Source organism: Mytilus californianus, unplaced genomic scaffold (genome assembly GCF_021869535.1).
Source record: "Mytilus californianus isolate M0D057914Y unplaced genomic scaffold, xbMytCali1.0.p SCAF_3, whole genome shotgun sequence".
Classification (NCBI taxonomy): domain Eukaryota; kingdom Metazoa; phylum Mollusca; class Bivalvia; order Mytilida; family Mytilidae; genus Mytilus; species Mytilus californianus.
Genome location: NW_026262679.1, coordinates 130,620,062 through 130,741,957, shown reverse-complemented (window position 1 = coordinate 130,741,957; position 121,896 = coordinate 130,620,062). Strand labels below are relative to the sequence as shown.

General features: G+C 33.4%; 2 protein-coding genes across 4 annotated transcripts; one reads left to right on the top strand and one right to left on the bottom strand.

Annotated features, from left to right (window-relative positions):
* Positions 1 to 6,232: 6,232 nt before the first annotated feature.
* LOC127736242 (retinal dehydrogenase 2-like) lies at positions 6,233 to 62,991 on the bottom strand. 3 transcript variants are annotated; one of them, XM_052246834.1, is made up of 14 exons: positions 62,935 to 62,991; positions 55,841 to 55,945; positions 42,832 to 42,972; positions 36,958 to 37,084; positions 28,757 to 28,818; positions 28,112 to 28,240; positions 25,941 to 26,054; positions 23,572 to 23,674; positions 22,610 to 22,794; positions 21,431 to 21,595; positions 18,464 to 18,621; positions 13,520 to 13,594; positions 9,824 to 9,863; positions 6,233 to 7,333 (listed from the first exon to the last, which is right to left on the bottom strand). In XM_052246834.1, exons 1-14 carry the CDS (start codon positions 62,974 to 62,976, stop codon positions 7,301 to 7,303), a joined length of 1,479 nt encoding a protein of 492 aa, XP_052102794.1. In that variant the 5' UTR covers positions 62,977 to 62,991; the 3' UTR covers positions 6,233 to 7,300. The 3 variants fall into 3 exon arrangements, with proteins under 3 accessions (XP_052102794.1, XP_052102793.1, XP_052102792.1); XM_052246833.1 differs by lacking the exon at positions 62,935 to 62,991 and adding an exon at positions 62,165 to 62,292; XM_052246832.1 differs by lacking the exon at positions 62,935 to 62,991 and adding an exon at positions 59,349 to 59,437.
* On the top strand, positions 62,366 to 116,469 carry LOC127736240 (sacsin-like). The gene is made up of 9 exons (XM_052246826.1): positions 62,366 to 62,442; positions 62,619 to 62,716; positions 80,768 to 80,991; positions 87,933 to 88,042; positions 89,158 to 89,265; positions 92,397 to 92,544; positions 93,433 to 94,968; positions 99,121 to 110,066; positions 111,582 to 116,469. Exons 3-9 carry the CDS (start codon positions 80,787 to 80,789, stop codon positions 111,861 to 111,863), a joined length of 13,335 nt encoding a protein of 4,444 aa, XP_052102786.1. The 5' UTR covers positions 62,366 to 62,442; positions 62,619 to 62,716; positions 80,768 to 80,786; the 3' UTR covers positions 111,864 to 116,469.
* The last annotated feature ends 5,427 nt before the right edge of the window (positions 116,470 to 121,896 follow it).

The following is a 121,896-nucleotide window of genomic DNA, read 5'->3' as shown; positions in this document are numbered from 1 at the left end:
AATTCTCAATACACACTTCGAACATGAAGAAACCATAAATTTACCGACAATCATTTAAAAAAACAACTCAATGCAAGCCTATATGATAAAACTGTCAAACAACACTTAGAAATCAAACATTTACCGACAATCCTACAGAAAAAAAACTCAATGAAAGCCCAATAAATGAGGAATATAAAAATAAATAAAATTTTAATAATTTATAAATATCAAGAATAAAAAACAAAGCCTATCATGATTAACAATTAATTAACAAATAAATTAAGTTTTTTTCCATATTAATTAATTATACATTTTGTGACTTGTATTTTTGGAAAGAGTGTGGACACCTGTGGTGTGACAACTTCTTGTTTACAAGGTGTCAATTAAAACTCATTATTTATAACATGTTCGTGATTTACCTGGTCATCGAATAATGCAAACCTAATATACATGTCACACTGTGAAATTATGTCTCCGAGACAGGTGTATATTCAATAGAAACCCATTATGTAACTATCAAATAAAATGAACTCTGACACAATTTATCAAGTGTTAATTATTTAATATCAGTTTTTTTTATACAATATCAAATTATGTCTCTTTTTCAATAATACAAATCTAAAATCAAAATTACATTAAAATAAATAATTATATATGTACTCAAATTATATTTAATTAATTATGATAAATTTAACACTGAAACAGTTTATGTTATGCTTAAACATTCGTCCTTACTTCGAGTACTTTTAATACTTTTATTAATGACTTTATTACCTAAGGAGATCTCGCGAGGTTTAACTAGTGGCCGCGTGTTATTACGGGATTTCGCCGAGTTGCGAATCTCTTGTATTATATGTCTCTGCTTCAACTTAATCAATTTTTAGACTTCCAAATGTTTTAGATGTGGACACCACCGACAAGTCACCAACATATTTCAGTTTTGTTTTAGATATTCACGAAACTGAAAGAGAGGTGAAAAATACCAAAGGGACATTCAAACTCACAAGTCGAAAAAAAACTGACATCGACATGGCAAGAAAAGAAAAAAACAAAAGACAGAAGACAGTATACAAGAGGGTCTGGAATGGTTTTACAGAATACAGAATAATGGGCAAAAAGTGCAGAATAAAGGGCTAAAAATTTTAAAAATAAAGAAAAACAGGGCAAAAAAATAAAGAATAGAGAATAATGGGGTGCTGAAATATAAAGAATAATAGGCAACATTTATAAGGAATAGAGAAAATGGCTTAAAAATTTAAGGTATACAGAATTGAAGGACCCCCCCCCCCCCCCCCCCCCCCCCCCCAATTCAGACCCTTATACAAAACACAACATAGAATACTAAAGACTGAGCAACACGAACCGGCCACCCGGCAAAAACAGGGGTGATCTCAGGTGCTCCGGAAGGATAAGCAGATCCTGTTCCACTTGTGGCACCCGTAAGTACAAACTCGGTGATAAGTCTTATTCGGTAGGTCACATTCGGGGAAAAGCAGGACGGGGATTGCGGTTACGATGATTGGAATATATCCGTCGTCTTCTGTGAGACAGATATTCCATATCGGTCAACAAACTCGTGCTGGCGTCCGTAAGATTTCGAAGGGGTGATTTCAACTTCACCACTTGAAACTCTTGGTTTAATAGCTTCCTTGTGAGCAGCAAACCTATATCAAGGACATCATGATAGGAAACGCAAGCCTTGGGATATCGTATCAACTGGGAGATATATTCCATATGCAGGCGCTGTTGGAATGTTGGTTCATAGAAATGGAAAGTTCACAATCGGGAGGCTGAAATCATCTCCTTTGTCGTACACTTTTGTTCTCAACCGACCCTTATTGTCAATTTCTAGATGTAAGTCGAGAAATGAGGCAGACTTTTCCTATAATTGTTTACTTTTTACACATTGTGACTTGGATGGAGAGTTGTCTCATTAGCACTCATACCACATCTTCTTATTTATATTAACTGTATCTGTTGTATCCTTTATTTCAAGTTCGATGGCATAGATGCTTTCAACATAGTCACCAAATTTTTTGGTTTGAATCAGAGTGATTTTTTACAAAGTACGAGCTATCTCTTCTTAAGACAAGATACTTTTATCTACGTTGGCCATCCTTTTTTATGAAACAAAGCAGGACCAACTCTTTTAATTTGTCTTTTAGTTTAGAATGGGGAATACTTGTGTGTAAAGTGTAGAAAAGTAAAATGTTTTAATACTATTGCAAGACGAAAATCTTAGATATTGCATATACTCTAACAGATCTTTGGAATTTTTTAGTATCCACATCTGATTCACGAAATAACGATTTTGAGGGGGACTTTATGTTTGTTCTAAACCATTTTGATTGTCTGTGTTTCATTTATTCACAACTTTATAAACTTGGTGCGATTAAGAGATTGACATATTGTATAGACAGCTGTATTTTGTTGAAGTCTGTATGGTGCTCTCTCGATATCGTTTGGTTAGTTTTGTTGTTGGGATACTGTAGCATTGTTAGAGTAGATCTGATCCTGATCCGGGGCGGGAACCTTTACTATATATATATATATGTTAACAAAATACATCTTAAGCGACAGGAAAGAAAAAAAATCGATGCAAACAAAGGGACAGAAAAAAAAATGATGCGTGAAACTTGATGTCAATTTATATTCAAAAATCAATATATTTGTTTTGAATATGACAGTTTTTTTTTGTGTTTTTTTTTATATAGGTTAAAGTTACACAATTTACATTCATCTTATAATTTTGTTCTTTCCTATCGCTAGCAAAGATATATTATGTTGATTAAAAATGTAAATACTTTGCACATCGACATTGTTAGTACATTACACAGCGGCTGAATTGGAGAATCTGGGCTCTCGATTGCTATGCGGGATTTACAAATTTCTGCTTTTATTCAAAGTGCCCTTATTTCTAGTGAATGTTCAAATTTCAAACCCTTCATCTCAGACCAAACTATCTTTTTAATTGTTTGATTGGTCTCGTCCTAAATATGCATGATATAATTGCCACTGAATGTTGAGTGAGCAGTATTCATTCAATCTTAAGCGTGTGTTTTTTTTTTATACAGCAATAGTAGCCATATTTATACAGCAATATACAGCATCAGTTACTGATGTTCAAATCTTGTTTATACTACAGACAAAGTGAAGACGGCTGAGTCGACAAAGGGAGCGTCTCCTGCTTTTCGTCCATAATAGAAACCGGAGATGTATATATGTCTCTGTCGAAATACATCTAAAATGTCACAATGAGAATATGACATAATGTGTGTTCCTTGTGGTTTTTTTAAGGGAAATCTGAATCCAAATTAACATAACAGTCACAGTCCCCATGTCACACCCAAATCAACGTCCCCATATATATATATATATATAAAACACTGTATTAAATGCCGTCATCAATAAAAAAAATACCGTTGGTTTTCCCGTTTGAATGGTTTTACACTAGTAATTTTTTGGGGCCCTTTATAGCTTACTGTTCGGTGTGAGCCAAGGCTCCGTGTTGAAGACCTTACTGTGACCTATAATGGTTTACTTTTATAAATTTTGACTTGGATGGAGAGTTGTCTCATTGGCACTCATACCACATCTTCTTATATCTAATCTTGATTTTCTTTTCATTGTAATGATACTGAACTGTCAATTCTTTATTCTTATTCTCTATGTAAGGCTGTATGAGTTACACCACAAACCTCTTTGCCCATTTAAGTCTGAATAAATTGTTACAGATCTTAAAATAATAAGGAAGACTATAATTCTTACATACATGAGGTTCAAACTCAGTCATATGGGATCTTAGAATGATTTTGACTATGTACCTTTTGATAAAATAGCTCACAATATATTAAAAATCTTTATCTACCCTAACATTTTTCCATAGGGTGTTATGGTGATAGTTAATGAAAAAAGTCACCATTGGACGTTGTCTGTGACCAAATATAGATTGATACCAATTCCGAATACACACACACACACCACACATGAGCAGACAATACCTAATCTGTGACCAAATATAAATTGATACCAATTCTAAAAACACACATGAGCAGATAGCATGCGATACCAATTCTAAATACACACACACGAGCAGACAACACGTAATCTGTGACCAAATATAAATTGATACCAACACCAAAGTCTAAATACACACACACGAGCAGACAGCATGTAATCTGTGACCAAATATCATCTGATACCAACACCAAAGTCTAAATACACACACACGAGCAGACAACACGTAATCGGTGACCAAATATCATCTGATACCAACACCAAAGTCTAAATACACATTCACGAGCAGACAACACGTAATCTGTGACCAAATATCATCTGATACCAACACCAAAGTCTAAATACACACACGAGCAGACAACACGTAATCGGTGACCAAATATCATCTGATACCAACACCAAAGTCTAAATACACATACACGAGCAGACAACACGTAATCGGTGACCAAATATCATCTGATACCAACACCAAATTCTGAGGGCTGAGGATTTTACACAATTAAGTTACTGTTTTGGCCTCCCATATGTTTTGGAACATGCATCTGACATACTAATACAATGTGATATAACAACTCAACCTTGTATTAGGACAAATACACAAAAAGAACCTGAACTTTCCTATTAAATTTATTGATTAATTTTCAAGTGATTAGAACTAGAGGCTCCCAGGCACCTATATTGCCCACATGTTATTTTTGCATATAATCGATACAATACCAATTATTCTTTTATCTATAAACACAAACACCAACATTCAACTATGGACAAAGGAAGACAATTCCAATTTTTACTCACTAGCCTAGTAGTTAGTACTTTTGTGTTGACATGAATTATCACGGATATGTTTATAATTATAAATCAACTGTTTACAAAACTTTGAAAATTTAGAAATACTAAAGATTTTCTACCCAAGGAATAGATTAACGTAGCTGTATCTGGCAAAACATTTCAGAATTTTGGGTCCTCAATGCTCTTCAACTTCATAATTTATTTGGCCTTTTCAACCTTTTGATTCAAGTGTCACTTGCAAGTCTTTTGTGGACGAAACGCATGTCAGGCTTACAAAATTTGAATCCTGGTATCTATAATGAGTTTATTTTTACTTTTACAGGGTCTGCACATCTGTTGGTAGACACTCAAGACTAAGTAGCCTGTGCTTTGGTATTTGTATGACCTACTGTGAATTCAGAAATTTTTGCATACATTTATTATTGTGATTGTTGAATAATGGACAAAAATGTCAGATACTAACTATTGCAAAATTACAAAATAATGCTATCAAAACAAATAAGATTTTGCAAAACCTATCCTTATCCTGTCTGTTTTCACAATAAAAAAAAAAAACAAAATGTCTGAATTATGTTATTATGATTAAACTCAGGTTGCAACTCCCTGAGGTAAAGTTGACAGTATTTTTCATTCTGTTAAAGGCCCTTTTGGGTTTTCATTTTCTCAATCGTTTTAAATTTGTGTTTTTTCGAACATTTGGTCTCAAGTGAACCTGAAGAATGCTTTTTCAACATCTGTTCTCTTAACAGAAATCATAATCAGAGGAATGTTTTCCATTGATCAGTTGTTTTTTTTACTGCAACAAAATTGATTTCCACCATAAAACTTACATATAGTAATACATTTTTAAAAGTGCCAGTCTTTGTAAGAATCAGGAAATTTAGAAGAATTTCGAAATATGACAGAAAAAACCCTCCAATCTAACCATCCTATTTTGAAGTTTATAACACTCATCCGGAGTTAAAAATGATAAGTCTTTCATTTTTGCATGTATGATAATTCGAAAAAAATCTCTAGGTAATATTTTGGTTAGAATGATAGCAAATTACAGAGTTAGCTCCCCTTAACTGTTAATTTCCAGTGCATTTCAACCAAATTATATCTTAAAATACCAGAACAGGAAAAGCAATCGAATGTTAAATTGGTGCATCATTATACATTCTGAACTTAAAATAATGTAAACTTGAGCAGGTTTTTGTTTGTCATGTTTTCACCACTTAGGCACTGCCTGATTCTTCAAAGACAGATTGGGACTTAAAAACAAAGATTTCTATAAAACATATGTATGGAATTAAATTATGAAGGTATTTGTTTCTACTCCAAGATAATTTCAGAAACTTCTCTTGTATACAAGTTAAAATGTATAAATACTTTAAATAGAAGAGAAGTAGCAACTTTAAAATGAATGTTCCATAAAGACAGTGCACATATAAAAGACAAAACAAAATATTTATTCATTTAATGCTCTTTTCTAAAACTTAAAAATTCTGAATACAGACTTTATGATCTAACAAACAAAATATGAAATAAACAACTGGTTGAGGATCAAAATTTATCATATACAGACTAGAATTGAATGTATCTTGCAAATCAGGCAAAATCTAACAATTTCCTAAGGCAAATGTATTGTGTTTTAAATCCAAATAATGGTTAAATGAAAAGCACCAACTCTTATGATGTTGCAAAATTATTTTCTGTAGTTTATATGTATTAACTTACATTAACATCTATTATCCTTTAAAAACCAATCACATTATTATTCTTAAATTTAACATCTATAAAATCAGGGTGTAAAATCAAAAAACTTAATAACAGGCATTAACACAATCATAAACTAACATTAGTTAATAACAGGCATTAAACAATCATAAACTAACATTAGTTAATAACAGGTATTAACACAATCATAAACTAACATTAGTTAATAACAGGTATTAACACAATCATAAACTAACATTAGTTAATAACAAGCATTAACACAATCATAAACTAACATTAGTTAATAACAAGCATTAACACAACATTAGTTAAAAATGTAGGTAAAAATGCAGCAGAAAACATGTTAATTCTTATACAATAAAAAAAATCAATATCAACAGCTTTACAACAGTTAAAGAATTCTCTTTTAACCAAAGAATGTGTAGATCAGTTATAACTAACAGGTATTATAAAGTTATGTTATAACTAACAGGTATTATAAAGTTATACAAGTATAAACTTTGCAATTGGTTTCTCAAAAATATCAAAATATAAAAACAATAGTTTATACAGTATCTGCTGTGGTTATATTGTATATGGCACTTCTTATTTTACAACCTTTATATAAACAGTATCAGTTTCATTATTTGATAATCTTTATATAAACAGTATTTGTGTCATTATTTTACAACTTTTATATAAACAGTCTCATTATCACAACATTGATTCTCAATAATTCAAATAATTCCTTCATATTTTCATTTAGTTTAAGCAGAGTTCAATGACATTAAATACATGTTTGGTGGCAGGTCTTTTAAGAATTCTTTTGTGGAATTTTCACAACAACCTGAAAGAGAAAAATAATGCTATTAACGACAGAATATAAAAACAGTGCTACAGAGAAAATTCTCAAGGAAGATGTTCTTTGTTGATGATCCAAACCACAAATAATATTGCAAAATACATTTCTACAGTGGTGATATAAATGATACACTTTAAATCTATAAAAACATGAATCCTCAAACAGGCCAATTTTCTCCAAGCAATAAAGATTGAGTACATATTGTACCCACAAATCTAAGCACATAAACACACGTCATACATTGGAATTTCTACATAAAATATATAGTGACTTTTGCATTGCTTATACAACCAAGATTCAGAAACTGAAGATAGTATGAATATTTATATATTGACATGTGATTTTGCTTCCCTCCTCTACTGTAAACAGATTTAGACTTATTTGTAAATTGCTTGTTTAAGGCTTCATATTTTTCATATACTTTAAGAGGTATATTCTGTTATTGAAAAATGTTTGTTTGTTCTTTTTGTAAATGGAAGTATAATAATGTATAATTACCTAATGTACAATACCATATATCATGTTTACATGCCAGTATACACTTCATGTAACTTTAAACTGTTGACACAGAGATATGTTTCCCCTTTTTGTAATTTTGATAATATAATGCAAATGTTGAATCTAAATGGCAATATTTAATAAAATTGAGAATGGAAATGGGGAATATGTCAAAGAGACAACAACCCGACCAAAGAGCAGACAACAGCTGAAGGCCACCAATGGGTCTTCAACGCAGCGAGAAAATCCTGCACATGTAAACTATGCAAAACATTCAAAGTCAATGAACCATGAATGAAGGTGCAGGGTCAAATAACCTCCATGGAAATGAGAAATGCCAATGCTTATGAAACTGCATACCAAATACAATTGACTTATCACAAGTCATTCCTTATAAACTAACCTAAACACAAACTTCAACTTGTATACTATGTTAAAGTTTCAAAGTCAATGAACCATGATGTGAGGGCAAGGCCATATAATCTTCATGGAAATGAGACTTGCAATTGCTAATACAACTGCATACCAAAAATCAGTGACTTAACTTTAGTAGTTAATCTTTAACTGATAAAATCGCGAACTTTAACATGTAAACTATGCAAAACATTCAGTAAATAGACCATGACTGAGGGGGCGGAGCCAAATAATCTCCATGGAAATGAGATGAACCAATGCTAATACATCTGCATACCAAATATCATTGACAAACCAATAGTGATTCCCTTTATTCTGACCTAATCACAAACTAATACATGACAAGAGTGCACACGCTGAAATGTGTCGCCTTCTTTACTACCATTGATTTTATGGTGATAACCCTAAATAAAAAGTTTTACTACAAGTAACACATAAACTTAACATGATCCAAGAAAATGAGGTCAAGGTCAGATAAACCAAGCCAGAAATACATGTACACCTTACAATCATTCCATACATTGAATATAGTTGACCTATTGCTTATAGTAAGCGAGCAACAGACCAAACTATGATAACTTTATATTGACCAATGAACCATGAATATGAGGCCAAGGTCAATGGAACCCTGCCAGACAGACATGTACACCTTACAATCATTCAATGTATCAAATATAGTTGACATATTAAATATAGTATCTAAGAAACAAACTTAATCAGAAAAACTTAATATTGACCAAGTAACTATGAAAATGCTGTCAAGGTCAGATGATACCTGCCAGACAGACGTACAAACCTTACAATCACTCAATACACCAAATATAGTTGCCCTATTACTTATAGTTTAAGAAAAAACAGACCAAAACACAAGTGGTTCACCCTATACTGACCTAATCACAAACGAATACATGTAAAGTAAGCAGGAGTTTTAAAGTCAATAGGCCATGACTGAGGGGACGGAGCTAAATAATCTCTCATCATGGAAATGAGATGTGCCAATGCTAATACAATTGTTTACCAAATATCATTGACCTACCACTAGTGGTTCCCCATAAACCGACCCAATCACAAACTAATACATTGTTGACTCCACCCCTGGTTTCAGCACACCCAAGTCTCACTTTTTGACTTCATCGAGGCGAGACAATAAAACTGTTTCAAATTGTGATTTGTTTTACAACTCTTCAGGATAAAATAATTGACTATTGTTGATGCACCATTCCATTTAACCATTAAATAGCAGTTACTTTATAAGACTCATATTTTAAAGAGTAAAAAAGTCATATAACCACCTGCATCTGAACTTATAATGAAATTGCTAAAATTTTTGATACATATTACACAGTTGTGGATCAAGGTCTTTTTTAAAAGGACTTGTAAAAGATCCGTCTATGCATTAATCATATATGTAGCTCCATAAGGGGTCCATCCAATAAATTTGAGTCTGTTACATCATGCCTGAAAGTGTAACATACCTACACATAGTACTGCATTCATATGAGATGTGTTACTCATCTTCCTTTTAAATTTAATATTTTGGCAGAAAAAGAGTTTTAAACTTACATTCTTTACTTCATAGTACTGTGTAATTCCATATTCTCCCCTGTAAAACAAATTTTTCAGTTGAATCAACAAGTTTAATACAGTTCTGATATAAAACATCTATAAAAGTGGTTGACATGAACCTGTACATATTTGGGCACAGATCTAGGATTTGATGTTAGGGAGCCCTCCTGAGAATTAGGAATTAGAGGACCTTATTTTGACACAAAATTGGCTGTATTTTACCTTTATTACATTTTATTTAAAGTCTGAATCCGTACCGGCTATTGGTTTCTTTCACAACTCATTAATAGTATGACCCCTTATTATACAGTATGGACACTTACCTATTGAATGATAGAAATTCTTTTTCAGAAATGGGAACACAATGTAATAAAAAACTTAAGGGATAAAAACAACACTGATGGGATGACACCAGAAAAGTAACACACCCAGTGTAAATGTGAGGTATTTTTGGGGGCTTACTTCAATTAAATTTTCATAGTTTAAACAAGACTTTGATCTTTTTTTACCTTTTTTTAGTGTAAAAAGTAAAATATAAAATTATGTTCTTTACTTTTGGCACTGCACATGATCATGTCTGTCAGGCTTTTCTATCAAAACTTAATTTTGTAACCTCAAAATAAAGAAGACATATTTAAAGAGTGTGTTTGTTTTTTATGTCAATAAAATTCTCCTTAATGTGACCTTCAATTTAACTAAAATTGAATACTGTAAATTCAGAAATTATCAATGATTATTGCGTTCATTTAAAATAGCGATTTTAGACTAAATTGCGATTTTAATTTTTGCGATATTGAGAAAAATCCTGTTTAATTCATATAAAAAATTTCAAAATGTGAGTTTAAATTATTGCGATTATAACCCTGTTGCATTTTTCGCAATAATAAAAACATTGCAATAATTTCTGAATTTACAGTGCCAATTTTCCAAATCAGTAACCTAAACATATCACGTGGATGTAAAAACAGGATTCACTTCTAGGTTTAATTAAATCTGGCATATACCACAAATCTCAGGTTATACAACCAGTGTTCTCCCCAGGCCCTTAAAGGACTGCGGGCCCGCGATGTATAATTTTTTACCGTGGTGGTATCGTTCTTACCGCGATGTATAATTTTTCTCCGTGGTGCTAAAATTTTCAGTTAAAAAATCGTTAATCGGTAAAGTTTTAAACGACTTGTTAAATCTTTTCCGTGCGGTATAAAATTCCAGGTGAAATTTGACCAGTTCAAACTAGTTCAACACGGATTGTTTACACCACGTGATCGATTTACCTTATGAGGTTAACCTTGTTGATTGGATTTAATCGATGTAATTAACACTTGTAACATGATTCTTTTGTGTTTTAATTAAGAGTTCATAACTTTATGATCACAGATAACTATTTTATGGCTTCACTCTCCACCCAAGCACTGACCTGTGACAAGTCGGCAAATACTTTGTACACAAACAGTGTTTTGACCCGATAGGAACATTTTTTGTACATCATAATGGTGGCTCATTACGTATAATGGACAACTATACATTTCCCAATTCTTATATTATAGTATTATATGTCTCTGATTAAACCATGGCCAATATTATCTTTAATTATAACATAGTTATTGCATGATAGTCGGGATTCAAACTGTAGATATCACATGACCCAGTTAGTTCACATAGAATATTCAAGTTTATTTACAATTAATTGCAATCTATTATATTTTATAAATAAAATGTATGACTGTACCTTCAAACTGGATATCTATATCCATAATTAATGGATAACAGAAGTAATCTTGCAAATTTTATCCATAAGCACATGTTAAATCTATTTATATCTACTTCCTGTCATTTAGGCGGGAAAATAGGGAGACTTAGTTGTTGACATTGAATATGGTTACTAATAGATCTATAGACCAAAGATAAATTTATAGATTTAGGAATTCTTTTTAAATGGTTCATGACAAATAAAGATTTAGATTTTAGGGCAGTATTAAGTCTGTATCTTTGTTTGATTATCACCAAAGACAAGAAAGGTTAATATTTACATGAAATCTATGGCAAAATGTTCTAAAATTTACGAAAAATATTTTTTTTATTAAAATCTAAGATAGAAACTGGTTCAAATAATAAAACAAAATTTGCAATTGTTCTTGTTAATTTTATATCTTCTTATGACAGGAATCCTTTCACATACAACAACTTTTTTTCTAGAAACTTGAAAGTTTTTTAAATTGAACATTTTTGTTCTCTTTTGAATGATATTTTATTGTTATTGATTTTGGATTTTATAAAAGATTTAGTTACATTAAATTCAGATGAATATTTTATTATGAATCATAATTTATTTATTTCAAAAAAATATTAAAGTATACAAACTGTTTTTTATTTACTTCTTTTTTACCAATAATTTTCTGAATCAATGTCTACATAACACAGTACCACAGTGTTAAAACAAAACAAGAGACATAAAAACTACAGTAACTAGAGCTAAGCGACGCGACGCGACACAACTGATTGCATAAAATATTTCACCAAGAAGTCCACACGCGTTACCCTGGTGCTATCCAAAAATCCTGGGGAGAAAACGGATACAACTATATAGACAGGGATACCTTCTCTTGAGAAAGTTATTTTATAAATAACTGTCAAGAGTGGAGAAAATTTCTATGCTACCAGATACAGTGGGAGAATCCATTTCTAAAATTATTCATCATAAGGTACGATCATAAGGCATGGTCATTTTTTTTTTTTTTTAGAGAATACCAAAATCAAAGGAAGGCAGGCAAGAAATGATAGATTTATAATACTTCTTGATTTTAGAACTCAAGGGGCCAAAAAGATGGCCTTATCATACCTTTTCCTTTGATGTCATAATCAACATTTTACCAATGAAGATTTGAAATGTTGATTGTCAAAGTATAAATCAAATACTGTAAATTCACAAATTATTGAGTGCATTTATTATTGCGATTTTGTCATTTTAGACTAAAATGCGATTTTAATTTTGGCGATATTGAGAAAAATCCTGTTTAATTCATATAAAAAATTTCAAAATGCGAGTTTAAATTATTGCGATTATAACCCTGTCGCATTTTTCGCAATAATAAAAACATCGCAATAATTTCTGAATTTACAATAAGAATAAGATTGTGTCAGGCCATGTAATGATTATTCTTCATTGTTTAACCTGTATAAAACAAACACTTGTCTAATAAAAAAAAATCTTCAGTCTCAACAAAGTTCAATTTTGACAGACTTCACTGTATTTGGGTCACTCCCCAAATAAGGGGTCTGACCTTATGGGAATGAGAATATTTTATTATTTTAACAAGCTATCAGGAAAAAAATTAGGACATGTTTAGAAATATGACTGATTGGTGTTAAATGCCACTTTCAGAACTATTTGCTAAAATCAGTTATTACTGGTGGAGGAAGCTGGAGTGCCCAGAGAGAACCGTGACCTTTGACAAACTGAAAAGCCTACCAGTAATCAATTAAGATTGGAGTCGAATATACCCGGTACCTGCTACATGCAGGGTTCAAACTCACAACCTCAGTGTTGACATGCTAGTAGTGCAGTAGTTGAATTATTAGACCACTCAGCCAGCGAGGCCCTTTCTAGAAATATGAATATGGAAAAAGTCATCTTCCATCTATATGTTTTGAGTGCTTTGATAAATATTATAGAGTACAATACAATATACATACAATTCTCTACCCAGTCCAGACATTTTAAATCCTCCAAATGGTGCCTGGGCACTGACAACATTGTAGCAATTTATCCTGAAATATAAAAATATTCCTTAATCGTTGTAACACACAATACAAAAATAAAATGCTCCGCTGGGGCGCAGCTTGATACGACCGCAGAGGTCGAACCCTGAACAGTTAGGGCAAGTATGGACACAACATTCAAGCTTGATACAGCACTGAATTTGGATTGTAATTAAATATTTGACACAGCATAGGTTTCTGACACAGAATGAAAGTGGTCTAAGAACTTAAAAATTTTTAATTTACCTATTCAAACCATATCATTATTATTTGCTTTTATATATAAATCAGAAATAACCAATTTAAAATGGAAAATTTTAAAGAAAAAAAAATCCCCCCCAAATTTTTTGAACCCCCTTATGATTCATCACCCCCAAACTCAATCCCAGCCTTCCCTTTGTGGTATGGTACTTTGCAGTACAATTTCAGAGATCCATACACTTAAACACAAGTTATTGTCTGGAAACTAGAAAAATGCTTGTTTTTTGGCCCCTTTTTGGCCCCAAATTCCTAAACGTTTAGGGCAATTACCCCCAAACTCAAACCCAGCTTTCCCTTTGTGATATGGAACCATGCAGTACAATTTCATAAAGATCCATACATTACACACAAGTCATTGTCCTGAAACTAGAAAAATGCTTGTTTTTTTGCCCCTTTATGGCCCCTAATTCCTAAAATTTTGAGGGAATAACCCCCAAAATCAATCCCAGCCTTCCCTTTGAGGTATGGTACCTTGCAGTACAATTTCAGAGAGATCCATACACCTGAACACAAGTTATTGTCTGGAAACTAGAAAAATGCTTATTTTTGGCCCCTTATTCCTAAACTTTTTGGGCAATTACCCCCAAACTCAATTCCAGCTTTCCCTTTGTGATATGGAACCTTGTAGTACAATTTCATAAAGATCCATACACTTACACACAAGTTATTGTCCTGAAACTAGAAAAATGCTTGTTTTTTGCCCCTTTTTGGCCCTTATTTCCTAAAATTTTGAGGCAATAACCCCCAAAATCAATACCAGCATTCCCTTTGTGATATGGAACCTTGTGATACAATGTCAGAGAGATCCATACACTTACACACAAGTTATTGTCATGAAACTAGAAAAATGCTTGTTTTTTGCCCCTTTTTGCCCCTAATTCCTAAAATTTGGAGGCAATTACCCCCAAAATCAATCCCAGCATTTCCTTTGTCATATGGAACCTTGTGGTACAATGTCAGAGAGATCCATACACTTACACACAAGTTGTGTCTGGAAGTTACAAAAATGCTTATTTTTGGCCCCTTTTTGGCCTCTAATTCCTTAACTGTTTGTACCATAACCCCCAAATCAATCCCCACCTTCCTTTCATAGAGATCCATTCACTTAAACTAAAGTTAGAGTGCGAAAACTAATGTGTCTTCGGACGACGATGACGACAACGACGCCAACGTCATACCAATATACGACCACAAAAATTTTTTTGCGGTCGTATAAAAATCACAAAAACCTACATCAGAACTTTCATCATTTACAATACACCACATTAGAACTTTCATTTACAATACACCACATTAGAACTTTCATCATTTACAATACACCACATTAGAACTTTCATCATTTACAATACACCACATTAGAACTTTCATTTACAATACACCACATTAGAACTTTCATCATTTACAATACATCTAATCAGAACTTTTATTAAAATTCTATGAGTCATTTGGATCAGTTGTTTAATGTGCAAGAAAATACATTGTGCTGGGAAAAGACAAAATGACTCTCCTTTCAACAACCTGTTTCTGAATTGATAAACACAAATACTGTACAACAGTTATAACTGCAAGTACTCTTATATCCATACATTTTGCTTTTGTTTTATGTTGGTTGTTTTTGTGCTCCTCCCAATCTGTCATGTTAAGCCATTTCCAACTGATTTTTAAAGTTTGTTCTCATGTTGTGCCTGCTACACCACTGTCAAGGTTAGGGGAGGGTAGAGCTCTCACAAACATGTTAATGTGCCTGTTACACCACTGTCAAGGTTAGGGGGAGGGTAGAGCTCTCACAAACATGTTAATGTGCCTGTTACACCACTGTCAAGGTTAGGGGGAGGGTAGAGCTCTCACAAACATGTTAATGTGCCTCTTACACCACTGTTAAGGTTAGGGGGAGGGTAGAGCTCTCACAAACATGTTAATGTTCTGTTACACCACTGTCAAGGTTAGGGGGAGGGTAGAGCTCTCACAAACATGTTAATGTGCCTGTTACACCACTGTTAAGGTTAGGGGGAGGGTAGAACTCTCACAAACATGTTAATGTGCCTGTTACACCACTGTCAAGGTTAGGGGAGGATAGAGCTCTCACAAACATGTTAATGTGCTGTTACACCACTGTTAAGGTTAGAGGGAGGATAGAGCTCTCACAAACATGTTAATGTGCTGTTACACCACTGTTAAGGTTAGAGGGAGGATAGAACTCTCACAAACATGTTAATGTTCTGTTACACCACTGTTAAGGTTAGAGGGAGGATAGAACTCTCATAAACATGTTAATGTGCCTGTTACACCACTGTCAAGGTTAGAGGGAGGATAGAGCTCTCACAAACATGTTAATGTTCTGTTACACCACTGTTAAGGTTAGGGGGAGGGTAGAGCTCTCACAAACATGTTAATGTGCCTGTTACACCACTGTTAAGGTAAGGGAGAGGGTAGAGCTCTCACAAACATGTTAATGTGCTGTTACACCACTGTTAAGGTTAGAGGGAGGATAGAGCTCTCACAAACATGTTAATGTGCCTGTTACACCACTGTTAAGGTTAGGGGAGGATAGAGCTCTCACAAACATGTCAATGTGCCTGTTACACCACTGTTAAGGCTAGGGGGAGGGAAGAGCTCTCACAAACATGTTAATGTGCCTGTTCAAAGTAAGGGGCCTATAATTCAGTGTTGCTGTCTGTCATATTTAATCAACATTAATTCATATGTAATAAATCAGGGGGTTGGATTTCTTTTTTCACATTTTGTTATGTCAGCACTTTTATATCTGATCTATATGGTACCTGTATATAGTTGAAGGCCATATGATGATCTATTGTTACGAACACCCACGTCATTTGGTCTCTGTTGGATATTTGTCTCATTTGCAATCATATCATATCTCTTTATCTTTATAATGACAGTGTTGTACTACAAACACAATTCTAATATATATATACTAAGTGGCTTTCTTAGATAGTTCTAAAAACCTACTGAAATATTAGTAACCATTGCTACAGAGAAACACCTTACCATACAGTTCCTGCCTGTACACCATGGGAAAACATCATGAATTGCTTTGTTGATATCATTTGTACAGAGATATAACTTACCATACAGTTCCTGCCTGTACACACTGGGAAAACATCATGAATGGCTTTGTTGATATCATTTGTACAGAGATATAACTTACCATACAGTTCCTGCCTGTACACCCTGGGAAAACATCATGGCTTTGTTGATATCATTTGTACACAGATATAACTTACCATACAGTTCCTGCCTGTACACCCTGGGAAAACATCATGGCTTTGTTGATATCATTTGTACAGAGATATAACTTACCATACAGTTCCTGCCAGTACACCCTGGGAAAACATCATGGCTTTGTTGATATCATTTGTACAGTGATATAACTTACCATACAGTTCCTGCACGTACACCCTGGGAAAACATCATGGCTTTGTTGATATCATTTGTACAGAGATATAACTTACCATACAGTTCCTGCCTGTACACCCTTGGAAAACATCATGGCTTTGTTGATATCATTTGTACAGAGATATAACTTACCAGTTCCTGCCTGTACACCCTGGGAAAACATCATGGCTTTATTGATATCATTTGTACAGATATATAACTTACCATACAGTTCCTGCCTGTACACCCTGGGAAAACATAATGGCTTTGTTGATATCATTTGTACAGAGATATAACTTACCATACAGTTCCTGCCTGTACACCCTGGGAAAACATCATGAATGGCTTTATTGATATCATTTGTACTGAGATATAACTTACCATACAGTTCCTGCCTGTACACCCTGGGAAAACATCATGGCTTTGTTGATATCATTTGTACAGAGATATAACTTACCATACAGTTCCTGCCTGTACACCCTGGGAAAACATCATGGCTTTATTGATATCATTTGTACAGAGATATAACTTACCATACAGTTCCTGCCTGTACACCCTGGGAAAACATCATGGCTTTGTTGATATCATTTGTACAGAGATATAACTTACCATACAGTTCCTGCCTGTACACCCTGGGAAAACATCATGGCTTTGTTGATATCATTTGTACAGAGATATAACTTACCATACAGTTCCTGCCTGTACACCCTGGGAAAACATCATGGCTTTGTTGATATCATTTGTACAGAGATATAACTTACCATACAGTTCCTGCCTGTACACCCTGGGAAAACATCATGGCTTTGTTGATATCATTTGTACAGAGATATAACTTACCATACAGTTCCTGCCTGTACACCCTGGGAAAACATCATGGCTTTGTTGATATCATTTGTACAAAGATATAACTTACCATACAGTTCCAGCCTGTACACCCTGGGAAAACATCATGAATGCCTTTATTGATATCATTTGTACAGAGATATAACTTACCATACAGTCCCTGCCTGTACACCCTGGGAAAACATCATGGCTTTGTTGATATCATTTGTACAAAGATATAACTTACCATACAGTTCCTGCCTGTACACCCTGGGAAAACATCATGGCTTTGTTGATATCATTTGTACAGAGATATAACTTACCATATAGTTCCTGCCTGTACACCCTGGGAAAACATCATGGCTTTGTTGATATCATTTGTACAGAGATATAACTTACCATACAGTTCCTGCCTGTACACCCTGGGAAAACATCATGGCTTTGTTGATATCATTTGTAAATACTGCTGCACCCAAACCATAAGTTGTGCTGTTGGCTCTTTCCAATACTTCATCCATATCTTTAAACTTGAAGATCTGTTGAACTGGACCAAATATCTGACAAAGGTTTATACATAATTAATAACAACCAAGTGACATCAATCCCCTATAAATATATATGGGCTTTTCATATCCATCATATATATTAATAAATCATGTTGACCAAAGTATAAATGTTATACATCTTGTTTAAATCTACTGGGGTAAAAATACATTGGTGCCCATAGTGAGGAAAATAATTTAACACTATTTTTTCGCAAAATTCCATTTTACTGTTAAATCAAATTATTCAAATAAATAAACAAAGCTACAGAAGAATAGAGGCTTCAGATCAGATTTTGCCAAAAATATTCATTGCTTGTATATTACTTTAATTGTAATATGGGGACCAAGTCCCCAATAACAGTAACAAAATCAATAAAAATAAAAATTCAGTATAAAAATCATTATACTAATAAACTCAAATTGTTAACTTTTTTCCTTAACATTTGTGAGTTAAGCTTGCCCATATAAACCCTGTTCCTGTTCTGTTGACGGATGCTGCCATGTTGTAAGTCAAAGATTTCCTGCAAATTTGTATAACTGTTTACCAAAAAGAATACTGAGGATGAACATTTTGAATTTATTCTGTTTGAGTACGTAATAAAATGAGTCTGAAGCTTATCCAACATTCGATTTAATTCCATATACCTAATATAGTGGCCCTATTGCTTATAGCATCTGAGAAATAGACCAAACCACAAAAACTAAACATTGTGCAATAGACCATGAAATTGAGGTCAAGGTCAGGTGAAACCTGCCAGTCGGATATGTACACCTTACAATCATTCCATACACCAAATACAGTTGACCTACTGCCTGTAGAATCTGAGATATGTATTTTACCACGTAACTTTAACCTTGATCACTGATCCATGAAATGAGGTTGAGGTCAGGTCAACCCTACCTGATCAACATGCAGAGTTTGCAAGGAAGCTATATACCAAATACAGTTATTCTATTACTCATAATAAGAGAGTATTTCACTTTTCAAAACAACAGTAATTTTTTTCAAGCAGTCATTGAACCATGAAAATGAGGTCAAGAACTATTGACAGACAGAAGCTTCGTAACATAAGGTATCTGCACACAAGGTATGAAGCATCCAGGTCTTCTAGCTTCTGAAATATAAAGCTTTATACAAATAGTTTACGCAGTCGCCGCAACCACCGGATTGTAGTACCTATGTCTCTCATTTTGCAACTTTCTTCGCAGGCTAGACAAAAATGCATGTAATATTTCCTTCTGTACTTTAAGCAGCCTTTAATGATCTCTTCAAAATAACAATGGGTAGTTGCCTCTTGAATGTTCATTTTTACATATAGCTATAGTATAATACTGTATGCATATAAGTTTCCTCTTCCTACGACTTTAAACATATGTCCAAAGGAGATAAGGTTTTTTTTCTACATTAATTACAATAAAATACTCTGCTGGGCACAGCTTGATACGACCGCAAAGGTCGAACCCTGAACAGTTGGGGCAAGTATGGACACAACATTCAAGCTTAATACAGCACTGAATTTGGATTGTGATTAAATATTTGACACAGCATAGGTTTCTGACACAGAATGAATGTGGTCTAAGAACTTGAAAATTTTTAATTTACCTATTCAAACCATATCATTATTATTTGCTTTTATATATAAAAATCAGAAATAACCAATTTAAAATGGAAAATTGTAAAGAAAAAGAAGGAAAAAAAAATCCCTCCCCCAAATTTTTTGAACCCCCTTATGATTCATTATCCCCAAACTCAATCCCAGCCTTCCCTTTGTGGTATGGTACCTTGCAGTACAATTTCAGAGAGATCCATTCACTTGAACACGAGTTATTGTCTGGAAACTAGAAAAATGCTTGTTTTAAGGCCCCTTTTTGGCCCCAAATTCCTAAACTTTTCAGGCAATTACCCCCAAACTCAAACCCAGCTTTCCCTTTGTGATATGGAACCTTGTAGTATAATTTCATAAAGATCCATACACTTAAACACAAGTTATTGTCCTGAAACTAGAAAAATGCTTGTTTTTGCCCCTTTTTGGCCCCTAATTCCTAAAATTTAGAGGCAATTACCCCCAAAATCAATCCCAGCCTTCCCTTTGTGGTATGGTACCTTGCAGTACAATTTCAGAGAGTCATACACTTGAACAGAAGTTATTGTCTGGAAACTAGAAAAATGCTTATTTTTGGCCCCTTTTTGTCCCCTTATTCCTAAACATTTTGGGCAATTACCCCAAAACTCAATTCCAGCTTTCCCTTTGTGATATGGAACCTTGTAGTACAATTTCAGAAAGATCCATACACTTACACACAAGTTATTGTCCTGAAACTAGAAAAATGCTTGTTTTTTGCCCCTTTTTTGGCCCCTAATTCAATTTTGAGGCAATTACCCCCAAAATCAATCCCAGCATTCCCTTTGTGATATGGAACCTTGTGGTACAATGTCAGAGAGATCCATACACTAACACACAAGTTATGTCTGGAAGTTACAAAAATGCTTATTTTTGGCCCCCAATTCCTTAACTGTTGGTACCATAACCCCCAAAATCAATCCCAACCTTCCTTTTGTGGTATTGAACCTTATGGTAAAATTTCATAGAGATCCATTCACTTAAACTAAAGTTAGAGTGCGAAAACCAATGTGTCTTCGGACAACGACAACGCCGGACGACGACCACTATGACGCCAACGTCATACCAATATACGACTGCAAATTTTTTATAAAAATGAATATAACACTTATGAATTCGTTGCATCAGATTTACCTTTTTCTCCTTCCAGGTCAAATCAGAAACATTTTTTAAGAAGATAAAGAGTAAGATATGAATACCTCTTCCTTTGCAATTTTCATGTTATCTGTAACATCAGAGAAGACAGTAGGCTGGATAAAATATCCTTTGTCTGCAGCTTTAGAACCTCCACAGTTTAATTTTGCTCCTTCCTTCTTTCCACTTTCTATCATTCCTAATATCTTATTGAACTGTTCTTCATCAACCTGAATGATATAAAGATAATGTCAAACATTTTCTGAGGAGTATGCATACTTCGTTTAGGAAAACAATCATACAGAAATTACTTGATTAGATTTCTCTATTCTGGTAGCATGTCATCCAAATAGGACATGTATTTGCTTTTGATTTCTGAATATGTAAATAAACATATCTAATTAGACAGAGTACATGTATTAATAAACAAGAATGTGTCACTAGTATGGAGGTCCCACTCGCACTATCATTTTTTATGTTCAGTGGACTGTGAAATTGGGGTCAAAACTCTAATTTGGCATTAAAATTAGAAAGATCATATCATAGGGAACATGTTTACTAAGTTTCAAGTTGATTGGACTTCAACTTCATCAAAAACTACCTTGACCAAAAACTTTAACCCGAAGCGGGACAAACGGACGAACGGACGGACAAACGAACGGACGTAGAGACAGAAAAACATAATGCCCCTCTACTATTGTAGGTGGGACATAAAAAACCATTTCCCCAATATATATATAAGTGGTCAGTTAATGGTCAATTGCAAGAGAATATGTCTGAATGTTTCGATACGTTCTTTTTTCATGCCTTAAATCATTTATATCTTTTGTATAAAAATGCATTAACACGAAGTTTTAATTTAATTTGTCATAAAAACAGCCGAGTTACTACCTGTCTGAAGTTACACCTGAAATATTTTACTATGCAACTTAAGGCAAATTTTGTTCTTTTCCTCAATGTTTGAGGCCTTAATGGGCACGCAACAAAATAAATCACAAACATTTAAATTTTTGTTTGACCTTAAATCACAATGTATATGGGACGTAAAAGCATGTGGGATGTAAATGTTAATGGAATGTAAATGTATGTGGGATGTAAATGTATGTGGGATGTACATCTATATGGGATGTATGTGGGATGTAAATGTATGTTGGGTGTAAATGTGTGTGGGGTGTAAATGTATATGGGATGTAAATGTAAATGGGATGTAAATGTATTGACCTGACAAGTAGATTTGAACGAACCTGAGGGCCCTGCTCAGTTGCAGTATCATAAGGATCGCCAACTTTCCTTGTTGCTGCCTTTTCAATTGTTCTTTTGACAAATTCATCATAGATACTCTCCTGTACAAAGGTCCTACTGCCTGCTACACAACATTGTCCAGCATTGGTCATCACAGCTTCTTGGGCAGCTGCTACAGCTGTGTCCACTAAAAAGTGTTCATCAAATGGTCAGATATGATATATACTGGAAATTTGAAATTATATTCCCTTTATCATAAGGAAAAATCATTATTTGCTCCATTTTAGGATGGTATTTTCTTCTTGTCTACATATATTTTATAAGCAGTACTCTAATAGTACATCCTTATTTTATTTTGTTGCACTGTAAATTAACTAATTTTTGGAAGAGATTTATTTCAGTGACTTTTGAGAGAAGAAAAACAAAATGCTTATAAAACAGCTTCAATATATCAAACTTAGATCTTCTTGTAAAATTAAACACCACCATATTAGAAAAAAGCAAAAATATATTGTTGTAAATTTATGTGGTATTAGGGGTGCTATAAACAGTTTCGTATAAAATACTAGGGGTTATTCCCCGAATAAAAATAGCCATGGAGGAAAATCCCTCCAATTGGTGAAAAATTATCATGTTTTTTGTATTTGATAGGAAAAACTAGTTAGTCAGCTTTCAATTAAAACTAGTTAGTTAGCTTTCAATTAAAACTAGTTAGTTAGCTTTCAATTAAAACAGGTTAAGTTATCAATTGAAAATGATTTTAAAAATTAGAATAAATATACTCTTTTTAAGGGAAGACAACACTGTAAACTTTGTGGTTTTTATTTTAGTGAAAATAAAAAGAAATAATTGTAGCTACTCATGCTACTACATCTCTTTCCAGAGCCGGCAAATGTACCCTGAAACAAGATTTTTAAAAGACCGTGAAACAGTTCTTCGAAGTATGATTGTCACCAAAACTTACGATCAGCATCTTCAAATATAACATTAGGGCTCTTCCCGCCCAACTCTAATGTTGTTCTTTTCACATTAGAAGCTCCTGCTGCTTGCATAATAATCTGTCCAACCTGTGAAAAAAATCTTAAAATTACCATATACATATATTATATTTGTGCCTCCATATCTTACAGAATATCTTACTGTTATAAAAATAACAGATGATGAAGGTTTAAACAAAAAATAGTAATCTAAACTTTAACAGAATAAAGGTTTAAATAAAGTGTAAAATTCAAATTATAATATTTATCTTTGATGAATTAAGGTGTAATTTTTCATAGATGCACCCAAGTACCAAAAGTTAAATGTCAGACGGTTGGTAAAAAAAAAAGAGTTAAAGAAACAAAGTTGCACAGAAATGTCATAAAATTGCATTGCATAACTTTGTAATTTGCAGACTAATCACTTTTAATTTTATATACTTTATCAATAAAGTGTGAATTTTAAAGTCATTGTGTAACAGCTAGGCTCACTTTAGTTGAAACAAATTCAATAAAATAAATCATTCAATATAAGATCATACAGTATACAAAAATAGGAACCAGAACTATACAATATAAGATCATACAGTATACAAAAAAAGGATGCATAACTATACAATATGGCTTATTCAAGAGCTTCAAAAAATAGTGACGTTCAAAGTTATCAATACTATAATGAATATAAAAATAAGGAGATGTGGTATGATTGCCAATGAGACAAATTTCTAACAAAGTTAAAATGAAGTGGTTGTATTAAAGCAATTATAGGCAACCGTACTGCATTCAACAATGAGAAAAACCCATACCGTATAGTTGGCTATATGAAGCATGCAGAGCCAATTGAATTTAGTGAAAACTAAATGCAAAATAAAATTGATGTTAATGTAATTTTAAAGAAAAAAGCAAAAAAGGCATAAAAATGAAATAAGATGAAATGCATGCAAAGAAAACTTATAACTAAAGCTATCACAGTATGTTGTGAACCTTTTCAATGTGTAATTCTGTTTCAATAGGAAAAGAGTAGGATTTTCTTCATTAGCGAAAAGATCTGACCAAAAAAGCAAAATATTGGCATTATTAGGTTGTAGAAAATCTACAAGAGAATTCAACAGCAATTGGCATACTGGTATATGTTGGCATGTTAACATTAAATTGGAGCAGGTTTCCAAAGCATTGCAACAACTTTTACAGGAATCTACCGATGTAACGTAAAAATAAATTGGAGTTTAAAAAGCAAGAGTTTATTTGTTAGCATGTATGGAAAAATTGTCCAATGCAGTTTCAATCAACTTTTGACAAAGAGATATGTCTGGCCTGCATGTAACTTTGATAGCAAAATGCAAATTTTGAAATTAAAATGTCAATACTTTAACATGTAAAATATGCAAAACATACAAAGATAATTGTCAAAAATGCAATAAAGGGTACAAATCATCATTTAAGGAAAATATCTTCAATAAGGATGTATAATTTATGTATGCTTAATTTCTTCTAAATATTTTTTTTTACAAAATGCTTTTAACTAAACAGGTATATGCAAATCATAGTTTCTAAATACACAATTATAAATACTCATATATAAGTAAATTTGAAGCTAGTGATGTCTTTCCTGAAAGTGAGTCATTTCCCAAATATGAGAGAAGTTTAATAAATTAAACCATAAGAATTAGAATATCTTAACTAATTTCTTAAATTGTATCATCCTTTTTTTATTTTGTTGAACATAAGATTTCAGTTTAACAATAAATTTTACATTTAAATCCGATGGACATTAGAATTATAACAAAAAACTATATTTGTTACATGATGGTTGGAAATTGACCACAGGATGGTTGGAAATTGACCACAAATATTCATTTTGATCATACAATCAATGTTGAAGATTGCCCAATCTGACCTTAATTCGCTTAAGGTTATCTTCTGGGAAAACTGCTATTTGTTGAAAAAATAATCTTAAAAATTTAGGATGAAGTTTATGAAAAATGTAACAATTGGGTGTGTTTAGGTCATAAAAGAAGGAATTGATCATTGATCTTTGATCATAGTTATTGAGTAATCAGATTGCAAAATAGCACTGCTCGTGAGGGAGATTGGATATATATTGCTGATATGTGAATGTGATTTTCAGTGACATACCAAAATGAATGCAACATACTTATACACTCACATTGTCAACAAAAATATTTTTATTATTTGTTTCCATGTCTATTTATAACTGCATATGAGGTTTGATTAAATTGAAACAACCAAAATAAATTATGTTGTCAATAAGCTGACCTACAAAATATTCATAGTTCATCCTGGATATGGACTCAAAAGTGTTTTGAAGGATGTCATAAAAGAATAAAACATTAACCTCTGTAGATCCAGTGAAGGCCACTTTGTTGATGTCAAGGTGGTTAGAGATGGCAGCACCAGCTGTGGGTCCATATCCAGGTACAATATTGACCACACCTGGAGGGAAACCAGCCTAAAAAGTAATAGTAACATATTTTTTCTGTATTTTTCATTAAGGCATAATTATACAAATCATATACTTAAAAAAATTGTCACACCATGGGGATATATTCTATATTACAATGTTAACAGTTTCAAGAGTAAAACAGTAGATAAACACTTAACATTATCATTACAGCTCGTAGCTTTTACAATTATCCTACTGAAATGCCTGTACCAAGTCAGGAATATGACAGTTGTTTTCCATTGGTTTGATATGTTTCAGCTTTTGATTTTGCCATTTGATAATAGACTTTCAGTTTTGAATTTTCCTTGAAGTTTGGTATTTTTGTTATTTTACTTTTTGCTATATCGATGGAAAAACGTTCATTTTGAGAATTTAAGAACTGTTGTGAAAATTTAGACATTGATCACACTATAGATTTTTAGTTACAAAAACAGAAATCTCATAATCTGCAAAAATTGTCAAATAAAAATGGTCAGGTCAACAACAAATGATGAACGATTTCACTAACAATGACAGTTTGTTGTGGTACCAGGTCCATATCCCCAGGGCTCACGCTAGCAGGTGACTGGGGCGAAGAAGTCGCTTTCAAGTCCGTCACTTCGCTTTGCCCGACCGTCAAAAGCGATATCTAGTCGCCCGGTGTTCACAATAGTCTCTTTCAATCGCTTCCGTCATCGGCAATTTTCCATTTTCACCAAGTTGTAGAAACGACAATTTTTCATTTATAAGTAAAAAATTTGAAGACATAAACAATTTATTTCTTTAGAAAAAGTGGGGAAAGCATTGATTTGTAGATTGGTCGTATGTTATTTCAAAGAAACAACTTTTAACGAAGTATTTTCTTTCACTTCCCACACTTGTTTCTCGAGAGCGTACATCAAAAGATCCTGATTTTTAGCAAAATAATGTGTTAATGTGTTACTACATTAGAATGTAATGAAAATTGCCTTCAGTTGATGTTACATCCATTAATTGCATTAAAAACGTCATATTCCTTTCCAAATTGCTTGTCAAACATCATTTATTTTTGTAAATTTTCCTTCGTCCGCCATTGAAATATATACGAATTATGGATCAGATACGGACCAACTATGAACGAAATCCGTATTCTTGCGATAATAACTACAGACGCACGAACGGCACTGCTGACAGAAGAATATCTATCACAAAAGTGAAAAATACGCATCCCACATGCATTAACAGAATTTTGTTTGGATCCCCTTAGTTAAATGTATATATTTCAATGCAAATGCATTGTTTCAATCTGGGAACAGTATATCAATATATGTTCCTTTTTCAATTTATTGATTTAAGTTGCTTAAACTTATTAAGTTTATATATCTTTTTAATGAGAAACAATGAATATCATCAACATAATAGTTTTCCTCATTGGATTTTAATTGATAACTGTGGTTTCTTTTTCTTTTTGATTATAAAAAATCTTTAAATAGGGCTAGACATTTAGTTAGTAGTTTCTGACAAGTGGAAAAAAATGTAATTGTGTAACTATAAATGAAATTTAGGACATAAACTGATACAACTGTTACTGTAATGGTATTATCAGGTATGATTTGAACAATACAGAAAAGAATTGAATAAATAGGCTACATATGGCCATATATATTATTGTAAAAACCAAACATTATAGCGCCCTGAACGCGCGAGCACTTCTCTTTTAAGTCTCACCACTTCTCCCTATAAGTTTCAAAAAGAGAAGTCACTTCTCCCTATGATTCTGAAGTAGTGTGAGCCCTGTATCCCTTTGTAGATTTCAATGTCCATGTTATGCTTTGGGAAACACCAAATTCCTCTTACTAATACATATTATTACAGGTAGATAAAGGTATATTAGAAATATTTGGGGAAATTTAAATGTAATCCACAAATTGATGTAGCATCTTCATAAGGTTTATAGCACTATTTTCACAAACAAATATGATATATCTACTGGATGTTTCAAAGCATTTAAACTGATTTTTTTAATCGAATCATTTAAATACTTTTATATGATAATAAAAATAAGTTGATTGAAATATAGTTTCCACTTTTAGAGAATTTCATACCTCTTTCAACAGAGCACAGCAATATAAAGCTGTCAGCGGTGTCTGTTCTGCAGGCTTGACCACAATGACATTACCAGCAGCTAATGCTGGAGCTATCTTCCATACAAACATTGGTACAGGGTAGTTCCACTGTAAATACAATCTATCCATGATGAAATGTCATAGCATTTAACTGTAGATCTATACAAACATTGGTTACTACAGATAGTTCCACTGTAACTATAATCTATACATGATGAAATGTCATAACCTGTAGATTCATGTACTTTTGTCTTAGTTTTTTTTTGAATAAATTAATCTTATTACAATTATTGATAAATTATTATGTCAATGCATAATATCAACTTATATCATTTAGTCTATCTTATTCTTTATGTAACGTCACCATTTGGAAAAGCTTCTCCAAAGTTTTATTCAGTTCTTGGTTTCCTCAACTCATCAATTACACACAAACTTCCATTTTTTGTTAGAAATTTAAAATAATCACCAACCGTTAATAGCTTATAAGAAATTATAAGTTGCTTAATTATTTATTGTACTGTATTGTTATAACTTCTGAATATTTGTGAATAAAAATATACAAAATCTCTTGTATTTTTTACCTTTTTAACCTTTAAACCTTTTTAAATTTGTATGTTTACTTACTGGAATGATTTGTCCACAAATGCCTACTGGTTCATGTTTGGTATAACACAAATAATCACCATCTACAAGGGAAATAACTCTGATTAATCAAACTTCAGACTACTGGTTCGTGTTTGGTATAACATAAATAGTCACCATCTACAAGGGAAATAACTCTGATTAATCAAACTTCAGACTACTGGTTCATGTTTGGTATAACACAAATAGTCACCATCTACAAGGGAAATAACTCTGATTAATCAAATTTCAGACTACTGGTTCATGTCTGGTATAACATAAATAGTCACCATCTACAAGGGAAATAACTCTGATTAATCAAACTTCAGACTACTGGTTCATGTCTGGTATAACATAAATAGTCACCATCTACAAGGGAAATAACTCTGATTAATCAAACTCATGTTTGGTATAACACAAATAGTTACCATCTACAAGGGAAATAACTCTGATTAATCAAACTCATGTTTGGTATAACACAAATAGTCACCATCTACAGGGGAAATAACTCTGATTAATCAAACTTCAGACCACTGGTTCATGTCTGGTATAACACAAATAGTCACCATCTACAAGGGAAATAACTCTGATTAATCAAACTTCAGACTACTGGTTCATGTCTGGTATAACATAAATAGTCACCATCTACAAGGGAAATAACTCTGATTAATCAAACTTCAGACTACTGGTTCATGTCTGGTATAACATAAATAGTCACCATCTACAAGGGAAATAACTCTGATTAATCAAACTTCAGACTACTGGTTCATGTCTGGTATAACATAAATAGTCACCATCTACAAGGGAAATAACTCTGATTAATCAAACTCATGTTTGGTATAACACAAATAGTTACCATCTACAAGGGAAATAACTCTGATTAATCAAACTCATGTTTGGTATAACACAAATAGTCACCATCTACAAGGGAAATAACTCTGATTAATCAAACTTCAGACCACTGGTTCATGTCCGGTATAACACAAATAGTCACCATCTACAAGGGAAATAACTCTGATTAATCAAACTTCAGACCACTGGTTCATGTCTGGTATAACACAAATAGTCACCATCTACAAGGGAAATAACTCTGATTAATCAAACTTCAGACTACTGATTGATGGCTTGTAAAAGACATTTTTGTTGAATAAACTGAATGTGATTAATTCTCATTGAAATTATGGTTATTTCAAATACTGTCAAGTTTTGTCATAATCAGTTCAACAGTTTGAGAGAAATTTAATATAACGTAAGACGACATCTTCAGAGATTTGAGCAAAATTTGTTCGAAAAATCCAAATAATGCCGCATCTTGATAGAATATAGTGTGGATCAATAATATCACCAATAAATGATCAAATATTCATCTCATCTGCTTATAAAATGCTTCGCTGGGGCGCAGCTTGATACGACCGCAGAGGTCGAACCCTGAACAGTTGGGGCAAGTATGGACACAACATTCAAGCTTGATACAGCTCTGAATTTGGATTGTTATTAAATATTTGACACAGCATAGGTTTCTGACACAGAAAGAATGTGGTCTAAGAACTTGAATTTTTTTAATTTACCTATTATGGTCCAATGTCCAAAATCAAAATACATGGTTAGATTCAGCATATCAAAGAACCCCATATATTCAATTTTTGTTAAAATCAAACAAAGTTTAATTTTGGACCCCAACTTGGACAAACTTGAAAACTGGGCCCATAATCAAAAATCTAAACACATGTTTAGATTCAGCATATCAAAGAACCCCAAGAATTCAATTTTTGCTAAAATCAAACTAAGTTTAATTTTGGACCCTTTGGACCTTAATGTAGACCAATTTAAAAAACGGGACATAAAATTAAAAATCTAAATACACGGTTAGATTTGGAATATCAAAAAACCCCAATAATTCAATTTTTGATGAAATCAAACAAAGTTTAATTTTGGACCCTTTTGACCTCAATATGAACCAATTTGATAGCGGGGCCCACAAATAAAAAATCTAAGTTCATGGTTAGATTCAGCATATCAAAGAACCCCATATATTCAATTTTTGTTGAAATCAAAAAAAGTATAATTTTGGACCCCAACTTGGACCAACTTGAAAACTGGGCCCATAATCAAAAATCTAAACACATGTTTAGATTCAGCATATCAAAGAACCCCAAGAATTCAATTTTTGTTAAAATCAAACTAAGTTTAATTTTGGACCCTTTGGACCTCAATGAAGACCAATTTAAAAAACGGGACCCAAATTAAAAATCTAAAAACACGTTTAGATTTGGCATATCAAAGAACCCCAATAATTCAATTTTCGATGAAATCAAACAAAGTTTAATTTTGGACCCTTTTGACCTCAATATGAACCAATTTGATAGCGGGGCCTACAAATAAAAAATCTAAATACATGGTTAGATTCAGCATATCAAAGAACCCCATATATTCAATTTTTGTTGAAATCAAACAAAGTTTAATTTTGGACCCCAATTTGGACCAACTTGAAAACTGGGCCCATAATCAAAAATCTAAATACATGTTTAGATTCAGCATATCAAAGAACCCCATATATTCAATTTTTGTTGAAATCAAACAAAGTTTAAATACTGGACCCTATCTTGGACCAACTTGAAAACTGGGCCCATAATCAAAAATCTAAACACATGTTTAGATTCAGCAAATCAAAGAACCCCAAGAATTCAATTTTTGTTAAAATCAAACTAAGTTTAATTTGGACCCTTTGGACCTCAATGTAGACCAATTTAAAAAACAGGACCCAAAATTAAAAACCTAAATACACGGTTAGATTTGGAATATCAAAGAACCCCAATAATTCAATTTTAGATGAAATCAAACAAAGTTTAATTTTGGACCCTTTTGACCTCAATATGAACCAATTAGATAACGGGGTCCACAAATAAAAAATCTAAATACATGGTTAGATTCAGCATATCAAAGAAACCCATATATTCAATTTTTGTTGAAATCAAACAAAGTTTAATTTTGGACCCCAATTTGGACCAACTTGAAAACTGGGCCAAAAATCAAAAATCTAAATACATGTTTAGATTCAGCATATCAAAGAACCTCATATATTCAATTTTTGCTAAAATCAAACAAAGTTTAATTTTGGACCCTTTGGACATTAATGTAGACCAATTTGAAAATTGGACCCAAAATTAAAAATCTAAATACACTGTTAGATTCGGCATAACAAATAAATAAATGTGATCAAAGATTTTACAATTCTAATGCGCCATACTGTGCAATTAAAGATTACTTCTTGAAATTTTTCAATATTTGAAATTTGAAAAAAAAATAATATTTGAAGAATAATTCTTTTTAATTTCTGAAATCTGAAATGAGAAAAAATTGGCCCCCCACAATTTCTTTTTATCCTCCCCCCCTTTTTTCCCCCCAAAAAATTCTTTCCCTCAAGATATGGTCATAATCTCAATTCAAATTTCCAATGGAGTTGGCAACCATAATTACCCATTTAAATTTACCATAGTGCTAACTTAATCTATTTTATAATAGAATTAATAAAAATATAGTGTCAAATCTTTCATATGGATTTTTTTGTAAAAAAAAAAGATGAAAACATTTGCAGATATTTTTACTGGTCTTCCTTTATAAATATGCATTTCTTTAAACATAATTTAAAAGCAGTGTAAGGGAAGTAACCAAAACGTTGTATTTGGATTACCTCCCTTACACTGTTTTAGATTATCTTTATTGTTCATTAACCATTACTTTATACATAATTTAAAAGCAGTGTAAGGGAGATAATTTCAATGATGTATTTGATTTATCTCCCTTACACTGCTTTAAATTATGTTTTGTACTAAAGTATTTGTCCATTAACCAGGACAACCTTGTTTTTCCCCCTTTTTTGCCCCTAATTCCTAAACGGTTTGAGCCATAACCCCCCAAAGCAAATCCTAACCATCCCTTTGTGGTATGGAAACTTGTAGTATAATTTCAGAGAGATCCATACACCGTTCCACAGTTATTGTCTGGAAACTAGAAAATGCTCATTTTTGGCCCCTTTTTGGCCCCTAATTCCTTAACTGTTGGTACCATAACCCCCAAAATCAATCCCAACCTTCCTTTTGTGGTATTTAACCTTATGGTCAAATTTCAAAAAGATCCATTCACTTAAACTAAAGTTAGAGTGCGAAAACCAATATGTATTCGGACGACGACGCCGGACGACGACGACGACGACGACGACGACGCCAACGTCATACCAATATACGACCACAAAATTTTTTTGCGGTCGTATAAAAATCTGTCAAAATCAAGGGAATATTTTTGTCGACCCTTTTTCGTATGAAACCGGATGTGATATACTATGATTTGGTTGTATTACACCTATAACACACAAAAAACCACCATCTACATGGGAAATAACTCTGATTAATCAAACTTCATACAACTGGTTCATGTCTGATGTAACACCCCAAAAAAAAATCACCATCTACAAGGGAAATAACTCTGATTAATCAAACTTCAAACCACTGGTTCATGTCTGGTATAACATAAGTAGTCACCATCTACAAGGGAAATAACTCTGATTAATCAAACTTCAGACTACTGGTTCATGTCTGGTATAACATAAATAGTCACCATCTACAAGGGAAATAACTCTGATTAATCAAACTCATGTTTGGTATAACACAAATAGTTACCATCTACAAGGGAAATAACTCTGATTAATCAAACTCATGTTTGGTATAACACAAATAGTCACCATCTACAAGGGAAATAACTCTGATTAATCAAACTTCAAACCACTGGTTCATGTCTGGTATAACATAAATAGTCACCATCTACAAGGGAAATAACTCTGATTAATCAAACTTCAGACTACTGGTTCATGTCTGGTATAACAAAAATAGTCACCATCTACAAGGGGAATAACTCTGATTCATCAAACTTCAGCCTACAGGTTCATGTCATGAATATTGGTACCCATGAAAATAAATAAATCCACAGTACACAGTAGTCTGTCTGCATGTTTATCACACAGTGGTCTGTCTGCATGTTTATCACACAGTAGTCTGTCTGCATGTTTATCACACAGTAGTCTGTCTGCATGTTTATCACACAGTAGTCTGTCTGCATGTTTATCACACAGTAGTCTGTCTGCATGTTTATCACACAGTGGTCTGTCTGCATGTTTATCACACAGTAGTCTGTCTGCATGTTTATCACACAGTGGTCTGTCTGTATGTTTATCACACAGTAATTTGTCTGTATGTTTATCACACAGTGGTCTGTCTGCATGTTTATCAAACAATAGTCTGTCTGCATGTTTATCACACAGTGGTCTGTCTGTATGTTTATCACACAGTGGTCTGTCTGCATGTTTATCACACAGTAGTCTGTCTTCATGTTTATCACACAGTGGTCTGTCTGTATGTTTATCACACAGTAATTTGTCTGCATGTTTATCACACAGTGGTCTGTCTGTATGTTTATCACACAGTAGTCTGTCGGTATGTTTTTCACACAGTTATTTGTCTGCATGTTTATCACACAGTAATTTGTCTGTATGTTTATCACACATTAATTTGTCAGAATGTTTATCACACAGTAGTCTGTCTGCATGTTTATCACACAGTAATTTGTCTGCATGTTTATCACACAGTAATTTGTCTGCATGTTCATCACACATTAGTCTGTCTGCATGTTCATCACACAGTAATTTGTCTGTATGTTTATCACACAGTAGTCTGTCTGTATGTTTATCACACAGTAATTTGTCTGCATGTTTATCACACAGTAGTCTGTCTGTATGTTTATCACACAGTAATTTGTCTGCATGTTTATCACACAGTAGTCTGTCTGCATGTTCATCACACAGTAATTTGTCTGTATGTTTATCACACAGTAGTCTGTCTGCATGTTTATCACACAGTAGTCTGTCTGTATGTTTATCACACAGTAATTTGTCTGCATGTTTATCACACAGTAGTCTGTCTGCATGTTCATCACACAGTAATTTGTCTGTATGTTTATCACACAGTAGTCTGTCTGCATGTTTATCACACAGTAGTCTGTCTGTATGTTTATCACACAGTAATTTGTCTGCATGTTTATCACACAGTAATTTGTCTGCATGTTTATCACACAGTAGTATGTCTGCATGTTCATCACACAGTAATTTGTCTGTATTTTTATCACACAGTAGTCTGTCTGTATGTTTATCACACAGTAATTTGTCTGCATGTTTATCACACAGTAGTCTGTCTGCATGTTCATTATTCAGTAATTTGTCTGTATGTTTATCACACAGTAGTCTGTCTTTATGTTTATCACACAGTAATTTGTCTGCATGTTTATCACACAGTAATTTGTCTGTATGTTTATCACACAATAATTTGTCTGTATGTTTATCACATAATAATTTGTCTGTATGTTTATCACAAAATGATGTTCCACCCACCTTTTCAAGTGACAAAGGATAATTAGTCTTTATCTTCACAGAACTATAATTACTGATATAATGAAGAAGATTTGTTCCAATGTATTTATCGAACAATTAATCCTTATGTTAAGTGCCAGTCTTTGTAAGAATCAGGCAATTTTGAAAAAAATCAAAACATGGCAAAAAAAAACCACCAACCTTACCATCCTAATTTGAAGTTACCCTCATCCTTAGTTAGAAAAGGTAGGTCTTTCATTTCTACGGGTCTGGGTATACGAGAAATCTCTAGATAATTTTTGGTTAGAATGAAAATACGGAGTTAGCTACCCTTAATTTTTAATTTCTAGTGCATATCAACCAAATTATATCTTGAATTACCAGAACAGGTAAAGGAAACAAATGTTATATTTGTGCACAATTATACAATCTGAACATTATATAAATAACACATAGCTGAGAGAGCAGATTGTTACCCCGAGAAAACATTGTCAACTGAGGCGAAGCCAAGGTTGACAATGTCTTTTCAAGGGGTAACAATCTGCTCTATCACCCTCTCAGATATGTGTTATTTAATTTATTATACTGAATGTTCTGTTATTACTGTCGATTAAATTTCAAATTCAAAGTAATAAACTATGACGTCTTGTACATAACAACCAGCCGTATTTAATAAAGCGTACACTTGATCAAGCGTCTCTGTGAAGGGTAATAGAGTATTTTCCATAGGATAGAGTCGTATTTAATAAAGCGCACACTTGATCAAGCGTCTCCGTGAAGGGTAATAGAGTATTTACCATAGAATAGAGTAAATTAACACCCTTGTATAAGCCAATCAAAATCTTGCATACAAAATATCAACTTGAGTGGGTTTTTGTTTGTCATGTTTTCACCACTGCCTGTTTCTTAGGCAGATTGGTACTTAATTGTAATGGATTTTGTGTTGGCAAATTTCTCTGTCTATAAATAATAGATTTGGGTCCATGTTATGTTAAGGAAAATCAATCTAAAAAATTAATTGTAAGATGCACAAAAGATTGTTTGAAGTAATTCTGTCAGGTTTCATTCCATTTCTATGTAAACTTTAGATTTAAGACAGATAGACAAACACTATGTTTCCTCAGTTATAATATTGGGAGACATAATTAATGTACATAAAGCCATCTTTTTTATATCTAAAATCCATATATATTTCTGTTTAGGTTTCATAATAAATTTAAGAGTTTTTTAATACAAATATGAACTTTTTGCTAGTATATTGCAGTGCACTGCAGACTTCCACATTTTCCTAACACAGGAAAATCCATTTTTTAAATGAAATTGCTCATGAATAAAATCAATCAGTGATTAAATGAATTTGTCTGTACATATTGTCTTTGATTGTTAATATTTAAAACCTATTGATAACTGACAACACTGACACTTTAAATTCTCCTAATCCTCAATGGCTTTCTGGGAACATATACACAATGTTGACAATCAGGGAATTGCTCTTGAATGCAGGGTTACATCACAGGTCCATTTAGGACCATATTCTAGGTTTGAAGCAGAAAGGAATTCTAGAAATGTAACATAATGAGTTTTGTGAGGGATCCTCCGCAATAGACACAATGACATGTGCCACTATGCTAAGAAGTCCAAGGTGAAGGTGAACTTTATCATTTTTTCTTTGTTGTGATAACTTGATAGACTTGTTTGAAAGTGTTCTGTCTTTATTTCTTCAAAAACAAATTGTTTGATGCTTAATAACATAATACTGATTATTGTGCAATACATTCTCCTGACTTACTAATGGGAATTGTTTTTCCATGAATTTTATCTGCCCATCCTGCGTAGTAATTGACAACATCTGATGAGAAGTAACATTCCCCAAAAGCTTGTGTGTATGGTTTACCATTATCTAAAGTCTCCAAACTCTGAAAGTGTTAAATACCAAAAATCATTATATAAGAAAAATTATACCATTTGACTTTCTCATGTTTATCTGTTACAAACTAATGATTTTTTAGTCCGCATCTGATCAGAGATATGCCTTGTCAGTACTTATAAGTTATAAACTATTAATTTCTAACTCTGATCCAATAATTATCATCCTTTTCTGTAGCAACTCAACGACACAAAAAATTCATAAATTGTTTTATGGAACCCTGTGTCATAGAACCCTGTGTCATAGAACCCTTTGTCATAGAACCCTGTGTCATAGAACCCTGTGTCATAGAATCCTGTGTCATAGAACTCTGTGTCATAGAACCCTTTGCCATAGAACCCTGCTGTGTCATAGAACCCTGTGTCATAGAACCCTGTGTCATAGAACCCTGTGTCATAGAACCCTGTGTCATATAGAACCCTTTGTCATAGAACCCTGTGTCATAGAACCCTGTGTCATAGAACCCTTTGTCATAGAACCCTGTGTCATAGAACCCTTTGTCATAGAACCCTTTGCCATAGAACCCTTTGTCATAGAACCCTTTGTCATAGAACCCTGTGTCATAGAACCCTGTGTCATAGAACCCTGTGACATAGAACCCTGTGTCATATAGAACCCTTTGTCATAGAACCCTTTGTCATAGAACCCTGTGTCATAGAACCCTGTGTCATAGAACCCTTTGTCATAGAACCCTGTGTCATAGAACCCTTTGTCACACCTGTGATTAATATAGCTGCTGTCAGCGTAAAGGCAAGGGATGACAAACAAAACCCGAGTCTATTTATCAGGGTGAAAAATTCCCAATTTTTCTTCAGATGCTATTTATAGATCAAGAAGAAGCTTCTGTCCAAGTTTTGTTACATTCCATGAAGGTTTGACAAATTTTTGATGTCTAAAAATTTGAATCGCAAAAGCTAAGTCCATCCTTTAGTGTTTAATGGGGGGAAAAAAATCAAAATTTTGCCATAGATCCAATTTTTTAATCATAAAAAAGTTTTTATCAAAGTTTCTTTAAATTCTATTAAAGTCATATGAAATGACTTCTTGTAATTTTAATGTTATCGAAATTATTGAACCAATGCATGCATATATACTAAACTAAGTCATGCACCTGTCCTAACTCATGAACCTGATGTTCAGTGGTTGTCGTTTGTTTATGTGGTTCATAAGTGATTCTCGTTTCTCGTTTTTTATATAGATTAGACCGTTAGTTTCCTATTTGAACGGTTTTATACACTAGTCATTTTTGGGTCCCTTTATAGCTTGCTGTTCGGTGTGAGCCAAGGCTCCGTGTTGAAGGCCGTACTTTGACCTATAATGGTTTACTTTTACAAATTGTGACTTGGATGGAGAGTTGTCTCATTGGCACTCATACCACATCTTCTTATATCTATGTTTTTGATATTTATCACAAATCTATAACATATTATCGACAAATAATATTTCACTCAGTGATCGTTGATAGCAAGCTAATAAGGTCTTCCCACTTTAATGTGGAAAGACCTATTGATTTTGTTCTGATTATTTTTTTCTTTTCTTTTGCCAAATTATTTCTTGTGCTGTTTGGTTGTTTCAGAGATGTCGCTTAGATATTTGATATATGATATCTAACAGTTTTTACGCTTTTAAAATTGACACCACGTAAAGGAACACATTTCTTTGTAAGAGTTATCTCCCCAAACACTGTTTTTCTTGTGTCTGCTACTCCTTCGCAACCGTAAAAGATTACGACAAAATTATCTCACCAATTATCTCATTACATCCTCAGGATCTTAAGAATTATTTTGACTGAAGAGATCTGGAGATTCCATATGAGAGTTATTTCCCCTTATGTATTCGATATAAGCGAAATGTAATAGTAACTCATAAACCATAAGTGAAAGAGACCTAGGGTCTTTTGATTTGAGGTCCTGGGTCCACCAAAAAGAAAATGTGGTAAAGGTCAAAGGTCAAGATCATGTTTTAATTATTTTGCTTTTGCTTGTGCATGCTTTTCCCAAACAACTGTAATATATATCGACAAAAGATTTTCACTAAATTATTAGCTGTGATATGTTGTAATAGGAAATATCATTTACTAGGTGTTTTCTGCCCTGGAATGTTAGAAGAATGGTAATATTACTTATTATACTGCACTCGTTCTATTTGAGCAGTCAAAATGCGTTAACCGTATATTTCTATGTCATATACAGTCACTGACCTGATATCACTTTTCCTCATGAATATTTAAATAGAAATTGCCGAAATTATAATTAATTATTCATACGACCTATTCAACCTGTTCTTGTTTCCAATGTATATAACGACTCAAACTTATTTCTTTTGCAATTTTTAGAAAAAAAAACATATTTCATTTGTTAATATTTTTGGTGTGCAAACTATAAATCATTATGTTTTATGTTTATTGTTGATATTTTAGTTCATTCTCAAGCAAATTCCTTCACCATCGATTGCGGGTTTCAACAGGTAATGTACATTTCATTGTGTTGTATATTTGTCCGCCTGCATGATATGAGGCCTTTTTATAAAAGGGGGAAGTTTCCCAATATTTAAATCAAATAATAACATAAACACATTAAACAATAATTGAAAATGTTTTTTTATTAGATTGCAGTATAAAGACAATAATAGTGCATTGACTTGACATATCAACGATATAAGGATTTCTAAGCCTCATCCTTATATCGTTGATATGTCAAGTCAATGCACTATTATTGTCTATTTAACAATACATAGTAGAGACCTAAGAGACCTTGAAATTGAGGTCAAGGTCATATATAAATTTGACGTTCTAGATATTGACATTTACTTTAATTTCATATTTATATATAATAAAGCCATGGGACCTTTTTCATTCAGTTGTAAGCCATATGTCCGTGAAAGAATCAACCGTAAGTGACTTTATGAAAACCGGAAGTAGCTATTTTTTTGAACTTATTTAATGTAAAAGTATAAAGAACCATACATTTTTGGAATCAGTGTCAAGTAACCTATCATATTAAACCGAAAGTGACATTTTTCACACTGGAAGCTACAAATTATCTCCCTTATTTCAAACAAAAGTGTATAGAAACCATATATTTTTAGAATCAGCATACAGTAAGCTATCATCTGACACCGGAAATGACATTTTAAAAAATATTTTCATATCAAAATATATCGTATCGGGTGGAAAGACCTTCAACTGTTTTCTAAACAATTGGTTTGTAATTAACTTTTGTGTTTGTGGCTGAAGTTTACCAGATCATGAAATTGATAAACAAACAACACAGAGCATGTGGAGCACATGACAAATAAGTGAATTGATAAAACATTGATGCTTTTTTTTTTTCTTTTCATGCGTTCCCATTTGTTATTTAAACTTTTCCTTAACAGTTGTTATATAATTTGATGTATTTAATTTGTTCCTTTAAGAATCAGTTATTACTGTTTACATTCTTTCATCACTGTTTTCCCCTCACACTTGTGCTGTTCGGTGACTGAAGTTCTAACGAGAGGTTCTAGTTAAGATCACTGCATATGGGAAAATATTGGCAAATTAGTGTACGGGAAGACAATAATTCATTAGCAGTACATTTATGAAGATTTTGAAGTTCACTCACCCTTGTTTCATAGTAAAACTTAGCCATTCAAGTATATCAATCATATTCAACTTTTTTTTAATTTGAAGCTCGAGTCCTATGACTTTAAGGTTTGACAAAGTTATCTACTAAACTGTTACCTGCCAAAAAAAGTCCTTTTATCATTTAAATTAAGAAAAATGAGGAAAAAAATCCAAATTTTGCTTTGGATTCTGTCTTTTTTAACAGAAAGAAATTAATGGCTTCAAACCTAGTTTCAGACAATTCCATGATGGTTTAACAAAGATATTGATAAATACTTTTACAACAGACGGAAACCGAAACACTAACGAAGCTGATGCCAACAGCAGAATGTAGGATGTCTATATCTTGCCTCTGTGACTGAAACTTCTTTATGTTTGATCAAGAAATAGCATCTAAAGAAACTGTTCATCATTTTATTTTTTTTTGTATTTTTTGCAGTCAACATTACAGTTTTACACTGAAAGCAGGAATGTTAGGTGAGACACAGGGTTCCATGGAACCCTTTACAATTTTTTTGTATTATATTTTTTTGGGGGAAAAATGGAGAAAAAAACTGTGTCTATGTACTGTAAAGCAAATTTGACTACTAGTATCACTTAATAGTACTTTCTCTTATATAAACCTTGTTGTAGAAAGTCTTTGTGTATAGGTAGGACAACAGTTAAAGATAAGAACCCAGTAATTCATTAAAGGTGAGATAAGAAATTAAGTCCTATTTATCAAAGTGCTGAAAATTCGGGCGAATTACTTTTGTGCACATTTGAATCCAGACACGAAACCCAAATTCAATCTCCTAATTGTTCATTGTTGTTGAGCAAGATACAATAAGGGTATAAATAACGTATAAATTATTGTGTCATATCAAAATGATATTTTAAAAAAATAAATGAATTGTGTTTACCTGTTAAATGAATGTGCACAATAAAAAGCTGCAATCAAATGTAATGCTCAAGGAAATCCTAAATCAATAATATATGATGAAATGCACAGGGAAACTCCTAAATAAACTGCATATGATGTAATACGCAGGGAAACTCATAAATCAACAATATATGATGTAATACAAAGGGAAACTCCTAAATCAACAACATATGATGAAATGCACAGGGAAACTTTACACAGGGACTCCTAAAACAACTACATATGATGTAATACACAGGGAAACTCCTAAATCAACAACATATGATGAAATGCACAGGGAAACTCCTAAATAAACTGCATATGATGTAATACACAGAGAAACTCCTAAATCAACTACAATAGTTGAAATGCACAGGGAAACTCCTAAATAAACTGCATATGATGTAATACACAGGGAAACTCCTAAATAAATTGCATATGATGTAATACACAGGGAAACTCCTAAATAAACTACATATGATGAAATGCACAGGGAAACTCCTAAATAAATTGCATATGATGTAATGCACAGGGAAACTCCTAAATCAACGACATGATGAAATGCACAGGAAAACTCCCAAATCAACAACATATGATGTAATACACAGGGAAACTCCTAAATCAACTACATATGATGTAATACACAGGGAAACTCCTAAATCAACTACATATGATGAAATGCACAGGGACACTCCTAAATCAACTACATATGATGAAATGCACAGGGAAACTCCTAAATAAATTGCATATGATGTAATACACAGGGAAACTCCTAAATCAACAACATATGATGAAATGCACAGGGAAACTCCTTAAATCAACTACATATGATGTAATACACAGGATGTTTTTACATCCTACAAGATATGACAATAATGGGATAGTTGTAATCACAAAGTTCTTTTCACCATGATGTACTTTTACAAATATACATATACACACATATAGTCATAAACTCCGGTAAAATTATCATAACCAGACATCCTTCATATGTGACAGCCCCATTAGACAAAAGAATGAGGAAGTGTATTACTTTTTACATCTGCCCTTAACTTACCACAAATATCATAATATCAATTATATCATACATTATGATAAAAAATCCTACTTAATTCATATTGAACAACTAACCAGACAAAGACTTTGAATTAGTAAACCTTTGGACATTACACAAGCTTACCATTATTTTGTCTAATAATTGCCATATGGAAGGGGAAATAATATAACTTACACCCAAGTACTGAGCATCTCTTTCTAGGAGGGTAGCAAATTTCATCAAAAGTTTCCCTCTCTTGCTGGCATCCATTCGTCGCCATGGTGATCCGAGTTTGAAAGCTTCTTTTGCTGCAGCGACTGCCTTATCAACATCTGCCTGAAATGTAAAGAATAGGACAATAATGGAAAAGGCAAGACGGTTATTACATTGATTGGATGGTAACGAATAGGACAATAATAGAAAAGGCAAGACCATTATTACATTGATTGGATGGTAACAAATAGGACAATAATGGAAAAGGCAAGACCATTATTACATTGATTGGATGGTAAAGAATAGGACAATAATAGAAAAGGCAAGACCATTATTACATTGATTGGATGGTAAAGAATAGGACAATAATAGAAAAGGCAAGACCATTATTACATTGATTGGATGGTAACGAATAGGACAATAATAGGAAAGGCAAGACCATTATTACATTGATTGGATGGTAATGAATAGGACAATAATGGAAAAGGCAAGACCATTATTACATTGATTGGATGGTAACGAATAGGACAATAATAGGAAAGGCAAGACCGTTATTACATTGATTGGATGGTAACGAATAGGACAATAATAGGAAAGGCAAGACCGTTATTACATTGATTGGATGGTAAAGAATAGGACAATAATAGGAAAGGCAATGCTGTTATTACATTGATTGGATGGTAAAGAATAGGACAATAATACAAATGGCAAGACCATTATTACATTGATTGGATGGTAAAGAATAGGACAATAATAGAAAAGGCAAGACCATTATCACATTGATTGGATGGTAAAGAATAGGACAATAATAGAAAAGGCAAGACCATTATTACATTGATTGGATGGTAAAGAATAGGACAATAATAGGAAAGGCAAGACCGTTATTACATTGATTGGATGGTAACGAATAGGACAATAATGGAAAGGCAAGACCGTTATTACATTGATTGGATGGTAAAGAATAGGACAATAATAGGAAAGGCAATGCCATTTTTACATTGATTGGATGGTAAAGAATAGGACAATAATAGAAAAGGCAAGACCATTATTACATTGATTGGATGGTTAAGAATAGGACAATAATAGAAAAGGCAAGACCATTATTACATTGATTGGATAGTAAAGAATAGGACAATAATAGAAAAGGCCAGACCGTTATTACATTGATTGGATGGTAAAGAATAGGACAATAATAGAAAAGACAAGACCAATATTACATTGATTGGATAGTAAAGAATAGGACAATAATAGAAAAGGCAAGACCATTATCACATTGATTGGATCTGACTGGTTTCATAACGAATATAAATATTTAGTGCATTTTCAGCCTTATTTTTTTTACTATTTTATTTCTAAGCACTTTATATATATATATATATATATGATTTTCTAGGCACTTTATATATATATAAGTCTAAATTAAATAACGTTCAAACCTATGATTGCATTGGATAAAAACCGCGATTTTTATATGTGTGCATGCAAAACAAATTTCTTGGTAGAGGGGTACAGCACATACAACATTTCCAAAAGACCAAAGAAGTGAAAAAGTATATTTCAACAAAACGCATTTGACTAGCAGGTCGAACAATGGATGTTCTTAAACCCTAGCTGCTGATTGCCATTGGCGATTGCCAAATAAACGGATCACCAGATGTAACAAAATGGATCTTAATTATAAATTTAATAATATATATATATATAAATGCCTATAAGAATGTAACTTTAACACACTAATGAGTGTTATAAAAATAGTTGTTATATTTTATATATTCACGCAATATTTCGTTAAACAAATTAGCTTCATCAGGCGCGTGCAGCCATCCAGGTAAAAATCAGATGCTGTAAAGAACTTTTTGCCGCTCATTGTACATGTCCTTTAAATATATTTTTGCAGCTTATTGTACATTGCGATTATTAAAATTAAAACAAATAATTATGTTAGTTAAATAGTAAGAAGTTCAAGATTTATTCCTTTGGATTCTGATAAAACTGTTTTTCATCTTTCTCATTCAGTCCATCAGGTTCAATAGTACATAGCTTATGCATCCAAAATCTCTCTCTCTATTTTCTACTTTGGGTGTCCTAATTTGAAAGGTGATATTTTCAAAAGTATGTCCTGTTCTTAAGAGGTGTCTCGTGATTGGGCAGTTTCTTTCTTTAGTATAAAATGACCGGTGATTATTAAGTCTGATGTTGAATTTAGTTTCTGTTTCGCCAACATATTGCAGCTTGCAAGTTCCAAAAGTAAGAATATAAATACTATTTTCCGTTTTGCAATTAGATGTAACATAGATGTTGTATCGCTGCTTTGTTACTGTGCTGGTGAAAGAGTTTTCAGTGTTGGGGACTTTACAGCACTTACAATTGCTTCTTCCGCATTGTTTGTAACACGCAATTTTAGAGGTCTCTTGTTTTTTTACTTTAGATGTAACAAGTATGTCTTTGAGATTTGGGTCTGCGATAAGCAATAACAGGAGGTGATGGAAAAACCTCTTTTAAGGAAGAGTCATTTTCAATAAGACGCCAGTGCTTGAGGACAGTAGATGAAATATTTGTCAGATCGGGATGGAAGGTGACAACAAACTAAATTCTATCTGTGCGGGTCGTCTTATATTTGTATTCCATGAGGATCTTCGATCTTTTTCGATATATAATTTATTATAATTTAGTAACTGCATCAGTTGATTTTCAAACTGATCCACGCCTAGATAGATTGAATGTTGATTGTTGCTATTTTTAGACACTATATATATATATATATATATATATATATATATATATATATATTGCAATTCAATAAACTGTTGACACAGAGATATGTCTCCCCTTTTTGTAATTTTGATAGTATAATGGCAATATTTAAACATATAAACTATGCAAAACATTCAAAGTCAATGAACCATGACTTAAGGTGCAGGACCAAATAACCTCCATGGAAATGAGAAATACCAATGCTTATAAAACTGCCTACAACTTACCATTGACTTATCATAAGTGGTTCCCTTAACACTATAACCTAAACACAAACTTTAAACTTGTAAACAATGTAAAAGTTTCAAAGTCAATAGAGCCAAATAATATCCATGGAAATGAGATGTACCAATGCTTATGCATCTGCATACCAAATATCATTGACCTACCTAATCACAAACTTATACATGTTAAGTAGGCAAAAGTTTCAAAGTAAATAGACCATGACTGAGGGGGCGGGATCATATAATCTCCATGGACATGAGAGGTGCCAATGCTAATACATCTGCATACCAAATATAATTGAAGGTCATATTGATTCAGTCATTATAGCATTAAATGTATTGCAGAAACACTTGTATGACCTTGGTAAGCAGTTGGTCATACTGATTCAGTGATTACAACATTTGATGTATTGCAGAAACACTTATATGACCTTGGTAAGCAGTTGAAGGTCATATTGATTCAGTTATTACAACATCAGATGTATTGCAGAAACACTTGTATGACCTTGAATTGGTAAGCAGTTGAAGGTCATATTGATTCAGTCATTACAACATCAGATGTATTGCAGAAACACTTGTATGACCTTGGTAAGCAGTTGAAGGTCATATTGATTCAGTCATTACAACATCAGATGTATTGCAGAAACACTTGTATGACATTGGTAAGCAGTTGAAGGTCATACTGATTCAAGCAACAAGGATTAACCATAAAATAAAATGTAATAAAACTTCTATGAACCTAAAAGGGAAGGTGAATTTCAGGTTCATTTAACTGTAGGTGAACTATGATCTCTTAAGCTTTTGTATTCCTAATCTTTGTAATTGCAATTTGTCTATAAGAACCAGAGCAAAACAAATAAGACACTATGCAGATTTCCTGGACTAATTCTTTCTAAGATTTCCATCCAAAATGTTGATTTGAAGTTTGGTGAGACTCTTATCCTCAATGACTAGGGAAAGAACCAAGCTGTTTGCATAGATCTTTGTGTTAAATGCTATATAATATAGGAATATAAAGCAAGACATTTTAAAGCAGAAATGGAATCAGTGAGTGTATGTAATACAAAGTTCTATAAAAGGCTTCTGTAATTAAACTGAGAATGAATAATGACTCTTCAAATGACAGTTTTATTAAGAAAACATCATTCAATTTAAAAGTGGGTTTTCAAGTGACTTATTTCAAACCATACTCTGTGATTGATTACCAATTAACATGAAAGATCATGAAGTTATATATCCATGTATATGCAATTTCAAATAAAGATTAGTGTCAAACAAATTGATATGGAATTTTTTTTGGACAATATCTTGTTTTGTGATTACAGTAGAAAAGAATCACATGCTAGTCAAATTAATTGTGACTAATTTTGATCAAGAGGTTATATATAGTTAGTATTGAAGGTTCTGAAGCTAAATCTGTCCAAATTTTCACAAGGATGAACAGTCAAATCTCAGGAATAAGGTCACCCCATTCAACATGTTCACCCCATTCAACATGTTCAAGCTGTTTCAATATTTTAATACCTAATATTTTTCAATTTGCTCTTGTTAAAGTTTTTACCTGAAATCACCAGTTGAAAGAAGATTTGGTTAACACATATATATGACATTTTTCTGATGGAAAATTAAAAACAACAAGTGAAACTGAGAGCTACTGCTCGCTGATGATACCCTCGCCCCAACTGGATAATTTTAATAGCGTAAAAATATGCAGGTAAACAGGAAGTTGTTGAGTGATGAATCTGAAAACGAATCACAATGTACAGCTGACTTATATAAACCCTGAAACCAAATTTCAGAAATCCTTATGATGTACGGACTTATGATGGACAGACTGACGGACGGTACGACGGATGGACAGACGGATAGACAGAGGTTATTAATAAAATGCTTCGCTGGGGCGCAGCTTGATACGACCGCAGAGGTCGAACCCTGAACAGTTGGGGCAAGTATGGACACAACATTCAAGCTTGATACAGCTCTGAATTTGGATTGTTATTAAATATTTGACACATCATAGGTTTCTGACACAGAAAGAATGTGGTCTAAGAACTTGAATTTTTTTAATTTACCTATTATGGTCCAATGTCCAAAATCAAAATACATGGTTAGATTCAGCATATAAAAGAACCCCATATATTCAATTTTTGTTAAAATCAAACAAAGTTTAATTTTGGACCCCAACTTGGACAAACTTGAAAACTGGGCCCATAATCAAAAATCTAAACACATGTTTAGATTCAGCATATCAAAGAACCCCAAGAATTCAATTTTTGCTAAAATTAAACTAAGTTTAATTTTGGACCCTTTGGACCTTAATGTAGACCAATTTAAAAAACGGGACTTAAAATTAAAAATCTAAATACACGGTTAGATTTGGAATATCAAAGAACCCCAATAATTCAATTTTTGATGAAATCAAACAAAGTTTAATTTTGGACCCTTTTGACCTCAATATGAACCAATTTGATAGCGGGGCCCACAAATAAAAAATCTAAATTCATGGTTAGATTCAGCATATCAAAGAACCCCATATATTCAATTTTTGTTGAAATCAAAAAAAGTTTAATTTTGGACCCCAACTTGGACCAACTTGAAAACTGGGCCCATAATCAAAAATCTAAACACATGTTTAGATTCAGCATATCAAATAATCCCAAGAATTCAATTTTTGTTAAAATCAAACTAAGTTTAATTTTGGACCCTTTGGACCTTAATGTAGACCAATTTAAAAAACAGGACCCAAAATTAAAAATCTAAATACACGGTTAGATTTGGAATATCAAAGAGCCCCAATAATTCAATTTTAGATGAAATCAAACAAAGTTTAATTTTGGACCCTTTTGACCTCAATATGAACCAATTTGATAACAGGGTCCACAAATAAAAAATCTAAATATATGGTTAGATTCAGCATATCAAAGAACCCCATATATTCAATTTTTGTTGAAATCAAACAAAGTTTAATTTTGGACCCCAATTTGGACCAACTTGAAAAATGGGCCAAAAATCAAAAATCTAAATACATGTTTAGATTCAGCATATCAAAGAACCTCATATATTCAATTTTTGCTAAAATCAAACAAAGTTTAATTTTGGACCCTTTGGACCTTAATGTAGACTATTTTGAAAACTGGACCCAAAATTAAAAATCTAAATACACTGTTAGATTCGGCATAACAAATAAATAAATGTGATCAAAGATTTTACAAATCTAATGCGCCATACTGTGCAATTAAAGATTACTTCTTGAAATTTTTCAATATTTGAAATTTGAAAAAAAATAATATTTGAAAAATAATTCTTTTTAATTTCTGAAATCTGAAATGAGAAAAAATTGACCCCCCACAATTTCTTTTTATCCCCCCCCCCCCCTTTTTTCCCCAAAAAAATTCTTTCCCTCAAGATATGGTCATAATCTCAATTCAAATTTCCAATGGAGTTGGCAACCATATTTACCCATTTAAATTTACCATAGTGCTAACTTAATCTATTTTATAATAGAATTAAAAATATAGTGTCAAATCTTTCATATGGATTTTTTTGTAAAAAAAAATGATGCAACATTTGCAGATATTTTTACTAGTCTTCCTTTATAAATATGCATTTCTTTAAACATAATTTAAAAGCAGTATAAGGGAAGTAACCAAAACGTTGTATTTGGATTACCTCCCTTACCTTGTTTAAATTATCTTTATTGTTCATTAACCATTACTTTATACATAATTTAAAAGCAGTGTAAGGGAGATAATTTCAATGATGAATTTGATTTATCTCCCTTACACTGCTTTAAATTATGTTTTGTACTAAAGTATTTGTCCATTAACCAGGACAACCTTGTTTTTCCCCCTTTTTTGCCCCTAATTCCTAAACGGTTTGAGCCATAACCCCCCAAAGCAAATCCTAACCATCCCTTTGTGGTATGGAAACTTGTAGTATAATTTCAGAGAGATCCATACACCGTTCCACAGTTATTGTCTGGAAACTAGAAAATGCTTATTTTTGGCCCCTTTTTGGCCCCTAATTCCTTAACTGTTGGTACCATAACCCCCAAAATCTATCCCAACCTTCCTTTTGTGGTATTTAACCTTATGGTAAAATTTCAAAAAGATCCATTCACTTAAACTAAAGTTAGAGTGCGAAAACCAATGTGTATTCGGACGACGACGACGCCGGACGACGACAACGACGACGACGACGCCAACGTCATACCAATATACGACCACAAAATTTTTTTGCGGTCGTATAAAAACAGTATACCCCACTTTTTTAAAGCTGTGGTATAAAAAACTGAAAAATAACCCTCTATGAAAATTAATATTTTACTAACCAACATACCATGCAACACTAAAGATGCTAAGTTGTCTTGCTTGATTCAACTTTTTTTTATTATCATTTAAGAGGGCAATAGATTAACAAAATGAGGTCACGGTCAAGTAAACTTCACAGGTTTAAATATTCACCAACATGTTATGAATATAATAAAATGCTCCGCTGGGCGCAGCTTGATACGACCACAGAGGTCGAACCCTGAACAGTTGGGGCAAGTATGGACACAACATTCAAGCTTGATACAGCACTGAATTTGGATTGTGATTAAATATTTGACACAGCATAGGTTTCTGACACAGAATGAATGTGGTCTAAGAACTTCAAAATTTATAATTTACCTATTCAAACCATATCATTATTATTTGCTTTTATATATAAATCAGAAATAACCAATTTAAAATGTTCCATTTTAAAGAAAAAAAAAGAAAAAAAAAGGAAAAAAAAATCCTTCCCCCAAATTTTTTGAACCCCTTATGATTCATCAGCCCCAAACTCAATCCCAGCCTTCCCTTTGTGGTATGGTACCTTGCAGTACAATTTCAGAGAGATCCATACACTTGAACACAAGTTATTGTCTGGAAACTAGAAAAATGCTTGTTTTTTGCCCCTTTTTTGGCCCCTAATTCCTAAAATTTTGAGGCAATTACCCCCAAAATCAATCCCAGCCTTCCCTTTGTGGTATGGTACCTTGCAGTACAATTTCAGAGAGATCCATACACTTGAACACAAGTTATTGTCTGGAAACTAGAAAAATGCTTGTTTTTAGGCCCATTTTTGGCCCCAAATTCCTAAACGTTTAGGGCAATTACCCCCAAGCTCAAACCCAGCTTTGCCTTTGTGATATGGAACCTTGTAGTACAATTTCATAAAGATCCATACACTTACACACAAGTTATTGTCCTGAAACTAGAATAAACAGCTGCGCCATGAGCGCATGATATGCCCGCCGTCTTGTGTGTGAATTTTTATGCAATAAGCATAAATAGTTTCTGACATACGGCGTGACATGCGAAAACCCCCTTTTTTTTTGTATTAATATAACTAAGAAGTGTGTAAAATTTTAAGCAATAATCATAAATCGTTTTTGAGATACTGCGCGACATGTGAAAAACCCCTCCCCTTTTTTTTACAAAATACTCAATAACTCAAAAATAAAATTTTGAATCATCACCAAATAGTATACAGATCTTAAGGTTAATATAACTAAGAAGTGTGTAAAGTTTTAAGCAATAATCATAAACTGTTTTTGAGATACGGCGCGACATGTGAAAAACCCCTCCCCCTTTTTTAACAAAATACTCAATATCTCTAAAATAAAATTTTGAATCATCACCAAAAAGTATACAGATCTTAAGATTAATATAACTAAGAAGTGTGTAAAGTTTTAAGCAATAATCATAAATTGTTTCTGAGATATGGCGCGACATGTGAAAAAAAACACACACCTGTTTTAGTTACTAAGTCCCGTAACTCAAAAAGTTTTAATCTTATTTTCACCAAAAAGTATACAGATTATTTGACCATCAAAAGAAACAACTATGTTTAGTTTCATGAAATTTGGATAAGTCATTCTCAAGTTACGGTGCGACATGTTTAGGCCGGACAGACAGACGGACAGACAGACAGACGGACAGACAGACGGACGGACGGACAGACAGACGGACAGACAGACAGACGGACGGACACCGGACATTTGTATACCATAATACGTCCCGTCAAAAATTTGACGGTCGTATAAAAATGCTTGTTTTTTGCCCCTTTTTTGGCCCCTAATTCCTAAAATTTTGAGGCAATTACCCCCAAAATCAATCACAGCCTTCCCTTTGTGGTATGGTACCTTGCAGTACAATTTCAGAGAGATCCATACACTTGAACACAAGTTATTGTCTGGAAACTAGAAAAATGCTTGTTTTTTGCCCCTTTTTTGGGCCCTAATTCCTAAAATTTTGAGGCAATTACCCCCAAAATCAATCCCAGCCTTCCCTTTGTGATATGGAACCTTGTAGTACAATTTCATAAAGATCCATACACTTACACACAAGTTATTGTCATGAAACTAGAAAAATGCTAGTTTTTTGCCCCTTTTTTGGCCCCTAATTCATAAAATTTTGAGGCAATTACCCCCAAAATCAATCCCAGCATTCCCTTTGTGATATGGAACCTTGTGGTACAATGTCAGAGAGATCCATAAAAGTTATGTCTGGAAGTTACAAAAATGCTTATTTTTGGCCTCTTTTTGGCCCTAATTCCTTAACTGTTAGTACCATAACTCCCAAAATCAATCCCAACATTCCTTTTGTAGTATTGAACCTTATGATAAAATTTCATAGAGATCCATTCACTTAAACTAAAGTAAGATTGCGAAAACCAATGTGTCTTCGGACGACGACGACGCCAACGTCATACCAATATACGACAAATTTATTTGCGGATTTTGCGGTCGCATAAAAATATGGAGATGTGGTACGATTGCCAATGAGACATTCTATCCACCAAGTGGACGTAAGCAATTATAGGCAACTGTATAGCATGTTTGTTGGTATACATTTTGGCTATTCTAAAATTCTGGAATAATACAGGTTCTGCTATAAATAAAACTTTTCATTGCAAAGTATATTATTTGTAGATATAGGTACTTCAAAATGAAGATTATTACATAGCTAGTAAAGATTAATGCATTTACAATATTCATTTGTTTTTCATAAAGCTAAAACTGATATTTGCACAAATCTCTGCCACCCATTTTTTTCATGAGTATGTAAGTGTTTGTTTTATTACAAAGTCATTTATAGGTATTACAGTCATATATAATAATCATGATCTTAAGAGTCTCTTTATGATAACTGTATGATCAGCTGATAATAAGATAAAGTTTGTCAGTTTATCTAGTCCAAATACACAATATACATGGTATATCAATACTTTATATATTGACACACAGGTTTATAATCTAGAACATGTTTTTATATAAACCTGAAGTAAAAATTTAATTTTTCAGTGAGGTCAGCAAATGTTTTCTATTCACCATAATAAACAGGGGGAGGTTCATACCAATTGTTACTCAATACATTCTTTTGATCTAACAAACTTAAGAAATATCTGAGGGTCTGGATGGGAGGGTCTTTCATGTCTGTATTCTTTAATTTTTTAGGCCATTATTCTCTATTTTTTATTATTTTTGCCCATTATTCTCTCTTCTTTATTTTTTTGGCCCATTATTCTCTTTTCTTTATATTTTTTGCCCATTATTCTCTTTTCTTTATATTTTTTGCCCATTATTCTCTATTCTTTATATTTTTTGCCCATTATTCTCTTTTCTTTATATTTTTTGCCCATTATTCTCTTTTCTTTATATTTTTTACCCATTATACTCTATTCTTTATATTTTAGCATCTCATTATTCGCTCTTCTTTATTTTTTTGGCCCATTTTTCTCTATTCTGTAAACCCCCATCCACACACTGATATCTTAACGTCGATTGATGAAATAATTTCAAGGAGGACCAGAGTCTTATAAATGCATTTGTATAATATTACATTAGTATACTTTATAGAATATCTCTCATAGCTTTAATTTTCAACTTTCCCTATCTGTCATATGTCAGTAATGAAACTAAGTCTATATATTGTAATGAGAGTATTAATCATGAATACTATAGGATAAAAACAGCTTAACAATAAAACCCCTTATCTGAATTCTACTGTCTGACTACACTATCATTTATCAATTTATAAGTATATTCATAGTACAATGTTCAATTGTTATTTATCTCTAAACTGAAGGTCATATTTTTTTTTCCAAACCAGAAAATTAAACATACAGAAATATTGTACCTCAAGGCAAAGTAGATTTAATTACAAGCAAAAATTTATAATTTACAACTAAAGTTCATTTACATTTATCATACATATGTACAAGTGTAGTTAAAGTCATTTTATGTTTCTAAAAGATTGGTTCAGAACGGCTAGTATGATTTAAAAGATTTAAAACGTCTCCTTTTCATCTGTCAGAATATGGAATCTTATTCACTTCTGTTCTCAAAATTCTGGATCTGTCTCAGTTACATTATGGTGTCTTCTTTGAATGGAATTGATCATTCATGTCTGAATTCTTTAAAATAATAGTTTGATATCACTGATCAGTGACCACTTACATGCGCTCTGTCTACCTAGGTCTCTCATTAGAAATGTTGACCAATATTATCATGATTATGGCTTAATTCCTTTTAAATTATTTTTTCTTCACTAATCTTTTTTGAACAGTTTTAGTGGAAATCCATCTGCTTCCTATGATAAGTTGGTCATAAACATGTACATGATGTAGGTACTAATAAACACGTAGGTACTAATAAACACGTAGGTACTAATAAACACGTAGGTACTAATAAACACGTAGGTACTAATCAACACGTAGGTACTAATCAACACGTAGGTACAACATGTAGGTACTACTAAACATGTAGTTACTAATAAACACTTCAACTGATAACCATAAAATTATAAAGAGTGTGACTAGAATGAGAGAACAAATTATAAAGACTGTGACTTAGAATGAGGGAACAAACCCAACCAAAAAAAACATACAAATAAGAAATGTAAAATACACCATTAGTTTTCCAGCAATTTAAGGGTAAAGCTTTATGGAAAGCTATACGATTTTGTTCTAGAACATAATATCTTTTCATTTCTCGTATTAGACAGCTCCAGATAAAGTTTTCAATAGAGGTGACAGATACCAAAGGGATAGTCAGACCTATTAGTCTCAACAAAACTGACAGTGCCATGGTAAAAAACAAACTAGAGGCTCTGAAGAGTTAGTTGCAGCATTGAAAATATAATTTTCCAAATAACAATCTTTCAGTGGTTTGAAATTTTATACATACAAAGCATTTGAAGGACAACTACGGTAACATGAGAGAATGATGGGACCATATTTTATATTACTTTGATAGTGTTCAAGATATGGTGTACATGATTCAATTAGACCTTATCAATTAGGAAATACCTAGTAATTTCTACTATCATTAGGACAAAAATCTGGGGAACTTGGTTTCATTGATAGAAGAAATTTTAAAGTCCAGGAACAAGTGAGGGCTACATTTGTTTAGAATACTGTGGAGCATTTTGCCCTCCACAAAAGAGTACTATAAAATGTTTTTTTGACTGATATAGCCTTGCTGTTCAGTTTGGTTTCTTGGGATTTTGGACTAACCAACTTCATACCATGTGATGTCCAACAACATTTCAACTTTAAACATTTGTCAATGAAAAGACAATGTTGAATGATGATTTACTCAACTGTATGTATATCATCTAATTTGAATATAATTTGAATATAATGGAGATTCTAATGTTCTGCCCAAAACTGTAATAATCTGAAAAGAAATAGATTTACAAAAACAAAATCTGTTATTCATGGTTCTTGTCAGACTAATGAAACATATGATCTTTATGTCAGAAGCATCCCATTGATTTTTTAGTATGAATAATCAACAGATCAAAATGAGACTTCTAGGCTGAAATTGCTTTGTCAAATTTAACCTAGCACTTATTTAATGTGCATGTCCATCAATAAACTAACAGTTACCATGGTTACACTTAAGAAACATCAGTCCAGTTGACATATGATCATTCACAGACAAGCTTATTTCTGTTAGAAACTCAGAACCCTATTACACCTACCTTATCACCTTCCTGTACGTCACATATTTTTTCTCCTGTAGCAGGATTGATAGTTGGGAAAACCTTTCCACTGACAGAATTTACAAACTCGTTGTTGATAAAAATCTGCAATATAAAAATTTTCAGTTTAAAAAGAATAAATTTTTAATGAAAGACCAGACAATAGGCTGTCAGAGCAACTGCAACCGGATTTTTTAAAATTTATTTGTGTCTTGGCATTTTTCAATATTACAAGGACCATAACCATGATAACTCCTTAACAGTAAAAGTGAAAATTGTGAATACTGAACTTGACCTCCATTTTGTCATCAGTAACAACATATCAAAATTTGAAAAGCTTTGGATGAACGGTTCATGAGTTAATGCACGGACATAACTGGAAAGACCATTATTCAATCTTTCAAGAACCATAACTCCTGAACAGTAAAAGTGAAAATTTTATATATTTCTTACATATTTACGAATTTTTCAAATGGTCTGTATAAAAAAAAAGACTTTCCTTTAAGCCTTTGTCAGTCTCTTGTTTGATACTATATACATGCTATTTTTATGTCAGATAATGTATTATGATAAGTTAATTTTTACTTCAAAAGATGGTAGCAGTATGTGCTCTGTATAAAAAATACTGTCCATAATTGTACCCAAAAATGTTAGGAGTGTAATACTTTTAGTGCGACATTTATGTTATTTCTTATAGAAACAATGTTGTTATTGTTAGTTTTTTTTCTTGAATTTGAGTGTGAACACACCTGTTGCAGATCACCAGTAACAAGCATGCCATTATCAAGGCCTTCATTACTTTAGTATGCTCAATACTTGTACATCAGGAGTGTAACACATTTAAACTAGCTAGTTCAATCACAATTTAAGTTCAAAAATTTCAAAAGTACACATGTAGACTTGTCTTCTGTGTTAAGCTGAGGTGTAGTAATGTCATTTTTTTAATAATTATTAGCTTGTTTTTCTTCCCAATAACTTACCTTTGCTAATAAGATTGAAAAAAGGCTTTTTTTGTGTTACACTCCTGACATAGAAGTATTGAGCATACAAAGGCAATGAAGGCAATAATAATGGCATGTTTGTTACTGATGATCTGCAACCAGTGGTGCTCACTGAAATTCAAGAAAAAAGAACAACTATAACCATGATAACCATGATAACAGTATTGTTTCTAAAAAAAATAACATTTAAACTCAATTGTTACACTCCTGACAAACTTGTGTAGTCTTCTGATTGTAACCATAGTATTCCAGTAGTAGAACTTCAGGGTCATCTGGATGCACTGATACCAAGCTATGATACTAAACAACAAATACAAAACATGCAAGATGTGCATAAACATGTTATTTCACCTACAAACACATTTTCTGGCAACATATTGACTTTTACTAACATTTTATTTTTTGCACACACTTATTTGACATACATTATGCTGCTCATAAAAATGTAAATAGATGGAAGAATTGAACAAAATATCATAGTCAAGATATAATAGTTGGATGTTTGGTATTGTATCTGCCCTTATGTATTTCATATCATCAATGAATACACATGCTTTTTTTTGTGAATGTCACACTCCTGACATTTTGAGGTACATTTTTGGACATTATTTTGTATACAGAGCACAATTATTACTGCTACTATCTTTGGTAATAAGAACCAACTTATCATAATACATTATCTGACATAAAACATCACATATACTAAATAAAATAAGTATCAAACAAGAGACTGACAAAGGTTTAAAGGAAAGGCATCATTTTTTTTTAAATAACCCAAATGTCTCGCCTGCTTTACTGACCATTGATTTTATGTTGATAGTCCTAAACATAAAGTTTTACTACGAGTATCACATAAAAAAATTAACATGATCCAAGAAAATGAGGTCAAGGTTAGATAAACTAAACTGGAAATACATGTACACCTTGCAATCATTCCATACAACAAATATAGTTGACCTATTGCTTATAGTTTCTAACTATTAAACAATTAACCAGGAAAACTTAACATTGACCAATGAAACATGAAAACAAGGTCAAGGTCAGATGAACCATGCCAGACAGACATGTACACCTTACAATCAATCTATGCATTAAATATAGTTGACATAAGCCTTATAGTATCTAAGAAACAAACTTAATTATGAAAACTTAACATTGACCAATGAACCATGAATATGAGGTCAAGGTCAGATGATACCTGTCAGACAGACCTATACACCTTAAAATCATTCCATACACCAAATATAGTTGACCTATTGCATATAGTTTGAGTAAAACAGACCAAAACTCAAAAACTTAACACTGAGCAATGAACCATGAAAATGAGGTCAAGGTCAAATAAAACCTGCCCCTATAATATAAAATTGTTATATTTAATTTTCATGTTTTCAAACTTAAAGATATACTGAGGGACCATTTATAACACGCTCTATTCATAAGAAAACAAATACGTGAGTAAAAGTTCATTTGATGAGAAAAGTTAGTCTCCTTTGATCTTGAATTAACTTGTTAAAAAAAATCCTCAAACAGAATAAATGATTACTTTATTAACTTAGATCTATAATGAATGTGAATCCATTAATGAAATAAATGATGATTTACATTTTTTTCACAAATAATTCGCCTAGGTGATTGTTATATAAGAATTTTATTATGTAAGAATAAAATGTTAAAAAGAATATATATAAAAAAATCATGCACGTTGTACTGTTGTATTTTTTCCATTGAAAACTTTACATTTTAGATAGTTTTATGATTGTTTCCACCTGTTGGCATTTATACATCGCCAGATTTAAATACAAGTTAAAGAAGTCCTGTAAGGTAAATTAAACGAATGCAAGACAGAAAGTCACAGGACAAGAAGTCACAGACAAAAAGTCATGGAAAAAAAAAGTCACAGGACAAAAATTCACAGGACAAAAAGTCACAATTCAGTTTTGAGATTATTTTTCTTTGAATAAGAAAACACTTATTTTTAAAAACATGAATTGTATTTTTATTGAATTATTATAAGCAACTTGTAAAAAAATTTATTCCAAAAAAAATAATAATGATCATATAATTGTTCAGAAAACAATTTGTCAAAGTGGCTTGGTTATACTTAAATGGCTTCATGGTATCAAGAAATATAGCCTTTGAATGTTTAAAATTTGATAAATCTTCATTTACCAAGGCTTACAAATCATTTCCTTAACTGTAAAATGAATATATGTAATAAAAGAAATTATTTCAAGAACTTTCTCTTATATATTCAAACAATTTTAAACAAATTATTGTTATTACTCAGCTGTTTTAAACATGCAATGCATGTCATCGTCATATAATTTCGATAAAGGCGGGTATGTCCACGGACAAACATGAAATTAAATCGTCATTTCACAAAAAAGAAACAACAGCTCCATGTTGCTTTTTTTCAACTTTCAGGAAACATGGTGAATAATGATCTTCAATCACGAAAACATGTGAAATAAAAATTGCAAACACGTCGTACAAAAATAAGTCCTTACCATCCGTGTCAAAAAATGAAGTAGACTCGTCCACTGGAAAGACAAGGATATTGGTTTCATTTGTCATGCATTCCCGTTTTTGATATCCAAATGGATGAACTTTTTTTTTCAATCTATGAAACAAGAAAATTCCAAATTGTTTGTGAATATCTCTTATTATTACATTGGTTGCAATGAATTACATTGATTTCACAGTGAAAAAAAACCGATAATTTCACATGTGAAATAAACGTGGTTATTTCACTCCCCTGACGTCATACAACAATAGGCGTTGTCATGACGTCGGATCAAAACAAATTGTGAATGCTTAGAAAAAGATATAGTTCCTTACATATTCTAGTTTAATTTCAGAAAAAAGACTATTTGCCAATGTAATAAAAAGAATAACTAATCAAAGAATTCAAATATCGAAAAATATTCAACTCATGACCGAACAACACTGATAATTAACTCATGCGCTACGTGCATTCGTGAATTAATGTGTTGTTCGGTCACTCGTTGAATATTTTTCTCTATTTGAATTCTTCGATTAGTTATTCTATAACTCTTTAACTTGTCGTCTTTCATGTTTGGTTGTCCATTTCATCTATGATTATTTGTGCAAACAACATTTCAAGTACAGTTATGATTGTCTATTTTTAGATACGTAACACTTTTTTTTATTTCTTTACAACACAAATCATTTCTGTTAATGTTAATGCATTTAATTTCATAAAAAAAGAATACTTTTATTTATATTTCAGGGATAATATATTTGTTAGGGTTCACAGGTGGGAATAAAACGGCATGAAATGTCAATCTTATTTTTACTCTGGAAATCGGAAAAATAGGGTCAGCGGATCCATAAACCAACAAATTAAAAAACCCTGGCCAACGAAAAATTGATTACATTATATTTAACAAATATGTGATGAAAAAAAAATAAATAAATTAAGAATTAATTCATATGTGGCTTGAATTTATATTGATTTTAACACTGCACAGTTGGTCCTTATAATGCTTAATATTTTACAAGATAGCGAAAGGGAAGGGTAAATTATGTCAGAATAAAGGAATATGAATTCAAGCTCCTATGAATTATTTCTATTCTAATAGAACAAAGTCACAAAGACAGCAACTCTTTTGGATTGAAGCAGTGAAGGCAAATACTTGCTCTACCCTTTATTGAAGACACTATTTATATTTACAAAGTCCAGGAATATTTTAATAAACTGCTTCGCTGAGCGCAGCTGGATACGCCCGCAGAGGTCCAACCCTGAACAGTTGGGGCAAAAATGGACACAATATTCAAACTTGATACAGGTCTGAATTTGGATTGTAATTAAATATTTGACATATTATAGGTTTCTGAATAAATGTAGTCAAAGAACTTGAAATTGGTTATATGAATTGAATTAATATTCAATTAAAGATTTCTTGCTGTTGTGCAATACACTATGCTGTTGTGCAATACACTATGCTGTTGCGCAATACTTAGTAAATCTGTTGTCATGGTTGTCAGACTATAAACAAATAAAATTTATAAAATTCAAGAGGGAGCTTACATCAATAGATATAAACAATTCACCAAAGTTTCATAAGAATTGCTGACAGCATTTTTGAGTTATTGTCTGAAAACTGGAAAATCCCCCCTTTTTTAATGAATAAAACACCATAACTCGGAAATGTAAAATGTAAAATTTATAAAATTCTAAAGGGAGCTTACATCAATAGATATCAACAATTCATCAAAGTTTCATGAGAACATGCTGAAAGCATTTTTGAGTTATTGTCTGAAAACTGGAAAATCCCCCTTTTTTTTATGAATAAAACCCCGTAACTTAGAAACTTAAAATCTAAAATTTATAAAAATCAAAAGGGAGCTCATGTCAATAGATATAAACAATAAACCAACATTTCTTGCAAGTTGGTGAGAGCATTCTTGAGTTATTGTCCGAAAACTGGAAAATCCCCCTTTTTTTAATGAATGAAACACCATAACTCAGAAACGTAAAATCTAAAATTTATAAAAAACGAAAGGGAGCTCACGTCACTAGATATAAACATTTCACCAAAGGTTTACGCAAATTGGTTAAAGCGTTTTTGAGTTAATGTCAGACATGTTGACGACGGACGGACAGACAGACGGACGGACAGACAGAGGTATACCATAATACGTCCCGTAAATGAGCGTTAAAAACAAATATCTTGGCCTAGTTGGTACATGTGGTAAGAGCAGAAAATTATTAACCTTGCATAAGGCAGGATGAAAATGAATATTCTTCAACACAAAAATGCAGGAAACAGTTGGATGTGGGAGTATGATTGGAACAGCCCTAACAAATTTTGACTTTGCCGATCTGAACAGTGGCGGATCCAGAAATTTTCATAAGCCCAGTCTGACTGCCTAAGAGGGGGCCCGCTCCACTGTCATGCTTCAGTGATTCCCTATATAATCAACCAAATTTTTCCCACAAAAGGGGGGGCCTGGGCCCCCCCTAAATGCGCCTCTGGATCAGCTGACATACATTCTTTACCATGGGTCTGTAATCAAAGCAAGAGTTTAAAGAACATCATTAATCAGTCTAGCCTGAAAAATTGTTTTGTTCTCATTGGCAACACCATATTGATATGTTTGGATATATTTTGTACTAAGTAACATGGTTGCATCACAAGTGTTTGTCATTATTTTGAATATTTATTTATATTTTATAAATCTTATATAATGTACATTGTTGTCTAACTTCTATAAAACTTCTTCATTTGGTTTTTTGTCAAATATTTCCAATTAGATGAAAAGTTTTCTTTAAGAATGAAAAAAATGTCAAGTACTGTACCTGAGTGTATTTGATTTCTGGATTCCTAATTGGTGGTGGAAAATTTGCCATTGTAAGATTAGTTAATGCTAAACGCCTGCAAATGTATGACAAGTCCCTTACAATCGACTATCTTTGTCACGTGATTTCGATAAGTTCTGGATCTTAACTTGATATAGTCGAACCAGTACAGAAATTCAGAGTAGCCCCCCTTGTGTTTCCCGCTATATTTCCATATGGATGAATTCATGTGAAACATGAAACTAGAAATCAATACCAATGCCTAGTCAGTACAAAAAGTAAGACATGCAGAAAAGTTTTGACTTTATCTTTGTTGGTTTTGGTTTTACTCTATTGCTGCTATTGAATATAATTATTGTGTACATATATGCCAACTTAAAATTAAATTTACTTAACTTAAAAATTAGAAAATTACTTGATATAATTTATAAATAACTTTCACTTTCGCTTTCAGTTTTTTGGAAATCATTAAAAAAATGAAACATGTGACAGGAACGTCTATTGGCAACCATTATGTTTAACTGGAAAACTTTTCTCTGTGGAATAAGAGAGGTAAATGTTTTAAACACTGAGTTTTTGAATATTACTAGAGGTTTTGTTTGGCAGGTTGGGGAAGATCCTAATAAATGGGTACTGTTCTCATTCATGGGTATTAAAACCAAAATCGGGTATCAATTTACAGTGATTAAAAATCAAATTTTGTATTTCATCTTAATCATTATGTCTGTGTTAGACATTCAAATTTAGAACTGAATACAAAAATATCCCACTTTTTCAAGGCTATTAACTTTTCCAGATGATATTTCAGTCATGGTGTCTTTGGCCAAAATGTTGTCTGCTTTACCTGAATGTTTGAGTCATGACAACAAATATCTTGAAATCAAAAGTTTATACTTTTATTACTGAAATATGATACCTGTTTTAAGGTATAATACCCATTTATGAGATCTTAAAAAATTCCCCAACCTGTTTAGGAGAGGACAGCCAAGGTAATTGACCTTTTTCAAATCCTTACAAGTTTAAACCCTGCTTTCATGAACTGGAATTATTCATGAATATTCTGGAATAATTCTAGAACATTCATGAATAATATTCATGAATATTCATGAATATTCAAGGTTACAATGCATGAATATTCATGAATATTCTTGAATGTTAAATGGCACCTTGAATATACATGAATATTGTGTGAACTGAATAACCAAGAATTAACATGAATATTTATCTACAGAATATTCTTGAATGTGAAAAAGGATGTCCATGAGTATTGATAGTGGAATACTGACTAAGGATAACCATTACTGTGAAATAAGATGTCCATGAATATTGAATGGTTGAATATTCTAGAATAACCATGAATGTGAAGTAATTTTCCATTAACATTTTAGAACAACCATGAATGTGAAATATCCTTGAATATTCTAGAATAACCATGAATGTGAAATATCCTTGAATATTTTAGAATAACCATGAATGTGAAATATCCTTGAATATTCTAGAATAACCATGAATGCGAAATAGATGTTCTTGAATATTGAATGTAGAAATAAATTTAGAATTCCATGAATACAAATATGAGGGGCAGAAGGTCTTTCTCGAGCTTTTATTTTTGCAGGAATTCAGAATTTGACCTTTAATATGCAGTTCTAAATATATTTTGCTATTTTTGCATTCTTGATATAAAATATTTAAAATATTAAATGACATTTTAATTAAGAAAATCACTTTAATGCCCCTGGTGACGGTGTCTGACCCTTGCGAAAATGGGTCAGGATATCACAAGACATCCCCAGCAGGATAATCTTGGGAAAAATCCGAGGGCAATCTTGAGATAATCCTTATCCTGAGATAGGGTTAAACATGGGATGGTATTGGAACAAGGATATTCCAGGGATATCCAGAGACCATCCAGACCATAAATATCATCATGATCATAGTAAAGAATCTTGTGATAATCCTGTGCTTAGGATTCATCAGGTCCTGGTCTCAGGAAATTATCCTGATGTCTGGATTTACAGATTTGCTTGCATTAAGTTGGCCCTGGGATAATCCTTGGATAATCCTGAGAATGTCCTTAGTTCAGGACCAATAAAATGACTTAATGTCTTGCATGTATTCTATAAGGAATTAAAAAAATTGAGTAAAATCTATTTTTAATGCACAAATTTGTTCTTTTGCAAATATTTTCTTTTATTAGTTTAAATCCATATTCCTCATTATAAGGTAGATGAATATTGCCCTTGTTGTATCAAATCTGTCATGTATATATAAACATTGCGGCATGAATTACTTTGTATTGGCTATGTTTAATATCTTATTTCAATGGCTGTCAAGTTCCCATTTAAAAAAATGTACTTGTATTTAATTTCAGATCCTTAAACTTCAATCAAAATTATAGATACTAGTACTACTTACTAGCAAACTTGTTTGCCATTTTTAATGGCTGCTTATATTGTTAAATTACCCATTTAAATGGTACTCACCCCACCCCTCCTCCCCATGTTCACTAACACCTTCAAGCATTTCATTGTCTTAATTGTATTTAGATACACGGTTTTCACCATGGCTTAATGATGCTCGCTGTTCAGTTTCAAATATTATAATATTAAAAATGTGTGTCAGATATAAAGGATACATGTGAAGTTCTCCTCCTTTCTGTAATTAAATTTGCTGTCTCTGTACTTCCAACTAGTTTTGCTGAGTAAAGATAACTGGAATCTGCATGCAATCCGTTTACTTTCAAAATTGGCAGCTCCATTTAATCATTTAATCCCCTAAAAGTATCAAAAAAATCCACAAAGAATCAATTGTTCTAGACATTTTGAAGCAATAAATTCAATAGAAATATTATTGCATGTTTATACAGTATACATTGGAAGCCATTTGGAATCAAATTAATTACCCTCCCCCTTTTTTTATCCCCTGAAGATAAAAAACTAGCGACTTTTTATTTTCACCAAATAACCATTCACACAATTCAATTAAATTTTTACATATCTACCAGTTATGCCTGTTATGTGACAACAAGATTATTCAATGTTGTTAAAAATAAATATATTTTCAGTTTATACTTTCAGATTTTCTGATGTTCATTTGCTAAAAAAAACCCTTAAAAAATCATAGTTCCTCAATAAATTATATTTTATAATCTCATTATATACACATGTTAAATTAAATTTTTAATGCACTTATCTGAAAACATCTTCACATGGAATCTTCTATTTTGCAACAGCGTAATCACATTTTTATGACGTTTTTATTGAGTACGCTTAGACGTCGAGGTGACAATCTCGCCCCATATTATATCGGCCAGAAGTTGATCCGTCCCCGTAACGGTTTATAAAAATAAATCAAGGGTGTCGTATAAAAGTATTTATTACTGGCCAGATTTTAAAAATAAGAAAAAAACAACTTTAATTTAATCGGCACAGGGTCTTGTGAGCTTATGCCATCACTTGGCGTCCGTCGGCGTCCGTCGTCTGTCGTCGTAAACTATTTCAAAAATCTTCTCCTCTGAAACTACTGGGCCAAATACCTTCAAACTTTAACTAAATGTTCCTTAGGGTATCTAGTTAATAAATTGTATCCAAAGTTTTGATCCATTGACAAACATGGCCACCATGCCTAAAAATAGAACATAGGGGTCAAACGCAGTTTTTGGCTTATATCTTAAAAACTAAAGCTTTTAGAGCAAATCTGACATGGGGTAAAATTGTTCAATTGGTCAAGATCTATCTGAGCCCTGAAATTTTCAGACGAATCGAACAACCCATTGTTGGGTTGCTGCCACTAAATTGGTAGTTTTAAGGAAATTTTGCAGTTTTTTGTTATCTTGAATATTATTATAGATAGTAAATGAGAGTCAACATCTTCCTAGGTTTATATCTTTAATTATAAGGATGACTGATACCTGAAATGTATATATACACAGTACATTAGTAAATGATTAGTTATCTCAAGGATACCAAAAAAACTTTTAAACAAATAAGGTCAAGTCTATAAGAAAATAATTCTTAAGGAATGTTCTGTTAAGTCTTCTGGACGCGAACAAAATTAAACACATGATGTCCTTTCACAATTTCAAACAAAAAGTCTCTAGATTCACTTATTAATGTCTAAATATAATTCATTAATCAGTTCCTGATTCATCAATGTTATTTTCTGTTATGTATCGGCGGCCCGGTCTTCGTGGTGCCAATAGTTCCTTTTCCCAAGCTTTATTGTGTGGCTGAAGACGGGAAAGAGCACATGGTATCCTAGTTATAGCAGGTACATCTGGTTCAGGGGTGTGGTGGTATGACTGGTCCAAATCTATTTGTGGAGGCTGTTGAATTGTCTGAGTTGCCGGTTTTTGAGTGGGGACTGTAGTCGGTGTCTCATTCAATGCAGCTGGTTGACTTAAGATTCTTGATGGTGATAAAGACAACGGAATCTTGGGCACTTGTGGCTGTGTCGTCTTGGAATTAGGTGGAGAGTTCAAGATTACTTCCTGATGTTGAACTGTAGTAGGTACAATCGAAGTACCTTGTGTTTGGTTGGTTTGAAAAGGAGTGAACCTTCGAAGGTGCTGGCGGTTGCGGATAGTAACTCCGCCTGTGCCAGCTACACGTATAACATACTGGTGGTATTGGCGTACTTCAACAACTGCTCCTGTGCGTTCCCACCTCCTGGGATGGTTGCCTACCAAGTTTTGTATGTACGCATGATCTCCAACCTGTAGTGTCGGCAGGTGATGAGTGTGTTCATTCCACCGTTCATGTTCCCTCGTATGACGTTTGGCAAGTGCCATCTCTCGATGAGACATTAACTCAGTCCATGTTTCGTGAGGAGAATATCTACCCATCAGGATGGGAATAGCATCACGATTGGGTCGTCCAAACAGAATCAATGCTGGTGATGCTTTTGTCTCTGGGTCAATAGAATTTCTGTACATCAGTAAAGCTCTCTGGAATTTATCAACATCCAGCGATCCAATAGCAGTGATGTTGTCCACCAGCATGCGTTTCATTGTTTTTACCGCCATCTCAGACCTGCAGTTAGCGTGTGGGTTTGCAACTGATGAAAGTCTATGACGAACCCCCCAGGCCTTTAAAACTCTCGAGTCTTCCCTGCTGTGAACTGTGGACCTCCATTGGACGTCAACTCTTCTGGGATGCCAAATGTCACGAACGTCTTTCGAAGTCTCTTGACAAGTCCCTCTGCACCTGATTCAGACTTGTATACCATTGGCCAGTTTGAATACCTGTCAACAATAACTACATAGTCATTACTGTTATATGTGAAGTAGTCACTGCAAATCATCTGGAACGGATAATCTGGAGGTGTTATGTCAGATGGTGGCTGCATAGGGTTTGACTTGGCCATCTGATGGCAATGAACACACTGGTCTCTCACCCGGGTAATATCTACTGTGATCTCAGGCCAATACACAGAGTCCATGGCCCTTGCACGCATAGCGCTGACTCCTTGGTGGGCTGCGTGTAGAGCATTGAGTACTGGTTTGCGAAGAGCTGGTGGTATAACAATTCGTTGGCCCATAAGAACTACACCATCCACGGTGCATAAACTGGATGCAAAGCAATGGTAAGGATGCAAGTCTATTGGTAGCTCCTTGCAGTCTTCTGGGAACCCTTCCCATCAGCTGTCTGATGAGATTTACAAATGTAGGGTCTGATGCTGTTGCCTCACGGACTATGCTCCAGGTAACAACTGTGATAACAGCATTCAAGGCACAAGTGGCAGCAGCGACTGTGGAGGTGTCTTTAGCTGTATCATTATCCTCTGTATGTAGACATAGACTGGTGAGTGTATCATGATAATGAGCAGTCATGTTAACGAGGGAATCAAGTTCAGGTGCTTCACCAGGTAAGTTCAGAACATCTGGTGGTCCAACAGGATACCTTGACGCTGCATCTGGCCCAAGGTTCTTTCTGCCTGGTACATGAAGAATGGTGAACCTTTACCCTAAAGTTTTCTCTTTGAGGTTGAGGAGTCGTCTGTTATTGATGTCTGTGAGTGATTGATCATTCAGAATCTGGAGTAGTGGCTTGTGGTCAGTTGCAACAAGAAGGTCTTTGCAACCAAGAACATAGTAGCGTGTTTGGTGAAGTGCATACACAACAGCCAATGCCTCACCTTCGATAGGAGCATACCTGCTTTCAGCTGGATGCGTGAATCTGCTGCTAACCAGACATAATTTCCAACCATCATTACAGCAGGTAGGGGTTTTACTTGAGCACTGACAGTACTTTTGCATCAAGAAGAACCCAATTCCGTCAACAGACCAGTCGGTAGCTAGGCATGTCATACGAGCAGGGTCAAAAAGACGAACACCTTCCTTCATCTCCTGAATAATGATCTCTTTGGATTTGTGAAATACTTCATCTAAATCATTTGTCTAGCAGAATGTTGTGGATGGTTTCAATAGAGCACGAAAAGGTTTCATCTGTCTTGCCATGGCAAATGCATATGCTCCTTGGTTTATGAGCCCAAACCAAGCTCTTGCACCAGTAATGTCAGTTGGTGTTGGGAAGTTGCTAATTGCATCTAGAAACTTGGTACTTGGTCGTAAGTTTGTTTGGGTGATTGTAAGTCCTGCAAAATTGACAGTGTCTTGAGCAAATTGGAACTTCTTTTGGTTTAATGTAATACCGTTACGAGCACACAGGTCGAGCCATTCACATGCTTGAAAAAATGCTGCTTCAATGGAGTTCGCCCACATACATGTGTCATCCACGCATTTAACCTTGTCGTTGAAATTTGATATTATAGCGTCAAATCGTTGATTGTAAGCGTCACCACTGGCCATGAATCCCTGTGGAGCAACCTTGTACCTGTAGCGCCCCCATGGTGTGATGAATGTCGTGAAATGGCGATCTTCTTCACGAATAGGCACTGAGTGGTACCCATTCTAAGCGTCTGTCACTGTTTTTTGTCGAGCCTTCGACTTTTGTCGAAAAAGCGAGACATAGCGATCCTACATTCCGTCGTCGTCGTCGGCGGCGTCCACAAATATTCACTCTGTGGTTAAAGTTTTTGAAATTTTAATAACTTTCTTAAACTATCCTGGATTTCTACCAAACTTTGACAGAAGCTTGTTTATGATCATAAGATAATATTCAAAAGTAAATTTTGTAAAAAAAAATTCCATTTTTTCCGTATTTTACTTATAAATGGACTTAGTTTTTCTGCCAAGAAACATTACATTCACTCTGTGGTTAAAGTTTTTGAAATTTTAATAACTTTCTTAAACTATCCTGGATTTCTACCAAACTTGGAAAGAAGCTTGTTTATGATCATAAGATAGTATCCAGAAGTAAATTTTGTAAAAAAAAAAATCCATTTTTTCCGTATTTTACTTATAAATGGACTTAGTTTTTCTGCCAAGAAACATTACATTCACTCTGTGGTTGAAGTTTTTGAAATTTTAATAACTTTCTTAAACTATCCTGGATTTCTACCAAAACATGGAAAGAAGCTTGTTTATGATCATAAGATAGTATCCAGAAGTAAATTTTGTAAAAAAAAAAATCCATTTTTTCCGTATTTTACTTATAAATGGACTTAGTTTTTCTGCCAGTTAACATTACATTCACTCAGTGGTTAAAGTTTTTAAAATTTTAACAACTTTCTTAAACTATCCTGGATTTGTACCAAACTTGGACAGAAGCTTGTTTATGATTAAAAGCTAGTATCTAGAAGGAAATTTTGTTAAAATTTTGTTTGATTTTTTCCGTATTTTACTTATAAATGGACTTTGTTTTTCTTCCAGTTAACATTACATACAGTCTGCAGTTTAAGTTTTTAAAACATTTATTAGATTTATAAATTATCCTGGATTTTTACCAAACTTGGACAGAAGCTACTAACAATCAAAAGATAGTATAGAGAGGAATATTTTTATTTATTTTTTTCCTCATTTTTGTTGAGCCTGCGATTAACAGCAAAAGTAGGCGAGACACTGGGTTCCGCGGAACCCTTACGAATTTTTTCATGCCTTGAGGGACGCGGTCAGCCAGATGAAAGGGACTTGGGACATGATGTGTTTGCCGAACAGAATGTCGATTTTGTGGTTGTAGGTCTACTCTCCGCTTTGGAGTGCCATCAGCCTTGCTGGTTACCACCATCCTTGAGCACCAAGTTGTAGGTGTGTTTTGACTTACTCGTTCCAGTACACCAATGCGAACATCCCTCTCCAGATCAGCATAAACTTTATCCTGCCAATGGATAGGAACAAGTGCTGCTTTGTGGACGGCTACCGGTGTGGCATTAGGATCAACATGGAGTTGGAGAGGCTCACAATTCATAAGCGGTAAAGGTTGATGTTCACAGACTTTAAATGTTGTAGCACCATAGTAATCAAGAAGCCACTCTTTTAGTGACTCCACGTGTTCCTCTGTGGCCTTCAAACCTGGAGGTAAAGTTGTAGGAACAGGTGGTGGTGATGGTCGACGTCTAGGACAAGAGCAGGTTACTTCTTCAGAGTTTTCCATAGATGCAGCAATGTTTGGAGATGTAACTGTTGACACATTAGGAAAGTTAGTGTGAATAATCCCCAGAGATATGAGTGCTTCTCTGCAAATGAAAGTTCTTTCCATGGTATCAGAGACATAACACAATAAACGTGTTGGCATGGCATTGCTAGTACTGTCTTTTGTTGTAACGCTTACTGTGACTGCTCCAATTACACCAAGGTCTTCCTTTATAGCTCCACGCATTACAAGCTTGACTGGAAGAAGATCCTTTTCTGTTATTCCAAGGTTGTTTGCAGATTGCAAAGGTATGATTGAACTTTGGCACCCTGTATCAGCCACCATGGACATAGTGATTGTCTTAAGTTTAGAGGTGTCTTGCATGGGATGCCCAAACGATGCATGGTCCTCTGGCAGGGGTGTCATGTTCACCAGAAGCATTGGGTGGGGTTTTGAAGGTCGAGCCACCCAATGTCCATCAAATATGTGATGTTCAAGACGTGATGCTTGGTTTGTCTGTTCAGATGTGGTGCACAGCTGCTCATAGATATAACCAACTTGTTCCCGGTCTGTATCTTTGGTTGATCTTCCTTGATTGGGGTGGTTCCTGTGGCCCTTACCTTGAGCCCAGATTCTAGAAGATGCATCACGGTGGCCCCATACTCCACAGGTAGTGCACTTGCTGCATGATTTGGTGTAATGACCTTTAACTGTGCATTTAGCACATGTGAATGTCCAAGCCTCACAGTACCTAGACCTGGCTTTGCGATCATTCCTCTATCCATGAGCAGGACCACCACATGCCCAACATTTGGCTCCAGCTGCTTGGGGTCTTTTCTGATTATTACATGTAGCACTCATGGCACTAGCTGAATCTCCTACTGCACTCCTTGTGACTTTACCCTGCTCTTTCTGAGCAATAAATGATAGTCTCTTCTAGTGTTCTATCGGTCTTGGAGTCACCTAGCAGGTCAGACATAATTTCTGGGTCTGCAATACCTCTTACTAAATTGTCCTTGATTATCTCATCACTATAATCAAATATATGGTTGCAACCTATTTCTTTGCACGTGGCTTTATACTGGCAGAGTGATGCTTGGCCTCTGAGACTGGCCAAAAAAGTCCTCATATTTGACCCAGGTGATTGAGTCATTCTGTTCAATTTAATGCGTTGAACCAGTGTGCTTTCTTCTTTAACGGCCAGCCTTTTGATAGCATTTAAAAGATCTGTCTCTATCATACTGGCAACATCACCTTGAAGGTCACGCATAATGTCTGTACGAAGATTGGTGTCACAGCAGTAGAAAATTAAAGGGCAGTGGGCAAGACATTGTCTGTGATCGCCATCCCTGTTTTATACATTTTCCACTGTCTGGTGAATGCCGACCATTGATCTGGATCACATCCTGCAGCTATAGTAGGTGGGTCCAATTTTAACTTGTGTGTTGCTGGTTGAGCCAGAGGTGGGTGGACGGTTCTGTCATGAATCTGTAGAGCAGTGGTTAGAGCAGCTGCAAATGCTTCATCCAGGTTCTGAGATTTCCAATCACAGCCGTCTATAGGGCACTGTAAAACTGGCATATTGATAATTTACTTTGTTTCAGCTGTTAGTTGAGTATCAGTCATAAATGAGAGTCAACATCTTCCTAGGTTTATATCTTTAATTATAAGGATGACTGATACCTGAAATGTATATATACACAGTACATTAGTAAATGATTAGTTAGATAGATATAAACTGTAAACAGCAATAATGTTCAGCAAAGTAAGATCTACAAAAAAAGTTATTAAGACCATAATTGTCAATTGACCCCTTAAGGAGTTATTGCCCTTTAAAGACAATTTTACACAATTTGTTCATCAAGTTTGCTAACATTTAAAAATCATCTCCTCTGAACTACTGGGCCAATTACCTTCAAACTTTAACTAAATGTTCCTTAGGGTATCTTGTTTATAATATATATCCGAAGTTTTGATCCATTGACAAACATGGCCACCATGGCTAAAAATAGAACATAAGGGTCAAATGCAGTTTTTGGCTTATATCTCAAAAACTAAAGCTTTTAGAGCAAATTTGACAGGGGTAAAATTGTTCAATTGGTCAAGATCTATCGGCCCTGAAATTATCAGACGAATCGAACAACCCATTGTTGGGTTTCTGCCACCAAATTGGTAGTTTTAACAAAATTTTGCAGTTTTTTGTTATTATCTTGAATATTATTATAGATAGAGATAAACTGTAAGCTGCAATAATGTTCAGCAAAGTAAGATCTACAAAAAAGTTAATCTGACCAAAATTGTCAATTGACCCCTTAAGGAGTTATTGCCCTTTAAAGACAATTTTACACAATTTGTTCATCAAGTTTGCTAACATTTAAAAATCTTCTCCTCTGAAATACTGGTGAGCGATTCAGGCTCTTGAGAGCCTCTTGTTTTATGGTATTTTGACAATCCAAAAGAAAAATGAATAAATGCCTTCTTACCGACTCTATTTTTTTTTAACTTGTATCTTTATTTAAAAACTTGTTTTAGGAAAATCATTGCTGAGGGGTTGAAGGAACTTTTTCATGACATCCGGTTTGAACCATTTAATTGCCTGGTGATGCGGTAACTGACCCATTATTTTCACGGAATTTGGGATTTGGCATTTATTTTCTCAGGAATTGAGGATGAGGCACCCCTCCACCGCCATTGCTAGTGCTGCATGTTGTACTAATCCTCTTATCAATTAAGTACAGTATTCAGGTATTGACAAATATAAGAGTACAAGGAAAAATTCTGTGGATTTTCTATAAAATTTCCATATGTTCATGATGTTTAGCATTGAAACAAAGGAGTACATTATTCTTATTATAATAATTGAATGTATCTTGGATTACATAACTGGACAGACATTACATGTGGATTTGAATTTTGGAAATGATGGTTTTTTTCAATGAAAAATGAACACTAAGTAAATTTAAATAAAAATTAGTTACTTTAGTAACTTTTTGTTGAAAAAATGTGCATTTTCAATGCCTCTTAATGTTCTTTGGTAGGGTTGTTGTCTCTTGACACATTCCCCTTTCCATTCTCTATCCTCTTAAGTCTTTCTGGAAATATTTTAGTTAATTACACTGAAGTAAAAAAAAATTTAATATATCTTCCTTTAAAGATCATTAAATTGAAAAATGTCTAAAAAAGGGGGATGTAGAAAAATAGTCAACCTTCTAAAATTTGCATAATAAAAACTTTATAGTAAGATTATGGAAATGAAAATAACCATATCGTTCCATTCATCTCAGTGTCATATTTTTTTTAATCTAAAATCAATAAACAATCCTAAGAGGAGTTCAATAAATTGCTTACCCACATTTATTGTCGAGCCTTCGACTTTAGTCGAAAAAGCGAGACATAGCGATCCTACATTCCGTCGGCGTCGTCGTTGTCGTCGGCGGCGTCCACAAATATTCACTTAGGTACTTATATGTTATATAAGTAATGTTTATACATAGTTTGATTTTCATTACACTCAGTGGTCATTATTTTAGGATTTTCCCAGGATGTGTGTTTTCTTTACTGTTGAGATGATACAGATTTATTATCATATCTCAATCAGTTAGATGTGAAGTTTATCACATGTTCTTAGCAGGAGGTTTAATTACATCAGTTCCAATACAAATATACATGTCTTGTTAATTAGTGACCACTTGTGGCATTTGGCTTCCTTTGACCTTTGTTCTTTATACATTAACCTGGGTGCAGTTTTAACTCCTCCCACATAGGAGTATCCCATTAAGAAGTTGTGTATTAAAAAACCTGTGTATGCTGCCTTGAGTATCCATTTATTTAAATGCAGATTAAGCAGTTATTAGACTAATCTTGGCTCTAATAGTGTTTTAGCTAAAAACTTGAACTTTCAGTGTTTGGATTACTTTACTAAAGCTATATTACAGTTTTTAAACAATTTAATATAATTCAGACTAATTTAACTAGAGAATTTAAACATTATTGGAATAACTGACAACAAAATGTCTGGCAGAGGAAAAGGTGTGTGAAGGAAGACTAGGAGTTCTCCGTATGAGACCCAATGGGTTTCTAATAACCCATCTAACTGGACTATAAGCAAACTGAAAGAAGAACTTAACAAAAAGGGAATAAGAACACCTACTGGAATGTCAAAACAAGTGTTAAAACAACTTTACATAGAGAATAGTATTGAAGGAGTAACACCTATAGAGACACAACAGACAGAGAACGTTAGTGATGAGATTAACACAGATTCCTCACCAGAGAACACTGTTCCGATTAACTTGGTAGAATCAGTGCATCAACACAGAAGTAGTGTATCGAATGGCGAAAATGAGAATGGTGGAACAGACAGGAACAAGACTGCAGAATCACAAAACATAGCTCAGTGTTTTGCAGGGCTTCAAGAGACCTTCAAACAGTTAATTTACAGAGACAATACTCATGACACGAGTAGAGATCGCGAATTCAACCTTCAACAGTGGTATAACCATGTAGGGATTGGAAATAGGAGTGAAACCTACACTTCTAACAGGGGAAATAACAGCAGTTTACAAGGAAATACAGAGAATGCATCTTTCATCTCAGGAACACAAATTGGAAATTTTTCATGTGGAGTGCGTTCTGATGAATACTCTAATGTGGACATAATATCTCCATCTATTCAGAAGCAAATCATTGACGGTAAGGATGTTAATTTGGCATCTCTTCTTATCCCAAATTATGAAAGTCCCCAAGTTCACTCTGTTGCAGCTAATGGGTTAGAATTAAATATCTCTGGGAAGCCAGATCCCCGTCTAAATAGGAAACTCACAATTCAAGAATTCATTAAGGCATTTGGCAAGTTTAAAAGGGTTATGTCATCAGCTTATCCTGATCGTAGAGCAGAGCTGGATGCTTATGAAGATGAGATTATAGATATTAGTAATTTTTATGGTGATAGATTTTATGATTACCACAAATTGTTTTCTGCAAAATCAGCAGCTCTTTTAAGGGAGAGAAGGATTAAGGTTGACTGGAGCAAAAGAGATAGGGATCTTCTTTCATTAATAGTTGCTGGTGGGAATGTAAATGAATGGTGTGAACATGTTTTACAGTAGACAATTTAACTCAAGTTATGATATGGAACTTTTCACTGATGCCTCATCAACGAAAGGATTTGGTGGATATTTCAAAGGAGAATGGTTTTATTCATCATGGCCATCAAACATTGCTTATCCTGACAAAACATTTTCAATGGCTTTTCTTGAATTATACCCTATTGTAGTATCCGCAATACTGTGGTGCTCACAGTGGACAACAAAACGCATTCTTTTCTGGTGTGACAATGAAGCTACAGTAGCTATAGTAAAAAAGGGCCGTTCAAAGTGTTTACAAATAATGAAATTAATGAGGAAACTTACATGGTGTGCTTGTAAATACAACTTTCATTTTAGTGCGAAACATGTTCCAGGATATCAGAATGACATAAGTGATGCTCTATCTCGTTTTCAGATAGACAGATTCCGCAAACTAGCTCCCAGTGCAGCACAACATCCAATAAAGTGCCCAAGCAGCTCAGATGTAATGTGGTCTTAAATAAAGCAGTGAATGAACTTTGGAACAGTGCTATTGCTAATACTACAAGAACTGTTTATGATACTGGGTTTAGAAAGTTTGAGACTTTTATGTTATTGGATGGTTTTCAATTTACTAGTTTACCTCCTATTTCTGAGGATATTTTAATTTATTTCATAGCCCACTGCTTTAAAATTCTGAGTTTACAATACTCTACCATTAAACTATATTTATGTGGAATTAGGTATAAGTATGTACAGGGTAATCATAATGATCCCTTGCAATCTGCTAATAATACACCTTTAATTAGGCTTGATTATGTTTTAAATTCTGTAAAAAGACTGCAAAAAACAAAAGATCACATAAGATTACCAATAACTTTCGAAATTTTGGAGAAAATTGTAAATTGCTTGAGAAAAGGTTTTTGTTCCAAGTTTACTGATTTGATGTTAAGAACTGCATGCATTGTCGCATTTTATGGATTTTTGAGATCTGGAGAGTTTACAGTGTCAAAGGCCTCACAATTTGAATCAGATATAAATTTATGTATTGAAGATGTTGTTTTTCACACAGACTTAGTAGTTTTGAAATTAAAACAATCAAAAACTGATCCTTTTAGAAAAGGCATAAATATACAGCTACATAAATTAGGTCAGCTTATCTGCCCTTACACAATTTTGTTAGAATATATACAAATAAGGAAGGAATTTTCTCCTATCAATCAAACTGATCCACTTTTCATAACCATTGATAAGAAACCTCTGGAGAGACAATATTTCCTCACCTGTATTAAAAAAGTACTGGATATATGTGGCTTCAACTCAAGTCATTATAATGGTCATAGTTTTAGAATTGGGGAGCTCAAAGTAGGTTAGGCAGAATTTAAAGGAATGCTCAGCTTCAAATGTTTCATACATATATGCATGTTTCACAAAGTTTCTGTATGATATTGTTTTTGTTTGACAATTGATTTTGATAATGTGTTATTATAATGTTGTTTTGTTTTTTTTTTCTCTCATGGCTTTATTGAAGGTACCCCCTCCCTTACCTCACAAATCCTTGGGGACACTCAGCTGTTACCATCTGTGTTATGGACATTTATGAAATTTTATCACTGGTTGTTTCAAAAATTTCACTCATCCCCCAAGAATTTCTGGGGATAAACTGTCAAATTTCATACAAATTCATTCCAACACCAATTCAACATCAACACTACTAGGCTTCCTCATAGCCTCCATATAGGCTTCCTCATAGCCTCCTTATAGGCTTCCTCATTGCCTCATTATAGGCTTCCTCATAGCCTCATAGGCATGATAGCCTCTAGGCATGATAGCCTCATAGGCTTCCTGATAGCCTCACACATTTATTTTGAACCATCGTTCCAATTGGATTGGTGTGATGTCAAGCCAGGGGTCTATACTTTGCTACTTTTCAGTATGCACATAGCTAGGCTCTTGGTTTAGGCATGGAGCAAAAAATTAAAATTTTTAGCTGAGTAGATTCCCCAAGGGCCAAATTAGTGATGTATATATATAAAATAAAAGTTTTAATTCAATTATGATTTATGTTTAATTAAAACATGGATACCACTGGCATTGCTACACAATATTTCCCAGGAGTTTATTTACAAGATAGGTTATGACAGGAAAAAATTAGGTTGATAATAATGTTGATGTGAGCACTAAATCCTTAATTTTACATATCATGAGTTCAAATGGTGAGTTCTGAAAGAAATCAGGGGTAATTAAATTACTTAAATTACTATGAACTCATTATGTGTGACTTTGAGGATTTTGTTCACTGACACATTTATTAGCAAAAGTCTAAATATAGGGCAGAAAGTTACATCAGGATGGTTTAATTGTCAGGTCAAAGAAATTTGCAAGAAGGTATCAGGTTGGATGTTTACTCAGGTGTTAACACACATTTCCCTATTACATAACAGACTAACACTTACCAAAGAAAAGATACAGTATAAACAACAGACAATTAAAATAAGATTAGTACAACATCACATCAAACATAAATTAATTTACCCTAAAAATATTTACAAAGAATCAGAACACAATGCAAACATGGAACAAATGACAATTAAACATATTCAGGACCTTTTCTGAGAATTTTGTATAAATAGGTACTTATATGTTATATAAGTAATGTTTATACATAGTTTGATTTTCATTACACTCAGTGGTCATTATTTTAGGATTTTCCCAGGATGTGTGTTTTCTTTACTGTTGAGATGAAACAGATTTATTATCATATCTCAATCAGTTAGATGTGAAGTTTATCACATGTTCTTAGCAGGAGGTTTAATTACATCAGTTCCAATACAAATATACATGTCTTGTTAATTAGTGACCACTTGTGGCATTTGGCTTCCTTTGACCTTTGTTCTTTATACATTAACCTGGGTGCAGTTTTAACTCATCCCACATAGGAGTATCCCATTAAGAAGTTGTGTATTAAAAAACCTGTGTATGCTGCCTTGAGTATCCATTTATTTAAATGCAGATTAAGCAGTTATTAGACTAATCTTGGCTCTAATAGTGTTTTAGCTAAAAACTTGCCACCCGCCGACCCCTCCTTTCACCTTCAATATTGCCATGACAGGGGAATCAATCTCAGCACAGTTTATAGCAGATTTATAGATTTCATTTATGAAATTTTATCACTGGTTGTTTCAAAAATTTCACTCATCCCCCAAGAATTTCTGGGGATAAACTGTCAAATTTCATACAAATTCATTCCAACACCAATTCAACATCAACACTACTAGGCTTCCTCATAGCCTCCATATAGGCTCCTCATAGCCTCCTTATAGGCTTCCTCATTGCCTCATTATAGGCTTCCTCATAGCCTCATAGGCATGATAGCCTCTAGGCATGATAGCCTCATAGGCTTCCTGATAGCCTCACGCATTTATTTTGAACCATCGTTCCAATTGGATTGGTGTGATGTCAAGCCAGGGGTCTATACTTTGCTACTTTTCAGTATGCACATAGCTAGGCTCTTGGTTTAGGCATGGAGCAAAAAATTAAAATTTTTAGCTGAGTAGATTCCCCAAGGGCCAAATTGTGGTTAAAGTTTTTGAAATTTTAATAACTTTCTTAAACTATCCTGGATTTGTACCAAACTTGGACAGAAGCTTGTTTATGATCATAAGATAGTATCCAGAAGTAAATTTTGTAAAAATAAAATTCCTGTTTTTCCGTATTTTACTTGTAAATGGACTTAGTTTTTCTGCCAGGAAACATTACATTCACTCTGTGGTTAAAGTTTTTAAAATTTTAATAACTTTCTTAAACTATCCTGGATTTGTACCAAACTTGGACAGAAGCTTGTTTATGATCATAAGATAGTATCCAGAAGTAAATTTGTTAAAAAAAAATTTCATTTTTTCCGTATTTTACTTTTAAATGGACTTAGTTTTTCTGCCAGGAAACAATACATTTACTCTGTGGTTAAAGTTTTTGAAATTTTAATAACTTTCTTAAACTATCCTGGATTTGTACCAAACTTGGAGAGAAGCTTGTTTATGATCAAAAGCTAGTATCTAGAAGGAAATTTTGTTAAAATTTTGTACCTGTTTTTCCGTATTTTACTTATAAATGGACTTAGTTTTTCTTCCAGTTAACATTAAATACAGTCTGCAGTTAAAGTTTTTAAAACATTCATTAGATTCATAAACTATCCTGGATTTATACCAAATTTTGACAGAAGCTACTACAATCAAAAGATAGTATCTAAAGGAATATTTTTATTGATTTTTTTCCTCATTTTTGTTGAGCCTGCGATTAACAGCAAAAGTAGGCGAGACACTGTGTTCCGCGGAACCCTTACGAATTTTATATCTGCAAAAGCAATATTTACAGAAGTTGGTATGAATATTTTGTTTTATTGAAAATGCAATTGAGATCAGAAAATTTTCTGACTAGTTGGAAATTGGCTAGAACACAACACCTATGATGCTTTGAAATTATACTAATGATTGAGATTCTTTTATCTTAAATCAATGTTCTTTTTATTTCATTTTCTTATTATCTCAGGTAAAATGCGTTCAACAAGTTATTTTTCAACTTGATTAGTTGTCTCAAATGTACCGTATGAACAAACAATAAAAATTTAGTGCAAACAAATTGAATTACATAGATTTCATTAAGGGAACTATAATTTGGGTGCACAATATAAAAAACAACCAATTTCATGATGGACTTTAAAAAGGGGACATAAGATACCAACACTGACTACGTACTGAATATAAAACCATAAGTCAAGGGAAAACAAACAACACTATATATAGCTATGTCCACATGAAAAACAATGACAAAACTAACAGTTCACAAACAGTTGACAGAAAACTAAAGATAAAGATGATTTGGTAATGTGGAGTTATGACACATCATGAGATTACACATTGATTTCTAGAAAATAGATATATAGGAAAAGGAAAGTAGAAAAATTCTGAAAATCAAATGGGGAAATTTTTTAAATTTGAAATCCGTGAGGACACTCCTAATCTATAATACTTATAATATTCCTTACCCATAATGCTTTATACATCCAGAAATTGAGAACTAGTGACAATGGATGGTCGGCATAAAAAAAAGAGGAAGACTAAAAAGCTGTTAGTTGATGTACCCAAGAAACCACGGTTACACGATAATGACAGTTGTGTTGAGGAGTTGAAGGAGATGGCAGACAGGGACAATGATACGTCTGTAGAAAGAGAAGAGAAAGAAACACTTACAATGGCACATACCCATACGGAGGATCATTCCAAAGGTTCTGGTAAGGGAAATAGTTTTTCAATATCAGTCATAAATATAAATAAGAAGATACATAATTATGTTTTCAGCTATAAATAGTGTGGTACAGGGGTTCAACTACACACTATATATAGTGTGGTACAGGGGTTCAACTACACACTTTATATAGTGTGGTACAGGGGTTCAACTACACACTATATATAGTGTGGTACAGGGGTTCAACTACACACTATATATAGTGTGGTACAGGGGTTCAACTACACACTATATATAGTGTGGTACAGGGGTTCAACTACACACTATATATAGTGTAGTACAGGGGTTCAACTACACATTATAAATTGAGATTTTTTGGGGAAAAGACGGCTTTAAGCCATCTTATGACCTTAGCGATTGGCTACTTTCCAAGCCTCTCGCGTCAACCATTTTGTGTTTATAGTTCGAAACTCTTCAAAATTTCATATAGTTTTGATGAGATGGCGATAAACAAACAGATTGACACTATCTCTTTTACATTCCAGAAAAATCTGTATTACGAAATATTCAAAATATATCCAACCTAGTGACGTCGAGGAATTCCACATTTTGTAGAAGCAGGGATATCCTTTTACTCATCATTAAAATCATTCACAGAAATTGTGTACAATCATAAATTTGGTATTTAGTCATTAAACATAATTGTAAATGAAGTTCCTTCATGAAACAGAACAATCTACGTGCGGTACTCAAATAAAACAAAAAAACGTAATAGCTAACTGACTGTTATTGTGACATAGGGGGCGCTGTTTTCTTGTTATGAAACTTGCTTGCTATGTAATGAATTATAGTCATTTCTTACCCGAACCATATCGTACCTCATGGAATATTTTTATAGGATTTTCACTAGGTGGTAAATTTTTGTTTCCAAATCTTCAAAAGACAAATTTAATTATGATCCTTTTTTGTCGAGCCTGCGACTTTTGTCGCATAAGCGAGACATAGCGATCCTACATTCCATCGTCGTCGTCGGCTGTGGCGTCCACAAATATTCACTCTGTGGTTAAAGTTTTTGAAATTTTAATAACTTTCTTTAACTTTCCTTGATTTCTACCAAACTTGGACAGGAGCTTGTTTATGATCCTAAGATAGTATCCAGAAGTAAATTTTGTAAAAAAAAAAATCCTGTTATTCCATATTTTACTTATAAATGGACTTAGTTTTTCTGCCAGTTAACATTATATTCACTCTGTGGTTAAAGTTTTTAAAATTTTGATAACTTTCTTAAACTATCCTGGATTTGTACCAAACTTGGACAGAAGCTTGTTTATGATCAAAAGCTAGTATCTAGAAGGAAATTTTGTAAAAATTGATTTCCTGTTTTTCGTATATTACTTATAAATGGACTTAGTTTTTCTTCCAGTTAACATTACATACAGTCTGCAGTTAAAGTTTTTAAAACATTTATTAGATTCATGAACTGTAAATCTATTATGTCCATTCCCCTATCACACTGAAAACATAGACAACAGCAAAAGTAGGCGAGACACTGGGTTTCCTTTGAACCCTTACAAATTTTTTATTATGATTTGCGGAAACATTCCACAACCTTTCCGAGTTGAGTTTCAATTTATTATCATTACCTTGAGAAATTGAATGAAGATATGGTAAATTTCAGTGAGACCTTAACAGGCATATCCAAATAAAGTTCCCCGAAGTCACAAACAACTTCCCCACTCTAAGCTCTAGATCGTTTACTGATGCAATATTTTATTGAAAAATAATAATATAAATAGATAGGAATTGTATGCATGTATTTTTTTGTTGTTAAGAATAAAAGTATTGAGAAACTTTTAGGGAGGGGTATTAAGATATTCATGTCTAGTGAAGGGAGGTCTTGAATTTATTTTTCTTCAAGGTGGGACTAGAAATAAAATAGAGAAATTCCAATGTTTTCTTCCAGGCCCCCAATAAAATGACCAGACTCTTAGATCATTGGTATACTAATCAATACTCAGTGGGCCCGCCCCCCCCCCCCCCCCCCCCCCCCCTTTTGTGGGAAAAATTTGGTAGATTAAATAGGGAATCACTGAAGCATGACTGGAGCAGGGCCCCCTCTTATGAAAATTTCTTGATCCGCCACTGTTGTGTATGTAATGATTGTAATGTGAACATGTCTGTCTGGTAGGGTTCAACCTTGACCTCATTTTCATGGTTCATTAATTTAGTCAATGTTCAATTTTGGTAATCAGGTCTGTTTTTCGGTTACTATGGCTTACAGTATCTGAGTATATGCAATAGGCCAACTTTATTTGGTGTATGGTATGAAATTTAATCATAATAAGTAAAGCAGGGGAGACATTTTATTATGTGTACTCTTTACATATTTTTTGTGAGTATAATATATAAAAAGTTGCATTTACAAAGACTTTTATTATCTGACCCCATCCACCATTTTGAAAATATTTATCAGTGGCTACAGGTAGCTTGACTTTACTTGCATTTTTCTCTCTTGAAATATTGAGATATTACTTGCATTTTTCTCTCTTGAAATATTGAGATATTACATCTATAAACATGATAAACAAGCAGCGTTTATTAAATTTATCACTCTACTGTTTTATTATATTCTTTAATGGTTTGCCATATAGAAGTTTTGGAAACCTATTTGAATTATGTTGTATCTACGCATGCGCAATAGGATATCTGACATTGATTATTTAAGTGCATATTTTAGAGAACTATATTTGTTTCCAATCCACTGTAGAGGTCAATTTCTACGCATGCACATAGTCTAGGTGTGTTTTCAGTCTTGTAAAAGCAGACTGTATCTAGAAAATACATTATTGCCTCTCATTGGGGAATATTTTGAGGTTTTTTGTCGAGCCTGCGACTTTTGTCGCAGAAAGCTCGACATAGGGATAGTGATCTGGCGGCGGCGGCGGCGGCGTTAGCTAACTTCTTAAAAGTTTTATATTTTAGAAGGTGGAAGGTCTGGATGCTTCATACTTTGTATATGGATGCCTCATGTTACGAAGTTTCCGTCAGTCACATGTCCAATGTCCTTGACCTCATTTTCATGGTTCAGTGACTACTTGAAAAAAAAGTTCAGATTTTTTGTAATGTTAGATTCTCTCTTATTATAAGTAATAGGATAACTATATTTGGTATGTGCGTACCTTGCAAGGTCCTCATGCCCGTCAGACAGTTTTCACTTGACCTCAACCTCATTTCATGGATCAGTGAACAAGGTTAAGTTTTGGTGGTCAAGTCCATATCTCAGATACTATAAGCAATAGGTCTTGTATATTCGGTGTATGGAAGGACTGTAAGGTGTACATGTCCAACTGGCAGGTGTCATCTGACCTTGACCTCATTTTCATGGTTCAGTGGTTATAGTTAAGTTTTTGTGTTTTGGTCTGTTTTTCTTATACTGTATGCCATAGTTCTACTTTATTTGGTGTATGGAATGATTGTAAGGTGTACATGTCTAGCGGGCAGGTGTCATCTGACCTTGACCTCATTTTCATGGTTCAGTGGTCAAAGTTAAGTTTTTGAGTTTTGGTCTTTTTTTCTAATACTATATGCAATAGTTCAACTATATTTGGTATGTGCGTACCTTGCAAGGTCCTCATGTCCGTCAGACAGTTTTCACTTGACCTCGACCTCATTTTATGGATCAGTGAACAAGGTTAAGTTTTGGTGGTCAAGTCCATATCTCAGATACTATAAGCAATAGGTCTTGTATATTCGGTGTATGGAAGGACTGTAAGGTGTACATGTCCAACTGGCAGGTGTCATCTGACCTTGACCTCATTTTCATGGTTCAGTGGTTATAGTTAAGTTTTTGTGTTTTGGTCTGTTTTTCTTATACTGTATGCCATAGGTCTACTATATTTGGTGTATGGAATGATTGTAAGGTGTACATGTCTAGCGGGCAGGTGTCATCTGACCATGACCTCATTTTCATGGTTCAGTGGTCAAAGTTAAGTTTTTTGAGTTTTGGTCTTTTTTTCTAATACTATATGCAATAGTTCAACTATATTTGGTGTATGGAAATATTTTATGATCTATTTGGCAGTCACGCAGGTTTTATTTGACCTTGACCTCATTTTCAAGGTTCATTGCTCAGTGTTAAGTTTTTGTGTTTTGGTCTGTTTTTCTTAAACTATAAGCAATAGGTCAACTATATTTGTTGTATGGAAGAATTGTTAGCTGTACATGCCTGCCTAGCATGGTTCATCTGACCTTGACCTCATTTTCATGGTTCATTGGTCAATGTTTAGTTTACTTGGTTAATGTTAAGTTTATGTGACAGTTGTAATAAAGCTTTATATTTAGGACTATCAACATAATATCAATGATTAGTAAAGAAGGCGAGACATTTCAGCGTGTGCACTCTTGTGTTTCTTTCATTTGATTTATTAAAGGGGCATTAGCTGTCAAATTCATGTTCACTGATTTACTCAAATTCTCATACTTGATTTATAACATGCCAAAATGTATATCCAAATTACAAAAAGTCTTAAATGAATAATGCATGGACTCTAGAATATGTATCAACATATTGTGTGTATTTTTTTCAAGACGTCATCTAATTAACCATCGAGATGACCTGCAAAGACTGCCAACAGTCATATAACCCGATATAAACATAAATATAAATATAAACAGATAGCGACCACATGCAATTGGATTTTTCTAGATCTGTTTGATTTCATATTGTAGGTTAAAAAGTATGTTTATCATCATTTTTACTTGTATAAGAATGATTTTTTGTGGATCGAATCAGTCAACCAAATGGTTCATCCTTGTTTCTCTTTCACTTTCATCTGAATACATGCCTAACCCATCTCAAGCTAAGTGGTTAAATTGAAGGTCACATGAATATGGATTCAATGAGGTTGAATTATTCACTTGCAATTGAATATTAATTCATCAGCAATGTTTCTTAGCTTTTTTTGACAAAATTGAACCAAATTGGCTGCTGAAAGCCAATTATTATTTCACTATATCACTTTCATTAATGATTGAACCAAAAAAAATCAAAGATTTTATTTTTTTAGCTCACCTGGCTCAAAGGGCCAAGTGAGATTTTGTCATCCTTTGCCGTCTGTTGTCGTCGTTAACTTTTACAAAAATCTTCTCCCCTGAAACTACTGGGCCAAATTTATCCAAACTTGGCCACAATCATCATTGGGGTATCTAGTTTTAAAAATGTGTCTGATGACCCCATGGTCGACATGGCTAAAAATATAACATAGGGGTAAAATGCAAGTTTTGTCTATTATTTTGAAAACCATTATAAATAGAGAAAATCTGACAAGGGCAAAAATGTGCTGAAAGTGGCTTTAAGCAACAACATTTAGTCCATCAATCTTATAGATCTGTGTGATTTAATTTTCGCAAACCCCCAACGCAACAAACATATCTTCTTAAGTCCTAAATTACTCTGATATCTGACAGACTTTTACGGACTGGCTTAATTAGGACAAGGAAAGTCCTAAACAGGCCATCACACATGAGAGCAGTCTCAGTCCTATTTCTATATTCAGTTATATCTAGCTTCAGTTCTATAGAGATAAAACAATCTTTAGTCAGAGAATACTTACCATTGGAACCTTCACATCATAAATTTTGATTTCACCTATCACAGTTGACAAAGTTCTTCCACTTGAGAATTTTAGAATCATTTTCCTGCTTAAGGCTGTTCTTTAGAACAGCTCTATGCATCACAGGCCTTGACACAGTATTGGTCTTTAAAATTATACACTACATACCTGTCAACTGACCAGGATTTTGCGGGTCACACCCCAGATTTAAAAGCTTACCTGAGATTTTCTATAGTTGCCCAAGGGTCATCAAATATTTTATATAGCAGGTATTTCAGCATTTGACCTGTCATCGCCAGTATTCCTGCTCGAACTATTCCTGTGCTTTGAGATATTTAAAGTATGAAATGATTGATTTCATAAGTGATTTTCCTTTGAAATACCAGCAAATTTGTTATTCATCCTGGACAGGGAGTTTAACTAGCTGTGTTAACTGTCAAATTAACCTTACCTTAATTCTCTCCGCGCCAGAAGTCGCATAAGGCCAAATTAAGTGAGCCATTAAGCTTCGCTTGACAGCTTTAGTGTCAAACACACTGTTATTTAACACCAATTTCCTTAGCCTAAGGTTGTAAATAATTTGTGTATTTCAAAGATGTTTGAAAAAAATTGGAGTTACTCCCCCTTTTTAGCCACTTTTCACAGTATACTTCTTAAATTGATGTTTCTTTGTAAAAAGACTAAATTTAAGGCAAATTAAATGCAAAGATATAAGAATATTACTTAAAAGATTTTAACTTTCTTAGGACAATTAAAAAATTAATATTTTGAGAATTATCTTTTTCATCTCTACTTCCTTTGAATGCCTTAAAAATTTTGAATTATATTATCGAATGTAAACATTTTGAAATTATATATATCAAAGCAATAACTTATTATGAAAAGTAGCTTTAACAAACCTTAAAACATAAGACTGTGAGGTTTATTTACATCAGTGTGAATGAAACAATACACCTTATCGCTTTTTGTCCACCATAACTGGACAGCACAGAAGTTCCCATAAAATTTTGACGTCACAAAAGAAAAGGTCTGACGCCATAAAGGAAAAGTGATTGTTGTTGACGTCAAAAGTTCAAATGTTGCAAATTCTCGGGTCAAGTGTCGCAGATTACCAAATAGCGTTATAAGGTCCATAAAAAGGGGTATGGCTTGAATTAAAGTTTAAAATTTTTTTCAGTAAATACTTTGCCATGTACATATATTTTGGAAACTGGTTTTTGATTTGAAATATAAAAAATGTCCCCTAAATACTTTAATTCAGCTGAAAAAAGTTTGTATGCCTTTTGACCTGAGATTTTCTTCTTAAATGCAGACAGGTCATAGTTCATGTATTTGCATGAAGTTAGTTTAACATTTGTTTATATTATTTTCACAGACCAAGAAGATTCAGAAGGTGAAACAACCTATGAAATGAACCGACCCACTCTGCTTCGACAGTTGCAGACTATCCTAGGGGAATACCCTGATGATGAACAAATGTTACGTGTAAGTTGTTTGAGTGCAATTTGTACTAGTATTGGTCAATTCAATTGACAGTCCGACCAGTCCATTTGGAATTGCAAGGATGACTTTTTTTTGGAAACAATTGCTCCTCAGCAGTATGAATTGGTCTATTCCTTTGGTTTCTACATTGATGACTGAAGCCATAGCTAAGATTAAAGGAGTGAAATATCTGCAATCTTGATTCTCTTTCAGAAAAACTGAAAACATTTCAGCCAAAATTATATAACTTCTCCCAATCCACTGAACAGAATTTAGCCAAACATATCATCTTACTATGTATAGTGTCGTTGGACGTCTTGTATTTGGTGTTTCTTTGGAAGTTCCCTGCAATTTAGTAGCTGTTATTTGAAGTTTCTTTGGAAGTTTCCCTGCAATTTAGTAGCTGTTATTTGATGTTTCTTTAGAAGTTCCCTGCAATTTAGTAGCTGTTATTTGATGTTTCTTTGGAAGTTCCCTGCAATTTAGTAGCTGTTATTTGGTGTTTCTTTGGAAGTTCCCAGCAATTTAGTAGCTGTTATTTGGTGTTTCTTTAGAAGTTCCCTGCAATTTAGTAGCTGTTATTTGATGTTTCTTTGGAAGTTTCCCTGCAATTTAGTAGCTGTTATTTGATGTTTCTTTGGAAGTTCCCTCCAATTTAGTAGCTGTTATTTGGTGTTTCTTTAGAAATTCCCTGCAATTTAGTAGCTGTTATTTGATGTTTCTTTGGAAGTTCCCTGCAATTTAGTAGCTGTTATTTGGTGTTTCTTTAGAAATTCCCTGCAATTTAGTAGCTGTTATTTGATGTTTCTTTGGAAGTTCCCTGCAATTTAGAAGCTGTTATTTGATGTTTCTTTGGAAGTTCCTGCAATTTAGTAGTTGTTATTTGGTGTTTCTTTGGAAGTTCCCTGCAATTTAGTAGCTGTTATTTTATGTTTCTTTGGAAGTTCCCTGCAATTTAGCAGCTGCTATTTGATGTTTCTTTGGAATTTCCCTGCAATTTAGTAGCTGTTATTTGATGCAAATCATAAATATAACAATTAGTATAAACTTTTGAGTTGAATTCAGGTTTAATTTGTAGAACTATATTGTGCATTAAATTATTTTTATTCTATTAACAGGAAATGGTACAGAATGCTGAGGATGCTGGGGCTAATTGTATGAAAATCATGTACGACAGCAGAACTATAGATCCTGGAGGAACTTCTAAGATTAAACAGTATTTCAGAGTAAATACACATAGCAGTAAACATAAAACTTCATTTTTATATACACTTCACCCAGATAGTGAACTTTTTTATTTCACATATATATCCTTTATCCCTTATTATTATACCCAGAATTAGGAACTAGTAGGGCTTTATTGCAACTGCATTGTCTGTCCATCCATCAGTCTGTTTTCTGTCTGTCCATTTTTATGTGCTTCATGTGAGCATGCTTTACAGTTTAATGCATTTTCTGATATTCATTGCTCATCAACTTTCTGTTTACTTATATATATATATCCTAACACAAAGTTGCTATGAATGATATTTTTGTCACATTTTTCTAGAACTACAATATCAGGCTTAGAGAGAACCTGCTTTACATTTGGGATACATATTCAAATTCATTGCTCATCATCTTCCTGTTTACTGAACACTTATACACATATTGGCAATGCATGAAATTTTCATTGCATATAAGGTTTAATGTTAACATGCTATACTGTGTGATGTGTTTTCAGATTCATAGAACTTCTAGTTGAGATAAAGAATTATTGAACAAAATCGTTACTAATAAAAGGTTATTACAAAGAGATACAAAAAATAAATTTTGTAAGTTGCACATGTTTTGTTACCATAGATATATTCTTTTTCCAATTTAGCTATTTGATTAAAAAAAGAAAAAAAAGATTGTGTACCTTTTGTTTGTAGACTCCAGGTATATGTGTGTACAATGATGTCATGTTGACAGAACTGTAATTGTTGTGTACCTATTGTTTGTAGACCCCAGGTATATGTGTACACAATGATGCCATGTTGACCGAACTGTAATTGTTTTGTACCTATTGTTTGTAGACTCCTGGTATATGTGTGTACAATGATGCCATGTTCACAGAACTGTAATTGTTGTGTACCTTTTGTTTGTAGACTCCAGGTATATGTGTGTACAATAATGCCATGTTCACAGAACTGTAATTGTTGTGTACCTTTTGTTTGTAGACTCCTGGTATATGTGTGTACAATGATGCCATGTTGACAGAACTGTAATTGTTGTGTACCTATTGTTTGTAGACTCCAGGTATATGTGTGTACAATGATGCCATGTTCACAGAACTGTAATTGTTGTGTACCTTTTGTTTGTAGACTCCAGGTATATGTGTGTACAATAATGCCATGTTCACAGAACTGTAATTGTTGTGTACCTTTTGTTTGTAGACTCCTGGTATATGTGTGTACAATGATGCCATGTTGACAGAACTGTAATTGTTGTGTACCTTTTGTTTGTAGACTCCTGGTATATGTGTACACAATGATGCCATGTTCACAGAACTGTAATTGTGAACCTTTTTTTTGTAGACTCCTGGTATATGTGTACACAATGATGCCATATTGACAGAACTGTAATTGTTGTGTACCTATTGTTTGTAGACTCCAGGTATATGTGTGTACAATGATGCCATGTTGACAGAACTGTAATTGTTGTGTACCTATTGTTTGTAGACTCCAGGTATATGTGTCTACAATGATGCCATGTTGACAGAACTGTAATTGTTGTGTACCTATTGTTTGTAGACTCCTGGTATATGTGTCTACAATGATGCCATGTTGACAGAACTGTAATTGTTGTGTACCTATTGTTTGTAGACTCCTGGTATATGTGTGTACAATGATGCCATGTTCACAGAACTGTAATTGTTGTGTACCTATTGTTTGTAGACTCCAGGTATATGTGTGTACAATGATGCCATGTTCACAGAACTGTAATTGTTGTGTACCTATTGTTTGTAGACTCCAGGTATATGGTTGTACAATAATGCCATGTTCACAGAACTGTAATTGTTGTGTACCTATTGTTTGTAGACTCCTGGTATATGTGTCTACAATGATGCCATGTTGACAGAACTGTAATTGTTGTGTACCTATTGTTTGTAGACTCCTGGTATATGTGTGTACAATGATGCCATGTTCACAGAACTGTAATTGTTGTGTACCTATTGTTTGTAGACTCCAGGTATATGTGTGTACAATGATGCCATGTTCACAGAACTGTAATTGTTGTGTACCTATTGTTTGTAGACTCCTGGTATATGTGTGTACAATGATGCCATGTTCACAGAACTGTAATTGTTGTGTACCTATTGTTTGTAGACTCCAGGTATATGTGTGTACAATGATGCCATGTGAACAGAACTGTAATTGTTGTGTACCTATTGTTTGTAGACTCCAGGTATATGTGTGTACAATGATGCCATGTTGACAGAACTGTAATTGTTGTGTACCTTTTGTTTGTAGACTCCAGGTATATGGTTGTACAATGATGCCATGTTGACAGAACTGTAATTGTTGTGTACCTATTGTTTGTAGACTCCTGGTATATGTGTACACAATGATGCCATGTTCACAGAACTGTAATTGTTGTGTACCTATTGTTTGTAGACTCCAGGTATATGGTTGTACAATAATGCCATGTTCACAGAACTGTAATTGTTGTGTACCTATTGTTTGTAGACTCCTGGTATATGTGTGTACAATGATGCCATGTTCACAGAACTGTAATTGTTGTGTACCTATTGTTTGTAGACTCCAGGTATATGTGTGTACAATGATGCCATGTTCACAGAACTGTAATTGTTGTGTACCTTTTGTTTGTAGACTCCAGGTATATGTGTGTACAATGATGCCATGTTGACAGAACTGTAATTGTTGTGTACCTTTTGTTTGTAGACTCCTGGTATATGTGTGTACAATGATGCCATGTTGACAGAACTGTAATTGTTGTGTACCTATTGTTTGTAGACTCCTGGTATATGTGTGTACAATGATGCCATGTTCACAGAACTGTAATTGTTGTGTACCTTTTGTTTGTAGACTCCTGGTATATGTGTGTACAATGATGCCATGTTGACAGAACTGTAATTGTTGTGTACCTATTGTTTGTAGACTCCTGGTATATATGTGTACAATGATGCCATGTTGACAGAACTGTAATTGTTTTGTACCTATTGTTTGTAGACTCCTGGTATATGTGTCTACAATGATGCCATGTTGACAGAACTGTAATTGTTGTGTACCTATTGTTTGTAGACTCCAGGTATATGTGTGTACAATGATGCCATGTGACAGAACTGTAATTGTTTTGTACCTATTGTTTGTAGACTCCAGGTATATGTGTGTACAATGATGCCATGTTCACAGATGATGACTGGAAGGGGATCATCAGCATTTATAACAGTGTGAAAGAGAAAGAACCTTTGAAAGTTGGAAGATTTGGTCTTGGCTTCAAATCAGTATTTCATATGACAGGTATGTTGTGTTTGAACCTAGAGAAAATCAGGGAAGCATATAATTGGTGCCCAGAGTTGGATGCAGGGTTTGAGGCCTGAATCTGCCACTGGTGCCACATTGAAGATACATAAGCTGTATATATTTCAGTTTTTATCTGTCTGTTGTCTGTCTATCCATATTTTCTAGTTAGCACATTTCTCCTACAACATGTTTGAATGCAGAACTATTTTGCCTAGTTGTTTACTTTCATGGATATGAAGTTCTTTTGTTATGTTTTTTGTAACAAACCTTGGTTTGTTTATAACCATACTTAGCAAGAAAAGTACATTTTATAATTGCGTATGGTGCATGAATTCAGTATCTGTTTTAAAAATATCAATGTTGTCATTGTTCAAGTAATTTTTGTCCCCCATGTGACTTGTTGCGGTTCACATGGAAATACCGGGCATCCGTCCATTCAGTTTATATCAGCTGTGTCTTGGACAAGTTCGAAAATCAGTGAAGATCAACAACTTTTCAAAGAGTTATTCCCCTTGGAAATATTAATTATATGCAAAATTGCATTGTAATCGCTCTCACGTGTACAATTTTGCAAGATCTTTATCAAATTCATATCCGAGGTTTATATCAACAATGTCTTGGACTATTTCGAAAATCAGTGCCAATCAAATATTTCTAAAAGAGTTATGCCACTTTGAAATATTAATTATATATTGGAAATTGCATGGCATCTGCTCTCAAGCCTTCATTTCTCTAAGATATTTGTAACTAATTTTAAAGAACAAATAAAGAAGTTATTTTTAGTTATTGCCTCATTTGTGTTATATGATAATCAAATAGCAAGATTTTAGTCAACCCTGTTTAAAACTTACCAATAATTACCTTTCCCCTTCATTTATTTTGTAGACAGCCCTGTAATAATAAGTGGCAGTAAGCTTTTGGTCATAGATCCGTTGAGATCAGAAGAAAAAGAAGAGGAATGTAGAGAATTGAAACTGAAAGCTATAGGAAGAAAACATCAACCAGAAACAACACTTGCCTGTTTAATGAATAAGTTTGGCTTCAATACAGAAGTTCTGAGAGAAGGTCTGTATGACGGAACAATATTCTGGTTCCCACTTCGTCAAAAAGAATCTAAACTGTCACCAACTATTTATTCAGAAGAAAAAGCAGAAAATCTGTTTAAATCCTTTATGAAAAAGTCAACATATAACCTGATGTTTCTGAAAAATTTGGAGAAAATTGAAATTTATAATGAACAGAATGATCGTCCATACTTTACACTTGAGATAACAGGATCCAATGAAAAAGAATTTAGTAAGGCAAGGAAAATGTTCAAAGATGACTTGAATAATCTGAAAAATGAGTTACCAAGGATATCTATAATGTCACAGTATGAAGCTGTTATCAAGACTAATACCACAGAAGAACATTATGCTGTAGTTAATATGCTAACTGGTGCAGACTACTTGTCGGAGCAGATGAACCATTTAGTAAGTGATTCAAGTCTACATTATAGTCCATACACAGGAGTAGCTTATTGTATGAAGCCAAGTATACGAGAGAAGCCACCAGGGCATATTTTTTGCTTCCTACCACTGCCTGTAACAGAAAAGAGTATGACTGGCCTCCCTGTGCATGTAAATGGCTTTTTTGACCTTGAGCACAACAGACGACACATTAAGGAGGCTGCTGCCAATAATGAGTCAAGACAAACTGACCATTCATTGATGTGGAATGATGGCATGATTGGGGAGCTACTACCAGAGACCTACTACACCCTCATTGAGATGATGAAGACAAGGTGTATAAAGGGAAATAACTCTCAAGATATGGTTGATCAGGTGTACGATGCAATTCCAGATCCAGATGCTGTTGAATCTAACTGGAAATTACTATTAAAAAAATTATTTGAAAAAGTGATGAGTGAAGATATTTTCTTTACCAGACAAGATGGAGGAAAATGGATTGAGTTTTCTGAAGCATTATTTGCTATATTTAACCTGTTAGAAAATGACAATCAGAAGACTAAGACAACTGTGAAGAAATTACTGTTAGACTGTGATGAGAATTTGGTGGAATTACCAGATCATGTGATCACCATCCTGAAATTTACAGGTCACGAACCACAGTCAGTTACACCACAAACAGTAAGGGCGAAACTGAAAAGTTCTGAGTGCTGGAAGACATATTCTAGTGAAGAAAAATTAAGGCTTTTGTCATTTGTTCTGGAAGACTGTAACTATACAGATTTGAACAATTTAGGAATTTTACCATTGAACAATCAAGAGTTTGTTCCCTTTAGTTCAGCATTTGGAACCGATGTATATGTGATCTGTGATGAGACAGCTAATTTGTTTCCTGGCTTGGAAGATCAAGTTATATCTAAAAGTTCAGTGACGGATTTTATATGGAAAAGTTTGTCCAAGATCGCAGAAAAAGGTATAATTTTAATTTAAAGAAGTCTGCCATGCATAACTTTAAGATTGTTAAAGTGTTAACACTATTTTCTACACATCCATAATATCGCACAAGCACTACTGTAACAAACCCAAAAATAAATAAGTCATGTGCCCAAAATAAAGGTTTAGTGTCTCCAGCTCCCACTAAACTTAAAGAGTTCTATTGGTGGTCCACCATATTATTCTGTTGTGCTAGACACAGCTTTGTCAAAATCATGGATGAATCAAGAAAATAATCTATGTGAAATAGATTAATTTTAAAGATATCTCTGCTTGGTAATTAGTTCTACAAGTTGAGGTAAACAGAAAGCTAAGAGAAAAAAACTCGAGTAGTTTTCAAACTGCTGCTGACAAAATGCAAAAGAAGATTGAACATACTAGCAGACTAAGACCATATAGATTTTACTGCATAGTTTTAACATTGTAACATAAATAGATTTTACTGCATAGTTTGAACATTGTAACATAATTTCTAATGAGACTTATCACCAGTGTGTACTAAACATGAGCAACACGCCAGGTGCTACATGTGGAGCTAGATCCGCTTACTGTTATTGAGCATCTGAGATCCCCTGGTTTTTCAGTCAGGTTGGTGTTGCTAAGTCTTTAGTTTTTCTATGTAGCATTTTCTAGACTGTTTTTTGTCGAGCCTTCGACTTTTGTCAAAAAAGCGAGACATAGTGATCCTACATTCCGTTGTCGTCGGTGGCGGCGTCCACAAATATTCACTCTGGTTAAAGTTTTTGAAATTTTAATAACTTTCTTAAACTATCCTGGATTTCTACCAAACTTGGACAGAAGCTTGTTTATGATCATAAGATAGTATCCAGAAGTAAATTTTGTAAAAAAAAAATTCCATTTTTTCTGTATTTTACTTATAAATGGACTTAGTTTTTCTGCCAGTTAACATTACATTCACTCTGTGGTTAAAGTTTTTAAATATTTAACAACTTTCTTAAACTATCTTAGATTTGTACCAAACTTGGACAGAAGCTTGTTTATGATTAAAAGCTTGTATCTAGAAGGAAATTTTGTTAAAATTTTGTTCCATTTTTTCCGTATTTTACTTATAAATGGACTATTTTCTTCCAGTTAACATTACATACAGTCTGCAGTTTAAGTTTTTAAAACATTCATTAGATTCATAAACTATCCTGGATTTTTAGAAAACTTGGACAGAAGCTACTTACAATCAAAAGATAGTATAGAGAGGAATATTTTTATTAATTTTTTTCCTCATTTTTGTTGAGCCTGCAATTAACAGCAAAAGTAGGCGAGACACTGGGTTCCGCGGAACCCTTACAAATTTTTGTTGTTTTTGTATGCCCATTTAAGAGATGTATTATAGTATACGGTTGTCTGTCCATCTGTCCCTCGTCAACACTAAAACACTTTAACCAATTTTTATGAAACTTTGTTGAATTGTTTATATCTATTGATGTTAGCTCCCTTTTAATTTTTATAAATTTTAGATGTTACATTTCTGATTTATGGGATTTTATTCATAAAAAGGGGGGGGGGGATTTTCCTGTTTTCAGACAATAACTCAAAAAATGCTTTGAGCAGATTTCATGAAACTTTAGTGACTACTTTATATCTATTAAAATAATCTTAATTAGTTTTTTAAAGCAATTGCTTTCATGCTATGGCATATAGCCATCTTTGTGACCCAGATCAAGCCAAAGTTTTTTGAGCAGATTCCTGGTCTGTCATTCTAAAACTCCTATGTATGTTTTCTAATGAAATACATTAATTGAAACAGTTGAAAAACTTTCATGGGTTTGAGAAGGTTCAACATATGTTGTAGATGTTGTTTTGTATTTAAGGGGACAACTGTTTGACTATCAAAGAACATAGAAGTCTGAATAAAAAAGTACATTTTTATACCTGCGATTTCGTTCTTGAGATGTTTTTAACAAAATATCTAATCATGTCAGTTGTTGATTTAATATTGAACATTTGACTGAATTATCTCTGATACGGTTTTATGTTGTTTAATTCATGTATCTTTTTGAAAGCGGTCAAGTTGCTCTTGTTCATTCATAAAATTATCGTAAAATCACTACGCATGTTATAGTAATGTAATCTCATCTTGCATTATTTGTTTTAAATTAAAAGTAGCACAGTTTACGCATTCTGATTACTCTTACCATGTTTTAAATACTTCCTTGAAATCACGGGTCCTGTTATTTATTAAGGGTTTCCTTAATTGCTGTTGATACTGATAGACTCCACTCTGTAAAAAAATGATATAATGACACCTGAATGATTACCTGTAATTCTCTAGGTTTACGTATAACTGACCTTGAAATGTTGTTTGCGCAAATAATTTTGCGAAACAAAACCTGTGTTAAAAACACATTACAATTTATATATATAAGTTCGTTTTCCTTTTTTGTCATAATTCCGTAAGATTTATCATCTTATAGATGAAATGGACCCGTTCAAACGTGAAAGACGCCTAGTTAAGAGTAAGAGATATTCACAAACGATTTAGAATTTTCTTGTTTCATAGATTGTAAAAAAAAAAATGTCCATTTGAAATGTTGACAGTTATCATCTGTACAAGGACATCATTCGTAAATATGAATCAACATGCAGACATCTTAACCTTTCAGGTATTTCATATCCAATCTTTTATGATAATATTCTATACAAAGCATAAAAATGTCAGCATTGACCTCAAAAGCTAACCAAACCTTTAAACAGACTTATTCAGAAGGGATATAGTTACGATACTGTTGTCAGGTCATTAAAGATGGCATATTTTGGTATTAATATTGATTCACTCATAGGGTCTTTGCATCGGAAATACACACATTTATTCTAAAACCAGTTGTTGGCATGATACGGGTTATGTTCTTCTCATATATTTTATGACGGTATGATACTAAACCACTAACGGGAGGGATTGTGCTTGATTTCCATATGATGAAGACAATCTTTCAATCAGTTTAATTGAGGTCTGGAGCTGGCATGTCAGTAACTGCTAGTAGTCCTTTGTTAATTTATGTATCATTGTCATTTTGCTTAATTTCTTTTGTTACCTATTCTGACATCGGACTTGGACTTCTTTTAAACTGAGTTTTACTGTGTGTATTGTTGTGTGTTTGTTTATTCTACAATGGCTAGAGGTATAGGTGAAGGGTCAAGATCTCACAAAACATGTTTAACCCTGCCTCATTTTTGCGCCTGTCCCAAGTCAGGAGCCTCTGGCCTTTGTAAGTCTTGTATGTTTTTTAATTTTAGTTCATTTATATGATTTGGAGTTTAGTGTGACATCCATTTTCATTGAACTAGTACACATTTTTGTTTAGGGTCCAGCTCCGGGTGCGGGGGTGAGGGATTTTCTCGCTGTATATTGAAGACCCATTGGTGGCCTTCAGGTGTTTTCTGCTCTTTGGTCGGGTCGTCGTCTCTTTGACACATTCCCCATTTCCATTCTCAATTTTATTGATTAATGGTCATATGTAATTAGAGGAGGATCCCTATTTGATTTTGAGGCTACTGAATTTAACATCAAGGTCATAGTTAATGAAAAAAGAAATTTGTGCACAAGAGTGGTTTCCTGGATCCTAAATTAAATTAAAAAAAATTATATTGAATTGCAACTGTACTTGGTCACATACACAACAGAAGGAAGATCCCTAATGAATTTAAAGTAGATCTAGGGTCATAAGCTTGACTAAGTAATGACTACTTCCTATTTTCAGATATTTTGAAGTAAGATTTTTATGGTATACCTAGTATGCCAAAATGCACAATTTCTGATTTCAACATTTGTATGGAATTGTTTGCATAATGTTAAACAGATTGCATTCAATTTTAATAAGTTTCTGGTTTATCAATGATAAAACAATTAGAAAATCTGGTCTATCCATCTGTCTTTTTATTTGCCTCGTCCTCCTAAACAGCTAGACAGATATTAGTGAAACTTTAATTGCTAACAGTAGAAAGCTACCTAAGGATGTGCATAAAGGTTTGTAGTCCCAATCCAACTTTTTATAGGGGAGGTAATTAAGTATACTAGCTTCAGTAGTATATATTGCAGATCAGTGTTGCCCATTTGTTAGTTCACTCGTAGTTAGAGTCTAAATTTTCTTATTAATGTAAATTTTGTTCTTGATTTCAGGTTTGTTTCAACTGAGATGTTTAACAGATGAATGCTTACCTGGTGTTATACAGAAAGTCTTTGACATCAATTTTATTAGGAAACAGAATGGCCGCTTTGTTCAAGCATCACAGTCAAACCTTGGAATTGATTGGATTCACAAAGTATGGAAAGAAATTGCCAGAAAAGAATATGAGGATCTCTCAATTTTTGAAAGCATACCTGTTATTGTTGTTGGTCCAGATGATGTAGAAGACATCAACAATAGTGCAACTGATGAGAGCCTAGTGTTAGAATATGTAAATTTGAAAGGAAATTATATGCTTTCTAGATTTGACAATCATGATCCATTGCCAGCAGCCTTGGAGAAGGTGGTTACCCTAACTGAAGTAGACATTTTCCATCCAAATCAAATGATTAAATTTCCACATACAGATGTTATAGGAAAATACATTCAACTCCCAATTATAGATAATGTATTGAATTGTTTCAAAATGGCTGCATTATCAAGCAGACATCAACAAATTGCAAGAGAGATAAACAAGCAATGTCCTGACCATGAAAGGAAAGAATTGGTACAGTTCCTAACAAATCATCATTCAGATATTCCAAGAGAAGCATATCAATTTTTACGGAAATTAGATTTGTTCTGTGAACATGACAATGTATCGGTGGCTGAGATGGTGTCTGTAGAGGACAATGAATTCATACTGAAAGACTTTATGTATCCTGAAGGTATCAGTTATCCCAGAAAATACTTGGAGAGAGAACATGCAGAATTGGCTAAACTTCTCCGAGCAACTGATGTAGAAGAAATTGAATGTATTGACCAAACACTTGATTTAATGTTAGAAAACAGTACCAAGTATTCTGTTAAACATTACACACAATTGATGATATACCTACAAGAAAGACCACCACAAATATTGAACAATGTCCTTGAGAAAGCAAAGTCTTTAAAATTCATGCCGTCTGGAGATGGAACACTACACTCTGTAAATAACTTGTTTGATCCAACATCAAGCTTCCTTAAGAATTTGCTTTATGGTGAGGAAGGTGTATTTCCAAATGAAAACTTTATACAAGAAAATGGACTAAGACATTCATTTATGCAAACCTTGGGACTAAAAACTGAAGATAACATTTCTTCAGAAGATGTAGTCCAGGTAGCAAACAGTATACGTATGTTTGCAAATGGTATGGATGAAAAAAAGTACATTAAAGCTGAAAGTTTAATTTCATACTTGAAGACGCATGAAGACATATCAAGTAACAAGGCATTGCAAAGGATAAAGAGAATAAAATGGGTTCCTATTGATCTAGAAAAGCCTGATGACCATCCTGATGGACTAAGATGGTGTAGTAGCAAAACATTCTGTTCTCCAGAAGAAGTTAAAAGCATGCAATTTAAAAATTTGATTGGTACAGTTTGTCCACTGGTACGACTAGATTTGTTCTCAAAACAGATTACTGCTTGTTATAAGTGGTGTGTACAACCAGAGCAAAATGATGTTATTGAACATTATAGAAATGTTATTAACTCATATGAGGCAAGACAGAACTCTGAATATCTACATATAACCAAGCATATCATCAGTTACCTCTATGAACTATGGAGAGCAGGTAGTTTGAATAATGAAAATATCAAGAAGCTTAATGCAATGGAGTGTATTCCAACAAACAGTCAAGGTTTCATGTCTGCTCAGATTGTTGTTCAGGAAATTGGGAATAAACACATAAATTACATTCTAGAACCATACATCTTTGAACTAGCCAGAGATGTTGCAGACTTCAGTGAACTATTTCTTGAACTTGGAATGAAGAGAGATGTAGATTTCTATGTGTTGAAGTCACTGTTGCAGCGAATTTCTGAGAAGTATATGTCAGTAGAAGAGACACCAGTAGACAAAAATGAACTTGAAAAAGACCGAACATTAACATATAATATTTTGAAATCAATTGTTGCCATGGATATAAACAAGTCAGAATTGTCAGAGATATTGATTCCAATCAACTCACAAAGTGAAGAATGTATTGTATTTGAAAAAGTTGAAAAGTGTACTTATACATCAGGGAAAAGTCCATTTTCTACTGCATTTTGTCCAGATGATGATGATGAAGATGATGATTGTGAGGAAAAAGAGGAAAAAATCATATATGTTCATCCATCTGTAAATGAATTAGCATCAAAACTTGGTGTTGCCTCTATCACCAAGCGATTCATTTACAATCAGAATACAGAAGTTTTGGCATGGGGACAGGAAGAGAAGTTGACAACAAGAATTTCTGGACTACTAGATAGTTATACTGATGGATTTGCAGTTCCTAAGGAGCTTGTACAAAATGCTGATGATGCTGGTGCCACCAAGGTATGCTTCCTTTATGATGAAAGAGAGAACCTAGAATGGAGAAATGGACTTTTAGATCAAGGAATGGCTGAATGTCATGGACCTGCCTTATGGGTGTACAATGATGCTATATTTGAAGAAAAGGACTTCAAAAATATAATAGAACTTGGTGGGAAGACAAAAATTTTGGATACAGAAAAGATTGGAAAATTTGGACTTGGATTTTGTTCAGTGTACAATGTTACTGATGTTCCAAGCTTTGTGAGCAAGAACACCTTAGTAATTTTGGACCCACATTTATCTCATCTTGGCGAAGCAGCTATCGGTTCAAACCCTGGTTTGAAATTATTACTAACCAAAAAATATAGGAAAAACTTTCCAAATCAATTCAAACCATACAATGATATTTTTGGGTGTAATTTGGAGCCAAACAACAAAGATGAATATAACAATACTTTGTTTCGATTACCTTTGAGAACACAGAATCAGGCATCAGAGAGTGAGATAACAGATAAACAGTACACAAAGAGGGAAGTTGTGGAGCTATTGAAAAAGTTTTTGGATTCAGCTGCAAATTTACTTTTGTTTACGCAGAATGTCAAGGAAATTTGTGTATATCATTTAGATTCAAAAGGTCTCAATCCTGACAAGGATATGAAACTTTTATTCAAAACATGGAAAGAAAACACTGAATTGACACCCAAAGAACATGGATTTAACATACTGAAAACAATAACAGCAGCAATGAAGGAAGAAGAGTATAAAGAAATTAATTTCCCAGTGCAAGTTGTTGATATTGGCATTAAAGTGAGTGAGTCAGCTCATGTATTATCAAACGAGTTTCAGACCTTAGAGAAAGTTCAGTCATGGATTATTTCCTGGGGAACAGGGATTCATTCATTTGAATTAGCATATAGATTAAAATCTCAAGGTGCTGTCCCTATTGGCAGTGTTGCTGTTCCAATAAAAAGATTTGGAAATGAAATCATATCTTTTGTTGATTTGAAGGATCTTCCAGGAAAAGGATTTTATAAAGAAAGTCGTATTTTCTGCTTTTTGCCTCTCCCCATGGAAACCCAACTGCCAGTACATATAAATGGTCATTTCATGGTGGAACAAGATAGAAAAAGTATTACACGATTTAATAAGGATGACAAAACAAATGAAAGTAGCAGCTGGAATGATAATATGCTTGGTGATGTAATTCAAAGTGCCTATATCAATCTTATGACATCTGTAGCAAGCAGAGTTGATGACAGAATACTACAGAAAGAATACTGGTTGCTATGGCCGAATAAGGTTGCTACTTCTTATCATGATACAAATCAGTTAGTGCGTTCATTTTACCAGAGTATTTTACAACAAGATTTTCATGTATTTTATAGAAAGAGTAATGAATCAACTGCAGTAAGGAGTTCAGTCAGCAATTCTATATTCTTAGATCCAAAATTTAGAGAGAGTTCAAATGGTCAAATTGCATACGAGTGTATGTTAGAATTCCAGTATGATGAAACCAATGTTATGGATATGCCATTGCACATCTTTACTAATTTTGAAGAGATGTGTAAGAACGATTTTAAAATCCTTCAGAATAGAATTATCTCAAAAGACAACTTTTTCCGACAGTATTTTTTCCCCTACTTGAAAGAGAAATATTGGCACCAAGATGGAATGTCAGCAAAGAGGGACAAACTTTTAACTGAAGCACTTAGGGAGCCATCATTACATGAACTTGTAAAGATAAAAGAATGCATTCCAGTAAAACCATCAGAGAATGGAATTTTGAGACGTCCTCAGGATTTAGTCGAGGAGATTGGATTAGTTGGTGACATGTTTGAGGAAAGTGATTGTAGATTTGTAACACCTAAATTTGACAAGTATAGTGATGTTTTGGTACAGTTGGGAATGATGGGAAAAAGTATTACTTCACCTCTTTTGACAGATAGAGCACAATCTGTAAGAAATTTAACATCTGATATGGCTTTCAAAAGATCAAAAGCAATTGTTAGTTACCTGTTAAACAATTCAGATAAACACATGGATGTGAAAGAAAAGCTGCAGACAATTCAGTTTCTTCCTGTAATGAGTAAACCAGCTTTTTGGTCTTTACCATGGAAGGCTGAAGATATGAAGCTACATGAGACTTTCTTGTCACCATCTGAGATGTTTAATCCAATGGATAGAAATGTAGTTGGATCCGTTGGTTACATTTTGGATTCTATGAATGGTCTTTTACAAGAAAATGTTCTACAATTTATTGATGCAAAGAAAGTGACAATTGATGATGCTCTTACACAACTTGAAATACTTGGAAAGGAGAATTTTGAATTTTCTGCGAATTTAAAAGAGATTTGTGCTAGCTTGTACAATAAATTGAACAGCCTGTTACCAGAAAATGGACCATACCAACAAACTGCGGAAAGGTTCAAAGCAATACAGTTCAAGAAAGTAGTTTGTTTAAAATCAGTGGTCATGAAACCAGATCAGCTTGCATACAATTTGAAAGGAGATTGTTCTCCTTACCTTTACAAGGTGAATTCAAATGAATATCCAAGACTTTGGAGAAATATGGAAATCCCACAATATTTTGACTCTCACAAGTTTATATCGGTTTTACAACAGAAAAAAATGGAGGTAAATGAAATGAAATTGTCAAAGAAAGAAGTTAAAAGTATTGTGAACATTTTAGATAACCTGCGTTCAGCCTTGGAATATCAGACCAAAGTTCTAACACCAGAGGATAAAAAAACAGTGTTTGTACCAGATAATAAATGTTACCTACGTCCATTATCTGAGATATGCTTTGATGACAAATATCCAGGATTTCTTCGTGGAAGTAAAGATATACATATCATTCATTCAGAAGTGAGGTCAAATGTCATATACCAATTGGAAGTACCATCAAAACGTCAATTTCATCTATCACGTTTTTCAAGTGGCATACCATTTGGGCAAAAGGAGAAGCTTGTTACACGTCTAAGAGGAATAATTTCAGCCTATCCACGTGATCATTCTGTTCTTAATGAAATGCTGCAAAATGCCGATGATGCTGGGGCAAGTGAAATTCATTTTGTATTAGATCTGCGGGATCATCCTACTGATAAAATATTTGATGAAAAATGGGCACCACTTCAAGGACCTGCAATATGTGTATTCAATGACACATGCTTCTCAGAAGACGATTTGAAAGGAATTCAAAACTTAGGAGAAGGAAGTAAAGGAGATGATCCATTGAAAACTGGACAGTTTGGTATAGGATTTAATGCTGTTTATCATCTGACTGATGTACCTTCCTTTTTGACTCGTGGATCTGCAACACCAAATGGTGGAACTTACTGTGTTTTTGACCCACTCTGTTCCTATGTACCAGTAGCTGACCCAGACACACCTGGGATGCAAATTGAAGACCTTAAAATAATTGAAGAAAGCTATGGTGACATTTATCATACATATTTGCAAAAGGAGATGCCTGCAGAAACAGGGACATGGTTCCGTTTACCGTTGAGAACAGAAGAGAGTACTAAAAGTGACAGCCCATATATTTCAAAGGACCCTTCGGATATTAAGTCTGTCGAAAAAATGTTTGCAGAAATGGAATTAAATATGGAGCAAAGTCTTTTATTTTTGGCAAATGTTAAAAAAATCAGTATCTCTCGCATTGGACAAAATGGTACCTGGCTGCCTGGGTCAAGTGTAGAACTAAGCTTGTCAGAAAGTGATGAAGAACGAAGAGTAGAATTTCTTTCAAAGATGAAAGAAGAATCCAAGTTGCTAAAAGGGGGGGAAAAACAATTGGACAAAATTAAGTTTAGTGAAGTGAGATATGAAGTCAGTATTAAAAATGGATACCATAATACTACTTGGCTCATAGTTCAAGTATTTGGATTCCCTGAGCCTTCAAAAGTACCATGGAGACTGATCTCTGAATTTTCTGAAGGTCGAATAGGACTATTACCCAGAAGTGGAACAGCAATCAGTAAATCTGTGAATTTAGAATTTGAAGGTAAAGCATTTTGTTTCTTACCATTGCCTATTGAAACAGGATTACCAGCATATGTGAATGGGCATTTTGCCTTGGATCAGAATCGAAGTAATATTTTTGGTGGAACTCACAAGGAAGATATCCGATACATTTGGAATAGATGCTTGATAGAACAACCTGTTTCACATTCTTATGCCAGTTGTTTGGAGTATTTTAGGGATATTTATCTGGAAGGTTATAGTCCAGATGCCCTGGCAACATATTTTAAGAAATTTCCAATCTTTGAAAATACTTCAGAAGGATTTTGGAGACTTTTGACTTTTGCAATATACAACAGCAGTGTTAAACGTGAATTAGCACTTTTTCCAATATGTCCTTCATTCATGCTTCATAGTTGTACAGAACATTCATTTGAGGAGAAAAATCAGCACAGCTTTAGTCCTGGAAGTCAAATCTTTAAGTGGATAGCAATTAAAAACAATGAAGAATCATTCAGTGCAGTGTTTGATGAATTGCACAAATATTTTGAAATCAAAAATGTCCTACCTGATTTTAATATTTCAAATATTTCCTTGTTTCGTAATAGTACACAAAGAACATGTACATTTAACAAAGAACAGGAACTGCGCCTTATTTTGATTAATCTTGGAATGAAACTTGTTTGTACTCCAGCATATGTATATGAAAGCATTGAAAAGGCATGCAATCATATGCAGGAACACAAAACAACGGATGATGAAGTCTGCATAGATGACAGAATTGATGAGACTTGTATTTGTCCATGCAGAGTCAGCCCAAAAAGAACTGTTCAGTTTTTGAAGTCATGGAATACAAATGCAAAGGATAAATGCCTCATAGACTCTTTGCCTAGACCAGTACTTGAAACAGCATTCAATAGTATTGACAAACTTTTGTGTGTCCTTCATTTTTGCCAGAAGTATGAAGATTTGAAAATAGAAAACTTATCAAATACCCCTCTCCTAGTATCTAATGACTCGGTTATACACACTTTGGAAACAAATAACGAAACAGTTCTGTCATCTTTCTGCTACCTTTTCCAAAAGTCAAGTGACCTCTTTGTTCACAAAGATGAAGTTTCATTCCTAAGGGGATTTGAAGATAGCTTTAGAAATTTGACTATGGAACTTTTACTTGAACTGCTTCCAATATCAATAGATGCATCAGTCTTAAAAGTAAAAGGACCAATTAGTTGGCCAAATGAGGAGCTTCTAGATGACACATGGATGAGAGGATTTTGGTTATGTTTGAATGATTTTTTTGATGTACGTTACAAATTAAGTGAATGGTGCCTTTTCCCATGTAAATTGGAGGATAAAAGCTTGAAGCTTGTTTCATTTGAAATGGCATTTACAGTTTTGGATTTGAATAGTTTTCGACCTCATAAAATGGAATTTACATCTCCGTTCAGTCAGGATTTAAGTTTGAAGAATATCTTAGCAAAGCTTGGCTTGCCATCCCCTGCTAGCTACACACTACAGTCAAAGCACACTCGTGATTTAGTAGCAACTGAACAACAACCTGATAAAGTTGTAAAATGCTTGTTTTTTCATAGAGATATATGCAAATGGCATCTTCTTACAAAACATGATTGCAACAAAATTCTTACATTCTTTGCTGAGACTGTGGACAGATTTAAGATGTCAGAAAAGCAGAAGTTAAAAGGTTTACCTTTATTCACAACATTGACAGGTGATTTGAAAGCATTAAATGAGACATCTACAACCCTTGTGGTGAAATGTGAAAACTTGTTTGTGCAGGATGGATTGGAAGAACTCTCTGAAAAAACTAATACAATTCTATTGAAGCACAATGCCTACCATGAAAAGTTGTATTCAAACTTAGGATGTAGATTATGTTACCCAACTGACCAGTTATACAGACATCCACTTCTCGTATTATATACCACATTTATCTTTCCAAACTTTGCAAATATGGAAAGGAGAGCTCATTTGAAACATCTTGAATTTGTGAGAGATGAATTGATGGACTATGTTGAAATCAAGTCCTCATTAAGTGAACTAGCATTCATTCCAGCAGCTGAAACTGGCGTCTTGAATAAAGCAAATTGTTTTTTCAGCCCACACAATTCTGTATGTGCTAAATTATGTGATCCGTCTGAATTGCCTCCTGCGCCGTTTTGTGAAAATGTTTGGAAAATATTTATGGAAACTGCAGGAATGAAAAGTATTGTGACAGAAGCCTTATTCTTGAGATTTGCTAGACAAATTCAACAAAATGGAAAAAACAGTGAGTCTGAAGATCAGGCAAAGGTACTGATAAAGCATCTTTTTCACCGCAGCACACATACAAATGAAACTTCCTTCATGAGAGAGATTAGTAGGATTAATTTCATTACACCATATATTGTACCAGATAAATACAGGTTCATAAGTGCTCAAAGTTCCACAGATAAGCTCATTTCATTCCAAGATGGTGTTCAACACAAATATTTCATGTTGGCATGGACAATGGATAGTATATTACCAGAATATGCTGTTCCCACGGATGAAATACTGAAGGAAAAGTTACACATCAAAGCAAGACCAAGTATTGATTGTGTTGTATCACATGTTCACAAGGTATGCTACTCATTGCAACATCACCCAAAGACTGTGGATGAGCATAAACAGCTGATGACAATATTTTATGAATATTTGGAAAACAATATACCAGACGCTGAAATGAGACAATTAAAAATTAGATTTTCAACATCACCCATAATATATATTATAGAACATAACAAATTTGTTCAGGCAAAACATGTCGTTATTGATTTACCAAAGTTTTCTGAAATTATACCATATTTACTTAAAGCGTCAACACACTTTGGGCAATATTTTCCACTTTTTAAGAAACTTGGCACTTCAGAAAACATTTCAATAGAGCATTACTGTAGAGTTCTTGCAGCAATAAAATCCACTGCAAAGGAGTCAAAAATTATTATTCTTGACGAGTTGAAACAAATAGAGAAGGCTACTTTAGGTGTTTTTGAATGTCTCTCACGAAAGGATAACTTGGATTCATTGGTGGAAAACAAAACTGTTCTTTATATATTAGACAACAACAGTACGCTGAAACCTTCTGACCAGCTGGTTATAATTGATAATCATGGATTAAAAAGGCGTCTTAGAGACCAGACTGTTATAGACTTTATATGTGATTGGACAACGGTGAAAAAACACAGCAAACAATTTGATCCCGATTATCTGCTTTGCACCTTGCCAATCTCTATGCGTCCACAAATACTTTCTGATATAGTTTCAGAAGAACTGTTGAATTCATCAAATACAGTCAGAAGTGAGATGGCTGAAAAATTAGAAGCATTTGTATCTGGGGAAATAATGAAGTACATTGTATCCCGACTAGCGAAAACACGCCAGAAATCATCTGGTGCAAAATTAGAAGAAAGTGAATTGCAAGAAATGCTATCAAGGCTGAGATCTTTTCGTGTGTTAGCATTGCCAGTATTGCAAACCTCACTTTCATTCAAAGGAGAGCAAGTGCACGGTAGCATAGTACACAAACGATTATACTTTAATAATGGAAAAAATATTATGTATATAAAAAATGAAATGTCCTTAACATCAGAATGGATATCAAAGAATGGTTCCAGTATAGCCGGAATTATTTCTTGTATTTGCAAAGACAAGGTTAAAGTTAGTGGCATTCAAACATGTCTAGCCTATTTTGATTCTAGTTTTGACACCATAAATGAAATTCTTGATGAATATGGAGCAGTTGATATTGACTTTAAGTTTGAAGATATGTTTTGGTATCCTGCACCAGGAACAGCATTAGAGCAGAGTTTGGTTGACTTTCTTATAGCTGACTTTGAAGCCTTTGAGGATGGCGAAACTGTTGTGTATGAACATTATGATAACAGTGGGCACTCAAACAATGATAGTGTACATGTTTACATATATGTAAAAGTAATTAAAAGAATTTCAGATGAGAATGAAAGATTTCCTATCTATCTCATAAATGTTGGCGAAGGTCAGGAAATAGAGGCAAGATCACACAGACTATACAGAATGGAAAGGCCGTCTGATTCAACATCATCAGAACTTGAGGTATATACTGATGGCAATAGATCATACACTAATGAAAAACTAACAGAAATATTCCAACTGGTTGAAGAAACCCTTGTAGATGCGTGGAAGCTTGGACAAGATGATTTCAAAAGAGTTGTCAGGAGACTGATTAGACGTTGGCATCCAGATAAAAATCAGAATTCAAGCTTTTGTACTGAAGTGTTCAAACATGTAAGAGAATTTGTCAAGAAATTGCAGGATGGAAACATTGACGCATCCAAAATAGATAAATACAGAGAACATGGAGGACAATATTGGCAGGAATACATGCAAAGAGCATCAAGTGGAACATCAAATAAATGTTACACGTTTGACATGGATGGATTTGCAGATGATATAATTGGTGGATATAGGCGAAGAAATAGAAACAGACAGAGTTATACAAAGAAATATGTTCCAGATCCCCAGCCTCATATGGGTAGAGTTTGGATTCAACAAGCTAAATATGACATAGATGCTGCCATTTCAGCCTTGGAGTTTGTCAAGGAAAAATCCTACAATTGGATATGTGTCCAGAGTCAACAGGTAAAAAAATAAGCTCAGAAATTAATTATTTATGATCCTGGTAAGGGTGAAAAAATTTGATATGGCTCTGATTGTACAGAATTCTTCTGCTATAGTCTGTAGACAAAACAATGTTTTATTAGGTAGAGTAATCAAAAAATAATTTCTACTTTTATTTGATGAGCTTTTATTGGAATATGGGATTCCGCTATATATGTATATATTCAAAAGGTAGATAATTTATGTTATTCATAATTAGATACCCACTGACTAGTTGTTTGTCCCTTAATTATAGTAATCGCAATGTTTGTCCATGATCACAGGTCCCTTACAATTTTTTGTGAAATTAAGGGGGAAAATAGTGATAATAAAAACTTAATTGATGTTAAAAAATCACAAATTTTGAGAAACATTTTGATCTGCTGGTTAGGTTGTCAATGTAATTTGATACAAATTAAGGTATGAAATATGGTTCCAAATTTATTCCTGGTGTCACATTGGCAGTGAGTAATGAGAAAAAAATTATGATGAATATCAGCTTAAGTGTTACCTCCAAACGAAAAAAAAATACATCTTGATTTTGAACAAAACAAGAAATGTAAAACGAATAAGACTGACAGCAACTAACAAAATCCACTGAATTACAGACTAAGTTTAAGGGGAACCACTTATGATAACTCAATTATATTTTTTAGTAAGCAGTTTTATTTGCATTGGCATATTTCATTTCAAAAGATTTTATGGCCCTGCAACTCCTTCCGTCATAGTTCATTGAATTTGAATGTTTTGCATAGTTTTTATGTGAATATTGACATTTTTAATATCAACATTTGCAACTTGACTTTCAAAATTACATACGGGTAGGATATTTCTTTTGTTATATTTAAGATTGTTTGTCAGCACAAATTTTATAGACATTTTTTTTGTGATAGGATTTTAAATTGATATGATATATAGGTATAAAACACTTCCCAAAATTGATTTACATTTTCTAATTTGAAGGAAATTAATTTTTTTTATTTGGGGTAGACATTAGTTTATGTATGAAAAATAATAGTCGCTATAATGCAAAAAAAACTAGCTAAATATACAGACTTAATAATATCAGTCTCTTTTAAAACATCAAAGTCCCCATCTCTATCCATCTTGCCTTTCCTTCTAAAACAACTTGGTCAAAATGAGCATTAAAAAAGAGGGGGAAGGGCTACTTTCAAAACTCATGTCAAGTTAAACTGACAATGCCATGGGGAAAAAAAGAAGACTATGAAAATATAAGTTCATAAAAAACTAAGGACTGAGCACCACAAACCCTACCAAAAACTGGGGTTGGTATCAGGAACTCCGATAAGGTAAACAAATGAGGCTCCACATGTTGCTCATTGTAAGTGTTTAAACTTATGATTATTGTTAATGAAATGCTTCTGTTTATTGTTAATGAAACGCTTCTGTTTATTGTTAATGAAACGCTTCATTTTTTTAATTATTTTTTATGAAACGTGTGTAAGGAAATCATATTTTCTTTTTTTTTAATAATAGGCTGCTGAAAAGGCTTTGAAAGCAGTTCAAGTTTCAAAAGACGCAAATGGAGTCAGCAATGACCATTCTTTGATGTTGCCTGTTGTGTATGAAAATGCAGACTTGAGACAGCTAGTGGATGAACTGCAAACTAAAATTGTAAATTATTCCAGACTACGTTATCCAAGACTTCTGGAGTTTCCGAAGACACCAGCAGAACTATATACACAGAAAGATGCTGAAGAAAGTGTAGAACTTGCCAGAAAAATAGTTAACACAGTAGATGACATTTATTTTCAGTGATAGTGTAAAATTGTTACCTCATTTTGTTGGATTTTAAACATGTACCATCAATTTTTTTATTAATTTTCACCCAGTTCTTTACTAGCTCACCAAGGCCCAAAGGGCCCCATGTGAGCTTGTGCCATCACTTGGCGTACGTCGTCGTCTGTCGTCGTAAACTATTTAAAAAATCTTCTCCTCTGAAACTACTGGGCCAAATACCTTCAAACTTTAACTTAATGTTCCTTAAGGTATATAGTTTATAAATTGTATCCGAAGTTTTTATCCATCGACAAACATGGCCGCCATGGCTAAACATAGAACATAGGGGTCAAATGCAGTTTTTGGCTTATATCTCAAAAATTAAAACTTTTTGAGGAAATCTGACGGGGTAAAATTGTTCATTGGTCAAGATCTATCAGCCCTGAAATTTTCAGACGAATTGAACATTGTTGGGTTGCTGCCACTAAATTGGTAGTTTTAAGGAAATTTTGCAGTTTTTTGTTATTATCTTGAATATTATTATAGATAGGTATAAACTGTAAACAGCAAAAATGTTCAACAAAGTAAGATCTACAAAAAGTTTATATGACCAAAATTGTCAATTGACCCCTTAAGGAGTTATTGCCCTTTAAGGACAATTTTACACAAGTTGTTTTATGTTTTTTAACTTTAAAAGTCTTCTCAAATGAATCTAGTATAAATTTAGTATTTCATTTCCTTGTACGTCAAGAAACATAGACACTATGGCTAAAATGGAACATATGGGTAAAATGCATTTATTTGCTTTTGAAGAAAATATGACAGATACAATAATTTTTAAATGGCATTTTTAAGCCACTCATTAATATATATTGAAAAGCAAAAATAATCATTGATAAAAGATTTAAGCAAAAAAATAACAGGTGGGCGATTCAGGCTCTTGAGAGCCTCTTGTTTCTTTTCATGTTTATTTACATGATTACTTTTTCTATGAGCCCTATTTATTGTGGCTGTAAACACTAATACAGGTATGTTATTTGATTTTGCACAAATTGTCTGTTATAAACTGCTGGTTTTTTTTTATGTTTTCTGAGATATCCTCTAAATGATAAGTTCAAACCAGCTTATTAATATCTTATTGCAGCCCAAATATATGTATGGGGCGTCTGACCCTATCTTTTACAGAATTTCTGGCTAAACCCAAACAGCATCTGCAATAGCTTCTCATTGCATTTTGTATCCACTTCAAAGGTTTGTTGCCTATCATGTTCATCAGTCTGTATTTCCATAAACAATGTAGTATGTGTAAGTCTCTTGATAGGGACAAAATAAAATTTGCGCTTACCAGGGTTTTAGTTTCTAAATATTTAACATTTTTAGCTGACAAGTGTGAGCTTTTCCCATCACTAAATGGTGTCCATTGTTATCTGTAACTTATGTACAAAGATAATCGCCTCTGAAACTACTGGGCAAATTTGACCACAATCATTAATGGGGTACTTGGTTTAAAAAATGTGTCCAATTTACACACTTGCCGACAAACATGGCCGAAATGGCTAAAAATAGAACATAAGGATAAAATACGATTTTTAACCTGATTTTCAAAGGAAAAATCTGTTATTGATTTGGGGATGTACGGGGGGCGGGCGTGCGGCTGCCAAACAGTGTGAGTTTATTAACATGAAAACGCTTTGACAAATTTTTTTCAAATTTAGATATGTTGTTTCTGTGACTAAATGAAGGTCAAGTTCAATTTTCACATTTTTAGCTTTTCTCGTTGTTGAGTTATATCCCTTTCCAATAGTCAAAAGTGGTACTTATTATGTGATTGAGTTATTTCCCTTAGAAAAGAAATGGTTAATTATATATATAAAGTTTGATTACACTTACAGATAAGTTTTATAGATTTTTAAAAGACATTGTATTAATGATAAATGACATTTTGGAATTTTTTTTTCTTTTCTTTGGTAAATTGTTTGATGATTTTGTGTTAGGTTTGTTTGTTATTCTGTATAAACTAATTTTCTGAATGCTATATTATATATATATATATATATTTATGAAGTGAACTCCTTTAAAGGGCATACAATACAGTTTTGATCCCATGATGAATTTTTAAAAAAAATTTGCATACAAGCTATTTTTTCACCTAAACAATTCAAATATGTAAAAAAAAATAAACCGTCATGTGCTACTTTAAGAGATAAAAGGGGTCGAAATTTTAGACTTTTACTCAAAATTTCGGTTTTTTGGACATTTCTATCCTTTCGATAGACACACCTAACTTTTTTATTTCAACAGATAAACACAAGCTGAATTTTGTAGAAACATTATGAAAATCTTCTTTACATAATATGCTCTTAATATGTACAATAGTTCTTTGGAAATAATTAATTTTTAACAAAGTTTCAGGATTTTAGGAAAAAACTGCATTTTTTGCGGTATATTTATCAAATTTAAAAAAATTTCCATGTTGACTTTTTCATTAAAATTGGTACAAATAATCTTCATACGTAATCAAACCTAATGCCATTTTAAAAAAGAGGGGTCCATGTACTCCTTTTCAAGTTAAATCAGTTTATATAATAAAAGACAGTCGAAACATTGTATCTTTTCCAGGTATGTCACAGTTTGACGTCGCGAAAATAACATTTTACATAAGCAACGTCATTACCTCCCCTGTAACTGTATCATTTGCCCTTAAAAACTAAGCTAAATTGTCTTAATAAACATATACTAGTATTTAGATTTCTGATTTTGGACCCAGTTTTCAAGTTGGTCCAAAATCTGGGTCCAAAATTAAACTGTGTTTGATTTCAACATATATTGAATATATATAGGGCTCTTTAAAAAGCTGAAATTAAACCTTTTATTTTCATTATTAATAAGATAATACCACATTAAGGTCCAAATGGTCCTAAATGAAAATTTTGTTTAATTTCATCAAAAATTGAATTCTTTGGGTTCTTTGATATGCTGAATCTGACAATGTTTTATAGTGGTTAAATCATATCTAATTTTATTGATTATAATTTGACTTCTGCAGGAAATCGGTTTGCTGTCACTCTGATAGCCTCTTGTTTTCTATTATATTGAAAACTATTATAGATAAATAGAAACTTTTATAAATAAATGATCAGCAGAATAAGATCTATAAATATGTCAACATGTCTGAAATTGTCAGTAAACTCTTACTAGAGTTATTCCCCTATATTGATGATTTTCACTGATCAGTGGCCATTGTTGAAAATGCAGGTGAGCGACACAAGCTCTTCAGAGCCTCTAGTTTTCTGATCTTATAGCTTAACATTTATCCAAATTATGGAATTATTCTCATTATTAAATTCAAAATGACTCCTGAAGATCAATGGTTTTGGTTAAATAATTTACTAATTGTTTTTTGCTTTTAAATAATAATTGATACAAAATGTCATTTCATCGGACATAATGCATATGTATTAAATATCCTCAACAGTCACACTTAAGACAATAAGTGTAAAACAAATGTTTAGAAAAATCAAAAGGCTATAATAAACTGAACAGCTATAACCATCAACTAATACTTATAAAAAAAAAAAAAAAAATGTTTGCTTATTAGTATCACTGTATATAAATTATGAGTAATTATTCATTTGTTTAAAGTTAACATGCTTTTTATGATTAAAATCCTCAGTGAATTAGAATACTTACAATCTTAAAATAATGTTTGAAATTGATTTTCAACATTTTTATCAGATATGGGCCTTAAAAAATTTAAATACTACCAGCACAGACCAAAATATCAAAATTGATAAGCTCATGATTTTGACTTCTGTTTGTTTTAGGCTTATAAAAGCCTTTATTTTCTTATTGAATAACTGCATTTTTGCAAATTGTTTATTCCTTATAGAAATTAAGTTTCCTATAAACTCTTTTAAGACCAGGGGCATATCAATGTGGTCATGAATGTAAGCCATGTTGATTTCAGTGACCAACTGTTGACTGCTTCTGCTTTTTTCTTTTGTTATTTGTAATTTATGATATGAGCTGCATTGGATAGAAATCGGCTTTATGCAAGTGCATGTATATTTATAAGACTGATTGATTTTTGAACATTCAAATCCGAAATAGAAGATGAATTTTGTCTGTTTTGTAGGGTTCTTATAACAACTTGATTTTCAAACCGTTACAGACTTTCAGTAGAAATTTTTTTCAACCTGAAATAGGTTAACAGATGTATTGATATTCATTTGCGTAAGGTCGCTTTTTATCTGATGCACCTCATATAAGGTTTTAAATTTTTTTTTAGTTTTATTAATTTGGTATGGGGTAATGAATGTCTCAAGAAAGACCTGATAGTGTGTATTTAATTGATTATACTTTTTTATTGGTTTGATTATTATATAAACCCCACCTTTGCTTTTTAATGTCATTGTCATTTATTTGCTACTATTGATATTGTTAATATGTCATTCTCAATTAATGATAAATTTTGAATAAATGACATTTTGCTCTATACACACAAATGTTTGATTTGTTTTGAGTGGAAAATAAACAATCTAAATGTTACAGGTTTATTAGATATATTGTTTGTTCTATATAGTTTTTCTTTTTTCTATTTTTTAATGCTCCCTGAAAACTTACAATAAATGTCTGGTAACATCAACTTTATACTTTGTACACATACCCAGCTGTATTGGCCATCACATGACTTACACCATCAATCTTTAAAAATAACAGGATTTGCCAATTTTTTTATGATTACTTTTTAGGTCCTTAATTTGCTTAAAATGAATATACTAGCGTATATTTTACATCAAATGTTCTTTTGATTTCTTGTATTAATTTGAGATATAGATGAGGTTTTGTTGCATCAAAATTGCTTTGAAAATTGACTGTCTGAAAACCTTTTCTTTTCCCCTGTTTCTTTTGGGCTTTCTCTAATACAATCTATGTTATTTAGGTGAAGGGTGCCCTAATTTGAATTAAAATGTATGAGTGAGTCAAGTTTTTGAAAATATATATATATGTGGACACTCTAAATTGAATTTTCTTTTGATGGATGCCTATAATTTTAGATGCGGTGAAGGTTTAGTTGCATCAAAATTAATTTCAATGTTGACTATTTTCAATCATTTTGAAAAAAACATTTTCTGTTTTTTCCAAGGATTTGTTTTGTAGATAACTGCAAATGCCTCGTCTTTTTTTGAGTCATTCTATGTTTCAACCAAACTTGGAATGGATGATACTGAGACTACAAATGTATCCAGTTTATAGTTATAAATTTTGTTCGTCAGAACGCAAGACATAGGGATTACAATCCGGCTGCAGGGATGTTAACTATTTGTTTAAAAGCTTTATATTTCAGAGGGTAGAAAACCTGGATTCTTCATATCTTGTATACAGATGCTTTATGTTATGAAGTTTCTGTCGTCCATTGTCCTTGACCTCATACATGGTTAAGTGACTTTTTAAAAAAATGTATAGTTTTTTTGTCATGTGAATTTCTCACTTATCTTGAGTAATAGGATAACTATACCAGTATTCGTTATATGAGTTCCTTGCAAGGTCAACATGTCCATCACACAGGGTTCACATGACCTTGACCTCATTTCATGGATAATTGATCACTGTTAAAGGTAGGTGATTAATATATGTAGTGTGTGGAATGATTTTAAGGTATAAATGGCAGTCAGGTAGGTTAATCTGACCTTGACCTCATATTCATGGTTCATTGGTCAATGTTAAGTTTTTCTGTTTTTGCTTATCTTTCAAATGCTATAAATAAAATGTAAAGTATTTGGTGTATGGAATGGTTGAAAGTTGTATATGTCTGTCTGGTAGGGTTCATCTGACCTTTACCTCATTTTCATTGTTCATTGGTCAATAATTCATATTATTAGCTCACCTGGCCCATAGGGCCAAGTGAGCTTTTCTCATCACTTGGCGTCCGTCGTCCGTTAACTTTTACAAAAAATTTCTCCTCTGAAACTACTTGGCCAAATTTAACCAAATTTGGCCACAATCATCATTGGGGTATCTTATTTAAAAAATGTGTCCGGTGACCCGGCCAACCAACCAAGATGGCCGCCATGGCTAAAAATAGAACATAGGGGTAAAATGTAGATTTTGGCTTATATCTCTGAAACCAAAGCATTTAGAGCAAATCTGACATGGGGGTAAAATTGTTTATCAGGTCAAGATCTATCTGCCCTGAAATTATCAGATGAATCGGACAACCCGTTGTTGGGTTGCTGCCCTTGAATTGGTAATTTTAAGGAAATTTTGCCGTTTTTGGTTAGGGTTAGGGTTTATTATCTTGAATATTATTATAGATAGAGATAAACTGTAAACAGCAATAATGTTCAGCAAAGTAAGATCTACAAATAAGCAACTTGACCAAAATGGTCAGTTGACCCCTTAAGGAGTTATTGCCCTTTATAGTCAATTTTTAACGATTTTTTGTAAATTTTTGTAATCTTTTACAAACTCCTCTGAAACTACTAAGACAAATTTAACCAAACTTGTCCACAATCATCATTAGGGTATCTAGTTTAAAAAATGTGTCCGATGACCCTGCGCGCGAACCAAGATGTCCGACATGGTTAAAAAAAAGGACATAGGGTAAAATGCAGTTTTTGGCTCATATCTCTAAAACCAAAGCATTTAGAGCAAATCTGACGAGGATACAGTTGTTCATTAGGTCAAGATCTATCTGCCCTGAAATTTTCAGACCAATCAGGCAACACGTTGTTGGGTTGCTGCCCCTGAATTGGTAATTTTAAGAAAATTTCGCAGCTTTTGGTTATTATCTTGAATATTATTATAGATAGAGATAAACTGTAAACAGCAATAATGTACAGCAAAGTAAGATCTGCAAATAAGTCAACATAACCAAAATTGTCAATTGACCCCTTAAGGAGTTATTGCCCTTTAAAGTAAATTTTTTACAATTTTCATAAATTTTGTAAATTTTTGTAAATTTTTAAAAATATGTTCCACTGTAACATCTGTGTCCTTGGGTTAGGGTTAGGGTTAGGGTTTAATATGCACATAGACCAAGGTGAGCGACACAAGCCCTTTAGAGCCTCTAGTTAGTTTTCCTGGTTAAGTCTATCTTATATATGATAAGCAATAGGTCAAGTGTATTTGGTGCATGTAATGATTTTAAGGGGTTCATGATTGTCTGACATTCATCATCTGTCTGTGCATCATTTTAATGGTTCATTGGTCAATATTAAGTTTTCCTCTTCAAGCCTGTTTCTTAGATACTATAAGCAATAGGTCAACTTTATTTTGTGTTTGGAATGATTGTAAGGTGTACATGTTTATCTGACCTTCACCTCATTGGATCATTAATAATGTGAAGTGTATGTGATAAACTTGTAGATGTAGGAACACTTTTATCTTAAATACTTCTAACATGAGTTTAATCATGGTCAGTAGAGCAGCTAGACATTTCACTGTTATTTCTTCCAGTTTGTCAACAAACATGGCCACCATGGCTAAAAATAGAACATAAGGTTAAAAAATGATCAGCATTACCAGGTCTGCAGAAATGCATACATGACAGAAACCATGTGATGTCCCCTTAAGGAGTTATACCCTTAAACAACGATTTTTTTATAATTATTTTTCAACTTTTCAAAGGTCTTCTCTGAAGCTACTGAACCAATATCAACCAAACTTGAAATAAATGATCCGTATAGTATCTAGAATAAAGTCTGTTTATTACGGTCAGACAACAATCACTGCCTCCATGGCTTAAAATAGAACACAAGGTTAAAATAATTTAGTTGGCTTATATCATTGAACTAGAACAGATAGAGAAAAAATGTAAGCAGTAAAAATGATCAGCAATATAGGATCCACAAGAAGTATATGTGACCAAAACCATTGGATGACTTATGAAGGAGTTATTGTCCTTAATTGATAATTTTTAAGCAGTTAAGCTGCTTTATGCGAGCACCCTAGATTTGTGTTCTACCCAATAAATGCTGAAATATGTGCCATTGTTATTATCTGGCTGGCTATTATGTTATTTATAACTAATTGAACACTTTTTTCATACTTTTAATTCTGGAATACAAAAAATATGACCAGAAAAACCTTAAATGATCGTCGAACCACCCAAAAGTTTTGAAGTTGCACATAGGAAGTAGTGCTCAATAGAAATCCTTATGTAGTTTATTATCCCCTGTGCTTTTGGCCAAGATGTCAAAGAACAATTGCATGAATTATTTCATCGCCGAAAATCTCTAATTACAAGTCGTTTACAGTTGCCAAATGGCACAAAGCGCAGGAATATTGTATAACGGCTGTGACTAATATGACACGGAGTTAAAGTCTCAGTTGGCGGTAATTTTAACTTCATCGACAAAACGTAAATCAAGGACGTTTTAAATTTGGTGATTTCTGATAATAATCATTTTGTTCAACCGCTAGCTTTATACCGAAAATCGCCAACATGTTATGTGTAAATCCGAGTAAATCGTATCTGACTGACAAAAACAACATTGAAAAACAATGGATGCCATAAACCGGAAATGAAGACAATTATAATACCGGATCTAATTCCGGGGGCGGATAAGGGTAATTCCGGGTTTGCCGATCAAATACAATAAAAATATAATAATTCCAGGCATGAGACAAAATACATCTATCATGATGAAATATAAACTCTAGAATTGAAAACCAAAGATATATTGAAAAGAAAGAAAAAGCAGGAAATATTTTATACAGAAACTCAAAATTACTTTTAGTTCACAAATTTTCATGTCAAAAACCAATAAAATGTGACAGTATTTTCCTTATCATTAATAAATATTGATATTACATGTAGATGTTTTTATTGTTTTAACATATTACTACAATTCCATGAGGTAATTTCTTCTCAATTTTGAAGGGCTTATACAAATCTGGAAGTTTCTTACTTTATTTTCACAGAGGAACTAGCTAATATAATATATAGTGCAACTAGATATGATACACTTAAACAGTTTTGAATTTGAACTGTTCAATATAATGGTATAATTAGTAATAAATAATCAATTATTGAGACAACACACCCACCCACAGTGATACCCTCAGCCTCCCTCAGCCTTCCTAATACAAAAAAAAAGATTATTTGAATTCATAAATTAATATACAAGACAATTACATTTATTATTAAACATGTTAAACGACAGTGACACTGACAATGAAACAAGCTAACTTAACACCAAAAGCACATTAAATTATCTTACTGAGTTATGAACTATTTCAAGTAAAAGCAGGACCTGGAATTTAGGTTGTGGACCTTTCAGTTTGGAGTGTCAAAGGTCCTGGACTGTCCAGTACCAAATGTTAATTTTAACCCCTGCATTCACAGTAAAGCGATTTTGACGTGTATTGCAATTCCAAGTAGAATTTACTTTTGGACATTAAACGTTTCGAATGCGTATTAAACTTATTCAAATCAGTTAATAATGTGAATCGAATTCGAATTATGTGTGAACGCAGCATTGATATATCTAAGAAATGAAGAATATTAAAAAGATGGACAAAATATTTGTATTAAATTTGTTGCAATTTTTGTCTTGCCTTGACAGAGTCAAAAAGTGAGACATATATATATATATAGGCATGCTGTTTTGGCGGAATCAACAATGTATTAGTTTGTGATTTTGTGATAAGGTCTGGTTTCTGGTAGGTCAATGACATTTTGTAAGTAGTTGTGTTAGCATAGGCACATCTCATTACCATAGAGAATATTTGGCCCCACCCCCTTAGTCATGGTCTATTGACTTTGAAACTTTGCATAGTTTACATGTATATGTTTGTGATTAGGTCAGTTTAGGGGGAACCACTAGTGGTAGGTCAATGATATTTGGTGTGCAGTTGTATAAACTTTTTCATTTCTAATTTCCATTGAGATTATTTGGCCCCGCCCCCTCAATCATGCTCTTTTTACTTGGAAACTTATGTTACTTTGAAATTTCATTTATTAGTTTTCGATTAGGTTAGTATTAGGGAAACCAATAGTGGTAGGTCAATGATAATTGGCATGTAGGTGTAGAAGCATTAGTACGTCTCATTTCCATAGAGGATATTT

Excerpts from the sequence above, each read along its gene's own strand:
- LOC127736242 (XM_052246832.1), bottom strand. The coding sequence starts at position 59,408 with ATGAAACCAATATCCTTGTCTTTCCAGTGGACGAGTCTACTTCATTTT. Across the intron at positions 26,055-28,111 it reads GCTGTGCTCTGTTGAAAGAG|GCTGGTTTCCCTCCAGGTGT; the intron begins GTATGAAATTCT and ends ATTACTTTTTAG. Across the intron at positions 13,595-18,463 it reads GTACAGGCAGGAACTGTATG|GATAAATTGCTACAATGTTG; the intron begins GTAAGTTATATC and ends TTTATATTTCAG.
- LOC127736240 (XM_052246826.1), top strand. The coding sequence starts at position 80,787 with ATGGATGGTCGGCATAAAAAAAAGAGGAAGACTAAAAAGCTGTTAGTT. Across the intron at positions 92,545-93,432 it reads ATCAGTATTTCATATGACAG|ACAGCCCTGTAATAATAAGT; the intron begins GTATGTTGTGTT and ends TTTATTTTGTAG. Across the intron at positions 110,067-111,581 it reads TATGTGTCCAGAGTCAACAG|GCTGCTGAAAAGGCTTTGAA; the intron begins GTAAAAAAATAA and ends TTTTAATAATAG.